This window comes from Periplaneta americana, chromosome 1 (genome assembly GCF_040183065.1).
Source record: "Periplaneta americana isolate PAMFEO1 chromosome 1, P.americana_PAMFEO1_priV1, whole genome shotgun sequence".
NCBI lineage: Eukaryota > Metazoa > Arthropoda > Insecta > Blattodea > Blattidae > Periplaneta > Periplaneta americana.
This window is the reverse complement of record NC_091117.1, coordinates 77919837-78064015: the sequence shown is the minus strand read 5'-3', so window position 1 is coordinate 78064015 and position 144179 is coordinate 77919837. Positions and strand designations below refer to the sequence as shown.

The 144179-nt window shown below is 35.7% G+C and overlaps 2 protein-coding genes across 5 annotated transcripts; one reads left to right on the top strand and one right to left on the bottom strand.

Moving 5' to 3' along the window:
• Positions 1 to 17243: 17243 nt before the first annotated feature.
• Positions 17244 to 38921, bottom strand: LOC138697007 (zinc finger protein 501-like). Its single transcript, XM_069822603.1, has 4 exons — positions 38736 to 38921; positions 28643 to 28780; positions 26099 to 26160; positions 17244 to 24090 (listed from the first exon to the last, which is right to left on the bottom strand). Exons 2-4 carry the CDS (start codon positions 28772 to 28774, stop codon positions 23385 to 23387), a joined length of 900 nt encoding a protein of 299 aa, XP_069678704.1. The 5' UTR covers positions 28775 to 28780; positions 38736 to 38921; the 3' UTR covers positions 17244 to 23384.
• A 12885-nt stretch (positions 38922 to 51806) lies between these two features.
• LOC138696988 (uncharacterized) lies at positions 51807 to 139188 on the top strand. Of its 4 annotated transcripts, none has more exons than XM_069822574.1 (19): positions 51807 to 51929; positions 53666 to 54060; positions 58116 to 58503; positions 64204 to 64304; positions 65626 to 65787; positions 66517 to 66626; positions 70001 to 70113; positions 73254 to 73358; positions 74960 to 75081; positions 76776 to 76933; positions 81870 to 81970; positions 88899 to 89983; positions 95947 to 96035; positions 104695 to 104831; positions 105586 to 105642; positions 110202 to 110255; positions 116175 to 116432; positions 126720 to 126899; positions 138880 to 139188. In XM_069822574.1, the coding sequence occupies exons 2-19, from the start codon at positions 53734 to 53736 to the stop codon at positions 139020 to 139022; spliced, it is 3690 nt and encodes a 1229-aa protein (XP_069678675.1). In that variant the 5' UTR covers positions 51807 to 51929; positions 53666 to 53733; the 3' UTR covers positions 139023 to 139188. The 4 variants fall into 4 exon arrangements, with proteins under 4 accessions (XP_069678675.1, XP_069678665.1, XP_069678691.1 ...); XM_069822564.1 differs by lacking the exon at positions 51807 to 51929 and adding an exon at positions 52328 to 52515 and having other exon boundaries at positions 53761 to 54060; XM_069822581.1 differs by lacking the exon at positions 51807 to 51929 and adding an exon at positions 52338 to 52515.
• The last annotated feature ends 4991 nt before the right edge of the window (positions 139189 to 144179 follow it).

Here is a 144179-nt window from a genome sequence, read left to right as displayed (position 1 = left end):
AATTGTAATAACGTGACTGTAGAAAGCCAGGAATACTGCACCCAGGATAACTACACCCATACACCCATTCCTTTGCAAATCAATGAAGTGAAGGAATGTATACTGGTACCGCTATTTATATGATAAGTACGTACGATCAGTCACAACCATGTAACGTGTCAATGAGTTGACTTCAGCATCTAACTCCACACCATCTTCAACACCATGTCTTAATCACCTCATCGACTCGAGTGACAAAATATTCCATAGAACTTCAGTTTTCAACTACCATAAAATATGGCATTATTAAATTTTAACTCTCAGCATACACATATCTTACGTTTATATTCTTGTAATTATTAGCAAGCCAAAGGATATGCATGCATATGCATCACTTCTTGAATGCATGTGAAGGGTCCAGGGAAAAAACCAGGTAAGTCACTTTTTCCATGAAACCTGGTTTTTTCGCTGAAACAGTTGACTTACCTGCTTCTTTTACTGTACGCCAAAAATTTGAAGGCAAATAAACCTATGACTAATCTGTTTCTTTTCCTGTTTCATACCTCTAAAAGATAGTCCTTTCCATGGAGAATCTAACGGCACCTCAAACTCCATCTCGACAAAAAAGTGACTTACCTGGTTTTTTCCCTGGACCCTTCATGTTATCATTGAATTTTATAAGTTGTTTTAATGTCTTGACATATGATAGTGTTCCTATACTGTTTTATTCATTATGTATGCATTTCATATTTGTGTTTCACTTGTGTTCAATTTGTCTAATTTATTGCTTCCACCTGATTTCGATTTCTTGTAAAATCGAAAATATTCGTGGATACTACCAAGAATTATAATGTGGCCATTGTAATAAAACTTGTTTTTGTACCAATCTGACAAGTTGTTGACTGAAATTGTAATATAATTTTTCTTACCATATATTATTCAACTTATCTAAACCTTAACTTCAACATGACTTTTACCCGTAAATTTACCGCTATTTATGCTCTGAATGCCACGTATTGCATTTAAGTTTCTTCGAAAAATTAAAAAAATTCAGTAGATTATATTGGCCATATAAAAATAATGACAAAATTTGTTTGCAATGACTTAATTTATATCTCGTGTGAATTAACGTACTTAATGCATTTCCTCTGATCCTACACGGTTGAAGAAATAAAAAGAAGAGTCCAGGGGAAAAAGGGGGGATGTCCACTTTTAAACAGTTCTCAGGAAACTAATTTTAAAATGTGAAACTCTATCATTCCGAATATAATACTGAGAATTTAACCAGCAGTTATTCTGTGACTAAAAACTTTCTTCCCCTGTTCTAAGTGTAGAATGAATTCACTTCATATGAAGTATATAAGCGAATGGAAATCTGAATTTTGCCTGAAAGTGGACATCCCCCCTTTTTCCCCTGTACTCTTCGAATGTCATATTCGAAAGTGAAATGAAGTTCATCTTCTATGGCGTTAATAGGGAATGACCTGCGTACTTGAGAATGAGCTAAAAATTATCCTATTAATTTTCAAGGAGCAGTTTCGAGTCTTAGCGTCATATTGAACTAGGATCAATCTAGGTTAGTTCCTTATCAGGGACTCTTCATTGCATACAGACTTCATTATTCTTCTGCTTCTGCTACTTCTTTCACATACTTCCTAATTGATGTGGTCGCATTAAGTATAGCTCGCAGTTTATTTATAAAATTAGTTATTGGTCATTGCTATGAGTTCAGCATAATCCTTATTCCTATTGTAGCATATCACGAGTAGGCCTACATATTCTCCTACGAGGAAAGTTTTCTGAATGCTACATATTCTGTTCTTTTTTTCCGTTTTGTAGGTAACACGATCTGAAAGTATGTTTCAGAAATTTAAGGATATGCTAGAAGAAGCTGCTGATAAAGTTGCTGATGTTGGAAAGCAGGTGAAAAAGCAGGGAGAGGATCTTTATGACAAGATGATTGGATCCTAATAGCTTAGTTGCAATCGTCAATGATAAACAGGTGTGGTTATCTATTTCAGCTACATTAATATCAACGAGATTTTCTGAAAGTTAGGTGGTTTCTTAAATTCAGTTTCATTAATTATGATATTAAGTTTTTTCCCCTTTCTTCTGTCTCAAAATTAATGTTTTTTTTTTTTTTATCTACTATGAAATACCGGTATTTTGTATTTTTCTGGAACTTTGTGACAGGAGTCAATAAGCTTTGTAATTTAATTATTTTTCTTTTGTAGCCTGTTTCAGCATCTTTTTTTTTTTTTTCTCGCTTTAAGTATGTGGCATGTGAAAGAAGCTTCACTTATTACGCAGTATCTAGAAAGATAGGCCTACTAATCTCAAAACCCTAATTACGATGACGGAGGTAAATCTGACACTTCTTTCAAGGAAAGAAGAGATTGCATCAGTGGTTGAACTTTTAAATTCTCACTAATGCCAGTTGCTGCAGTTCGCTCTTATATGCTGGAAACAGATTCGAATGGCTTTCTAGCCTTGAGGTTCTCTAATTCATCGGAAGTAATTTGCTAACGTTTGTAATAATTTGTCATACGACTGCAGAGTTACTCTACAGAACCAATTGACACAGTTGTTCTTAAAATCAGTCAAAGAAATATTTTTACTGATTAACTTTATGATATCTTTACTGTGTTAATTTTGCAATTTACCTTGCTGACTAGTTTCGAAGTGGTATCCTTCATTTTCCTAAGTCTAGTCTAGTTCCTGAAGGTTAGCAGGGAGTGGAGGTACAAAAAAAACTGTCCTTCACAAATCCCCACAAGAAAAAAATAGCAAGATGTTAAATCCGGTGACTTATGTGGCCACCACATTAAGACTTTATCTTCTTGTCTACAGTATTCTATCCAAAATTGTGATAAATTTGTGTTGGAGATAGCCTCGAACGTCAATGTGGAAATAAGCTGGACAGCTGTCTTGTTGAAAAAAACAGTAAAGATATCATGAAGTTATTCATTGATTATAAGTGTTAAGAGTATATCGAACAATGAATAAAATATTTTTAAATGAAATAATATAATTGAAATTTCACTCTTGGTAAACCAATACATTAATGTATACTACATAACTTACACAGAAGCTAAAAGCGTAGCTAGATACTCCAAGGCAATGTTATTGTAGAAAGAGGACAATAGTTTTGTCTGGATTAAAGGTTCCACTTCAAAAATTAGTTGGTCGTTTTAAAAATAATATGAACCTCATGGACTAGAGTGTAAGCAAAATTCTTCTTCAAATTTCTTTACATTATCTGCCTACAGTTTCGATTATCATATACAAATGTCTCTGTCGATTAGTTTGATGTATTCAAATAGGTACCTATGATAATAAATTTCCCTACTACTACTATCCTAATCCCTGCAGTGGCTGAGTGGTCAGACCTCCCACCTGTTATGCAGGCGACCTGGATTCGAGTCCTGATCAGGTCTGGGATTTTTCATTGAAAAATCCATAGTGACACTTGTGGCGAACAAGGGGTTTTCCTCAGGGTTCTCCCGTTTTCCCTATTAGACCTCTACATAATGACACCATTTCTCCAGTTCGTCATAATTCCATAGCATTCCCTGATTGCCGGCTGGCGACACACAGAGCTGGCCTAGAGACAAGGGGGGGGGGGATGCCTGCTCAAAACCTGGGTATGCAGCAAACCTTAGTGTAGTCAGTCGATGTGGGTTTGGGAATGCGCCTAGCTTAATGGTTAGTGCAATAGATCGTAACAGACGCAGTGCTGGGCCTTAGTGCCTTCTCCCATAAATTCCATTCCATTCCATACTACTATCCTATCTCAGAAATTAAATTAATCACTACCAGACAAGCCAAGCACAGGAAGATCCTACCAGTCAGACCTGGAAGCATTGGTGACTTGCAATCATCACTTTTAAACGTATTATTCTTTCACTCCCACATATTGTAATTCTGTAAATTGAGATTAAAAGCTAAAAATCCTATCTGCAAGTGTAAGAACTGAGAAAAATAAATGTTACAGTACGTAACGTAAACAAAATGATTACAATAACATAACTTTAAAATTGTTTCAAGACATAGTACTACACATTCTTGACACTGAATGAATACTATTAAATTCTCAATAAATAAGGCATGAAGTGCATATTACAAGTACACTACCAATACCTTAACTGTTTATACAAATAATTTATATAATGGTATAATAACCACAAGCAAACTGAAGGCACTAAGATTCAATTCTCAATAGATCCTGTTAGATTTGTGGTGAACATTACCGCCATATTATTATTTCGATACCGTAATTCCAAAGTTTGTTGTTTATAAGGTCTCCAATATAGGAGAGCTAGCAAAAAGTACGAGAGTCATTTCATAAATAATGCACACTTTTTTTTACTTACAAGTTTAATTTTTTTACAGTATTTCTTTACAATCCTTCAATATAGCCTCCTCGCTTCTCACTGACTGAATCCCAATGCCTGGGAAACGTTAATATTCCAAGGCACCACTTCTGTTCATCTGTCAAATGGTTCGGGTAATGGTGGCAGAAAGCTCTTTCAGAGAAGCAAAACGACATCCACGCATAGGTTCTTTCAACTTTGGGAACAAGTCGAAGTCTGGTGGAATTATGTCCGCACCGTAGGGAGCATGAGGTAACACTTCCCATCCGTATTTGCGCAGCTTTTGGGTTACAACATTCCTGATGTGTGGGCGAGCATTGTCATGGAGAATCAGTGACCAGCCTCGAGGAACTGAGGTCGGTTTTTATGCATTTTTCTGTGCAGATTTTGCATGAAGTTACGATAATAGGCACTGCTGTGACACTTGTTCCACATGAGACTCTTTTTTTCATGATTCCTTGGTGATCATAAGCAAAGATCATAATTTGTTTCACCTTTGATTGAGGTCGTCGAAATTTTTTTGGTCGTGGGGAAGCTGAACCTCTCGACTTGGACTGTGATTTCAACTCCGGCTCAAAGTCTCTAACCCAAGTTTCATCAATAGTGACAATTCGACACAAGAATGCTTGACCTTCAACGTCGAATATGTGTTTCAGCAAGGTTGCAATGTTCAGGCATTTCTGCCTTTGTTCAGCAGTCAAGTAGTGAGGGACCCATTGCGCATAAATTTTTCTCTTCTTTAAATCGTTTGTCAGAATACAGAATACTGACGTTGGTGGAATCCCCATGGCTTCAGAAAGTTCCCCACATGTCGCATGACGATCTTTTTCAAGAGCATCTGCCACAAGTTTCACACTTCATTCACCTGTTGACGTTTTCGGTCTTCCTGGTCTTGGATTATTGTCTATGCTCATATGACAACCACAAAAATGATGAACCCAGCGAGAATCTGTGCTGAAGCACTGTGGATTTCTGAAGGGTTTTTGCCACGTTAAGGTTGGATCTTGATGTACGATCTTTGATCTTCAACAGTAACACAGTACCTGAGACACGTGCAAGCTCCATTTCTAGCTCTCATTATTTAAATACAGAGTACACTATGGATAAAACAAAACCCCTGCTTCTTCATCAAGCTTTCAACTGCAACTGATTTAATTTTCACTGTTGTTGCATCATTCAATTTGCAGTACTGCCATTATTTATGAAATGACCCTCATATAACCGTTCTAATGTAGGCATCATATTTGTATTTACGTGGTTTTATCACCTACACACAACCCCCACATTGGTTGGACCACACTTGCCATTGGTTAGAGGATCCATATGGCCTAGCCAGGAGAATTACGGACTTCACCGACCATATCCCCTTTTCACCATTTACGGGACACTTGTGCATTTCATGGCAAGTCAGCATGCTAAAATGGCATTTCTTCCATTTTTGATGGATCAGTTATACTGTTGTGACTCGGTCCCTAGAGTCTAGTTTGTTAAAAACAGGTTGCACCACAGGAAGGTGAGATGGGATGAGTAGAAGAGGTTATGGCATGCACTTCACTATTCCTTGCAACCCAAAAATAATAAATGAATACCAATGAACACAACTCAAAAAAACCAAACTAGTTAATACAAACATATTTTTAAACTACGAAGAAAATTAATAGTATCTCAATTTAAAATTTCAGAGACGAGTCATCCATGTGCCTTAATAAAACAAACCAAAGAAGAACCGTACTGGCTGAATGACTTCTGATTTGGTATCATACAGTGCATTTAAATAGGGTATTTTTGTGGTAACAGAGTAGTACCTAGATTAAAATTTAGAGAAAGCTTTCATGTAACTTAACATTAATGTGTAAAATAACACTGAGTTATACTAAATGAAAATTATTATGGCAAGCTATTACTTGGCATGTACTGTACTGGTACAATGTAAACTGCAATTCTTTTAACGAAATCCTTGTTTTATAAATTTGACATTATAATAAAATCGCTGATAAGGAATCTAAATGTTCATGTATTGTCTAGAATCTAAGATTTCTTATATTCACAGTATCTGTGACATCAAAAACTTTTACCTTGCATTTTTAACTATGTTCTGATTGTACCTATGCAGTGTAAAATATTACCATGGCAACTAAAACTTATGATTAAGCAAAGCCTGCATGGTATAGTAAAAAAAACAAGGTACCAGTACAACAAAAATGTAAAGAAAAAATTTTTGATGTCACTGTACTATTGCAAAGGCAAATATATTTGAAATCAGTACAATATTTAGAGTGCCTATATAAACTTTGAATAAACATAAGTAAACTTTTTTAATTCACTTTTATGGATCATATGCGGAGACTAAGAGGAAGGCGGAAAATAGGAAAGATTGGAGAATGCTCGGTTTGCAGTGAAAGACCTGCCTTTGGGCAGAAAACTATGAATGAATTAATTAATTCAGTTTCATTGTTTATCTAGTTTCTCTGTTTATTAATGCAATTATATTATTAAGCACTTGCATACTATCTAGATATTATCAGTATGTTCATAATAAAATACATGTATTTGAAGAATGCATAAATGAGTTAAATAAAGTCACTTACAGATTATATCCCACTTGGATTATGTTGGCATAGGATTTTTAGAAAGAGGAGGTAATACTCACCCTTCTATTTGTACACGTCATTGCCATAAGCTCTTGGCAAATATCTTAAGACTTGGTCACACTAAAAGTGGGCTACTGTAGAGATCAAAATTTCACGGGACAGCATGACAGTCTGCGATCTGGTGAAGCCAAATAGAGCGCAGCAGCTGAATGATCTAGTGTGAAGAAAAGCAGTCTACAAAGTACTCCAATCTATGTATTTAATTTGAACTATGACGAAAAATTTTATGAAAACTATACATCCTGTGAGGTTGTGCGATTTCTCAATCGAAAGCTAATAATATTAATGTTGTGGGAAAATCTAAATGGTTTGTAGCGAAGTTCATAAAAAGTTTAAAATTAAAAAATTTTAAAAAATATGTGCATCAATCACAGCAAAGCATATACCGTAGGACATCTTGCAGTTCATTTGATAGTGTTTTGCAGAGGGCCGTGGTTCATATAGGCCTACTGGCTTAAAATGTACTTTATCCTCATTTGAGTTATTAACTGTGTTACCAGTAAGTTTTTTTGAAGGTCATGAATGGTGTCGGTAATGTGGAGCTTTGTGTATAGGAAAGTCTATGATTCAAATAATGAAATTTCAAAAATAAAACATTGCGTTTCCTTAAAACGATCAGAAATGTAGTTATGAAAGCCTTCTGTACATGCCACATGTTGACATCATAATATCAGACTTTTCGAGATCTGATAATAATGGTTTGTTCATCTTTCAACTGTAACATATTTTTTTCTTGTTTCAATATACGTGTTTTTTTATCTGGTGTTAATAAAAAGTAATAGCACAGTCTAGTATATACAGTCACGAAGCTGATTACGTAGTAAATATGCATCCATAGATAGTTGCTAACCACTAGGATCACTAATATTGCCTCATTACAGACAATGCGAAATAGTACAGGCACAGTTTTTTGTTCCAGCACCCTCACAACTCAAGCTTCGTGACTGTATACACTAGACTGTGGTAATAGTGTTGTTACGTTGTGGATTTACTTCTTCTTTGCCTGTACCAAGTAATCCTATGATCAGTTCTATTCAAGACTTGCAAGAACAGAGTCAGGTGTATAATTATAATGTTAAACTCGAAACAAAAAAAATATATATATATAGTTAATGAAATACTAAGTGCAATTTCTGAGTCGTATAGCAATAACATTTATTTCTTAGAATCCCCAGGAGGATGCGGTAGAACCTTAGTGAATTCGTATACAGGGTGATTCAGACCACCCGTAACAGTCATTTATTTCGGAAACTAGGGCATTAAAATTTTCGAGAAGAAAATATTTATTACTAAACCACATGTGAACTTTCACTTGAGCTTAATTTCATCAATCGTCTCTAACAGGAAGTAGGGTCAGTGGCGTATCACTTTAAAATTTCAAATGGGAGTATGGGTCAAATAGGGTACCATTTGATAGAGCTCTTCAAAACAAACAACTTTCATAGGAAACGTTTTTATTAATTCCTATTAATTCAATGAGAAAACGTACGAAAAGGCAATGAGTGATTCGGACCACACATAAGTCATTTATTTCAGAATCTAGTGCATTAAAATTTTCGAGACAAAAATATTTATTACTAAACCACATGTGAACTTTCGCTTGAGCTTGATTTCATTAATCAGCTCTAACAGGAAGTAGGGTCAGTGGCGTATCACTTTAAAATTTCAAATGGGAGTCCGGGTCAAATAAGGTGCCATTTGTTAGAGCTCCTCAAAACAAACAACTTTCATAGGACATGTTTTTACCAATTCCTACTCTTTCAATGAGAAAACGTACAAAACGATAATGCCATCAATATTGAGAAATGTTAAAAGCCGAAAATGTAAACAAGACAATTAATGTTGACTTTTACTGAAAGACTGGACAATTCCATTAATTTTTATAAATGTTTAAACTGTCTGCCGTTCCGAGTAGCACACACCCGTACTCTTCTTCTAACACTGTCAGTGACTCGTAACACTTCGGCGTGGTCAAGTGACTGGCAGGTCTCCCAGATTCGCTGTTTTATGTCATCTCTTATTGTGGGACAGTCCCCAAGAATAGAAATCCAAAGGATTCAAGTCAGGAGATAGTGCTGGTCATGCCACAGAACCGCATCTCCCAATCCATCGCCCAGCGAAGAGCTGATTGGCTGTATCACGTCCCACCAAAGAGAAATGAGCTGGGCAACCATCCTGCTGTAGCCACATTACTACTTGTGTTGCCACAAAACTACTACTACTAGATGGGTCTTCAGTCATATGTTGCCTTCAGCACAGTGAAAGCAAAAAATGTGAAATTAAAAATGGTTACAACACCACAACAGGGACAGTTTGCCGAACATGACAGCTATTATACCAAAATTAAGTTTTATTCTGAAGTATTAAGATTCTACCATTAGTATCAGTAGCAGTTTTTCTACAACACAACCTAGATGTTGATACAACGTCGTAAAATAACCCAATAAAATTTAAAAAAAAAATTCTACAACACCATCCTACCTGCATTCTAAGAATAACTCTGAGAAGCTAGAGACTGTTGTAACTTCGTATTCAAACATGTATTATTTATTTATTACCATTATTATAATAATCGAAATCTTCGTCATCATATGTAGCAGCATTTTATTGTGGTTTTAATCTCAATCAAGCAGCAGTTACTGCTGCAAGCTACTAGTAGTTTTGTTTTCGTCTTGGTTATTTTCCTTCAAATCATGATGTCCAGATCTGATCAGGAAGGATTTAGCCTTCTGTTAACACTGAGTTGTAAACGAAGAAGGAGCTGTGGTGTATGCACGAAATCAATGAAAACAGGAAAGATTCTTGTAGTCCGGGTGACCTCTATTGTACAAGAACATGTATACCTGCACTTTTTCAATTACCGGGTAACTTCTCAGTAAATTCTTATGCCATTCCATACTGCCCGTTTGATAAATCTGTCTCCAAACACAAAATGTTCATTGCCCACCATGATCCAGAATGGTCCAACGCATCAACCCGCCTTTTGTTTGATAGGGCTAATAAAACCTTACATAATATAATTTAAACACCTTCACACCACGGGCACAGACCACTGCCTGCTGCGGCAGCCAACTTTCTGTGTGATCAAGTCTTTAGGGTGTTGGGTGTATGTGGCTGCTGGGTGAAACGGTATCTTTTTCTCGACCAAAACCATGTGTTACGAACACAAAATTTGTCAGTACTAATTATATGAAATTTCTTTGTATGTTCGCAAAGTTTAGCATGTTCGCTGAGAGAGACTCCATTTTGCATTGTTGCAGCAGTTTCACTATCAGTGATACTCATTACAAACAATGTGCTGTAATAGAATTTTTTATTGTGGAGGAGGAAACAGTACTGGTAATGAATATTCACAATTGTTTGTGCAAAATCTGTAGAAGATCTGCACTTGACAGGGGCACTGTTGGTCAGTGAGCAAAAATAGGATAAAGAAACAATCATTCTAAAATTATGTGGGTTGGAGGAATTGGGAAATTAACAACTCTGTGGTCCACTTACTTGGTAAAAAAAATTGAAGTGCATATAGAAAGAAAGGGGATGATCTAGTTCAGCCATATCAATGAATACTTGCTGTAGGAACTTGCTCACTCTAGCCAGTACTTGCTCCAGGTACACACGTCACTTCTCCTCCCACAGCTATGAGGGGCGGCAAGGTCTTCTATAGCAGGGTGGGTACACATGCCTTTCAGTGTTTAAACCAATGTCTCGCCAAACTTGCAATTAGAACTCATTCGTCTCATGTGTGACAGAAATATTGTTTTCTCTTAGCTTTAATACAAGAGAAGGGTATTGTTACCTTTTACCAATCACTTCCTCAGTTACATAACTTTGCAGCAGAGATCATTTCAATCTTTGGAAGCACATACACATGTGAACAGTTTTTTTCCCAGAATTAATCTGAATAAAACTACACTGACATCCCGTTTGACAGATAATCATCTCACGTCCAAACTGAGACTTGCTAAAAGTATTTTTTTATCTAACACTGCACATATTGACGTGTAGCCATTTGCGCCTCTACCTACTTTTCAAATCCAACAATTACATCATTTTGCAAATAAAAAGCGCCTTACTGAAGCAACATCAATTTAAATATCCTTTATTTATACCTAAAACCGTAATTTATAGCTGGAAACCACATGTCAAAAATAGCACTATTTAGTGCACTCCTAAGTTTTTTTTAATTTGTGCCCTAAATAAATTTGTTGTTTTAATAGTAGTATTTCATAAGAATTAACGTCTTAATTTAAAATAAGTTGTGTGATGAATATAGAAAGGTCAATTTATACAATATTTCATTGTTCAGAAGTGAAGTTAATACAGGGTCTGGAAGAATTATCTCCCCGATTAGAAACATAAATAAAATAGCAACATAGATCCTATTCAAAATTTTATTTTACCATCTTACAGAAGAATGTTTGCCATTTTGACATCACTTTGTTTTAAAGATAATATCGTCCAAATGCTTGCCCTCATGCGCTATACACTCCTCAAACAATGACTGTGCATCCTTCTTCCTCCAAAAAGCATGGCTCTATTATTCCAAATTGTGCAACAGCACACCAATCAGTAACACGCTAACTGTTGAGAGACTGCTGGTGCATTTCTCGAGGGTTTTCTGGGGACCAATATGAAATGTTTTGTTTGTTGACCCATCCCAACAAATGAAAATGAGTTATCATTACTGAGCACAACAGCAACGCCTGGAACATTTTCCAATATGGTCTCGCAAGCATCTTGGCGGTTGAGCCAGTCAAGTTGCCGAAGTTCCTGAACCATCATAACTTTGTAGGGATGGAACTTGAGGTCTAGGTGTAAGATTCGTCTGACACTCTGATACTCCCAATACCAGAGCATGCTTAATGGCTGAAAACGTCGTGGAGATGTGGTAACAACATGCCTCACTGCTGCGATATTCTCTGGAGCCCGAATGTTGCAACATCTTCCAGACGACTTTGTTTGAAAGTTGAACCTTTTGTCTGATATTTCTCACCCATATCATTGGAGTTTTCTTACCAGGAATTCTTTCGTGTCGACCTAATCTAAAATGGGTACGAAATTGACACAGCTTTGCAATCAGTCACCATTTTTTTTTTAAATGTTCAACAAAATGCACGATGTTCACCTGTTCATGCCATGATGGTAACTGAAATGGCATGGCTTGTGCTGCTCAAAGATATATCCCACTCAAGTGAAATGATCAATAAACCTGTATGGCGGCTAATTCAAATTGGGGAGATAATTCTGCTGGACCCTATATGATTTACTTCTGGAGGCCTAATTATTGCACGAAGATCAAAAAGGGTTTACGTTGTTGTTGGTGTATACACTACCTTTTTTTTTCATGGGATAATTTTACGAGTTACATAGAAATATAAATATTAGTGTTATTAGTCCAAGCATTATGCAGTTATTTGTAAATAGTTTGCAGTGATATTTACGTTATGTACAACCCTTCCCTTCCCTTCACACTGGACGCTCTTCTCCCCTACATCAGGCCGGGTACCCACGGTAACATTACAGTGCTCGCGATTTCCTAGATGCGCACTGAAGTCTGACAAGGCTGATCTAGTTACATCAAACTCCTGGGGGGAATTGGGCCACTGAGGTACTGGAAAGAAAAAAAATGGAAGGCTAACAAGTGTTATAATACTGAATAGACATAAGGATAATTTGAAAAAGAAGTGTTCGATGATGCCATCAAGCCCATATAATATTAAAACTGCTCCGATTTAAGGTTTTATTATGGTTTGTATTTGGAGATGTAAAATTATGGCCCACTTACCTCAATATACCTTAAATACTTATGTTTTCTTTTTTTTTTTTTTTTTTTTTTTCTCGAAATTTCCTTCCTAAAATTTCGTTACTTTCTGTAGCAGTTAAATCTATATTGCATGGTTTGAAGGCTGTTTTCAGAATGTAAAATTTATACATATAAATTAACTGCCATCAGTACTGTCGTGGTAATTTTTTACTTGACCATATGCCCCAACCCTTAACTTTCTCCCCTGAAATATATTTTATTCTCCTCTCTCTATTCCACCGAACATCATATTTTTAGTAAGTTATTTAACGACACTGTATCAACTACTAGGTTATTTAGTGTCGATGGAATTGGTGATGGCGGGATGAGGTCGAGGATTCGTCATAGATTACCTAACATGTGCCTCATGGTTGGGGAAAACCTTAGAAAAAACCCAACCCTGGTCTCGAACCCACGCCCAAGAGTAGCTCCGGATCAGTAGGCAAGCACCTCTGCCAACTGAGCTACGTTGGCAGCCTCATCGCCAATTAATGGATGTTTTTATGTTAAGGAAGAAGTAAAAAAAATTATTTTGATTTAGCTTACCTTTTAGTCTAATACAATAATTGTGAAACAAGCTTCATTTAAATAAGTTACCGTCAAGCTTTCGTAATAGAAGCACACTTGTCTTAATGAATCTGAAGGACATATCTGCAACACTTCTTTTATAATATGGTCATGGAATTCAGCACTGTAGAGGTGGACCTATTATGGTTATGGATATTAAAGAAGATATATTAAGAATAGCAAGAGATTGTCCAAGATCAATACAGATCTCCGTGTACAAAACTTAGACACCCATATGCCGTATTACTCCATATGGGCAGAATTTTTTCTTCCCCATACGATTCATTGAAAAAACTGTTGGTTCCCATATGCTGTATGGCCCCGATGACAGCACTGACTGCAATCACTTATACACTCCTCAAAATAAGAAAAATATGTCGTACTATTCGATTGTTATTCTAGTACAGAAAATAATTTGTACAAAATGAATAGAAAAATACCTTGTAGTTTATTGCAAACTCCTACAATAGAAAACTCATATCAAACGTTTAGTCCTCATGTTAAGAACAAATACAGTTGAAGGTGTCTAAAATGAAAATTAAACTTGTAAACATGGCAAAACAAAAATGTTTTCTTTTCTTCCCTATTTAGTCTCAGTAATGTGTGTTTCCTCTTTTTTCTCGAATCACGGCAGCACAGCGACTTGGTATACTTCTGATTAGCCTGCGAATGTTAAGTTGTGGAATTCCTTGCCACTCTTCTTGTAGAACCTCCTCTAACTGTTGGAGCATTTGTGGACGCTTATGAACCCTTCTTTTAAGATTAACCCACAGATGTTCTATTGGATTAAGGTCCAGACTGCAGGGAGGCCATTCCAGAATGTTGATGTAGTATTGGATAAGAAAATCTTGTACACGGCAAGAAATATGGGGATGGGCAGTAACAATTTTTCTCCCATAAGTTCTGCTGCAGACCATGCATGGGGATTAAGAACTTCATTGACATACCTGTCAGACCCTGATTTCTCCTCCTCCGAATCACTACAAGCTCTGTTCTCATGTCCAGCGTAATCCCTCTCCAGAGCATGTGAACCTCCTCCAAAAAGAACTCTTTCAGTGACTACATTTTCAATATGACGCTCTCCCGGTTGTCTCCACAAAACAACACGTGCAGCATTACCTCACAGAGAAACTTTGGTTTCATCACAAAACATGACTCTTCTCAACTGCCAATTTCTGTGTTCCTCTGCAAAGCGTAGTCTCAGTTGTTTGTATCGCCGTGTTAAGCATGGCACTTCTTTCGACCTTCTACACCTGAGATTGTTTTCATGCAGTCTATTACATATTGTTTGGTCACTCACCCTTTGTCCTATAGTGTTCTGAAAATCCTCTTAGAATTCTTGTGCCGTACGCCTGCAGTTTCTTGTTGCAAGAAGATGCAAATAACGGTCTTCAGCAGGGGTAGTTTTTCTTCTACGACCTGAACCTGGTTTCCTTGTTGTAGTGTGTGATTCATTATACAGTTTCCATAATTTGGAAACAGCATTCTGACTTATTCCAAGTTGTCTTGCTATGTATAGCTATGCGTGCCTTTCTTGAATCAGGGTAACTCCCCAGCTTGCTTCCTCCACTTTCAAATGCCTGTTTACCCTGTTCTCAATATGAATGTGTGTTGCCATGGCTATAAATACCTGTACTGTGTGCCTACCGACAAAAACAAGATGTTCACCCATTCTGTTTTGGGCAGTGTTTGCTTTGACTCCATCTACTGGTAGTACCTCAAACTGCCAAAGGTCACAAATCATTTTCACTACACAAATATAGAGTGCATTTCACTTTGGAAAGAAAGATATTTCACTATCTATTTTGTGTTTCTCGATACACTCATCTGAACTTGTGACAACTTTTTTATTTTGAGGAGTGTAGATTATACCATGAACTGCCACTGACTAAATGCATATGCCTAACAGAGCAAACAGAATGAAATGTGAACTTCAGTTTTTGCTGCAAATTCTGCCCATTTCAAAATATATGATTCTTGGCATCTGTGTAAAAATTTGTCATTTATATAGCAAAGATCACTAATGAAAATCGATCCCATCTTACATAGAATACTGCCTTTCAGTTCCTCCTGTAGAGATCAGGGGCGAAGCTGAAGGGTAATCTGTGAGCCTTAGATTACCCATTGGATTTTGAAGAAATAAGCGCATTTATATTTTCCTGTTTTCATTGGTATAGGTAAATGAAATCTCTAGTTTTCGGTCTAGTTACAGAAGGATTGACGCCAGATCCTCGGCGCGGAACCAGCACGTAACTACAGTGTGGCTACTCGCTGATACTGCTTCAAACCAGGCTCACGGCAGCGGCTAGAGAAAGCATATGCGCATGCGCCAAGCGGAGTGCTTGCATACGTCACTAATGCTAGACAGCTCTGTGAAGAGCCTAGACTCAGCAGCACCAATCTCAGAGTCTGCTTCTGCTGCAAACGTCCCGAAATTCAGCTACAAATACCAAAATGAAGCCACACACATTCAGAGAGTAATAGGCCTACACAGAATCCACGACCAATGCTATAGTTACAATGTTGGAAGGCGGATGTGTTGGAAATGTCATTCATTAATTTAGGGCCAGTTCATTTTTGTTGCATAGGCGACTCCCAATAAAGACACTGTCAGGTGTCGGCGAATTCATGAATCCAAGAATTGATGGTTAAACAATGGGCGCTATTCACATAACAGGAAAAGAAAACTGAAAATACCAAAGCTTTCCTTGCCATAAATAATGGTCGCTGTGTCCGGAATTCAGTCCTACCTTAAATTTTCTATTGTGTTTTCGTAATTTTTTGCGGAAGCGAGAAACTTCTTATGACTATTAGAGTGTGAGAAAATAAAATTTGATAGAAGAACGTGTTTACACATAAAATTGAGAGTATTCACAAATAGTCATTCGATCGAATCTCATTCGGCTACATTTTGCCATTGGACTATATAGCTAAAAGCTACGTTTACCGAAATCGGCCACAATTGGCAACGCTGCAGTCTGTCAGTGTGTGAGAAATAATAGGGCAGTATTCATTTTTCGTCGGTCTGTTTCCGTAAAGTGCAGATGTGTTCATTATTATCATGTATCATTAATTATTCACTTAGGGTCTACGTTTTTATTCAAATAATCACCTGTGGATTCGGTATTTCGAATACACTTATAGTATAGAATTCGAATTAGATTAACTGCCAAAACGAATGTGAAATTGAAAATATATTTAACGGTTGGTAAAGAATACTACGTGAAAACGAACTTTTTCTAATGGCACATTTCGACGCAGGAGCATGACTATTGGTTAGCAGCAGCGTCTTTAAATAACGACGCGGTGGTGAAGTGAGAGCGGTATTCCAGTGCATGTTTGTGAGTTTAAAAACATGGATCACAAACGTTTATTCTGACCAAACAAAGCATTTGCCTGCAGGTTTTTTGCTGAAATATTTTTTTAACAATGGCCTAGAAAAAATCTATCAAGAAACAGTGCGGCTCATAAGATTGATTCTCACCTTCCCTGTATCTACTGCGTCGAGTGAACGAAGTATGAGTGCATTGAAGAGAGTTAAGACATTTTAAAGGAACTCCATGTCAGATTCTAGACTGAGCAATTTGAGTACCTACTCTGGCTATTGAGAAGGGTTTGTTAAACAGTCTTTTCAGGGATGACATCTTCAAAGAACGCATCATCGACATCTATTCAGAGCAAAAAACACCCCGACTGGAGTTTATGTAAAAAAAAAGATATATATGTATATACTTTAGAATACCCAGTTGCATGAATGTAGCTTCGCCACTGGTAGAGATTGCTTTTGAAATGTTGTCATTTAGGTTTTCTGATAAATATCATGGAGAGTTAGTCAGGGAGCATGGTGAACATAATCCAAAACTACCACAGTTACATCTTCAAACATAATTTTTATTATTTTTATGTGTACTTATTATTATTATTACATAAGAAATAAACACTTCAACAAATTAACAAGCGTAATACAGTTTAATGACCTCTAGATATTGGTGACAAACTCAAGACCTCACACCCACACACACTTTAACAAAAGCACAGTATAGTGTCCTTTCAATACACATTATAAAAACATACATTAAAACAAAAGCAAAGTTCAGTACCCTCTCAGATGAGTTACAAAAATTACATATTCTCCAGCCCTCGGAAGTGTAGCTCGATCTTCTAGCTGCATGGTGTTGGCTGCAGAATTCCAAAGGAAATAACCTCAATATATGTGTATATGCTGGGTGGCACAGATAATAATAGCCCGCCTCCCATTTGAATGTGAATGCGATATTTTGACTGCTTGAAATTCCATTATTGTATTCTATTGTACTGTATCATGATGAAATGAATAAATAGCTACAACAACGAACAATTTCATGCAATAATCGATTGTTGGCATTCTTCCTATCAGTATTTCATCAGTTATCAGTCGAATTACACGTGTATATTCGCATTATGCAAAATGACTTACTCGATACAAGAAAGAGTGGAAATTATGGAAGTGTATGTGAGAACAGGTTCGATTAAGGAAACCTGCGAAATTTTCAGGGACAAGTTTCCAGATAGAGGACAACTGGCACAGAGAGTAATACAGGATTTGGTTAAAAAGTGGCACGTTATGGGATCTGTGCAAACTCCAAAAAAGAAAGATTTCCTTTAATTCGCACAAAAGGCTTTATTGAGGCCGGATGAATCTGAACATGATTAGACGTGCACAGCTGTATATTGATGTCTCTTTCAACATTTTCTATAAGGTGAGTCCTTTTCAGCACTTTGCTTCTGTATTTACTCTATACTTACAAGGGCTACTTTTATCTCCGCCACCCTGTACTTCATATTCTGTATATGGCACTTTGATATTATTGTAAATATAGCAAGTTTTTATTCAATTCCTGTACAATAAATAAATAAATAAATACCTGTTATATTATTCACTGTTGCCAATCTGTGTTTTTATACCAAAGAATGATATTAGTGAATGTACAAAAATGTATTTTCTTAGTATTTTGCTATCAGTGTACAGAACATTTACATACCACCATATGTTTAAAAAATCTTGTATTTTAAAATTTTACATGTGTAAATATTGAAGTGTTTAATAATATTAGTCTCCACAATTTTTTGGAAAAATTAACTGGATTCTGGAGTTTACTCCTGACATATATGCTAATTATACAAAGTGTTTCTTGACTTTCCACTGGAATGAATTCTGAAATAATGCCTTTCTAGAACCAGCACCCACTTTTAACAATTATTGTGACCTCATTGTTAGAAGTCTGCATATAAATACCCAATCCTACCAACCATGTCGTGAATGTAAGATGTAGATTTGAACAAAAGCTTCTGAGATATTCATGAAATGGCGTTTGTGGAGAAAATGTTGCAAGAATGAATTTTTGTATGTGCTATCAGTCTTCAACATTCTTTGATGACGGTGTAATCCCATCTCAAGAGATTATATGAATACAGTCATTATTGAAGATGTTGGCAATACTTCTAACGAAACAGATATTGGAGTATGCTGTGCGATGTGTGCTCTCAAAATCAATGGCCATATTTCTTTGAAAACATAAAACTTAGGAAATATTAAACTGTAAGACTGAGGGAGGAAGAATGCAATTATGCATACAATGCTAATTATTCAATCACCACAAATTATGACGTCTTCAGTAATTGCATTGTGAATCGTGTTTTATAACCTCTGTGATCCTACAATTTGTATCCCTGTAAATTCTTAACTTTTCATATGAAGAATTCTTCGGTATTTTGAGGGACATGTTTGTAACAGATGTGGTCTTTGTTTAGCCAGACTGTCACAATTTATCAAGTCTACTGTAAATAACAGGTGGATTAAAATTTACTAGCGAAAGGCTCATAATTATAGCACACTGGCCACACAACAAGCCAAGGGGAAGACCTGATGTATATGCAGTCTGATTTCTTAAGAAGTTCGTTTAAAACTATCTGAGGAACAATTAAGAACAAAACTATAAGAAAATAATTACAAACACAGTAACAATATTTAAAAAGGATGCAAACAGTCTTGAAGATTCATTTCCTAACAATAGTCACTTTTTACGCAGTAGTACTGTTATCTTACAATTATCACAGTCGTCAGGTATCTCTCTGAAAAACTTTTTCTTCCGAGCTATGGACGAATGCTGTTCATATTCAATATTGACAAATAACATATGAAGAAATGGAAAAAAGACTGTACAGACAGATGACAATAGTAAAACGTTTTAAATATCAGAGAACTTGTAACTGTATGTTTGAGAAAATCTTCAAATCAGTTTTTTTTTTTTTTATCACAATCTCTTCCCTATAATATGTGTAATGAGGAAGCACAATAAAGCATGTCAGTAATACGAGTATATATTTAGACACTCTGAAGGTTTGGAAGACTCTTGGATTCTTCTATACCAAGTACAAGTATTTTTCCACTGCACTATAAGAAGCTTGACACTTTCATCACCCAAACACAAACGTACACATAATATATAAACACGAAAAGATGAAAAATAAAAAATTGATGCCATTTAGTTTCCCATTGTTGTTCATTCATCGAAGTTTCTTCTAGAACCAAGTAGCAGTTTTCATTATATCGTGTTGATGGACTTATTAAATTCCAATTCTATGGATAGGATGTTAAACAATCATGACTAACTGTATAAGCAGAACAGATCAACAGTTTCACAGCAAGTATTGTTAGGAATGGTGAATAGTTTGTTCCTCCAGATTTATTTTACTATAACTTTTATTCAGACCTCTTTTTACTAGCAGAAATATTGCATACAAAGTGAAGATGATCTGTAGGAAATATTTCGTGGAGACCTCTGTAGAGTTTCAGTATCTTGTTTTGTCTGTTTATGTTTCTCATGTCTCAGTGAAAAGGAATCCACTGAAGGGCTATAGTCTTTTGCACCAAAATATGTTTTATAACAGATTGGTATTTCTGCACTAACATATCTAAGGGGATGTTAAGGTTTCGACTGAGGACCTGGATACAATAATAGCGTAAGTCTACTCATGCTGTTATTGCATAAACGTCATTTTCAAAATCCTTAAACCATCTGCCATTTGATAAACTTCTTAATTCCGTCTGCAGCTCCTAGAAGTCAGGAGCTTACAGAAATGGTTGCTATGTGCTATGCTCTTATTGCATGGAACAAAATTGATACCTCGTCTACAGCATGAATACGACAAAATGGCGCCTACTAGAGAGCCATGTGCGAGAATAGTGCATAAAAGTGATAATAATAATAATTATTATTATGAATCTAGTGTATCTAATTGTAGTGATTCGGATGTTCAGGTTAAAAACATAGAAACTATTGAAAAGTACATCAACATAATGAAAGTGAGCAGAAAAAATACAGTACCCTTTCTTGGATGTATGTCAATCAACTTGATAAAAGATTGGGCCTCAGCACTCAAACCATTGTTCCTAAGAGTATCTACTGCGAAAGGGTATAAATTTTCAATTCAGAAATATGTGAAACTTCATTATCACAATGACTACGTCTCTGGATTTCAAACATACACTGCAAACTTCCAACCATTTACGTTCATAAATAAGAAGGTTAAATTTCTCTCTTACAATGAGTTAAAATTAAATAATGTAAAGAATCCAAGTGTAAAATCACAAAAAAAAAAAGAGCTGATGTACTCTCTTTAACAAAGTATTTGAAACCTGAAAATGTACAGTGGTATGAAAGAATCTTAACTGTGCGCTGTGAGTCAGAAAGTTCTGAAAATGAATCTAATTGTAACAATTCATGAGGGAAATAAAAATGTTAAACTGAATCATAATCATGTTAATTAACTCAAAGAATCATACAAACCTGTTTTTCAATCACAGTGTATTCGTGTTCATTTGATAAATTAGTCAAAACTTGTATTTAAATAATATTTGTGCATTCCATGCAATAACAGCGTATGTTAAGAAAATTTAATTATTTATAGTACCCTTCAAATCATGCAAGATATTCAAGTAAAAACTTTAACAATAATCTGTGTAACATTTAACCTCGCACTAGTGTTTATTGTTCAGTTATTCAAATTTAAAACTTTGTCTTTCAATTTCTCAAAATAACTTAAATCTACTTACGCTGTTATTGTATCTAGGTCCTCAATAGTAGTCCTCAAATCTGTTAAAAATCGTTACATTTTGAGGAGTTTTTGGTCGGTAAATGAGTTGATTCAGTGATGCATATGTTGCTTCAATTTAACAGGCAAGACTGTGTTGTTGCAATGAAGTGGTATGGGATGTACGAACAGCATAAACCACAAAATATTGTATTCCTGCACATATATTTCGTTGAAGCTTAGAATCTTTGTGAAATCATTCAGATGGTGGATATTGAATTAATTAATGCTATGTGATGTTTAACATATGCATCTTTTTAGTTGGTTATTTAATGACGCTGTATCAATTAACACTGTACGAACTACTAGGTTATTTAGTGTTGATGGGATTGGTGATGATAAATTGTATTTGGAGAGATGAGGCTGAGGATTTGCCACAGGATTACCAGCCATTCAGCTTATACTTGGGGAAAATCTCTGAGAAAACTCAATCAGGCAAACAGCCAAAGTGGGAATCAGATCCACGTCTGAATGCAGACCCAAATCAGCAGACAAATGTGCTACCACTTGAGCTGTGTCTGTGGCTTTGACACGTTCATAGAGTTCAAGAACAGGATAAATACAGAAAAATGAAGGTTAGTAACTGTGATTTATTAAAGCTAAGAGAAGACAATATTTTAACGATAATTTTTAAATTCACAATTCCCTTACTTTCCTTTCTTATGCAAGGACTGCCTTTTTTTTCTCTTCTTGCTTGCATACAAGCTGAGCCGTAAGTAATGTCATTAATTACAGATATTCTTTGAGATATTTAAAAAATAAATTTTGTTTTTGCTTCCTCTTCAAGATAAAAATTGTTTTATATGAAATATTTCATTGTGTGTTTTGGGAATGCCACTGATTTAATTCCCAATATGTTCACTCAATGTAAGAGAGCAGTGTATTACGATAATAGATCATTGAAATAATTTTAGTTTTGTCCTTTACATGTGCAGAAATTTGATCTGAACAAATGTAACTTTTCATTCTGAAAAGGAATTTTAAAATGTTAAATTTGTTCGGATCAAATTTATGCACATTTAAAGGACAAAACTAAAATTTTTTCAATCATTTACTATCATAATACATTGTTATCTTTGACTGAACATACTGGAAATTAAACCAATGGCTTTCCCAAAACATGCTATGAAATGTTTTACATAAAACAATTTTTTTTTCTCGAAAAGGAAGCAAAAACGAGCAAAATTCTATTAAACGTTTTTGTTTGAAATATATCGAAGAATAACTCCTTGAAATTAATGATATTACTTAAGGTTCATCCTGTATATTGTAGTGGCTGTTTGTAAGAAACTCTCTTAACTAGAATTAACCAGAAGAACGAATTCAAGGACTCACACATAGTAGAGAGATTGTTGCTACAATGTTACTGAACTTATTTTGTATATTCAACCAAATTTTTACTTCTACTGCCATTAATATTTATCAGTGAGTTTATGCACTGAAGCTGTTTGCCTGGTAAATGAAATAACAAACTAGTGCCTAACTTAATAGAAGACTATCCTTTACTTATCATTCTCTGTACATTTCAGAATCTTGACAAGGTTTGACTATCCACACCTGATATTCAGCATTGTATTTAACTTGAAGAGTGAAACTATGGTTCGTCTGCATTGATTGATACAAATTATTGGAACATGTTTCGTGAACTGTTGTGTACAGCACAGACATATAATTCTGTGTAGAGCACACAAATAGAAAATGTGTAACTACTGTGTATGTGTACAGTACACAAATAGAATTCAGTATACAAATAGAAAACATCTATTCATTCTTTCCAGTTTATTTAGTTGTTATTTTAAAGTCTTGTATCTTTTCGTTTTATTTACCATGCATGGGTTCAGGTCTCCTTTTTTTCTGAAGAAATATATGGAATGCTATTTACAGAAGTGCAAATGTTCCTCCATGTGTTCGACGATGAGTGGCTAGGGCAAAACGATGTGAAAATGCTTGGCCACATTCTTCACAATAGTATGTATTTGTTGTTGTGTGAGTTCCCCTGTGTTTTTCAAAAACAGCAGGACGAGAAAATTTTTTCCCACAATCCTCACACTTATACATATGAGAACTCTTATGAGATCTGAGCTCATTTAAGGTTTGAAATAACTTATCACAAACTTTACATTTAAACTTCGACCCTTCCTCATGAGTATTTTGATGTTGCAAAAGAATTGAATGACTAGGAAAAACCTGACAACATGAGTCGCATGCATATTCTTTCAATAAATCATGGGTTCGTATGTGACGAATAAAATTACCATATTTTAAGAATGTTTTTGTGCAGATATCACAATTATAAACCTTTCCTCCAGCATGGAGACGTTGATGGCTCGACAAACTAGCATGGTGAGTAAATACTTCATCACACTCCTCACAAAAGAATTGCTTCTTCTTTTTAATGTTCACTTGCTTTTTCATCAAATTTTCTTGTGACTGATTTGAAGTTTCAGAGCATAAAACATCTATATGTAGTAAATTACTGTCAGAGACGTATTCCTCTTGATCCTCAAAACTGTTTTCCACATCTTCTGATATTAAATTATTCTCAACTGGTTCCTCCCCTTCAAGGTCAACAACTTCAATGTTACTACAACAAATTGTACAAGCATTAAATAACTGTAAATCGAACATAGATATGTTGAAATAACTCCTAACTATACATAAATGGTTTCATTGTTGACTGCATATTATAAAAAATATTTACAATCACAGTAAGTGCACTGTAATTTAAAGATTGCGTCTATTTGAATGCACATCAACAAATGTAAATGATAATTCTCTAGAAGAATTGCAACAAAGGACATATAATATTTTCTTTAATTATTGCCTTCTGCGAAATTTATACATCGGTAAACACGTCATTTTAGTTTCCACTTGCAAATACTTTCAATATAGCAATTGGAAAATATTTATCTGTATGTTCTAATGGACGGATGTAGGTGCACCATATCCACTGCTTATCACAACGAAAAATGAGCCAACTTTTCGGCAATTGTAAGCCTTCACCACAACATTAACAAGTTTCCTCTCTTTTTTCAGCACCACAAGTCAGCCTCGGTGACACAGTCGGTAGAGTGCTGACCTTCTGTACCCGAGGTTGCGGGTTCGATTCTGGCCCAGGTCGATAGCATTTAAGTGCGCTTCTGTGGGGCAAAATTCCAGTACACCAGCGACTGATATAACCTCAACAGTTGTTAAGCGTCATTAAATAAAACATAGTGTAATTTAAATTTTCAGCACCATGTGGTCACATAAAAATTTCAGCATTTTGTTATTACTCTTTAAAATTACTAAATAGGACAATTTCACCTAACATCCATTGCACTCCATCATTACACTATTAATACTGATTACCAGGAATGTTACCCCTTTCTCTTCAATCTTGCGCCTACCTATAATTTCCTTTCATTACATTAATGTTACCCCTTCCAATGAAAACATTTCCCCTGGACTTCTAGACAAGATAAGAACTGAAATCTTACAACCATCTGCTATGATAGTATAGTAGATAAAACCATGACCGTGAATCGAAAGGTTGACTGTGCAAGTTTACCTCAGGATGAGGAATTTATAATTATTATAATTAAAGGTTGTATATAAATGTACCTTCTGAGTAGAGGAACACCAGAGCGGGAAAAAAGAGATGAAAGAGAGAGAGGGAGGAAGAGATGGGAGAGAATTGGAGAAAATGTGAAGAGTTGAGAGGAGAGAGAAAGAGAAGAGAGAACAGAATTGAAAATAAATGCAAGTGACATCTAGTAATGAAATGTTTATTTTATCTCACAGATTGCTTCTCTCCCATACTCTAAAACTGCACCTATTTCCCCATTGGCCAAATGCTTCTTGTAGTGGGGGAACATGAAACAGTAGATCACTTCTAAAGAATTACCAAATAAAACTGTCTCAGCATGACAATTAAAACACTATCATATGAGAATAACCTTGTGCATGACAGCCCACAGAGGGGCATGGTCTACAAGCAAACTGCTGGCCTCACGTCCACATTCCTCAGCAGAAGTGAACGATTATCTAACCAGTATGTGGGTAACATGTGGTTAGCACACTAATTCCCCATCCTTCAATAAACAATATACACTCTGACAATTATTCAATATTTTAAGCATATTATACTACAAATTAAAATGTACTAATATATAAAAACTCTCGTGTATTCATAATATAGTTTCTCTTTTTTTTTTTTTATTTTTATTTGTCTTTTTTTTTCTAATGCCATGTGTATTGATATGTTGCCATTTACGCTTCTACCTACTTTTTGGCGATTATTATGATGGATCCTGTTCTGAATTTGGGGCACACATTAGGTCGGATTCTATTAGCCTCATATAATAAGATGACAAATGAAAATAGAAGTAGTCAGGATGGATGATGATGATGATGATAAAATGAATCCAGAGTCCAGCGCCGAAAGTTGCCCAGCATTTGCTCTTAATGAGTTGAGGGAAAACCCTGGAAAAAATCTCAACCAGGCAACTTGTCCCAACCAGAATTTGATCCCAGGCCTGCTAGTTTCGTAGTCAGACATGCTGATCACTTGGAGCAGAATAAATTGTATTAGTTGTGAAGATATTACTTACTCCACAAAATATACTTGTTTCTTCATTTCAACTTCATCACTTAATTCTCCATGGGACTCATTCTGAAAAATATACAAACATTTAAAACAGCCTCATATCTAACAAGAGAACAGTTAACAATCTCATGTATGTCAATAACTCTCCCATCTCCACAGAATGATGGCGAATTTACGAAATTAGCCACCTATATGAACTGTAAGAGAATTGCAGCTTTTTAAATATCCTAAGAGTGTGAAAATATAGTTGAAAGGTTCTGCCTGAGGAATGATCATCCAGAATTTGGACTGAGAAGAACGGAAGAGGACAGTGGACATATCTCAACTTTGCAGAGGGAAGCAACGAGAAGGCAACAGAGAGTCGACATTAGCTACATAAGCGGAGGGAAGGAGCAGAAGAAAAGCATCCCAACTTCAAGGACGGAACAAGTGATTGTCGCAGATCAACACATGGTAACAGGAGCGAATAGTAAGGAGTTCAGGAACCCACGTACTGACGTACGAGGAAGTGTAAAGACGATGCCACAGCAAGGAGAAGACAACAGTAACACGATCATACAACGTAAGCGGATTCCTAGTCTCCATACAATGATGGTAAGGTTAGCACACTCCAGAAGGAATGCTGACAATAACGGAACAAGCAACACGGGCGTTAGAAAAAAGGCGAGGGGTGATAAAAAGAGAAATCAAGAGTCAGGAAGTGATAGGGAAGAAAGTAGTGAAAAGAATAAGGGTGCAAGTGTAAGTGGAAATCTAGTATGTGAAAGTGAAAGCTTGGGGGGGAAAAATAAAAGAGGAATAGAAGAAGAAATAAATAGAAAGACAAAGATAGAAATAAGGCAGAGACGAACAGTAAAGAAAGGTCAGAACTTGCGACAGTTGAGGATATTTGATATGTGTAAAAAAAATAGTGGGGATATGATCAAAAAGTGCAAGTAAAGTGAAACTGGAAAAGATCGAGAAGTATAGGGTAGAGAGAAAGTGTATAAGCAGATGTATAGAATAAAATATAAGTATTTATAGGAAGTGAGAATAGTGACAATGGATTAGGTGGAAGCAGAATAGTGAGAAAGTGAAAGTGAGCACAAATAAGAATGAGTGAAAATAGTGAGAAAGAGTTAAGAGAAGTGAACAAGTGACAGCATAAAATTAGTACTAACATTTGAACGTTGGAACAGTAAATGAATAAAAGGTCAAAAAACAAATAGGTCAAATAATTCAATATAATAATTTATAGAGAAAAACTGAAATTGAGATTTTAGTGAATAGTAGTTAGAGGAAAAGGGCGGTGTGAAAGAAGTATATAATATTAGATATATTAGGATTAATGAACAAATAGAGAATAGCAAATGAAATGTAGGAGAAATACTGAAGGGGAGGTTGACCAAGTAACAAAAAAGGTACATAGCGTAATTGGGAATATCTGTGTAGATGTGTACTGCAAATAATATGTTAATATTGGCACCGGATACAGAAATGTGAGGTACACCATTACATGTAAAGATGTGCTGTGACGAAATATATCATATCATAGTTGAAATGTTGCATTAAGGAACAATGGCGCATACTTAACAAAGTTTGAATTTTCCATGTCTTTGCACATTTATTGTTTTATTATGCATATTTCAGACTTTGCTTGTGTATATAAATTCTGGCCCTACTGATAAGGAAGGAACAATTAATCTCTTTGCAGTTTTTCAATAAAACGGACGGTTTTCTTACAAAATAAATAAAAAATATTAACATGTAGGCCTATCATTATTTCTTGCCATTAGGATGTTTGGCAACCCTACTGTGGTGACTAAGGGACAGAATGCTGTTGTTCAAACCGAATTTGTGCGTGTATTCATAGGTGAGTCAGTGATGTGATGTTGCCAAACTACACTGACTTTCAGCTTATTTTCTAATTAGCCATGCACTTAATTAGAAAACACATAATAGATTTTTTTATTTATTTTAATGTATTCTATTGTCCCCTTCAATCTGCACAGTAATATCACTTCCCATATATACTATTTATATAGCATAATTATATGAATATTGCGTAAAAGTAAGCTGTGGATGGAGTAAGATTGAATTTTGCATGACAACTGTGGCTGCATGATACATTAAGCAAATATGAGACATCTTTTACGATTTGATCCTCTTGCCAAAAACAAAACAATATAGCTAGTATACAAAAAAAAACTTTAAATCTCCATATTAGTATACTGAAGCTCCTTAAATATCGTAAGCAACTCATTTAAAGCATCAAACATTTAAATGTGGGAATGACTGTCATCAACTTCATTCTTTTACTTGATTTAAGCATCATGGAAAGTATCTTTGTCATTACGTATTTACTAAAAAGATGCACTCAAATTAGGTTACCTTCAAATTTTTTTTAAGGTATAAAGTCATTCCACTATTTTAAACACATTCAATTCAACTAATTAATCTTTACTATAATGTAAGACTCACTAAGTTAAATATTTATTCTTAAAGAAGTTGCCTTTATTGTTTTATTTGGTTAAAAATAAATGTATTATTGGTTGAGAGACAAACTCACCTTGGCTTCAGACTCCGTTGGAGGAATTGTTATAAACACTGGGTTACAAATTTCTTTTGCATCAATGGGATTTGATTCATTATGCGAGGAAAATAAATAGATCTGGTTTTCAAATTCATCTTCTGCATTCATTTTTAACTGAAATGTAAAAAGGAAAGAACATTTAAGTTCGTAATTACAGTTAGAGAATTTTCGACATTGTTACACTTTTTTCAGGTGCTTTTAATAGACAGTGGTATTTTGAAGTTCCTGCTATAAAAACACATTCTTTGGAATACTTGTACATCTCAGCTGCATTGCTGTCAGATGGGATTGCCAGGTGTCCCATATTAAAGAACAAAAATTGTCCCATATGGACCTTATATGCAGGGTGCGAATTAAGATCTCTGATGGGGGAGAGGGGTGGGGAGGGAATAGATTCCTAGGTAGAGAATACTATGCATAAAATTATTATCCTCATTTGATACAGCTCAACGCTTGGTCGCACTGAGTTGCGTGTCTTGCATCGTGATAATAATAATTATATCCATGAGCAAGCAGTCCACACTCGTGGAGTAACGGCTAGCACGTCTGGTCGCGAAACCAGATGGCTTAGGTTCGATTCCCAGTCGGGGCAAGTTACCTGGTTGAGGTTTTTTCCGGGGTTTCCCCTCAACCCAATATGAGCAATGCTGGACCCTGGACTCATTTCACCGGCATTATCACCATTTCATTCAGATGCTAAATAACCAGAGATGTTGATACAGCATCATAAAATAACCTACTAAAGAAAAAAAAAGTAAAACAAAAAGAGCAGACTTATGATAAGATGCGTAATTCCTAAGTTATTGATTACTGTCAGCTTGCCAGTGATGATAATGCATCAATATTATTTTCTTTGCTTACTTTATACTTTATAAAGTATCCTCTTATTAAAACAATTATATTTTGTGAGGGGGGGTAGAAGTTATCCCTGGCAAGGATGTTAGTATGAATTTATGAGGGGGATAACTTTCCAACAGGGAGGGGGGGAAATCCCCACTGTTAATTCGCACCCTGCTTATATGGGATGCCCAAAATCCTGTATTTATAGACACTGCGTCATAGATGGCTTATATTTTTGTATTTTCACAGATACAAGAGAGTGAACTTTCCAAAGAAATAAAAAATTACGAATAAATGTTCATCATAGATTTATATTGGGCTAAACTAGCGCTGAGGTAGTCCCCTTTGTACTCTGCTTACACACCTTGCATACACGATCAACTGCACCTCCACAAAAAAAAAAAAAAAAAAAAAAAAAAATCCCTTGTAAATTTAATGATTTTCACTTCCGATGTTTACTTCCAAAATCACAGAACTACCTCAGCGCTAGTTTCACCTAAAATTAAGTTTAAAGATGTAATATAGTAATGAAAATCAGAGCATGTTTTCGTTTGTTCAGGAAGTTCTGATGTGCGCAGGTTGTTTTAGGTTATTTTTGATTAGCTTACATAATCTGCAGAATCATTATTTTTGGTTTGGTTTAATTATTTTTTCGTTTGCTGAGATATGATTTGGTTTTTTAGGTTAGGTGTAGTTTTGGTTTGTTCAGGTTAGCTTTGATTTCCTCATGTTCGATTTAATTTCTTTCGATGATTTTTTTTTTTGCGTTAGTTTAGCTTCTCGAAGTTAATTTCTATCGAGAAATTGAAAATGGCCTAAACAAATAAAACTTAACCTAAAGCAATTTACAAAAAAGAACTGAGGCTAAAACTTACCTAAAACCATTCGAATAAGTTGGTACATTTAGTCGGGGGGGGTTACATAATTTGCATATAAGTAGACCTTAATTTGTCTCATTTCACAATGTGCTTTGGTGGGTAAGAACTGAATTTTCGTCCACTTCCTCTTAAGTCTTAAACATTCGACACAAAAATGAAAATAAAAATAAATGCATTTATACAATACTTAGTAATATTGTGAACTGAGATCTGTGTAGATGTGACATCTAACCAATAAGAGACAAGGTATAAATCTGTAACAGCAGCTGCTTACATGTCACTCTCTCTACTTTTTTTTTTCTTTTGTATGGAGAAGGAACCCAAAGACTTGCTCTGCAACTTGAGCCTTACTGTGCGTACCAATCCTATTCTGTGAATGATTGGATAGCCGAACTGCTACCTTCTTGTACAGTACAGCACGTCACACCGTGAACTTTACCTGAGCTATTGTATGAATGATGATGAAGTAATGAAGGCAAAATGAGTCTGAGGTCCAAGCTCCGAAAGTTACCCAGCATTTCTGCTTCAATTGGTTGAGGGAAAACCCCAGAAAAAAAACTCCAACCAAGTAACTTGTCCCAATAAGGATTTGAACCCAGCTTGCTTATTTCATGTGCAGACGTGTTAACATTACTCCACAGAGATGGATCTCCCCACTTTTTGTGAATAATGCACAGTGTGTTAAGGTTGAAATTACTTAAGGTACAAGGCCAAACTCTGACAAGGGTAAAATACTTTAGAAATTCAAGCCTATTTTTTTAGTTGTTTATTTAACGATGCTGTATCAACTACTAGGTTATTTAGCGTCGATGGGATTGGTGATAGCAAGATGGTATTTGGTGACATAAGGCCGAGAATTCACCAGGTGATCAGCCCAAGCGGGAATCGAACCCACACCCCAGCAGAACTACAGATCAGCAGGCAAGCGTCTTGCTCGACTAAGCTACACTGGTGGCTTTCAACCCTACTGAAGAAATGTATTAAAAGCTTGCATCATCATATTACACTGTCTTTTAGGTACCCAAGAGAAGGAGCATTTGGAAACTATTGGACTACACCACCTGTATGGGATATTTAATAACTGTATTCTTGTGTAATGTTCTGTACAGACCCAGAAACAAAATTTGGGCTACCTGAATTTTCCAAGTTCCATTTATAACATACTGCACATGTTCAGTAAGCCAAATTTTGTTTCTGGGTCTGTACATAGCTAACTAATTTAACATGGAATTAATAACATATTTTAGCCAACACAAGAGTTTTGTATTATTATGTGCTTTTCCTTCCACCATAAGTAACAAAAAAATTGTCTTTTCCTACAGTAAAAGTTGACCATTTAATCGCAATTACATAGAAGAATTAATTGAAATCAGCATTAATAAGAGATGTAAGGGATTTATTTGTAACTAAATTCATGAGAATTCTTATGTTGAACTGATTACTCTTGTGAACAGTACTTTTACTAGGTTATAACAATGCTATATCAACTACGAGGTTATTTAGCATTGATGGCATTAGTCACAGTGAAAAGGTATTTGGCGAAATAAGGCCGAAGATTCGCCATGTGATTGCAGGTAATCAACCCAAATCGGAATCAAACTCATGCTCAAGTGCAACACTATCACTACACAAATATGCTTGCTGCCTGAGCTATGCTGGTGGCTGTGAACAGTAATAATATACTGCTGCATCATTTATGTCAAATGCAAAATTCATTAACAGAAATATACATAGTCATTTGGGGTAACTTTGTACCAATCAGGGTAATTTTGTACCAATTCCCAATTTTACTAGAAGATTTAATTTCACATTTCCTAAGTGTGATATCTTTGGACTGAGGCATCTTCATAACCTACGATCTCTATGCTTTGCTTTCTATTTATTATGTCCAGTTCCTGAAGAATAATAATTAAGGCTCCACGTGGTTAAATATTGCATTCTGTTTACAGTAGCTGGTTTATGAACGACTTTCAACTTTATATTGTAAGTATATAATCTTATCTTAGTGTTACAATTACAGTTAAACCTTGGATTACGAGCATAATTCGTTTTGAAAAGGTCTCTTATCCAATATACTTGCATATCAAAGTGACTTTCTCCCCCCCCCCCCCCCCAAAAAAACCAATGCGAACTCAGATTAATTCGTTTCACAACCTTTTATTCATATAAAATACAGTATAATTTAGATGAAATTCAATACAATAGTCCAACACACATTACTTTACTGTAGGCTATTTTGTTTTTGAGTGTCATATCTGTTTTGCTACCTAGTAAACTTCTTAAACATTTAAACAAAATATTTTCACTATCACTAACGGAATCACTTCTGACTGCTTGACTGATTCGAATCTTTTGCTTTGACCAAGAACCTATCCAATGACAACTGCTTTTGCCTCGTTTTGAGGATTTTACAGAAATGCAACATTGTGTTGTCATTAAAAGATTTATCGCATGCACTGCTACAACCTTATCAGGGTGGTGAATTTGAACAACATTTTGTACTGCTTCCCACTTTTTACACACGTCTTTAATTTCATTTGAAGCAAGGAATTCGTCTGCTCTTTTCTCCTCTTCCTCAGATGAGATCCCCTCCATTGCCTCTTGCTCGCAAGTGAAGTAAGTTATGTACAAATTGTGCTGCTCGTATTGCAAGACATCGCTCGTTTATCAAACAAAAATGTTTCCTACCATACTCAGCTCCCAGTATGACCTCAAGAGATCGGTACTCAGTTGTCTGTATCTAATCAGTAAAATGTTTGTTTACGTAGCATGCATTCCCTAAGTCTGCTATTTTCTCTTCCATAGCAGAATCTGCAGGCCTGGGCAAAATACTGACATCCAAGTATTTCAAATACAAATACAAAATACTTTTAAAAATTAACCAAAATACATTTGTATTTCAAATACTCAATACAATATATAAAGAAATAAGAATATTACTGAAAATCTAAAATATTATATTAACATTAAAAGTATTTTTATCTCGAAGTTTTATATAAACTCTGTAACTGAACATTCTTCCTTTTCCTAGTCAGCAATGAAATTATGCTACATCTGAATAATTACTGCTCCCTTTCAAAACAACAGTTTCTCAAAAAGTTCATCAGATGAGGATCCTTTGCTGGCGAATGAATAAATTCTGCAAAACAGAACAGTCTTTCTACAGGAGCAGAGGAACACAAACTTGTATTATATTTTCTAAAAGCTTGTTTCACTGTTGGGTAATTCTCTAGAGTGCACAGGGTTGTCCCTTTGCCATTGAAGAATTGTATGAGCTCATACTCCGCAGTAGACAAGTTCTTTTCTTTTTGCTTTTCAAAGTCTGGTGTACTGAGTTGAAAACACAAAAATTGTTTTTATCTTCTTCATTGTTTGAACTGACCAAAAGTGTAGCAGAGAACTGCTCAGCTGATTTCACACACATATTCTGTATCCTTTTCTCATCATTTGGTGAGGCAGTGTCAGGTAGCGATCCATCTTAAATGATGGGTGGAAGCAAGCTGCCAAAATAGCTCAATTTGCTTCTGGGGTCACATCAAACATCGCTTTAAATCTTGATGAAAGCGAACTTATTAGGATTGGAGTTACTTGCAATAGATGGCGTAGATTACTAGATAACAGAATATGTAATCTGTTTTTGTGGGAAATTAATGTGGGCAAAAATTGGCCATAATAGCACGTCTTCTCATTTTGCATTAAATCAAGGACTACAGCAATGGGTTTCAGAACCGCACAATATTCTTCAAGGTATTGAAACTCAACTTCTTTGAAGGTTGGCAATCCCAGTTTTTCACATATACTGTTTATATCGTGTATGAATTGCAATATTTGAGAGACTGAGTCATAAAGAGAATTCCATCGAGTTGGGCAAGGAAACTTTAATGAATATTTCAAGACTTCTTATATAATTTCTGAGGATTTGGGTCTCCTAGATGCATTGCATAATGCTGAACATTTAGTAAGTGTTGAGAGATGGATCATTGATGCTGTTGGAGATTTCTTTATGGCATTAAGGAAATCAGTTGTGGCAAGAAAACTAAGTGTATGGCTAGCATATCTGAAATGGATAGGTAAATAAGACGAAAGTTCATTCTTCAAATTCAAATCCAAAACTTGGACAAGAAGAAGAAGAAGAAGAAGAAGAAAGTATTTTGAGTATTTGAAATACAAAATACATCAATTTTATCTATTTAAATACAAAATACTTTCGAAAATCCTTACAAATTACAAAATACAAACGTACGAGGCGCATCCAGAATGTAAGTTTCCCTATTTAAAAAAAAAAAAGAACACACACTTTCAGGAAAACATTTATTATAATATTATAGATTTATTAATTTGTCCTACAGCATAATATCTGTGATATTGACAATTAATACCGGACCCGAGTTCGATCCCCGGCGCCGGAGCGAATTTTTCTCCTCAAATATTAATTAAAACATTTATTGGCAACAGGTACAGCAATGTTTCAGCTATTTTTCAACATAGCCACCATCAGAATTGAGACACTTGTCGTATCGTGGGATCAACTTTTGTATCCCTCTGTCGTAAAACTCTGCCGCCTGTGAATGGAACCAGCATGTGACAGACGTCTTCAGCTCTTCGTTTCCAAAACGCTCACCAGAGGACAGGAATTTCTTGAGGTGCAAGAAAACGTGAAAATCGCTGGGAGCAAGATCAGGACTGTTGGGTGGATGATGAAACAACTCCCAGCCAAATTCCGTCAAAACAGCTGCTGTGCGCAGAGCCGTATGGGGACGGGCATTGTCATGGAGGAGCACAACACCTGCAGTAAGCATTCCACGCCTCTTGTTTTGAATGGCACGTCGCAATTTTCGCAGTGTTTCACAGTAACGGTCAGCATTCACTGTTTCACCTCTTGGAAGGAAGTCAATGAGCAGAATGCCCTTCCTGTCCCAGAACACAGTGCACATCACTTTCCGTACCAACAGCATCTGTTTGAATTTCGTCCTGACCGGAGATCCACTATACCGCCAATGCATTGACTGCTGTTTGGTTTCCGGGGTGAAGTGCGAAATCAAAGTCTCATCACCAGTGACGATCCTGTCGAACTCGTTGCCGTCATCGTGATACCGTTGCAGAAATGTCAGTACTGCTCCTAAACGTTGCATTTTGTGTTCGGGTGTCAGGTTTTTTGGCACCCACCTGGCACACACTTTTTTGAACAGCAGGTGCTTAGTGACAATCTCATGCAACAAGGATCGCGATATCTGCGGAAAATGGCTGCTCAGCTCCGTAATCGTGAAGAGACGGTTCTCCATGATGCACTGCCGCACCACCTCAACACGATCATCATTGATGAGGGACGGTCGCCCACAGCGCTCTTCATAATGGACACTTTGACAACCTTCGGAAAACTACCTACACCAGCGACGCACCATCTGCTTACTCATGATGTTCGGTCCATAGACCTGACAGAGCTGCCGATGAATTTCAATTGGTGCAATGCTTTGTGCATTAAAGAACTTTATCACCGACTGAACCTCGCAGGTGGCGGGAGAAGGAATAAGAGCTTCCATTTCGGACCACTGCTGCCACGCTACTGGCACCAGGTGGGACCTGTCCGGCTGGCATATGATTGATACGTCATAGATCTGTTACGCATGCACAATTGACACGGCTAATTACGTTTACTTTCAAGGGGAAAAAATCGGGAAACTTACTTTCTGGATGCGCCTCGTATTTCAAATATTGCCCAGCCCTGATTGGATCTGGATGACGTTTATTGATTGCTGTGATACTGAAGAACTTGGGCTACTACCAGGTGTATAATTACTACATTTCGGCATAGTCGAGCATAAATATATATTGGGTGTTTCATTTAAAATAAGAGAGTTGGAGTTACTTCCGGTTAAACCGGCATCAACCCCTTTGATTTGATTACCCCCCTTTGATTTGATTACCTGGTTGGGTTTTTCCGAGGTTTCCCCAACCAAAAGGCAAATGCCCGGTAATATTTTGGCGAATCCTCGGACCTCACCCCATCTCACTACATCTCGCCAAAATATTGTAAAAAATTGCACAAAATTGTAGAAAATTACTAAATTGTAAAACTGTAAAACTTTATAAAAATTGTAATTGTAATATTGTAAAATTTTGACTTGTTCCACATCTTAAAGCTTCATTGCTCATGTAAGATCTATGGAATAAAATAAATGAATGAATGAAATGAGAAAATATTCGGTAATACCATTATTGAGTTCTTAATATATGGTTATCCCCACATACCAAGTTTCATGTCACTGAACCACATGCTTCAAAAGTTATTTAGGTGGTGCGGGACCTTTAACTAACCCTGTATATTGTGTAAAATATAAATATTTTTAATTTTTATATTGATTTTTGTTCTTATAATTGTGTCCCTGTAACGTCATGCAACGTCAATTATGGTGAAAGATATGAATTTCATAATCTCAGAATATATGTTTTGTTCACTGTAATGGAACTGATTTTGTTACATGAATTAATTGCATATGTTGTATATAGAGTATATACAGTTAATGTGTATCATGTTTATATTATATTGTTTCTTTTAGAAGGTTATTTTACAACGCTTTATCAACATCTTAGGTTGAGATGAAGATGATAATGCTGGTGAAATGAGTCCAGGGTCCAGCACCGAAAGTTACCCAGCATTTGCTCATATTGGGTTGAGGGAAAACCCCGGAAAAAACCTCAACCAGGTAACTTGCCCTGACCGGGAATCGAACCCGGGCCACCTGATTTTGCGGCCAGACGCACTAGCCGTTACTTCACAGGTTTGAACCCTATTATGTTGTATAATATATATTCTTTATACTAGTTCAGTATTATTATCTAATTATATTTTCTGCCATATGTAGCACTAATATTTTGTAGCGCGCTAGTTTCGAAGTTTTAGTGCGTTTATGTGGTTAAAAAGTAGCTGGACAGACCATTTGAATTTAGTAGCAATCCCATTTACAGTTAAATTAAATTATGGTTTATTTAACGACGCTCGCAACTGCAGAGGTTATATCAGCATCGCCGGTGTGCCGGAATTTTGTCCCCCAGGAGTTCTTTTACATACCAGTAAATCTACTGACATGAGCCTGTCGCATTTAAACACACTTAGATGCCATCGACCTTGGCCAGGATTGAACCCGCAACCTCGAGCATAGATGGCCAGCGCTATACCAACTACACTACCGAGGGCGACTCATTTACAGTTGTCATGATCCATTATTATTACGTACCGAACTATACCTTTCGTAGTATCCTGACGTAAACATTTATCGTCAGAGTTTGAACTCTGAACGGCCAGGATGTACTAACCGATAACTTCCCTACCTTGTTTGGGAACGAAAATGCGCTGCCTGACGATGAATTTTAAGCCCTGAGGTAGTTCTCTTCGTACTCCACATATACACTCTGCATATACGAATCTGCGACATGTCAGGTTTGGTTAGTTTGGGCTTTTGTTATGCAATGCATATACGATCAACGGCATTTCCAAAAAAAAAACAAAAACAAAAAAAAAAAACAACCCTTAAAAATTCAACTACTTCCACTTCCGAAATCACCGGAACTATCTCAACGCTAGTTTAACCCAGTATGTAAAAGAACCTGTCCGCTAGATGACTCCAGGCAAAATTCGTCGGTTGTATCGTCGACATTAATGGAACAGGCAATTGCCATCTTTACAATTGCATTACCAAAGAAAGGTAGTATGTATTTAGGCCTACATCCTTGACTTCTAGTTGTCATACGGAACTGTAAACAAAAGACAGATTGAGGGACGAGTTTCGCACCGGAATAAGGACGAAAAGTTGCTGTGAACGTGGTGGCCGGCAGAGACGGGATCGCAAACCTTGCATGTAAGCTTTTTGGTAGGTAGGCCTACATTGATAAGAACGCGAGCTTTCATAAAGTAGAGTGTCAATAACAGGTTAGGTTTGGTTAGTTCAGACTTGCAGAAGAGCCGTCATTCCTTGTTCAAGTCAATAAAATTGCCAATAAGACAAGAGAGGCCTAAGTGCTAGTGGGTTATGTCACCTTCCACTCGCAATCTCTGCCATCTATACCATGTCACATGAATTAACTATATATTAAGTAGGTATAATAGCAACAAATTAATGAATATATCACAAGTTATTATTGCCAAGGTCTAATTATTTGCAAGAATTTCACCTTGTGTCGTTATAAAATTAAAACACACCGCAATTTATAGCTGAAGGTCGTTCATGCCGATACCTTGCAAACGAAATATTGTGATAGATCAACATATTATATTAGTCACAAATTTGCAATATTTAAAAATATTTCCTTCACCTATCTCCTGACTTATGTAAATAGTAGAAACTATTTCTCACTCCAGTAATAACGTTAACAAACTTCGACACGAAAGCACCAGTCACTGAACATTCACCACTGCCAATAAGATAGTTGGCGTGACAGTAGACGCCATGTTGAAGAGGGTATTGTTCTCTCTTTCTAACTACTGCCCGTGTCTCACTTCCTGAGCTGTTTCTTTGCGTGGCGAGAGGGAGAGTGGGAGGTAATAGCACAGTCTAAAAGACATACAGTCACGCAACTCATACGTATAAAATATGCCAACATTTGACAGCTGGCGCGACAGTAGCCCTCTATTCATTCATTCATTCATTTATTTTATTCCATAGATCTTACATGAGCAATGAAGCTTTAAGATGTGGAACATGTCAACATTTTACAATATTACAATTACAATTTTTACAAATTTTTATAGTTTTACAATTTAGTAATTTTCTACAATTTTTACAATTTTGTACAATTTTTTTACATTTTTTTACATTTTTTTTTACATTTTGGCGAGATGTAGTGAGATCCGAGGATTCGCCAAAATATTACCCGGCATTTGCCTTTTCGGTGGGGGAAACCTCGGAAAAACCCAACCAGGTAATCAAATCAAAGGGGGTAATCAAATCAAAGGGGTTGATGTCAAGGACTCGCCATAGACCATCCGGCTTCAGTCCCACGGCTGGGGAAAACCTCCGAAGAAACCAAAGTCCAAAGGGGGGTCCAACCCAAGCCCGAACGCAGCTCCGGATCAGCAGCCCAGCGAGTCTGTCGACTGACCAACATCGATGGCTCTACTAAAAGTATACAATACATAGCCAATCAGATTATTAAATTTACAAACGCAAACGATCATTCATAAGTTGAGCTATATTATAATACAAAACAATTTAATTAAATTTAAGGCATAAACAATTCAACCAGTTGTGATATACAGAAATTGATAATACATATCATGCAAACTACTTCAAATTACAAACAAACAATTTATCAGTAGAGCTATATAGATTACTATTCAATTTAAAGCATATACAATTTATCGGCCAAATCTATACAAATATATACAATACAAAGTAGCATACTTTCATTAAGCTATACAAATTTGTGTAATTAATATCAAGTAGATTAATTCAATTTATAATCATAAACAATTCATCAGTTGAGCTATACATATTACCATTCAATTTACAGTAGGTCTGTATACAATTCATCAGTAGAGCTACACTGACTAGTAATCATTTAAGAACATATACAATTCATCAGCCAAACTATACAAACATATACAATCAAATTAGTTCAATTTACAAACTTATTTTCGTTAAGCTATACTATTCATATGAAGTAGATTAATTCAATTTATAAGCTTAAACAATTCATCAGTTGACCTATACAGTATACTATTCAATTTACAGTACATACAATTCATCAGTTATGCTAAACAAAAAATACAATACATAGTAAACAGATTAAGTCAATATAAAAACATATTTTAGTTGAGCTATATAAAATTGTACATGTCATTTAAGTAGAATAATTCAATTCACAAGCATAAACAATTCATCAATTGTGTAGAAGGTATGAGTATGTAGAAATTTGGTTAATTCTTTTCTGAACCTTTTCTCGTTGTTCTTCAAATCTTTAAGATAATTAGGCAGTGCATTGAAGACTGTTATACATGAATAGCGAACTCCTTTTTTAAAACAGCTTAGACTAACAGAGGGTAGATGAAGATCTGATTTATGTCTTGTATTAAAATGATGAATGTCTTCATTAGTACTGAATTTATCTTGGTTCTTAATATACAGCATCATTAGGGAAAGAATGTATTCACAAGGTAAAGTCAAGATTTCTAAGTTTCGGAAAATATTTTTACATGAGGTCCTTTTATGCACACCGGCCATTATTCTTATAGCTTTCTTTTGTAAAACAAAAACGTGTTTAGCTTCAGACGAGTTACCCCAGAGTATTAATCCGTATTTCATTACAGAGTGAAAATATGCAAAGTATGACATTTTAAGAAAGTTTATATCACCAATAGTAGATAAGGATCTTAATGCATAACAGGCAGAGCTCAATTTACGAGTAATACATTCTATATGCGTTTTCCAGTTCAAGTGATTATCCAATTCTAAACCAAGAAACTTTGTGCTTATAGATTCTTTGAGATGAGTTCCATTTAATCGAATACTGTAGGAAACCTGAGCACTATTGTGTGTACTAAATTTGACTGCACTGGTTTTATCAACATTAAGTGCTAGTTTATTTGCATGGAACCATTCATTCATTAGATTCAGCACTGTATTAGAAGTGTTTATAAAATGATCGTATTGTTTGCTTGAAATAATTACACTTGTATCATCTGCAAATAAAATTACATGGGATGAATTGTTTATGGTCAAGGCTAAATCATTAATATAAACTAGAAACAACAATGGACCTAAAATTGACCCCTGCGGAACACCATGTTTAATATTTCTAAATTCTGAATAAGTAACTTTATGACTATTTGGTACATTTATTTCTACTTTTTGTTTTCTATTTGATAAGTACGATGTAAACCAACCCAACATCTCATCTTTAATGCCATAAAACTTCAATTTTTTTACTAATATACTATGGTCTACACAATCAAATGCTTTAGCCAAGTCACAAAAAATCCCACCTACATGTAGTTTCGAATTTAATGAATTTAGTATTTCATCCACCAAACTAAAAGCAGCATTCTCTGTCGATTTTTGTTTTCTAAATCCAAACTGTTCTAAAACTAATATATTGTTGGACTCCAGGTAATGATATAATCTATTATACATAACTTTCTCAAACACTTTTGAAAATGTTGTTAATAATGATATGGGTCTGTAATTAGCAATAGTACATTTATCTCCCTTTTTGTATATTGGTTTTACTATTGAATATTTGAGTCTTTCTGGAAAAATACCACATTGCATTGACAAATTGCATAGATAGCTTAACGGAGGGGATAATATTTCAGAACAAGCTTTCAGAACTTTACTTGGAATTTCATCATATCCAGAGGAATATTTTGTTTTTAGTTGTTTTATCACATGCATGATTTCTGCTGCGGTAGTGGGAATAAATTTGAGACCTAAAAACTCAGTGTTAAATGCATCAGTTAGGTAACCAAGTGCAGCATCTTCTGCACAATCTTGAATGTTTAAGTTCTGAATAATATTTATATAGAAGTCGTTAAAATGATTTGCAATTGATTTTGGGTTATCTATTTTACTATCATTGATTTTAATGCAAGTAATATTTTCACTCTTTGAATATCGATTAGTTTCATTTTTAATAATATCCCAAATAGTTTTAATCTTATTATCTGAATTTTGTATTTTTTCATTCAGATACATTTTCTTTGCATCTTTTATAACTTTTGTCAAAGTTTTACAGTAATTCTTGTAGTAATTAAGAACATGAGGATCATCACTATTCCTACTCATTAAATATAGATTCCTTTTTCTAGCACATGATATTTTAATTCCCTGAGTTATCCACGTGTTTTTACTTTTACATTTTTTCACCACCTTGACTGGAAAACATTCATTGAAATAATTCGTAAATGTAGTGAAAAATGCATTAAATTTAGTATTAATATCAATGGTATCGGTACTATATACATTTTCCCAAGATTCATTTTGTAGACATGTATTTAAATGATGAAGAGATTCAGCATTTATAATCCTTTTTTTTATTTTTAGATTAACACTTTGGAATTTTTCACTCATATTGAAAACACTTAGAATTTGTGCATCGTGATCAGACAGGCCATTGACTAATGGTACTGTTGAATAGGAATTCAATCTACTTTTATCTATAAATATATTATCAATGGCAGTACTACTTCCAGCTTGTGTTCTGGTTGGAAAACTTACTGTGTGACTAAGATTATAAGTTTCAAGAAGTGAGTTTAATTTTCTTTTACGTGAGCTTTCTGATAGATAATCTATGTTTATGTCACCACAGATTACAAATTCGGTATGTGGTTTATAAAGTCTTTTCAATAATGAATCTAAGTTAGTTGTAAATTTCTTATAATCTCCCATTGGCGCCCTATAAACACATAAGATAATTAAATCTGATATCTCATAACCAATTTGTATTCCACAGATTTCAATATCTTGTTCAAGACAAAAATCAGATATATCAATTTTACTAAATAATAGATCCTCTCTGATAAAAATACAGGCACCCCCTTTTTGGAAGACATGTCTACAGAAATGGGAACCTAATACATATCCATGTAAAGACAGTTGTAGTATTTCCTGTTGCTTCATGTGATGTTCAGTTATACATAATATCTGAGGTTTATGCTTTTGAGTTGCTAAAGAAGTGATCAATTCATCAGTTTTTTGTTTTAATCCCCTAATATTTTGATGGAAAATAGTGAAGTTACTGTGTTCATTACTAGAAACATCAGAGCATTTACAATTTAGTTGAACTTGTTTCAAACACCTTACCGGTGGGAGGTTTAACCTAAAAAAGGAGAAGCCCTAGCATTAACTAACACAGGAATATTACAACTCTGCTTTTTAACATGGCTGCCTCTGATGCTATTAGCAATAAGAACCGAAAGGTGCTCCTTGCCTCTACCATTCAGATGCAGGCCATGTGACGTATATTCATATATATATATATATATATATATATATATATATATATTCTAGCGGCAGGCAAGTTAAAAGTGTGCACACGACATATGATAACATATCAGAAAACGGGTTTTGCGTAATTTGTTTTATATTTTTATGCTATACAGTAAGTGTATATGATTCTTATTAATTTTAATTTAGAATCCTAGAAGAATTTCACACGCAGTTAATCTACAAGTTTCAGAAGCTGAGAATAAACGTAATTCTTTCTGCTCCTTACAACTGAATCATGGAACTGTTCACGTATCATGGTTTGAAATAATATAATTGTTCGTACGTGGATGGTTAATTAAATTCATTCCTGAATATATTTATGAATCATTAGAACTCTATATTTCCTGTGAGAAGAGTCAAAATTAGTAGCTTCAAAATTGTAGGTTACATTGCGTGGTGAACGCCTCTCCCTATTTCCTGAGAAATTAACTATTTTCCATACCGCAAATTGGGGTAAACTCGGCCGCTGAGGTAAACTTAAAAATAAAAAAGAGGAAGATTTAAACCTTAATATGACAGACATTGATTTATGAAGTTTATTATTTTTCATTTCTTAAGAACCGGTATTTCCTTTATTATTTTGAGTGACAAATAGTGCTGATATTATGGTTTAAATGTTTATGGCAAGTTTACCGCATTTTACATTACATTTCCAGTTTTCACACATAATGCCTAATTTTAACTTATCCTACCTATATAATACGTAATTTACATGCCCTTACTGTTAATATGACGTAGGTGAAAACAAATAAATGAACACACAATTTTGTTGAAAAAATTGTGACTTCAATTAACTCAGAAAATGTAGGCCTAATTTTATTTTCAGAGCAGAAGTGGTGTAAGTCAAAATGGGTAATGAGGGTTAAAGTAAACATTCTTTAAAATACAGCGCAAAGTAGCAGTTAATATTGAATTTATTTAAACTATTAGTAGTCAGTGAATAGCACGAAGGATATATTAATTGCTACTTTGCGCTGTATTTTACAGAATATTTACTTTAAATCTCATTACCTAATTTTGACTTACACCACTTCTGTTCTGAACGGCTCAAATAATCACTGGGAATGTAAAATCAACACCAGTAACAGTCATGCAAATTATTACAGAAAAGATTGCTTTTTATATTAAATTTAAAAAGGCTCTTGAGAACTTAATACATCTGCCATATGAATCTACACCAACACATCAGAAATTTATAGACACAGTCTGGATTTATTCAAGAAGTGAATATTTTGCAAAAGGATTACAATACTCCATGAATATTTGAAAAATTAACACCATGATCCCTACTTGAATGCAATATAACGTTCAACTTTTGAAAAATATAAAGAAAAAAACACGATTACAAAAATTATGGAATTACTTGCATTAAAAACTGTAGATACATTATCCAAAATCGGAATTGTTATACATTTACACATATGATTTCTGCAAAAAAAAAAAAAAATAATATACTGTAACAGGTATTTTCTTTGTTTTTATTTAAATTCTCCTTCCTGATATAACTTACAATATGTAACTGATAACTAATAAATGTTTTATACAACACAATACGTAGGCTACCTACAACGTGAATTATTGGTTATGACTGAGTTATGATTTTCTCTTGGTCTTTAGGGAATCTGAAGAACGACAAATTCGGAGATTTAAACTTGTTGTTACTGCAGTTTTCGTCATTGCACACATTGCCTTTATTCCGATGCATGATTAAAACGTTATTATAACATCTCTCATCCCTTTAAAGCACGTGCTGGCTGAACGAGACTATGACCAGTGCCTTGCCTGCCGCTTGGGCGCTAGTGTCGCGAATGTTGGCAGAAAAAATGCTGAAGTTTCGTGACTGTATGTATTAGACTGTGGTAATAGGTACCGCATGTGTCCGACCATCCGCTCTGTGCCCCCGTAAGATATGCGAACTGAACCTTAATTCCTTTTCAGCCTCGGCAATTCATTTCTCCCCCTGAATCCCTATTTCTCTCTTTTCTATCCCTCTCTCTTTCTCTCCCCCACTACTCACAATTTTGAGCCTTCTTGCACTGCCATCGTGATCTAATACAGGCCGTAAGGCAGACCACGTGACTCGGTTAACAGCTGATCGCGAAGGGCGGTCTTTCAACCATATCAATAGTTGCAGTACATGAAAAATAACATATATTTCTCTGAAATGCAGTGTAATCGCATCAGTAAAATTTTAAACAGTGATTGTGAGACACTTCAGACACAATTCACTTGCAACGTAAGGTATAATATTATTTTTGGTGTGAAAATTACGTTGTTGCAGGCAAAGTTCGTATGTGTTTACCTGCCTTTATTTCGATTAAATATTGCGCCCTTATGTGGTTAAGTGAATTTTTGGTGTTATAAACAGTAAATGTGTGTAATAATATACACGTGAAAGTGAAACATTGACTGGGATGTAAAGTAAATTATGATTAGGCCTAAGTGCAGAGTTTGCTGCTGTTACTCTTGTCTAATCCATTATTGTTAGTTTACCGTATTTGTTTCATTAAATTTAAATTATTGCGCCCTTCTTATGTGCGAATAATCTACATTATAAATAATACGACGTTTGATAATATACACAATTTGAACTAAACACGAGATACATATTATAGTATATTATGAAAAATTATACTTCCCTTATAGTTTTCATTACTGTTACAGTATCTAGTATTGTAATTAATTGAAATAAAGCACGCTTGCTTCATTACGAAATTCTTGCACATTCATTTAAGCACGTTTCAACAATTTTCAGTTGCATCGCACGCATATTTTGATGTGTTGACATTATAGGTTATGTTTACTCTATCAGTACTTGCCTTATTTCTATATTCGCAATTATGCATCATAATTAATCATAACGCTACGTATAACTTGTAAATGCAATTTGTCTACACTTCAATTGTATTTATTCGTTTCATACGGTACTCCAGTCTCATTAGTTTAATATGTTACCAGGGCTAAACTAGCGCTGAGGTAGTTCCCTTCGTATTCATACACCTTGCATATACTAATTAGTTCGGTTAGTTCAGGCTCTTATTATGCCTTGCTTAGAGGATGAAATGCATCTCCACAAAAAATAAATTCAACTGTTTTCAGTTCAGAAGTTACCGGAATTATACCTCAGCGCTCGTTTAACCTTTATAAGTAATATAACCGTATGTACATTTCATAGGAGGGACTGTGGTGAATTTTCTACCTAGGCTATATGTAAGGAAGATAACCGTGTTCTGAAGTTTATTCTAAATATATTCTTTATTAAATCTCAAAATAGCTTTCGTTCTCAACTTAAAATGTTGGCGCAAATAGGTTATGTTAACATGGTGAATTCTTTTCACATAAAAATAATAGTTTTATAATTATTCCTGCCACATTATGCAACAAATAAATGGAACTAGCCGGAACTTATGCACACATTGCATTGAATAACAATTTAATTGTATTATTTATTTGTTCCCTACTATACTGGGTCGTATTGAATTCTATTTATCTAACCTACCAGATGAAGTAACACACAACCGTACGTACCTACACTTATTTCATAGGAGGGACTGTGGTAAATTTTCTACCTACAAGTAAGGAAGATAGATGTGCTAAATTAAATCACAATATAAATAATTCTTCTTTATTAAATCTCAAAATAGCTTCCATTTCAAACTTAAAATGTTGATGCGAACAAGTTATGTTAACATGTAAAACTCCGTTCACATTAAAATAACACAGTTTTGTAATTATTTCTGCAACATATTATGCAGTAAGAAGTGAACGTATCTTATACACACATTACACTAAATAAAATTGAGCACCGACACGCATTAAAGTAATATATTTCACTCAGCTCCGTATACTAAAATAGAAAAACCCGCCCCATCGAGTGACGTCATACATCCTGCATTACGGCCTGGTCTAGATCACGATGGCAGTGCTTCTTGCGGGACAGTTTATTTGCACTTGCAGTCCAGTGTTGTCAACTCAACATGAATACTGTAGTACGGAGTGGTGAAAGAAATATTATTAAGCAAGTAATAGCATTTTGCATAAGTCAATCAGCGTCATTAGACCTACTTAAATTAAATTATGAATAAGTAATAATTAACCTTACAGTATTATAAGCAATATTCAAGAGACATGATACTGTTTGACGGAAGTTTGGCAATATCCCTATTCGGCAAGGTTCGTGGCCTGCTGTTTGACGTAGTGGGAGAGAAACGGGTGGAATGGGGTGTGTAGAGGCGTTAACTTTTCAAAGAACGACGACAGCGCTGAAGTGGCATAGATTCGATGGTCCGACAATAGTAGCCTACTACCCTCGTTCAACACATCGGCCTTTTCAGGATTCCTTTCGTCAGCTATGGAGCAAGGTGAGCCATCGACAAGCGAATGTATAGACTGTCTCCTCACAAAACAAATTACGTCCTTCTCATCAATTTCTGTAACTAAACACTAACACCAGGATCATTCCATACAACAATTTAAAATTTGTAACATCAAGTTCTGGATTTTTTCAATATTCTAGTAAATGAATGTCATAATAATAAGTAGTTAAATGGCCTAATATGAACTCCATCTCACCAATGCTTGAAAAGTAATGAAGGGTGAAATATTTGGGGAGTTTATATGTAGACTATTCTTGAAAATATTATTAAAATGACATGCTCCATTGTATCAACGTAAAAATTGTGCCAATACGATGATGACTCCATATATTTAAACTTACTTCCGAGTTATTATGGATTTTTACTTCGAGCGTGTATGAAAACTTACAGTAAAATAAAGAAATGTTAATATTTTTAAATCGAATTTTTTTACCATGCTCTATTTTTTACGGTGAGATAAACAATTTCTTAATCTATTACAAAAATTTTATGATGGGATCTCTAATACTTTGGGAAATATTAAATAAACCAGAATTGCAAATGTTGCCATTAAGCATCAAAGTCGCGTGCAGTGTATTACGTCACGCGCTCATACCAGACATCCACACGCGCGCTTAGCGATCTATATTACAAATGCTAGATGTTGCGACATCCGCTCAACTGTACGCTAATAGATTTCACGTGAGAGTTTTTTTTTTTTTTTTTTGCCCTGTTGTAATCTCAGCGCAACTTTTTCCCTTTAGTGTAGAGGGTGATTCTGTTCTGTTCTGGCATTGTAACTTTTTCCCTTCAGTTTAGACGGCAATTTTGATCTGTTCTGTCATTGTAAGTTGTAAGTGTTCAATATGCCTAAATTAAAGACGAAAAGTTGGCGTCATCTGTGGTGTTGCAACACTTTCGGACTTTAAAAATATTCGTCACAAGTCTGTAAAAGAAAAGTGACAAGTAGCATGTGTAAAAAGGTCCCGCATTTAGTGGTAGGTGATGCTATTAGAGAACTTTTTTTCCATAAGATTTCAAAAATTGAAATAATTAGTGAACTTGCTGGGACTGAAAGTAAGGTCGACAAATCAACAAGCGAAAAAGAATGTTTACAAACAGAGGCGGGAAATTCAACGAGTGAAGAAGATATGCTCCTGAACATAAGAAACTATAAATGTACCTATGAGAAATCTATCAGAAATATTGACGTCATTGTTACAGAGAAATTTAGTACAAGGAATGGACGACAACTGACAGGGTCAATATGATTTTAGTGAAAAGTGACTGTAAATTTCATTAATAACTTCATTGGTTTCTTAAAAAATTCAAGATGCTGTACACAACTTCATTGCAAAGTCCCAAGCAAATTATTTAAAATAGCTGAAAAATTAAATAAAGCCCGGTGAGTTCATTATCATTGGTGATTTTTCAGTTTCATTATTCAGGATGCTACACACTGGAGTACTTCTCAAGCAACAATATACCCATTCACAGTATATTACAGAAATTCAGTTGGTGGTAGTTTAGAGAACCTTTGTTTTTCAGTAATTTCGGAATGCTTAGTTCACGATAGTGCAATAGTTCATGTTTTTTTAAAGGAAAATGTTAGAACATCTGAAACAAACACATGCCGAAATATCTCAAATATATGATTTCAGTGATGGAGCAGCTAGGGAATACAAGAACGAAAAAAATAAGTTAATCTACTCAATCATGAAAATGATTTTCAAATACCTGCGGAGTGGCATTTCTTTGGAACTAGTCACGGTAAAGGGCCCAATGACAGTGTAAGGGATACAATCAAACGAATCGCTGCAAAAGCCAGGAACTCTAATTTCAACTCCTAAAGGACTGTATGATTGGTCAAAATGCAATATGCATGGAATTATTGTGTCATTCACATCCATTGAAAAACATGAAGAAGTAGTTACAAAATCTAAATCCTCAAAGATTTGCCGGCCTCAAGACTGTTCCCGGAACAAGAAGTGTTCACTGTGTGGTTCCAGTTAATGGAAAGTTAGCAATAAAAGTCCAGTGGCGTAGCACGAAATTTTGAGCAGGGGAAGCTAACTCAAGTTGACTTTCATGTATGAGGAAACGTATTGCAAAAATATAGTCTTAAAATAAATAGTAGTCGATGTCAAGTCAGCAGTCCAAAGATTGGTTGGAACCTCATAAGTAACACCAATAAGGCATCACCTCAAGTGGTAGTAAAATATGATTTCATGGTTTACACATATCTCTAAGAAATAGACTCATACAGTACTGTCCGTTACTCGGGAGAAGACGAGCGGAAAGAATGTGACCTTCTTGACTATCGCTGTTGATTATTATAAACATCGCTCAGATAAGCATCCCAGTAGCCAAGTTATTACTCGTGCAGGAAACATGAGTAACAATGCGTATGGAAATTAAAGCTAAGTTGAACAGAAGGAGACCTAATGTTTCCGCTTACTGCAGTACAAATATTTCATATGTTGTCGTACGTTATCTGTTCACATCCCTTCCTCCTCAGTCCGCTCTCGTCTTCTCCTGAGTCACCGACAGTACGTATAATTTAACATTAGCTCACTCCCTGTCATATTTAGAAAAACCACAATATTAACGGTCAATAGATTAGTAAAATTACATCAATCAACGTTAAAAGCCACCGGCGTAGCTCTGTCGGCTAAGGCGCTTGCCTGCCGATCCGGAGTTGCGTTCGGACGCGGGTTCGATTCCCTCTTGGGCTGATTACCTGGTTGGGTTTCTTCCGAGGTTTTCCCCAAACGTAAGGCAAATGTCAGGTAATCTATGGCAAATCCTCGGCCTCATCTCGCCAAATACCATCTTGCTATTACCAATCCCATCGACGCTAAATAACCTCGTAGTTGATACAGCGTCGTTAAATAACCAAGTAAAAAAATTAACGTTAAAATCTTTATCAGAAAATTATTTTTGACTACATAAATTAGTGTCAGGAACAGTTATTTTATTCATTATTTATTATATCAGCTACAGTGCACACTACTTCAACTGAACACAACTCACGAAAGGGATAACTCGGAAGCTAATTCTTTCCAATGCTAAAGCTAGCTTCTTGCGAACCTTGCGACCAGGGTAGTTTAGTTAGAGAGGGATGGAAAATCTGCGGGGTGCGTTACACAGAAGAATGTGTGAAAGAAACGGGTTTGTGGATGGTATTGAAAGCTGGTGTGTGCAGGCTTCATGTTTACTGCTGCATCACAAATCATCCTGAGCTGCCGCATCACAACATTTAAGGCGTACTTATAAATTGTATAAAAAAATTAATAAATAACTTTGTTCACAAACTGCAGTTTATTATGGAGTTATTAACTGGGGAAGCTGAGCTTTCTAACTTACATTGACGCTACGCCATTGAATAAAACCCTATTCTGATTCATCAAGAGTACCGAAACTAGTTGAAATCAGACGTGTGACGCGCACCGGTCGTCAACGCGGAAACGCTTCTCGCAGTGACCAGCAGCAGTGATGGCGCATGGCGCTGCGGCATAGATCACTCTTTACACGGCGAGTTGTTTTAATTTATAACTTCCTTATTTTTGAAGATCCCATTATGAAAATTTGACAGCCTAATGAAAATGCCCATTAAATTGTCATTTATTTTTTTCATGCGAATTGAAGTATTCGATTTTATGTAATGGCGTTTTTTAAATATATTTTTGAATTTCTGTAAACACAATTTTCAGAGCTGCACTGAATTATAGTATCTTAATAACCTATTTTGTAAGCTATCTAACGATATCTTAAAAAAATTGTAATTATTCTTATTGTCAGAAAACAAATTTAAAATAGAGCTATGTGCTCAAATAAAAATATTTTACTTCCCCTCTTTCGCGTCGCTGAGCTGTCAGGACTGAAATAATCGGTCTGTACTCGATTCTTAAAAATCCGCTAAGGTACAGTGCAGAAATCGCAAAATTGCTATATTGTCAATGCAAAATCAGATTATATTACCGCTGTGTTAAAAAAAACGCTAAATATTAGCAATAAAAATTTCATAAATTTTACCCACTAAACTTACAATGAAAAACGCTAGATCTAGCGGGAAAACCGCTGCATTGGCATCACTGCCAAAACTGTGATTGATCATGGTCAGATCAGCGAATAGGGATCGTACAAGCGGAGAGAATTCTATACGATAAATGCAAATTCATGTACAGTGCTTGGCTTTTGCACGCACTAAGTAAGGACTTCATTTATTATGTCATCATATCACATTTTAGCTAAGAAATAATAATATTAGCAGCACTGCAATATGTTCTTCTTTTCAAGTCAAGAGGAGTTTCTACTCCTCTTGTTTCAAGTTAAGGTTCAACAAGTAACTGCATGTTGTCAATGTCAGCGGTTTACAACCAAAACTGGAGTTTTTAAATGTTCATCTAGCGGGGAATTTTTAAAAGTTGGACATCCCTGATCACATATATGTGATTAGTTTAGGACTAGTATAGGAATTTTTCGGATCTTTTTTACTCCTTTGGGGAGCCAAAAATATTTCTTTTCCCCATTGATAATATAGGAATCCAGCGGCTGTAACACTGCTTTTTGGTGACTTTCAATGCCAGTGTTGTTGGCAACTCTACACGTTATGTCAAAACTCAAAATTGTACGACTCCAGCGTTGTGCGTAGTCTGCGTGGTACATGGTGGGAAATTTAAGTTGCACGACTTGAATCCTTCGTTGCTGTTATAATTACGAAATTTTAAGTTTTTGTCATTCATAATATGCACAATGTTCATTGCGTATTATCGATTTCAAAGATCATCATTCCGGTAAGAATGAATTAGCAGTAGACTATTGTTGATTTATAGGTTAAGTTTTATCACTGATTTTGCTGTTATCTATCCTGCTATTTGGTATTATAAATTGTAGTGGTAGTATACAAAGTTGTTAAAATTGTCTGGTAATTGTAATGCGTAGAAATGTATTGGTTTGTTGAGGCTTTTGGTATGCCTGACAAAGAACGTACTTACAAGCTTATTGCAAGGCACATAAAAAAAAACTTAACAGACCAAACCTAACCTGTCACTGATCCTCGATGATATCATTGATATTCATCATATTGACCAACATTTTCTATCTCATTAACTGAATTTTTTTGCGTTGGCACTGGTTAAGTTTATTATTCTTATGCTGTCGGGCATTTTAACGTTGCATGAAAACTGGGCTTGTACTTGTACCTATTCACGGATCTGAATCTCAGTTATCGTACTGACGTTTGTTCGTTTTCATTGTCAGTGTTATGTTCTATATTGTCAGTCCTGTACCTAGAGCATAATTTGTTACAAATGTTTTCATTACTAGTAGTAGAGTAGCAAAATAATTCTTTTACTCATAACAACAGAGAGGGCAGTCATATATGTTATCTGCCTACTTCTAAACCATATAACGTACAGTAGCATGATTAGCGTAATCCATTAGTGTGTGTTGGATGGTGGTGTAATGCAGGGGCGTATTTTGCGGGCTACCGGGGCTACCGGCCCAAATGTAATTTCAATGACGAAGTCATCAAAGTATTTTCGTCCCAATCAAGACGTCTGGAATTCGCATATAAATAGGTAAGGAATTTTATTATAGGGATTTTAAAATATATTTTGCGTAATAATAGGGTCAGCGGTAGCCCAGACCCTTAAACCAGTATACGCCTATGGTGTAATGTAAATAGTATTCGTAATTGCCCACAGTGAGCACTCACTGTGGATGAAAGCTCGCAACGAAGCTAGGAAGTCACGCATACATATGAGACTGATGAGAAGCTTCGAGCAGACAATAGTGTTGCTAGGTGATTCTGATGATTTCTATCTTTGACGTGATAGAGAAGTCTAGTTAGATAGGTTGTTATTGCTAGATTCAAATGGAGCATAAGAAATCGTTAAGGGACAATTAGCTCCTTATATTAATTTCAAAACATTTATTTTTCAGGTGAAATTATTAATATCGGTACATTAAACACAAGCAAGAGGCAGATGTATAATTCTTAACAAAATGCAATGACGTGTTGTGTTATTTTTGAACAGAAATACCAGCATGAAAATAAACTGTACACTATGTATAAGAGCAATATTACTTCTAAGAACATTCAACAGAGTAACCAAGGGAATAATGATACTTCATCCAAGAGATTTAATCAAAATGTGTCTCGTAAAAGTACCTCACAAGAAAGAGGTCATGAAGGCGGTGGTCCTCCAGTCAAGAAGCCAAAGAAGGAGACGACAGTTAATTCTACTGTTCATGTTGAAGATGATGTCTGGGGAGAAGACTTGGATGAAAATACCCTGGAGGAATGTTTCTTCTTGGCTTCACAGGTTTTATCACAGGTACAAATCTCTTAATATTTCTTAAGTTGTAAGTTATATTTTTTTTTAATATACACTGACCGACAAAGAAAGTGGATCACTTAATTTTTTAAAAACAGTAATAGTGTTACAGTTTATACTTTTTTTCTTCCTACAATCTGACCTATTGTAAAATGAAGTAACTTGTATCCTGTGCACTTCATTTCTATTGTCAAAATGCTTTAGTTTGCAGTTTATTTTAAAGTTCTAAAGTGTTGTAATTTATGCAAAATTTAAAATAGGCTAGTGCATTTCATGAAGTTGTTGAGACAGTGACTTACATTAACACACGATTATGCCACTGAAACTGTCACTGTGCACGTATCTTGCACTAATATTGTGTGTTACCACCCCTACTGGCGATGATGTCCTCCAGTCGTTATGCCATGCTGACCATCAGGTCCTGTAATGTTTCCTGAGGAATGAGGTTCCATTTCTCCTGCAGTGCTACACGCATTTCGTTCAGGGTGTCGAAATTGCGATGTTGGACACTTTTGTCAGGCATATTCTCAGATGTTCAATAGGATTTAAGTCTGGGCTGCGTGCTAGCCCAGATCATATATATAACAGATTGCTCATCCCTATGTTAAAATCAGTAGCACTTTGAAGAGAACAACGCCAGGATCACCACCCATCCATCGTAAACAAACACGAGATGGCAGTACAGTCGCTAATGCAATTCAAATGGAAGTTATGACGTGACTCCTTATGTAACAACTAGATGGCAGCATAGTAAACCTGACAAAAGTTGTTACCGTTAAAGCCTATAAGGCCGAGCAGTCTGGGTATATATGATCTAGGGTGCTAGCTAGTCCAGGTTGGTATCTTGATGTCGCAAAGATAGTCTGTCATTGTTAGTGAAAAAGAGTGGGACTGTAGTAAATGTTTTTACAGCTTATGTAGGTACCTCTTAATTATTTATTAACTCAATCTAAAGGATTGAAGCTACCTCACCAACACTAGGTGAGTACCTACGAGGGTTTATTAAGTATTGATAGATATAGAGGAAAAGGATAACGGAAATGATCTCCTAGGCCTCGAATGCTCTAATACCATCAGAGTCGAAAAGAACAAGAGTTAGCCAAGGAGGCTGGATAGGAAAGAGCAAAAGGAAAGAAAAGGGAGGCTGATACTAGAAAAGAGAAAGGATCAGTCTTGGTTATAAGCCCACCAAGCTGACCAGTGCTGTTTGGTGGGTATCCCATCCCATTAGTTCATTTTGCTTGCATAAGCAAAATGGTAACAGTTGCACCACGAGAAGGTAGGGATTGGACACTAGGTTATTGTTCAGGCCGGTTCCATTAAGTCCTCAATATGGGCAATTAATGGGTCTCCTTCCTGTGTTTGACAATAACTCTTTTGCAGCCTTCAAAACATTCAAAAGAAACCTAATGGTTTACAAATGTTCCGCAACATTCCCAGACACATACAAACTTTCTTAGCAAGAGCCAGGACAGGCCATATTATCACTCAGATGTATCTTCACCGCTTTAATCTTGTTGACTCTAGTAGTTGTTGCTGGTGCAACAATAACGAAGAAGATTTAGAAAATTATTGCTTTATCTACTTTAAGACAGTTGGGTTTAATAATAAGTATTTTGTCTATAGGATTTTCTGTTTTAGCTTTTTTTTCATTTATTAACACATGCATTATTTAAGGCATTATTATTTATATGGAACATATCCTCTTAAACTTCCATGTCACAAATATCCATAGAAGTCCACACCTGTGGAGTAACGGTCAGCGTGTCTGGCTGCGAAACCAGGTGGCCCGGGTTCGAATCCCGGTCGGGGCAAGTTACCTGGTTGAGGTTTTTTCCGGGGTTTTCCCTCAACCCTATATGAGCAAATTCTGGGTAACTTTCGGTGCTGGACCCCGGACTCATTTCACCAGCATTATCACCTTCATTTCATTCAGACGCTAAATAACCTGAGAAGTTGATACAGCGTCGTAAAATAACCCAATATCCATGGAACTAATCTAAATTCTGCAATCCCTGTAACCTTGGACAATTCTCTCCAGTATATACTGAATACACCTCATCTTTGGAATGTGGCTGCTGAAATATACAACCAGTATCATGCTTTCTTACTCATCATTTGTAAGAAGAGGAAATTCATAGTGAAACATAGTGGAATATGTGTTGTCAGTAAATAGCTGGATATACTACGAAGATAGAAGATAGATAAAGATACAGTAGTCTGTCATGCAGCGAGCAGCATGAAGGTGAGTGTTGTCATTCATTAGGATGAATTTTTGCTGGCAAAGGAAGCGAAGGGTATTGCATACTCTGTTAACACTTCTACACTATGTATCGATGCACATTCAGAGTGCTCCTTGGACGAAAACAAGCTCTGTTTGGGATCCAACACTGATATTACCCCATACCATGGCAGAGTCACCTCCAAACAACATTCTTTCGGAGAAATTTCAAGCCGAATATCGCTCCCAATGGTTTCCCTATACAGGAAGCAAAATCGCGACTCATCCTTGAACAGCATTGTCGACCACTGGTCCACAGTCCAATTTCAAGGTCGATGCTCGAACTGTAATCGTGCTGCCTGATGCTGGGGGTGAGCTATGGTGAAACTGCAAGTCTTCTTGAGCTAAATTGGCTTCTCAGAGTCTTCGTCTAACATTCCTCTCACTCACCGTGACGTTCCTCACTGTTTTGAGGAGATTTCTAGCTTAGACTGCGGTCGTGTAGAGATATCAGAAGACATGGAGAATCAGAAACCTGTCTTCCCTGTTGAATGTAGACCTATCACTGCCTGATTCCAGTTGCCTGTGGTGGGTACCCAGTTCACAGAATCGCCATAGAACACGTTGGATGCTTCCAAAAGACACACTGATGGCATTAGCTGGAAAACAATTGATTCATCCATTCTCAACCAATGTGACAGCTCTCGCAATGTCTTCTTGAATAAGAGGCGTCTTAACTTATCAAATTCAAAAGAAAAACTGAAGAAACGTTTTGAATTGTAACAGAAAATGTGCTACACATCGTTAATTCATCAATAGCGGCCAGTGCACAATTGTAGAACTTAAAATGTTTCATTGCTTCTCCATGTTGTAAAACCATAAAGCACACAGTCTGGTGCTTAGGAGTAAAAAGTGGCTCATGGTGTGACATCTTATGACCTCTTAATATCAAATCCATCTCCAAAAATATTGAATACATCTTTCCTTAGTCATAAAACCTACCCAATTTAATAATACTCTCTAAATTGGTGCTTTATTGACAATGATTTGGTTTTTATGAACTGATCCACTTTTTTTGCTAGTCAACATATATTGCTTTGTTTCTATTTTCAATACCGTATTAAATATGGACCCTTTTGTCAATTTTGTATTAGCATGCTGTGTATTCATTCTATAGGGTGGTGATGTTCATCACTGGGCTTGAGAAAATGAGTTCCCATTCACACAAATCTTATTAATTGCAGCACGAACTGTAACTTAAAAAAAATTGTTTGAAATATTATACTGGTAACCTGAAAAACTGCAAAATAGGAAGTTGCAGACATTATTTCCATATTTTTACTAGTAATTTTATTGCATTTCAAATCAAGAAATGGAGTTCTGAAGAAGACCAATAACAGGTCGAAACACGTAAACCAGGTACGATAGAATTTAACACGAGAAAGTCATGTAATACATATTCTGAAGTGATACAGTGTTAAAAGTTGTGTAATCAAGATGTATGTACAAGAAATCTGTGCTTCAGTGGCTGACCATGACAATATCTTTGAAAAATATTGGAGTGCAAGAGGTCAAATGACTTTGTCAAACACCTGGCATTAGAAAACAACAACAACTAGTAATTTTATAACCAAATCCATCAGTAACAAAAAATCAAGAGATGTGCGATCTGAATTTGTCAGATATATTTCGTAATATAGAACTGTATAAATATTTAGGCTCTAGTTAACAATCAAAACTTTTTTTATGTTGTGCACAAACTGTTTTCAATTAATTCTGGTGCTGTTTGTATTTCAGCATAACGTTTCATGTCCTCTTTTCTTTAAAATTGCAGACAAGTGCCACACATACAGCCAAGAAGGAAGAAGGCCAGTCATCTCATCAGATTAATCGACACCCTCCAACATTCAAACAAAAGCAAATTCCAGTGTTTGTTAGAAATAAACCATCTGTGTCAAGAAAGACTGAATCATTTCCAGAACAAAATAGTTTCTTCTTTCCACCAAGCACAAATATGCCAATTGTTACAGAACAAAGAGACCCATTGCAGAGAAATAATTCGTCAAATTCTCGACCTTCATCCAGAAGCAACTCACCTTCACTAAAGCCAATGGAAATGGTGTCACAAAACCAATTGGCTTCCACTGCTAAAGTGACAAGAGCACCTGGAGAGGCAGTAGTTTCAGTTAGTGCAACCAATTCATTGCCGCAAAAATATTCAGGTAGGTTGCATAACAGTAACTCAAGGAGTATACTTCGGTATTTTCATATTTTTCAGTGTATACAGAGATCTTATACCATTGAAGAATAAATATTGTTTTTCTTATCGATGTAACCTGTAATTTCAATTGTTAAGAATAAGAATTCTCAGTTTCCAATTATGTGTTGGACTTACAATATCTGACCAGTGTCAGGTTCCATCATCAGGTCCTCATATTTAGTTATTAACAGCTATGCTTATTAGCTTTTTTCTTAGCTACTTAGTTTGAATGATTAAATGTACAGTGTGTCTACAGAAACATTTTATGATTTGGTTTATTTAACGACGCTCGCAACTTCCGAGGTTATATCAGCGTTACCTGTGTGCTGGAATTTTGTCCCACAGGAGTAAATCTACTGACATGAGCCTGTCGCATTTAAGCACACTTAAATGCCATTGACCTGGGCTGAGATCGAACCGACCTTGAGCACAGGCCAGCACTATACCAACTATGCTACCCAGGCCAACTTGTGATTATAAACTGCTGTAATTTTTTAACTATGCCTATTACGAAATTCATACCAGTGCCATTAGAAAGACACCTCAAATAATTTCAGGGGATATGTAATTGTAATTGATGGCGAAAAACAATACTTGACACCATAAGAAAAAATGCTGTTTCTGCTCTTTCGTTTGTCATTGTGGCATTGTTGGATAGAAGCAAATTGTGTTAAATGGTGTGAATGTTTACATTTCAACTCAGTGTGAATTCTGTAGCATTTAGAGAGTTATGGTAAACCCACAGGAACGTAGTTGGTGTGTATTGTACCACCTCAGAATCATCTTGTCATGTTTCATGTTGAAACTCAGGAGCAAATGAACAAACAAACTTTGCTACGCCTATAAAGCAAGAGACAAAATACGAAAGATGTGAAGTTTTTTTTTTTTTTTTTTTTTTTTTTTTACCAATCAGTCATTCCACGAAAAGTGGGAATTGTAGTTAAAAATATAAAAATTAGAAAGAAGTATTATTTCATACTATAAATAGTTTAAAACAGATTAAATTTTAAGGTTCCACCTTGATTTCCTCTTTAGGCATCTTTATTGTAGGAACTTTTCATGTACCCAACACTGATTCCAAAATATGTGGGTTGGGCAGCCTATAGCATACAATCTGATCAGCTGATATCAGCCATTTTTGTTTTAAAGCATGGCATAAAGATTGTAGTTTCTTGAACTGATTGTTACATTTTCAAGGTATGCACCAAATTATATTTAAATCTTATTTGAAATTCAGTTAACCAATGTAGCATCCATTACATGAAAATTGTCTTTTTTTACTATAACATTGTAAGTATTATTAGAGACAAAACCACAGCTCATGAAAGTAATTATACAGTTCCAACATTGCCTTTACATATATTTTTGTATTTCTAAAGTGAATTAAAAACATAATGGCCTGTAACAGATTCTACACTGTAACGGATTCTACATGACAACCTGTTTTCTTTTTTTACGATTTTAGGCCTGATTTTCTACAGAATCATGGCAGATCACAGTAAATACAATAATCGTATGGCTAAGCTTGAATGTAGGGCTAAGAAGAAAGAAGATAAAAAAAATGGACTGAATATCTGAAGAAAGATCGAGATAGAAATAAAAGTAAAAGGGACCAATTAAATGTAAGGCGTCAGTCAGAATATTGGATGATATGCTAAAACGGGCAAAGGGAGAAGCAATGAGGAAATATAGAAAAAAGAAAGCAGAAGAAAATAAGACAATAGATGGGTCAAAACCAGAAAAGGCTTTTGGGTCTTACCAATGTACGATGAAAGAGTAATGGAACGGAGAAAAATTCTCTCCGGCGCCGGGATTTGAACCCGGGTTTTCAGTTCTACGTGCTGATGCTTTATCCACTAAGCCACACCGGATACAACCCCGGCGCTGGATAGAATCGTCTCAGATTAAGCTCCAACTCTTGGGTTCCCTCTAGTGGCCGCCCTCTGCACTACGTCATAGATGTCTATGAACGTAGGACCGAAGTCCACACATTTGCTGAGGTGCATTTACCAATGTACCAGCACTTTAAGAAAAGCTGTAAAAAAAGTACAAAATGTACTCAGGCCTACCACTGAGTCCTTCAAAGAAAAGGGCATGCTGTGTATGGCTCCCAAATGAGGAAGTGATATCATGTTGTGGTGAGATATTGCCAACTCCCGATTTCAAGACTCAAGGACATAGAGTAATGTACGAGTTTCACAAAGACGTTAATGTTAATGAGAAACAAACTTGTAAATATTAATGAGACTGTAAATATAAATTAAAGCTATTATTATTGTATGCTATAAGTTTATAACAAATTTAAGTGATAAGTACATTTTTTTTTTCGAAGAAATTGTAGAAATATTCCCAACATTTGTTTTCAAGACTCAACAGCACAGCTTAAATGTAAGAGTTTCACAACGATGTTAATGTTATAATGAGAAGTAACCTTGAAAGTATTAATGAGACTAAAAACAGCTAATAATTCTTTGTACACAAAAATAAAACTCTTTTTAGTGTATGCTATATCTAACCTACAGTACTACATTGTTTCCCTATACATTTTTCCTTTAAACTTTATAATTTAATTTATTGTCAGAGTTCATTTATTTAATTTCAAATAGTAAATATTAAACTACTACACTTCAAAAATTAATTTTTTACTATCTTATACTTCATAAAAGATCCATAGCTACATATCAAAGTGACTTGTAGAATCCGTTACAATTGAATGTAGAATCCGTTACACTGTATAAAATTCATTAATTAATTGCCTTTTTATCATTTCTAAAAAAATCTTGTAAAGAAATGAAGTGCAATTCTTAATATATTAACAAGAAAGAGATGAATTTGTTAACCTCATCCTAGAACCTGAACTTTCAGTGAGAATAATGGTAAGTCATGAATTTAACAGAGAGGCGGTAGCATCCGTTACAGCAGCTAAAAACAGTCAGTCTCCTTTATAACTAAGAACTGTAAAACAAAATTTTTCAGAATGAATGTTTGGCTTCCATATAATCAGAGAATTATAAAATATTTCTTAAAACTGAATTATTTTTTAGAAGAAAAGGAATTTAAGGTGTGAACATGTAGAATCCGTTACAAATGGATTGGCTGCAATGCCACCAAGTTGTCATTTGACATTTCTGGTCTCTCCTGGCAATGGCTTATTTGTAACCCACTTCTGAGGTTGGAGTGCCTGGAAGTCAGAGTTGTGCTGGCCCAATGCTATTGAGATAGGATTATTATGAAGTGCCAGGTAAAGTCTTAAACCTTAGCCTAAACTAATTTCCAGACCATGGACGAATACAGGAACATTCCCCTTTAAGGAAAAATTCCTGTGTTCTAACCCGGGAATCGAACCTAGGACTTTATGAACTATAGTCAGAAGCTCTGACTACTAGCCCATGAGGCTGGTCAGAGATGTGAATATATATAAAGCGAGAAAAGTGAATTTTTGTATGCTAAGCAATGTACATTTATGTTGTAATAATAAAATAATAAATCTGCAGCGCGACACCCCATGGAGGGCCTAGGTCAACCCGTCTGAAGGCATGCTGAACTCTCAGTACACTCCATGTGCTATGGTATTTCAATACACACCATAATCACGTAATGTTTCTGTGAACACAGTGTACATTGTCACCATTTTGTATAATCATCATGTACATTATATTTATTAATTTTTAAGCAATATCTCTTCTAACTGTAAGTCATCAATAGCTATCAGGGTTTAGGCCATTTGGCCTGTTCCGTCTCAGGTGAAAAGCTGGTCTCTCCATCGCTTCTTCGGGCGTCCACGATCTCGGTATCCAAGGGGTCTGTAATTTAATAATCTCCTGGGTAGTCTATCATTTGGCATCCGTAGGAAATGCTCATGCCAGTTTCTCCGATACTTGTGGATTGTCTCTGTAATGGCTGCGATATTTAGTTCTTGTCGGATGTCTTCATTATATTTATGGTCATAGAGAGTGTAGCCTGCTAGCGGTCTTAGTAATCTCATCTCACCTGCTTCTATTCTTTTCAGTTGACTAGTTGTTAGAGTCCAAGTTTCTGATCCATAATAGCAAAGTTGGAATGGCCATTGTTTTGTAGAGTTTCAAAATTGTGTCTTGCCGGACCTTCTTAAACAGTGTATTTCTAATTGTTCTTAGCAGCTGTTGAAATTTGGCTAATTTATTATCTATATCTCGAGAATGAATATAGGAGAGATTACAGCCAAGGTAAGTAAAAGCATTTACTTGTTCTACTCCAGAGTTATTGATAACTATTTTAGTTCTTATAGAATTTTTACCAATAAAGGCCATGGTTTTTGTTTTGTGTATAGAAATTTCTAAATTGTACTCTTTTGCTTTTTGATATAACCTATGAATTGCCATTTGTAAGTTGTCTTTGGTGTTAGCTAATATAATTACATCATCTGCGTAGAGCAGAGTGTTAAGGGGTTTATTATCGATCATAAAATGTGTGGCCAAATCAGTTTCCCAGTCCTTAATAAGTGCATTAATATATATATTAAATAAACAAGGAGACAGCGGACAACCTTGTTTTAAGTCTTGATTTGTTATCCTAGTCGTTAAACTAATCTTGTTATTAATTTTAATTTTAATCTTTGTTTTTCTGTACATGCTTTGAATGGCATAAATTAAATTTTGAGGTATCCCTTCTTTCTTTAAAATGTTCCAAAGTGTTGATCTATTTACAATATCAAATGCTTTTTGGAAATCAATAAATGTTATGTGTGTTGGAATATTGAACTCTCGATGTTTCTCAATAAGTTGGGCCAATGTAAAAACTCCATCAATGCAAGATCTATTTTCTCTGAAGCCGTTTTGTTCTTCAAGAAGTATCGTTTCAGTGATTGGCTTTAGTCTGCTATTTATGATTTTTGCATATATTTTAGCGGCTGAATTTAATAGACTAATGCCTCTATAGTTAATCTTATCTTTTCTATTCCCTTTTTTGTAAATGGGAACCACTAGTGACTCATTCCACTCATCAGGTAAGCTTCCATGGCTCCAACAAACATTTATGAAATCTAGGAACTTATTCAGGAATGATGGCGGGGCATGTTTAAAGAGTTCAGTACTGATTCCGTCTGGTCCTGGTGTTTTCCTGGATTTGCTTTTTTGAAGCACTGATATTAGTTCTTCCATGCCAATCTGATCAACTGCTATATAGTTTAAATTTTCGTTAATTTCTGAGGCTTCCGTGTTCGTCCATAGTTGTTCATAATAATCTAGCCAGCTTTCCATTGGAATGGGATTTATATTCAAATTATCTTTTACCGTTTTATTTAATTCATTTAAAATTTGTATGCTTTGGTCTGTTGGCCATGTATATCATATTCTATATTATTGCTAATGAATGTCTCCCATGTTTCTCTATTTAATTTCCGGACTTCTTTTTTGGCAACTGCAGATAATCGTTTGTAATTAATAAGATTGTTGTCTGTTCGCTCATTAAGATATTTAAGGTATGCCTCTTTTTTATCTTGAATTTTGCGTGCTATATCTTCATTCCATATAACAAGACCTCGTTTATGTAATTTTTTCTTCCTTGTTCCTAAAGCTTCTCTAGCAGCTTTTATTAATACATCTTTAAGGCATTTCCATTCATGATTGATATTTGGACTCACTGCATATTGTGGAAGATATAAGTAATATATTTTATTTTTCAGTGGTTGATGATGACGAGAGAAACTCACTTATTCGTGAGCTACAACAACTTAAAATGGCCAATAAAAAATTACAAGACCAGATTTTAACCAAAGAGGGTGAAGTGAGTATCATCATAAACATGTTAGTATCTTTACCCATACCTGTTTTTCAAAACATTTACAAAATTAAATAAGTTCTCTGCTTTCTAGTGGTGGTCAGCTTGCCTAACTGCGAAATTAGTGGGCCTGGCATCTAATCGTGGTTGGGACAAGTTACTTGGTGGAGGTTTTTCTCAGGGTTTTTCCTCCGACCATTAAAAGTAATAATATTAGGTAAATTCCAGTGCCAGACTCTGGGCTCATTTGCCACAATTATCACCTTCATCTTCATCCATTCTGCCTACTACTATACTTGTGTTATTCTACCACACAGAGTGAACAGAATCCGGCCTAATGGGTCGGATATTTTTTCTAAACCAGAAATGCAATATGGCATTGCTACAAAGTTGCAGGAGGTTCATTGCCATCCTTATATAAGCCTGCCATCAGTCCCTATCCTGAACAAGATTAATCCAGTCCCTAGCATCATATCTATTTTAATATTATCCTCCCATCTATGTCTTGACCTCTTCCAACTAACACTCTACGAGTATATGGATTTCTGAATTCACCCATACATGCTACATGCCCTGCCCATCTCAAACATCTGAATTTAATGTTCGTAATTATGTTAGGTTAAGAATATAATGCATACTGTTCTGCGTGGTGTAACTTCTTGCATTCTCCTGTAACTTCATTCCTCTTAGCCCTAAATATTTTCTTAAGCAACTTATTCTCGAACATCCTTAGCCTCTGATCCTCTCTCAAAGTGAGAGTTCAAGTTTCACAACCATACAGAACAACTGGTAATATAACTGTTCTATAAATTCTAACTTTCAGTTCCTTGAAAGGAGACTGGCTAACAAAAGCTTCTCAACCAAACAATAGCAGGCATTTCGTATATTTATTCTGCGTTTGATTTCCACTTGAGTGTCATTTATATTTGTTATTGTTGCTCCAAGGTATTTGAATTTTTTCACTTTTTCAAAGGATAAATTTCCAATTGTTATATTTTTACTTACATTTAGTCATAACAAATTCCAAATTAATATCAGATTGTCATTGCTGCCATCTTCATGCCTCCTCTTCTTGCTTTTGGTGTCGGTTGCCAGATGTCACCCTTTCAGGAACCACGAATTGACATAACTCATAGGTTAGGCTTAGGATCCAGTGGCAATCATTATAACCACTCAATGTTGAAGACAACTTAACTAAATGCTAAATAAAAGTATTCCTTAACTACCAATAAATGCCCTAGAAACGAATTGTTTGAAATTTTAGTTTTGAACATGTTTTGTCATTAATTAAAAGGGATGATGTTATTTAATTGTCTTTTATTTACAGATATCAATTCTGCGCACCCAACTAAATAATACAAAAGGAGAAATTGAAACTCAAAGACTTACGAAGACTCGTGAGTTAGAAGTGCAAGCACAGGATTATAAAGATAAACTGAAAGGCGTGGAGAAAGAATTGGAGCAAACCAAAACATTATTGGAATTCAAGGTAACTTTGTTCTGCTTTGAACTAAATAAGTTAATTGCTATTGCTAGCGCAATATTTGTATAAATTTTATATAAGGATTATATAGGGTGGAAGTGAAATAATCCTGCAGATTGAAAGGGATGATAGGTAACACTTAAATGAATAGAAAACCTATATTACATTTTGTAATTAAATGCACGGTTAATTAGAAAATTAAAATAGAAATTTCAGCAGTCTGGCAACATTGCCTCTAACATATTCATATTTCTTCTCAGAATACAGATATAAGAGGTCAGCGAACGCAGGTCTGTCTCGCTAGGTGAACTGCCTCCCATCTCCCTCTCTGGCTACAATGTTGCAATCTGTTCGCATCGTTCAGTGGCTTGAAACTAGTGGTTTTTAAATGAAATTTACACGAAAACCAGCCATGCTATTGAAATACGCCAGAGGGATAAATTATTATTTATTAACTTTTCTATAAATATGGACAAAAGCACTATTCTGCTCGCAATAGTTACCGAATAGAGAGTGTTAAACATTTGGGGGATTTCTTTTTTTTTCTGAGAAAACTGAACTTTCCACCAATATAGTATTACACTTTTTTGTTACATACAGCATGGGTTATTTGCTCAGAACATCTGCAGGGTTATTTCACTTCCACCCTATATCTAATTATCTTTTGTGGTGAAGTTAATTGTTTTTGTATATGTTGTAAATTACATTTTTTGATTAATTTTTTTTATGCCTCAGTCCTTGGAGGTTGGTAATGCACAAGATAGGTGTCGACTTTTGGAATCTCAGAGCAAAGTAAAGCTTGTGGAACCGAAAATCTCTGTAACTCCAGTCAAATTCCCAAGAAAGTAAGTATATACTGTAAGTTTATTCCTACATTTTAGATAATGCATCTGTTTTTAGTTCTGCATTTCATGTTATTTGTCCAGGATTAATATCATACAGTGAAATACTTTTATGGAATCTGAAAATAAGTTCAACTGTTACATAACCTTTACAAAATAAGTTCAAACACTGGGTGTTCATTTCAAAATGTGTCATGATGTCACGGTTGATGAGTCAGCGATTTGAAGCGAGGTTCAGCTTTTATGTCAGAGAAGTTGCCTATTAATCAAGGCGTTCAATCTGAACTTGAGAACGTATATGGTATAACTTGAACGTCATAGCAACAGATGGCGGTCTGTACGGTCTGTGTGCTACCATAACCTCTTTCGAACTGTGTTTTGCGCAGCCAAGTCATACGCAGGGTATTTGTTATCATAGGTTGCGTACCACAACATTCCACAACACAAATCAAGTGTTCCGTGTCCATGTTGACCATCGAAATTAACGTCAACAAATACGTAAGCAATCGTCTTAACCCTCTCCCCATATCTCGACAGTAAGAAAAAACTCACCTCAGTACATGTTTCGAAACAGTTCACATTCCTGCCACTACCGGCGTTACCGTACGTATCGGTAAGTACTCTTCAGAATGAACGCCATACTTGCTAGGCAACTTCTCTGGCACATAAGTAATACACCTCTACGGAAGTGTAGGAAGATTGAATTCTATAGGCTCATCGGCTAGCCACATGATGGCATACACCGAGCCATGACACACTTCGAACTGAACACCCAGTAGAAGACTTGCAAAAAACTTTTCAGTCTGTTACTTGCATTATTTTCTCACTATACAAAGTATAAGCAGAAGCATTGTGATGCCACAATAGTTTATTTCAAGATTTTTACCAAAATAGAACTTCTTATCATCCCTGATATTGAAAAAATGTTGTTTTGAGCATGCCAACCCTCTATGTAGGCCTAGACCATTCCATGGTAATACAAAAAAAATTCATTCTGACTGTTTTCTTTTTACTTTTCCTCATACATAAAGGTTCATCAATGGGATCTGTTCAAAATTAATTACATGCATAGCTTAAAACATATACAGTGTGATCGAGAAGTCTCTCTGCAGTGTTTGTGTAGCCAAGAATCCACTAGGCAGAGAATTCAAGTGTATTTGGTAGAGAATTCAAGTGGCAGCACTGGGCGCTAAGCATATGATGGACTAGGAGTTTGAGGTTGTCAAACCAGAAGGAATGGGGAGTGCCAACTTTCTACTGGATTGTATTCTAGGGTTACTAGAACTAATAGAGCTGCAGAGGGACTTTTCTATCGCACTGTAATTCAAAATTGAAATTAGAAATGCATTTTTTTGGGGATTACAAGACATGTCTTGTTTGTGTAATACACAAAATATGCTTTCATTTTTATATGTTATGGAAGTGAAAGCTTAAGAAAATAAACTCCAAATGGGAATATAGGGAATATCATTGGCAACATGAACTGAATTGTTGCAATCAAGAGTTTTGGCTTTCCATATCGGAGAGGTGGGTTTAATCCTGGCAAGACCAATGGGGATTTGAGTTAAAGACAATGTTGGGACATAATTCCACTGTTTCTTCATTCTTCTTCTTCTTCTTCTTCTTCTTCATCATCATCATCATCATCATCTTCATCTCATCGTATGTGCAATTTAGAACAACCTTCTTGTGGTTCACTGTGGGTAACATCTGAGATGGCAAAGTGGTTTACACTTGGAGCATGTTACTCCTAGAAGTTGATATTTTATTTCTTTATTTAGTAGATTATTTTACGATGCTTTATCAAGATCTTAGGTTGTTTAGCGTCTGAATGAGATGAAGGTGAATAATGCCGGTGAAATGAGTCCGGGGTTCAGCACCAAAAGTTATCCAGCATTTCCTCATATTGGATTGAGGGAAAACCTCAGAAAAAAAAATCTCAACCAGGTAACTTGCCCTGACCAGGAATCGAACCCGAGCCACCTGGTTTCGCAGCCAGACGCACTAACCGTTACTCCACAGGTGTGGACCCTAGAAGCTGATACTTCGGACAGTGAGGAAAAGTGTTTTCCTTTAATGGATTCCAAACTTATGTTTATATTAATTTAATAATTGAATCGCCCCATGCAGAAAGGGCTTCATTAGACCTAGTTTTGAGAAAACTAAGAAAAACATTCTGTACACTATATTTCTTTCTGCATAGAACTCTGAGCCTGATGCTTCAGTTTCTGTCTTTCCAAGAATTGGACTGAATACTTTTCTGCACAGGCTGATGGAACCATCCATAAAGATATGATTTCCATCGATATCTCGTTTTAATTTTTTTTTTTTTTTTTTTGTGACTGAATCCTTTCTGCATGGGGCGATTCAATTAACAAGAAAATATTTGATAAATATTTGGTTATAATATCGTGGGATCCAATGAGCAGTGGAGTTTCAGTCGTGCACACAAAGTCACGAATGTTGTGGGAAAGTATGACTGGAAAGTTTGATGGAGTGCAGATGTATTGATTGCGTGTTGTGTTCATTGTGACAATTTGTAGGTGAGTGTTAATGGAATAACTCTTCTCGGGTTCTCAGCCAGGTGAGTTGGCTGAGAACTCAAGAAGAGTTATTCCACATCAAATGCCAGGAAAGCCTCAAGTCATACACTGAGTATTAGTGTTTGGCTTTTACTGCTGTACAGAAAATTTTTATTATGGAAAATTTAGTAAGAAAGAAAAGTTACAAGAAACTGAAGTGATGTTTTAGACAAGAGTATGTGAAAACTCGAGTTTCTTCACAATCATATGCTTACACACTTCTTCATAAGTGGATATCTAGGGATCTGTGCTTAATAAAAAAAAGGACTGTTATAAACAAAAGACCACAGACACGAAAGGGTTAATGATATTCAAATGCAGTCCTGTATCCAAAGGTACAAGACAGTTTGGAAGAGGAGGATCGTCATTTTGGGCAATACATAAAAATATTTTAAGTAGGCCTAATGTCACGTTTCATTTATTATTATTTATTCATTTTGTATATCCCTTATAATACATTAATTTAATTTATTATCGATTATTTCATTTATTTATTAATTAATTGAATATTGTACAGATATGGAAATAAAATTTGGAGCTCCCTTATTTTATAAGTTTCGCTTACAATACACTACTCATGTATAGTAAACAAGAGCCCCTGTATATATGCTTCTTGTGGTCAGTAGTGTGAAATTGTTGTCTACATACAGGTGCACTCCCATCAAGACTCCAAATTTTAATTCTGTATCTGTACATACTATATGGAATGAGCAGCTATAAAACCAGATGGCTGGGAGCAGATACCACTTTTTGTTGGGGCTTCCCGTATTCATGTACTTTTTTATATATTTACAGTCTTCCAGGTAAGAGCAGCATTGATAGTCCGTCTTCACATAAAAAAGTGGAAGGAGTTACGAGAAATGATTTAATAAGAGAATCCATTGCTTCTGAAATTCATATTAATGAAGGTGGGTCGAAAGCTTTATCTATATGTTGTAATATGTTAATTCAATGTTACGTTATTAGGTGTATATTTTATTTCCTTTTATCCAGAAAATGAACCCATCTAAGAACATATTTTACTGTTAGATGCTCTTCTCTCTTGTGAATAAAATTTTCTTCTTCTTGTTAAAACTTTGGATGATGGCAGTTTCTGAATGACATGAAATCTTTTTTGCATTATGTAATTTATATAGGAATTAATATTTCTTGTCATTGTGCCTATTTATCATAACATCGAGATACTTACTTACTGGCTTTTAAGGAACCCGGAAGTTCATTGCCGCCCTCACATAAGCCCGCCATTGGTCGTGCCAGAGAATCAGTCTCATTCCGAGGCTTATTTGAAGGTTTCGTAACAAGCTGTTTTTTACGGTGATGGGTTATTAACCCTTCGCCCAACCCCCAAGCTGGAGGACCACCCCTCATCGGCTGTCTGCGACTGCTTATTCAATATATTCACAGCTATCCTCCATATCTGGAGGCCGTCTCCTCGATCCACAACCTGAGGATGCGCCATGCCGTGGTGATAGGGACCCACAATACATGGGTATTGTGGTACCTACAATTCTTAATTTTGAGACATCTTGGTATGTGAAATCTTTTTGTTACTGCCATGTACTTCGTTTCACTTTCATTTTTATTTACACCAATTTTTGGTGCTGTTGTCATGGAAGGATGAGATGGCGAAAGAATTTCTGGAGACAGGGGTTGACAATGGGAAGATCTGACCACGGACAGAACAGAGTGGAGGTGCTATGTGAATTTGGCACATAGTCGGCATGCTTCTGATTGATTGATTGATTGATTGATTGATTGATTGATTTGACTTTTTGGGTTAGATTGTAGTAGTCTGTTCTGATTTTCATTGATTTCAGTCTGGTTTTTTCAGTGATTTTTTCCAGTAATCTGTTTATCTTTGTGTGGGGTACGAACCCAATGCAAAGTAAGTCCAGTGAAGGAGATGCTTGTAACTTTTGATGAATACACGGTTTATGATGGGATCAGTTGTTACTCTGCCCTAACCCTAATTCTACCAATTCTTCACTGTGCACTCATTATGTCCCTTGAATAAGGAAATCTCCAGTTCTGCTCACCAGCACTGTAAAATAAATATTCTCCGACATAACATCTTCATACCTTGGCAGTTAAGGTACGATCACACGTCGCTACTTTTGCAGCGCTGCAGTACAAAAAACTGCGCAACTCTTGTACTGCGACGTGTGAACAACGGTGCAACCCGAAAAGTAGCGGCTGCCAAACCTGCTGCCCGCTACTTTTCCATGCTGCGCACAACTTAAAAGTAGCGACGTGTGAACAGGGTTCTCAGGGTTGCAGCCGCAGCATTTTTGATATCGGTTTTGTTGAAACTTTTGCTGCGGTTGCAACCAGTGTTACCACCCAAATGTGTCAATGGTACTTTTATTGTTTGGATATATTTTAATGTTAAATGTGATGAAAATAAATTATTTGTAACAATTATTAAACACACAACACAGTCTGAGCATAATTGGTGACGATATAATTCATTTTTTAAATTTTCCGTAGCATAGTTCCAAACAGGAGGGTTGCCAACATTGATTACGTGAATATACTGTTGGTTATCATTTAAGTATATAGGCGTTTTTAAAAGCTTTATAGTAAAAATAATGTCAATTTCTGAATACTAGATACGACAGAAAAGCAAATAATAGATAAGGAAGCTTTCGCATGAGTTTCTTAATAATGCGAACATAACCACAAAATGTATATTGAGAAGTCAACACGGAGATGGGAACCTACAGCATGACTGCGGCTGCAAAAGTAGCGCCTTGCGTGTGAACAGGCTCGCAACCTCAAGTTGCAACTTCTGCAGCACTCGGGTTGTGCAGCACGAAAAGTAGCATGCAGTGCGCTACTTTTGGCTTACGTGTGAACACGACACGCAACTTTTGCAGCTGCAGTATAAAAGTAGCGCTGCAAAAGTAGTGACGTGTGACCGTACCTTTAGTTAAGCTGAAAATGAATTGAGAATAAAATGATGATAAGAAATTGTAATTCTTTCAAATTGTGATTTGATTATTGCAAATCACTCTTTTAGTTTTTATAATATTTCAGGTTTGTTAAATATACTCTGAAATAAGATGTATAGCTTGTAATTGTATTGGTTTTGTAATTTTTCTTTTTCCACATACATGTCTCATATATCATCATGTTGGCGGCTAATTTGGTACAGCAGCATTGTTGTTTATTTAACTAGTAGACTATAAAACCAGTAAAAATTAAAATAAACAGATACAGAAATAATTAGAGAGATCTCTCTTAATGCCAGATTTAGGAAAAATGAATGTTTCCTGTTTTTAATATCCCTTAAATTTAATACTGGCATACATACATTCATACATACATACTGTAATATTACAAACTAGAACTTAATTTCCACACCACTCTTCTCTGTTTTGTTAACTAAATAAACTTTGACCAACATCTAATGAACAACATTCCTTATAAAATGATCTGGCTAATTTTTCCATAATTAACATTAGTTTCAGCTGGTGGGATCAGAGATTTTCATATAAAATTTCTATTTCGGGACTAGGAGAGATGGCATTGCACAACTTCTAATCACTAAATTGTGCATCAGTATGCCAGGGTTAAATCCCAAATCTCTCTGCAGTACATATGAAGAGAAGGCATATGTCACTGTTGATAGTGATTCATCTGTCGGATGGGGACGTTAAATCTGGTGGTCCCCTTGGTGCTATTTGATAGGAGTAGGCTACGTGCCGGCACTGGGTTTCCCCTTCTCCCTTCCTCACCTTCATCATCCTCACCCATTCCCTACACTACACTTACATATATACTCACCCTAGTACATGACAGAACAGGTACATATCATGCATAATGTGGCCTGCCGAAGTGGTGTGCAACTTGAAAATGGGTCACAGTCCGCAGTATGCAGAACCCGAATCACTCAAGTGAAGTGGGTAGGAATTAGACACACACACACACACACATTAGTTTCACTGAATTAATTTCTTTACGTTGAGATTTGTGTAAACTTTCTCTGCTATTCATAATTCACTCTAATGCTACTGAAAATCAATAAAGCATTGCCTTCTTATTTTAGGTTCAGTACTCTCCACACTTGTGACACCAGCTCTCTTTGAGAAGCCACTGCATGGTGCAGAAAGAATTTCTTTTCAAGACCTTAGACGACTGCCATTGTTGATGGGTGAGTTACAGTATGCATTGTTTATACCATTGTACCTAGAGATACCTTAGTTTTCACAAACCACAGATTCACAAAATATGGCTTAACTGGTAAGAAAAAAATATATATTTTTTGCAAGTCCTACCAAGTCAAGATATTGCAAGTTTAAACTCGCGAAATAAAGCAAAATTTTTATTTTTAGCACGAATTTATTTGGAATTACTGTTTTGCAAGAGAAATTTTGATTTTGATTTTTTACGGATGGGAGCTATTCTAAATATCATGAAATATACTCCAACTTCCTATGCATAAATCACAATATCTATACAAAAAATATTAAATAAACTAAATCTTCAAAAAGACATAGTATTCCAATGGATACCTAGTAATTTCGGCATTACTGGAAATGAGATTGTTGATAATACTGCTAAATAGGCAACATCTTTGGGGCCCAAACCTATGCAAACAACTTCTTTAACCAGCGCATATTCTGCAGTTAATTCTCATTTAACAAATTTATGGGTCGAATTATGGCTTTTTTCTGATAAAGGCCAAGTACTTCAAAACATTCAGAAGAAACCTAATGATTTACAAATGTTCCGCAACATTCCCAGGTACATAAAAACTTTCTTAGCAAGAGCCAGGACAGGCCATATTATCACTCAGAAGTATCTTCACCACTTTAATCTTGTTGACTCTAATAGTTGTTGTTGGTGCAACAATAACGAAGATTTGGAACATATCCTCTTAAACTGCAATAAAAGCATTTTTAAACGAAGTATGTTAAGAAACTGGCAAAAATTTGCATCCTTCCCTCTAAAAAACTTATTCCGACAAAGCAGAAGGACAGACAAGAGTGCAAGGAGTAAGGGATTGAGGTAGTAAATGGGATTGTATACAGCTACCCAAGCCTTTAAAAACGAGAGCGGTAAACTGTGCCTGGCACTTTTTAGATGCTGAAATATATGGGAGAACAAGAACTGCGCTCATCCCATTATATTTCTTATGGGATGTAGTGCCTGGCACAGATCCATGCTGCAAACACTGGTTACAGCATGGTTGGCGGTAATGGTAATATTGGCAGTAGAATTTGCAAGTGTAAGCATAACTTGTTTCTCTCTGATTTTACGCAGAAAATATTAATTCTCCTTTTCTCTCTTGTGTTCTGGTAGTGCCATGGCACAATGGCACTAACTCTAAAGCCACTGTCACTGTTCGTAAAAATTATATTCATATATATTCGTGTTTGACACAATTTTGATAGGAGTATTCAAGTAGTAATGAATCTTATCTGTAGTCTAGATGGTAATCTTGGAACAACATTCTGAGATTTCGAAGCATAATGGTGCTCCATATTTATGTTTCGGAAAACGTATTATATGTCTTTCTCGTGTTAAATTTACATTACCTTGTTTCAGCTTGTTATCGGCCATCTTCCCCCTCAATATCAATATTGACCTGCTTTGTGTTTAAATTTAACTTAATTGAAATAAGTAATTATTTAATGTAGACTGGAGCGCCTTTCCCCCCCCCCCGTATGTGTGTGTGTTTTCCGAAGTGATATAGTGTTAAAAGTTGTGTAATCAAGATGCATATTTATGTACATTTAATATGTATTTTAGATGAGTTTGGTGGAAATTTGACTCCAAGTGATGCTGAGGTGAATATTACACATACTGCAGTCAGCAAGTTGTTGCTTAAAGACTCCCTAGATGAGGAGAGTGCACAGCTTCTCATTAAGAGGGTACAGTATGATATAAAATATTTTCAAAGACCACAGTAATTATAAAATTACAATAAGACTGATCTAATCTTCTGACAACACTGTAACGTGATTATTATGTATTTAAGTTTTCGTTTTTCGTAAATGTACTCATACTACTAGCTAGCTATCATTTAGGCTGTTCAAACAACTACCGCCTTTGATGTAAACATATTGCAGTTTCCTTATTTATTTGTTTTTATTTGTAGTTGCTTTAACTGCGAGGTCAATTCGTGACTTCATCATTGCTGATACTACCAGATTCCATGGATGTAGTAGAGTAACACATTCGCTGAGTCGGTCGCCATTATTATTCCTTTTCAACATGCTTTGGACGGCTGGGGGGATCATCGTGCTAACCACACGATACCTCCATTCTGGTTGGATGATCGTCCACCTCTGCTTCGGCATGTGGGTGTGAGGCCGGCAGCCGGCTGGTCGGTCTAGGCCCTTAATGGGCTGTAGCACCACGAATTATTATTATTATAACATGCTTTGGATAGGAATATTTAAAGTAAACTCAGATATTTTTAATTTGAAAGGCAAAAGCTTGAAAAGGATCTTCATATATTTTAGAACATTATTGTCAGTCAACATACTAATGTGCAAAAACTTCACTTAATAATTATTACAGCGTAAATATACATTTAAGTGTCCAATACATCCCTTCATACACATCACAGTTATAGGTATTACAGCAACATAAAATTAATAAATTAAAATTAATAAATGAAAACAACAATGTTGGAAATTTAAAAAATAATAAATCCGAACATTTCCCACTGCATTCCTCATGCACACTCTTTGGCTTCTGCATTTAATAGAATTCCTAGGGCCTTTCTTTGTATTTTCCAATCAAGCCAGGCAATACAATCTTGTTCTCAAGAATGAATTCAGAACTTTAACAACTATATTATGGCATTCTGGCAAATAGCAATTAGGATTGAATTCAGAAACTCTTAGTTTTAAAGTGAGAGAATGGTGAAATTTGACATTTTTTTCTAATTTTTATACATAATTTTCATTGTTTTATGTAGAAATATCATTGCTGCAACAACTTAAATTCTAGATTAGTTTTAGAAAAACATTTTGGGGCCCAAATTTTGAAAAAAAGAAATACCAAGATAAAGTCATTATTTAATCTCACAATGTATGCTTGCTTAGGTAGTGGATTGTTTCTTTTCATATTTATAGACACTTCTTTCCATTTTCCTTATTTCTTTCGCCTTGTGACAGAAAAGTGTACGGCTTTTTCGGTTCTCTGTAAACAGTTCAGAACACAACAGCATGACGATTTTTCTCACTTACATTACATTCGTTCCCTATATGACTATATACTACATAGTGCATACTGGAATAACAATGGCCAATTTGTCGATATTTGCCTGCACAAAGGATTGCAGTACTCTGAATATCCATGGACTCTGGTTAATACATTAAATTTCTGCTATTTGTCAGCAAGTTTGCAATATACAATCAGTAAGAAATAGTGGCGAAAATAAAAATACCTGTTGCTGGAGGATATGAAGGATTTTCGTATAAAATCAGGCTTGGTATTTCATTCAAAATGTTTCATGTTCCTTCTCTTAATCTGAACATAACGTGATGTTGAATAAAGAATATATATCTTACTTGAATCTTAAAATCCTGATATAATTATTTTATTCTCACTGCAGGTGGTGTGGCAGTGCTATTTTATATTAGTAAAGCAACGTAATATAGTGATGCAGCACAGAGTTCCAAGAAAGAAAGAGAAACTGCGTCAAATTGACTTCAAAATAACAGAAGCTGCAGGAAGATTGGTTGGTGGAAATGGTAACGTCATGACAGCCAGGTAGGTTCCACTGTCTTATTGTCATCTTATACTCAATTTTCCACTGATATTTTATATACCTTATTGACTTCTGATATTTCTTATGATTGCTGTCGAAGGTATCCCAAACTTGACGAAGTGAGAGTGCTTGAGGACCCTAATGATCATGAGAGCTATGCCGGCGGTAGTGTAGCTAGTGGTAGAGACCTCTCAAACTGAATTGGTCGAAGGAGAAGGGTCAGTCTGAGAGGAAGACTCTGGTCCTCCAGATCAGAGGTTTGGTCATTGAGCTAGCAACTCAACACCTGTTAAAAGTCGCAATTGTTAAAAATCCTAGAAAAAAAGAAATAAGGAATCAGGAATACCATGTTAAAGACAAATCTTAGGGATGGAGACTGCTGGGACAGAAGGAGATGGCAACTAGGAACCAGAAAGCAACATTAGTCTGCTGTAAAAACTGGAGAGACACACACACACTCGAGTGCGCGTCCACACAAACATACAGATTTACAATGACTAACGTCATGCTGCTCTTTCGTCAGTAATTATTGGTAAATTCTTTTGGTTTAACTAAGGACACGCAATTGTTGGGAGTTGTATGGTATTCATAAAATCTCACAATAAAGAAAAATCTTATTAAGTCATTCTTATAGTTAAAAATATTAGTCCCATTAGTGATTGTTGTCAAAAATGGACAAGAAATTACGAATGAAAAGTGCGCAAAAGACGAGAAAATACGAATGCGGAGTGGTCGTTTCTCTCACTTGTTTCCCACCATATCTCGTAACAGAAAAGAAGCGTTAATTTGAATTTGTTCGAGTCTGAGTGCAAGTGTGCAAGTGCAAATATAATACACACCACAGTTTTCAAGCCGACATTTTGTCAAAAAAAAAAAGGTGAGTATTATAATCATATAAATACGGTACAGTATGTGTTCATTGTTAAGATGTGGCCGGCTTTGAAATTCCTGAAAATTCGAAGCTGCTCATTCTTATCTCCGCACGTGCTAGCTTCAGTAAATCGGTTATGCGCCAGTGGGAGAATCAATTTAGAGAGGGAAGAGAAGTATGTGCAAAGAGGAAGAAATGGAACATTTTAAACAATGAGAATCCATGTCCAAATTCCAATGAGTGGAAGAAGAGGAAGTGTGTTTGTAACTGACTTTTTTTTTTTTTTTTTTTGGTAAAATAACACTGGTAAACAAATTTTAATCAACTTTCTGCTTATGTTGATTTTTTAGTGGTTTATTAATAACTCTGACCCGCTGATCACGAATATCACATCAGTTTTTTCATAGTGTCAACGGTTTGGATGATATAAGCAATTTATATTTGATTAAAGCAGTAAATTAGTTAATTTGTAACATATAAAAATTCCAGTAAATGTTTTGCTTATGTTGATTTTTTAGGGTTATACCAATAACTCTGACCCGCTGATCACGAATATCACATCAGTTTTTCTGTAGTTTCAACAGTTTGTATGCTGTAAGCAATTTAAATTTGATTAACACAGTAAATGATATTTATTTGTAACTTTGTATGAAAACAGTTTCAAACCTAGGACAGTCATTAACACTACTTCAATAAATCATGAGCGACATGTAAATACACAAATACAATACAGGAATGCAAAATAGTTAACTCCTATGACCTAGAATGACTTAGAAAATATACAGGGTGGACCGCTGAAATGTACCTAATTTCAATTGTATGTGACTGGTAAACGGTTGAAGATAGAAACCTATAGTAACGTTTATATGAAAGGAAAACTCAACAAGTTTCGATATGCACATTACCATATCTCTACGTGATCTCCAGCTGTCACTGTGACGATATCGAGGCGATGAACGACTTCTTGCCAAGCACGTTGGAGCATGTCTCCTGGAATGCTCTCAATAGCCTCTATGATGTGCTCCCGAAGATCACGAAGGTCTCTGACTGGGGTGGCGTACACTTTATCTTTGACGTAGCTCCAGAGAAAGAAATCGAGCAGTGTCAAATCCGGAGATCTCGGGGGCCAAGCGATTGGTCCTCTAAAGTCAGGATCAGTGCCGAGATGGTCTAACATTGTATTGGCGAATTCCAATCGTTTGGGTTTGTCATCCGGCTCCAGATGTTGCATTAACTGCCTTGTCAAGGTCACCTACGGCCACGCCTTGTATGCCTCACAGAACTTTGTTCCAGGCACAGTGGTGTATTTAACTTGCTTTGGTCCAATGTAATATCCACATACACAGCAGAAAGTGTCTGCCTGTAATTTGCACTTCCGCCCTGTAGACATGGTGTAAAGAACTACTAAACACAAAGATACATACAACTGCAAAGATAACGAACCTACTATCGTGACTGAGCGTCACCAGCAGATATTTATACGCCAGAGCCATGTTGCCACCTAGTGGATATCAATATAAATACTTACATGTACATATTACTAAACCAGTATTCTGAGAAATAAAATATCCTGATATAATCCAAAATATTGACACTACGACAAAACCATTAACGGATTCATGTTCAGCGTGTCGAAATCTGTAAGTAATGATCAAAAAACAATGATAAGCAAAATCTTGTTTACCAGTGTAATCACATGTTGTTAATTTATTAATGCTATTTTACATGTAATTAAATGCCATTTCATTTATACGTTTTTCTCACACCTTTTTTCATTCAGATCCCCATAAAAACGTATAATGATGTTTTACTATTTATACAGGGTGAATAGTAAGTATGGAATATTGCTAATAATGTCTTAAATTTTAGTTTTACAAAAAAAAAAAAAGGTTTATATAAAAGCTGTTGCGAGATAAATCATACAATATGATACCTGTGTTCCAAAAAAGTTAGTTATTCGATTACACAGGGTGTGACAGTACACTTTATTTTTTTTTAATGATACCCTATATTAAAATTTACATATTCCGAATCTCCATTAAATTGTACATATTAATGTGTAGAATTTAAACCTATTCACCCATTTCATGTCTTTTAACTATTTATTAAACTTGTTTCGTGGACTTCAAACTTGAGACAAATAAGTTTGTAAAATAATGTTGAGTAGACCATAAAACTAAACAAAACATTATGACTAACCAAACGTGACAACCTCCCCATCCCATCCCATCCCATCCCATCCCATCCCATCCCATCCCATCCCATCCCATCCCATCCCATCCCATCCCATCCCATCCCATCCCATCCCATCTACAAAATTGCAACAAAAAAAGTACAACTGTTCTGACATAACATCACAGAGACTTTACTGATGAGTGTTCCTTTTTTAATATGTCTTGTCTGTAGGCGAATTCTATTCAAACCAAATTCCTTATGGGTCAAGGGAAAATTTGTGTTGGCAGTCAGCATAAATTGATCTCTTTTTGCAACATAATCTTGATCGTTCTGAAATCCACTTTATGTTCATAGTTAAGAAAATTAATTACTTAAAATTTCGTCCTGGAACATATGAATTTTGGATTATAAAACTTCTTCATTAGACCAGATCTACTTGAAACTCTGATGGTGTTATGGTATGGATCACAGAAGTACTTTCTTATAGTGACCTACAATATTGCCTATTAGACAGAGCTAACGCAACATTTGTAATACAAAACATAGTTGGTTTCCATTTAAAAAAAGAAAGTTGACTCTAATATCTTGAAAATTATTTAATGTATAAAAAATACATTATGTGTATAAGATGTCCCCTTCGATGTAATTTAACTTTTAATCGTCGGTTTGCTTATGTCTGAAATATTTCACATGCTATCGGACGTGAAAAAGTTACGTGGGTCACCCAGTATTTTCAATTCTGAAAATGAGTGCCTCTAAAGATATGAGATTGTGATCCTTTACTTACACTTTAAATTATCAAAGATGTGGAGGAACATGGAAATAGTGATGTGTGTTGATAATGTTATAGGATATCGTGTAAACGCCTGATTAAACAAGACAACTGACATGTTTGCAGTGCTTGCACAGAGGATGCATTGAAAATGTGTCCTGTTGCAGAATAAAATTTATTTATTTATTGTTAACTGAACTTATTTTTTTCATTCTTTCTTTCAAAAGTGGTGTACGTAGCTTATTCAAAGCATGGGGTATTCAAGAAATATGGTGTCTTGTAACTAGACTAGACGGCAGTTTGGAAAGCGGTCAGCTGCTATATGCGCCGTAGCATTTCTGGCATGTGACGTCACAAGCTTGTACAGCAGAACCAATCAGATTCAGTCTGGAACATGTACTTCCCAAGTTCGTTTGTTCACGTGTGTTTCAATACATTGAATAAGTAAAACTAACATTTACTGTGTGTGTGTGTGTAAGATAAATAAATGGAATAAGAGACTGTAAAAAAACAAGTATTGCACAGGCAGGTGCAGAAAATATTGTTTAAGGTGTATAATTATTTTAAAAATGTTGACGAGCAGAAGGCTGCCGACCATCTTGATGCTGGCTGCAACATTACCAACGTGCAAGAAACGACTCCAGAAGCATGTGGTGTGGGATTGAGAACCATGCAAAGAATATTGTTAGTGAAGGAAACAGGGTTTGTTTGATGTCATGCTCTTGTTATCAACGGCTAAGGTCATTATTGTCTTTTCATAATTTAAATTCTCTCCTGCGCTATTTGCATCACATGTACGTATGAAGTACGATGTGGCAATGTTGTACGCTGCCTTGCCCCCTCTATCTGTCTCTCTCGATGCAAATGCTAGCAGACTACCACTTTCCAAATTGCCGTCAACTCTAGTATTTAACAGACTAATTCACTTCTAATTATTACACTTGCTCCTATCTTCTTTTTTAAATATGTGTATTACATAGACTTCTAATCATTCTTCTCGTATTTGAGGAATCATGTATGTCATTCTTCAGAAAAGATTACTGAAGATGTGATAACATACATACCATATAATCAATGCAGCAGTGTCAGTACTTATTTCCAATGTTATTTTATGCTGCAGGCCGTGGTACACTAATGAACAGGGAGTGGAAACACGAAGAGCACTGGGTCTGTTGGCAGCTCTGGCAATGGTATCAAAATTTGCTGCACAGTATATATTAGGTAAGTGCAAAAATTTGCAACAAATGTAAAATACGAGGTTCATCCAGGAAGTAAGTTCCAATCACGTCAGAGATGGCATGACTAGTTGGACAGGAACGTAAATGCGTAGCAGTAGAGGGGGGTATGTGGGAATAATGCAGTGCAGTTTCAGTCTTGTGACAGCAGTAATTATTGCACAGCGCTAGGAGAAAATGGCTGCACTGATACTGTCTCCCGCCAACTGCGAGATTCGTGCAGTTATCTGATTTCTGCATGCTCAGAAGCATCTCCAGCAGAGATCCATCGCCATTTGTGCAGTGTATATGAACGACAGTATGTCAGACAATGGTGCAGACAATTCGCTGAAGGCCGAACCAATGCACACAGTGAAGACTGTAGTGGCCGACCATCCCTGGTGATGTCAGAACTGATGGAAAATGTGCGGCAACCAATTTTGCAGAACCGGCACATCACAATTTCGGAACTCTGGACAATTCCCCCAGATGTCTCGCTCACTGCTGCACGAAATCGTCTCCCGGTGGCTTGGTTTTCAGAAAGTATGTTCAAGATGAGTGCCAAAGCAACTGACAGATGAACACAGAACAAAACGTCTGGCCGCAGCATTGACATTCCTCCAGTGGTACGCAGAGGAAGGTGACAAGTTTCTCGATAGTGTTGTCACTGCAGATGAAACATGGTGGGTGTCGCATGCCACACCAGAAACAAAACAACAATTCATGCATTGGCGGCATAGTGGTTCACCTGTGAGGACCAAATTCAAGCAGACAATTTCTGTCAAAAAAATCATGTGCACTGTCTTCTGGGATCGACGTGGTATCCTCATGTGCGAGTTTTTACTGCGAGGGGAGACTGTTAATGCTGAGCGATATTGTCAGACATTGCGAAATCTGAGGAAGGCGATCCAGAACAAGAAATATGGAATGCTGACAAGAGGCATTACGCTTTTGCACGACAATGCACGACCCCATACAGCCAATGCCACACAGAATCTGTTGCTTCAGTTTGAATGGGAGATTTTCGACCTTCCACCCTACAGCCCTGAGCTCACACCAAGTGACTTTCATCTCTTCCATCTTATGAAGCGCTTTCTGGCAGGAAAATGTTTCCACATCAATGCTGAGTACAAACAGCATTGACTTCATGGCTCCAGACGTTGGCGGGAGACTCCTATGACATGGGCATACAAACATTGGTACACCGGTATGATAAATGCCTCAATAACAGTGGTGACTATGTTGAGAAGTAGCCAGTGAATCTCTGTAACTAGTACAATAAATATTTCTTACTTATTGATAGTTTTGTTTTCTTTATCGGCCATTGGAACTTACTTCCTAGATGAACCTCGTAGCATTTGTTTTCTTTATCGGCCATTGGAACTTACTTCCTAGATGAACCTCGTAGTATTAACATCTGTCTTGTTTGATTTGTTTACATTTCATGCAGTAATTCAGGTGACCACTGTGTTGTGTAAATTGTCAGAACTGCATTCTCCCAATTTTTCTTTTTGTCAGTTCACAAGTCACATTCGGTACCTCATACCCCGTGTATTTTAAAACAGGAACCAGTTATTCTTCTATTAATGCCACTTTCAGTTCTTTGCTTACCAACCCCTCAGAAAGATGGTGACTGATTGGTATCACTGTTGTAAGTGATGACTGATTACAATGCTGATGAAAATGATCATGAAGATAGTGATGATGTTCCTGTTTGTAGTGAGTGGGAGAGAGCAGTTGGGAGATGAGCTTCATTTGATGACAATATGGATGTTGATACAAACGTCATCACCACTGAAGCCATGGCAATCTTCGAAACTGTTGAAGGCATTCAGCAGGAGTTGTGCAAGGAAGATGAGAGTGAAGTAGATGACGATACAGCTTCCAACAATCTTGTGTTCTTTAATGATGCTGTTACTGCTTCAGAAACAGTGAAACGTTTTGTTACTTATAATGGTGTAACTAAATAAATTATTTAACACGTACTACAGTTTGAGGGCATGTTAGTCCAAAATAACTGATTTTTTTTTTTTTTATTTTTTTTGTGTAAAATAATCATGTGTTATTAAAAATAATAATAATAATAATAATAATAATAATAATAATAATGATTTATTTAACCTGGCAGAGTTAAGGCCATACGGCCTTCTCTAACACTCAACCAGGAGTAAAGACTGCGTTACAAAAACACTACAAATTTACAAATTACACTACAATTTTACACACAAAATTGAATAAGATAATAATAATAATAAAAAATAAACAACAAATAAGAAGAAATCGGACATAATATATAACATACAGAAAGAAAGAAAAAAGCATAATAATATGTGAAAAGCAGGTCAAAATAAATGAGGCATACAAAAAAAGACAATTATTCATAATAATAATAATAATAATAATAATAATAATAATAATAATAATAATAATGATGATGATGATGATGATGATGATGATGATAATAATAATAATAATCATAATAATAATAATAATATTAGTAATAAAATAGTGCAGTACAAAGTATACAGTGATTACAATATTTCTAAGTACACACAATAAGGAAAATTAAGATTATATATAGCTCAACTTATCACATTAGAGATATAACATTATCGGAAAATATGAAAACAAAAATATAAAATAAGTTGAATATCATTAGAACATTAAAAAAAATGTGAAAACGTGGAAACATGCAATACAACACTTGTCATAATAGTAAGTTAGTTTGGCAACTCGTCATAAGATAATTTTCTAACTTTGATTTGAAAGAATTCAATGTTCGGCAGCCCTTGACTTCAGGCGGCAGAGAGTTCCAGTGACGAGAGGTAGCAACAGTGAAGGATGAGGAATACAGAGACGATGCGTGAAGTGGAATTTCTAGCGTGTTATCGCGTTGTGATCGAGTATTAATATTATGATAGCGAGAGAGAGTATGAAATCGAGCGAATAAATAATAGGGGGATGAAGAGTGCATAATTCGATATAAGAGAGAAAGTGAGTGCAGATTTCTCCTCTCATGTAACCTAAGCCATGATAACTTCTTGAAAGAAGGTGAGATATGATCACAGTATCGAACATTACAAATGAAGCGGACGCACGCGTTATGAACATGCTGTAGTTTCTGAGCGGAATCAATCCTGAGATCACTGAACAAAACGTCGCAATAATCGAAGTGAGGTAGAATGAGTGTCTGTACCAGCGTCTGTTTTAATTTAGATGGATAATGATACAATCTTTTTAGTGAATGGAGAATAGAGAATGCCTTCTTACATGTATATTTAATATGCATATCCCAATTGAGATTAGATTCGAAATGTACTCCGAGATTTTTGACGGTAGAGCTAAACGGGATGATTGTTTTATTCAGTTTCACAGGCGGAATATTCAGGTCGTTGACTTCAGGAATTAATCTACGGTTCGCGAACAGAATAGCCTGTGATTTACATGCGTTTAGGTTAAGCCCAAATTGTTGAGACCAGGAAGAGATGGAATCAAGATCTTCATTCAGACTATTAATGCTATCGTTTAGTGCGTCGGGACGGGCTGAAATATACAATTGAACGTCGTCTGCATATATTTGATATCTGCAGTGCTTAAATGAGTTGGAAATTCCATTTATATAAATAGAGAAGAGCAAGGGGCCTAATACTGATCCCTGAGGAACTCCTGTATCTACAGTACGCCAGGATGAGAAACGATTATTAGATATGACACGCTGCTGGCGGCCAGTAAGGTAGGAGTACATCCAGGTGATAGCACTATCAGAAAGGTGTAGCGTTTGTAGTTTAGTTAATAGTAGATCGAAGTCAACAGAATCAAAGGCTTTGCTATAGTCCAATAAAACTAGTACAGTAGCCTGTCGTTTATCCATGGCTGCGCGTATGTCCTCAGTAACATTCAACAAAGCAGTAGAAGTGCTATGGCCATTTCTGAATCCTGATTGTAAAGGGTCTAAAAGATTAAATTCTATTAGGTAGTCTGACAACTGCTTATGAATGATGCGTTCCAGAGCTTTAGATAAAACGGGAAGAATGGAGATTGGCCTATAGTCTTTTGCAGAAGTAGGTGAATTTACTTTAGGAAGTGGGCGTACCAAGGCTGTTTTCCAGAGTTGCGGATAAACAGACGTGATAATTGAAGAATTGAAAATATGAGTTATTACGGGAAGCACGACATCGACTAACTTATTGATAAAGACTATGCTTATGTTATCAGTGCCTTGTGCTTTAGATTTAATGCTTTTAAGAGCCCTTCTTACTTCAGAATCAGTAATGTGCGAGAAGAAAAATTTTTCGCGAGAAGGTGGAGGATTAGCTAGGAGAGTATTAATTGTATTTCGTTTTGACTGTTTTTCAGGTCGTATAGTGGGAGGTGAGGTAAAGTATTCATTGAGTTTATCAAGCGGTATGTTTATAACTTCAGCTTCTGATGCTTTCTTCCCTACTCCCATATCACGTAAGTTATTCCAAAGACACCGAGGGGGAATGGACGGGTCGACGAGACTCAGGGCGTGACGGCGTTTAGCATTCCTAATGCTTTGTGTGGTTTTGTTTCTAAGTTTTTTGTAGTTGTTAAAGTTTTCGGCAGATTTGTTGTGTCTGTACTTCCGGAAAGCAGCGTCACGTGACGTCATAAGACTACGAATACTGTCATTCAGCCATGGGGCAGGTCGGTGAGTGACACGTCTCTTCTTTAAAGGTGCATGTTTGTCGAATAATTGTATTACCATGTCATTAAAGGTGGCAACTTTTTCGTCAACTGTAATTAAATTAAAAATAGTATGCCATGGCATTTGTAGGGCGTCAGAAATTAGTTGGTCGTTGTCAATGCCTTTTAGATCTCTGTAAGTAATTACCTTAGCTGCATTTTTTGGGCACTGAAGAGAGTACTCGGCAAAAATAAGATCATGACCAGATATTCCCGGAACTGGTAACTGTCCTGAGGTTAGAATTCTATCAGAATTATTCGTAATGATTAGGTCAATTAAAGTATCAGAAGTAGGTGTGTGGTGGGTAGGATTGAGTGGAAGAATTGTTAGATTGAAAGTTTCGAACAAATTACGCAGTTGATTAGTCCCATTTGATCTGACAGCCAGAAGATTAATATTGAAATCCCCCATAAGTAAGATATGTTCATATTGCGGTAAAAGATCGGCTAACGGGCTTTCTAAATCGGATAAATGTCCAGCTTTGGGAGGCTTATAAATAACTGCTAAGAGACATTTATGAAGACTTGCTTGTATTTCTACGAACAAATATTCGGGTCGTAATGCATCGCCTTGTGATTTTAGAATAATTTTAGGGTGCAGATCATTCCTAATATATGCGCAAACTCCACCCCCTCGTTTGTATAATCTGTCATTTCTACATAACGTATAGCCGTTTAAGTGAACGAGTGAGGAAGACAACGAGGGTTTTAGCCACGTCTCGCTAACAAGAATACATTGGACATCTATATTAGTGAAAATAGAAGAGAATTCCTGGAAGTGAGGAGTAATGCTTTGACAGTTTAAATGTGCTATTTTCAAAGATTTGGGGTCAGGTGAGAAAGACTGCTTTAACAGCTGAGAGGTAGACAATAGAGGGGTTGGGGAGGATGACAGACAAGTGGATGCTATTTTATATGTTACTAAACTCCATTTCAGTTATACATTTTTCTCACTTTTGCATTTTTCCCTTCAGACTCCTTATAAAAACATATCAATGAAGTTTTACTGTATCTCGAAGAATTCCTTTGAACCTTACAAGAAGTATAAATTTTATCTACTGTGTCATCCAAAATGTTGAAATTCAAGGACATAGCACCTGCAATTCCTTTGCGTGGTCGTGACAAATGAAGGTCAAAGTGCACGAGGTGTTGGAAACTTATGAGAATAGCTACTATTCAGAATCTCAACTTTTCATTTTTTAAAATACTCTCGTCTCTTCCTCCAAAATCGAAGAGTTTATGGCATAGATGACATACCTGTGCTCCAGTTGTAAATGGTGGACATTTTGTGAAGACCTGCTGTGATAAAACAACTGTGGCAGTAAATTTTTATATGCTCACGAACATGTTTCATTGACCCTTCTTTCTATCTTATCTCTCTGAATCTTACAGACAATTAGTTCATACGACATTTTTTGTTTGTTTTCGTAATTATAACTCGATGCACATGTTTAAGGTACACAATAACAGGACACTCTGTATAGCATTAACAAGAAATCGACTCATCCATCATTAACAGACTATTGAAACAACAATGATTTAAATTTCAGTATCATTATGTATTCACAGTGATGAAAAGTGAAGAAAGTAAGGTTGTAAAACTTGCCGAAGTATGAAGTAAAATGAATAATTTTAAGAGAAAAATTGTTCCGGGCCAAGTATCGAACCCGGAACCTTTGGCTGAGCGCGCCAACACTCTACCGACTGAGCTACCCAGAAACTCTACCAGATCTCGGGACAATTATTCCCTTTTTTATCCACATACCTCAAGTGGGTTGACAAGATGTCAGAGACCCAACATTGAGTGCACACTTTCTGTGTGGCTTAAATTCATGGTTTTCTGTTAACGAACAGTAACGTGTTCCTGGGTAGCTCAGTCAGTAGAGTATTGGCACACTCAGCCAAAGATCCCAGGTTCGATGCCCAGTCCTGGAACAATTTTTCCCTTTGAATTATTCAAGTCTGCTTTACAGGGATTTGAAAGCCAGATTTGTATGAAGTAAAATGTTTGATTTTTTTTTTTAAGTAGCTGTTATAACAAAACAAATTGTTGCTTCTTAATAAATTTCAGCTTTCAGTGGGGTGAAGTATGAATTAAAGCAGAACTATGAAGTCATAACAATGGAGAGTTAGAATCAGGTTCTGAAGTCAGGGTTATTGACTGTAGCTCTGATTTCCTGCAAGTATTAAAATATGTGTAATTTTTTTGTTTTCTCTTTCTTTCTCAGGGATAATAAGTCTTGCGAATTTCACCCCAAGAAGACTGATAAAACCTCAGTTGCCACCACAAACAGATAACAATAGAACTCCACCAGTAATAGAGGAAAGATCATATATATCTCAACCAAAATGTGTGAAAATATCAAAAGACCTGAAGGAGAAGATAGCAAAGAGATGTATTGCTGATCGAGCCATTTGTCGTGCTAGAAAATGTATGAGGGAAGCAAAACTTAAAAAATCTGTGGTGGAAGCTGAGAAGGAACCTGCAGATCTTTGTAATGCTGAACAGAAACCTGTTGTTACTAACATTTTTAACCAGCAGGATTATAATAGCTCACGTGAAGTTACTCGAGACTCATTATTATACAAAAAGTATATGGAAAAGATTAAAAATTCTATTCAAAGCAATGATAAAGCAAAGCAACAACTTAAGACACCTTCAGGACCATCATCTGCAGAAGCTAGTTCAATTATTCAATCTAGAATAATGAATTTACAAGAGAAAGTTAAGAAACAAAATACAGAATATAAGCTGGATAACTGTACAAAAAAATCCCTTTATAATTCAAGCAAAGAAGGCACATCAGCCTGTGCATACGTAGCCCCTGAAACATCAGTAAGGAAAGGAGATGCAGATGAAAATAATAGACTTGCTCAGCCTGGTACTAGTAAAGATTCTGCTTCTAGTGATGATAATTTGTTTAAGAAACCTTTTCCAGTCGAGAAGAGCATTATAAAGCATAAGAAGCTAAAGAAATCACATCAGACTTTGGCTCAAACTTCAGTTGAAGACGAAGCTGAAGGAAAGAATGTTAAGAAAGAAATGAGGCGATATTGGATCGACATGAAGACATTCTCAATGTCAAGAGCTTCTCACCAACAGAGATTCATTCATCCAGTAGTTTTGGCATGTCAAGAAAATAAAATTGACATTTTAAAAAATCGTATAAAGAAACTTCACCTCTCGAAAAAGAAACCTCTACTTGCAGAAAAGAAAAAACAACTATTAAAATTGGAAGAGGGACTGCATGCGAAACAAACAGCTAACCTGGTGAAAACCTTGTGTTTTCTCATGCAGTTGATATGTACACATGTGAGTGTTACCTAGAAAGCCATAAAATTATTAATTGTTGTTGGGATTTTCATAATTTATTCTTAAATTCTCTTTAATTTGCCGTATCTCAGCTTTGAACATTAAAAAAATTTTAATTAGTTTGTTTAAACAAATGAAGGGGCGAGAATGAGGTAGTCCAAAGCCAGACTTTTAACAAAAATGTTTTGTTTTTGCGAGTTCATTTCTTACACTTATGAGAAAGCTACTTTTAAAATATTATAAAAATTACTCAACAAATGACGTAAGTATATGCTGAATAAATTATGATAACACACCTAACAGCATTAGACCCTAAACCTTTAATACGCTCTACTGTAAAATTTTCGTCTGTGTGGCTTAGGACTATATCATTCTCACCTCTTCAATTATTAAAGTGTTAATGCATGTATCATCATGAAAACCAACTCAATAATCACATGTTACCATGACTATCATTAGATCTAAGTTCACTGGGTCAAACTTGGCCAAGGCAATGGATTTTTAAAGATACCATATTCTCTCGAATATTCTACACATTTTTTTCAGAAATATATAAGTGAAAAATACGAGTGCGCGGCTTATTCGAAATGAAGTTGGCAACACTGCCTAAGTTTCCTCCCGCACAATTTTAAGATGGTAATACATGCCATCTTCCCACACAACTGAAAAGTTGTTAGCATTGTTAAATGGCATTTGGATTAGCAGTACATGTGTCAGAATCAAGTTCACGTGTGATAAATGTTTAGTTTGAGCATCTTATAGTTTCAGTTCTGAAAATGAGGACCACTAAAGACATGAGATTGCAATCCTTTACTTGCAGCGAATATCTTAAAATTGTCAGAGATATGGAGGAACATGGAAATTGTGATGCATAATATTAGTGTTGCAGAATATCATGTAAAAACCAATCAAACAATACAATTGACATGTGTGCAGTGCATAGGGTGGGTTTGATATGTATCCTGTTCCAGGATAAAATTTATTTATTGTTAACTCAACTGTATTTGTGTTTAATTGCTTTTAATTTGTTGTGAATACATTATTTGTTGGAAGTTTAACTTTTGTAGCTAATATGTGTTTGTTTTAATTTTTTATTTATTTTTATTTTTCCCCCCTCACCTTTCAAAAGTGGGGTGCACGGCTTATTTGAAGGTGTGGGTATTCGAGAAAATACAGTAATTAAAATCCTCAACTTGAAAATCTTATATTTAGAGCAGAGCACTGAAGATGCTGATGAGATTTTATTAATCTTTGAGTACGTAATTTTTATGAAGAATGTATTTATTTCTATAGTAAAAGTGTAACATGGCTTCTATCAGATGGAAAGTATGCATAATATCTTTGAAAAATATTGGAATGCAAGAGGTCAAATGACTTCATTGCCAAACATCTGGCATTAGAAAACAACAATAACATGTCCTGGATAAAGAGGCTGTTGACATAATTTATTTACCATTTGCTTCTGCCTCACTAGGTTATCTGCTTTGCAGACAAATAGTCTTTGCACTAATGTCTCAATCAGTGGCGGCTCCCGCACATTTCTTAAGAGGAGGAAAGAAATTAACTGCACAAAATGACACCTTCTTGAATGAAGCATGCTACAAATTAGCCTACATGCATACATGTAAGATCAGATAGTGTTCGGGTTGGCTTCCCTTTTGTATAGCAATAATCTATTCTTGTAAACTGAGTTTCCTAAATAATTTTCCAAAATATAATATGTTTTCACTTCCATTCATTGTTGAATAATTACACAAATTAACCGTTACAAGGAAATTCACAACTCGCAGCATTTTCGTGTACACTACAGCATCACACGTGTTGGAAGAGACCAGCTACTAACACGTAACCAGAACTGTTTTACGGAAGTGGGAATGGAAAATAATCTGTTAGGAAAGCGAGAACACTGTACCCACCCACGTGGTCTGTGTTGCCACATGTACATTTTACATGTTCAGTATCACATGCTTTTGAAGAATGTCAGTTCTTGTAAAGTCATACTACCATTATTTTTCAAAGCTGCCCTTGGCTGATTAATTTTTTATGTTAAAAATATTGTAGTTTGGAGTACTTTCAATTTAAAATATATTTGTACAAAACTCACAACTTGGATGTTGTCCTGTCTAGTAGACAATGAATGGAAGTGAATTTCAGTGGCCAAAATTATCTATGATACTAACGTAGAACTGCTTCCTCTTTGTTTTATACAAACCAGACTTTAACTTTCAAATATCCTCTAAAGTTTCAAATCATGAATAGTACCCTATACATATAAAATGCAATGAATAATATATTTTCGGTTGAGAATCAGTGAAGTTGAGATGATGCCAAGACACAGAAGGCTCTGAGGATGGTGTCAAGTAGCACCGAAACAGCTGTAAGCCGCACAGGCTTACATAATTAACACTAGTAAGATCGCCATTTAATCAATTATTTATATTTAAGTGTTAAAAGTAGTGTACGAAAGATTCAACATGGAATATATTTTCATTTACAATTTTAAAAAAGTTTATATGGTGTCTTATAACTTTGCGTTAAAACTGTTTTTTATTGTGCCTCCTCCAAGATGTGTTAGTCTGGTTGAATGCAAAATCGTTAGATAGCAGCGATAGCGAGCTTGCTGCACGACCAGTCGGTTTCTATTTCCTGCCCATGCGCTGATTCAGAGGAGGATCTCCTCCCTCTCCGTTCATTTACTTGCTTTAAAACTCTGCTTCTTTCTCTGGCCGCTAGTGCACTGTTGTCTATTTGTGTTAACTGCAGTAAAGGAGGAAAGAATTGGCTTTCCTCCACACAAACTATCTCGCATCTTTCTCACAGTTTTCTACAGCATGAGCGCGCGTCGTTTAAAACTCGATCAACCAAGGTTTACTTATAGCTGTGAACTTAAAAATTATCGAATCTTCCTCGAATTTTAAGGCACATATTTTATTTGGTATTTACTTTCAGAAGAAGAAAAATGTAAGGAGGACGTTCCTCCCTTCTCTCCCCCGAGGAACCGCCACTGGTCTCAATTGAGATTGACATTGTCCGTGTGTAGTGATGTGAGGAAATGGAAAATTTTCCTCTATGTTTCCGGAAAATTTTCCACCTGATCAAATTGTTGCTTTATTTGTCCTTTTGCTTACCACCTTGACAACTGCACAATATGTACTGCTCTTCCAGTATCCTCATCAGCCACTCACTAGCTTATCAAATTTAAACTGTAAGTCTTCTAACCTATGATGTCTCCAAAACAAGCGCCATTGTTAATGTTTGCTTTACCATAACATTTATACTGATTATGAAGCAAGTGCTTAAAGAATATAATTCTATGAGAACTTTACTAATCTAATTTAAATTGTCACAGTAATATTTTTGCTCCACGTTGAGCTGATGTATACAGTACTTATTATTTTAAAATAATATTATTGGCTGAGGGAATCATTAATATGATATGTGATTTCCCATATTCGTTGTATCTGTGTACTGCCCCTTTTATTTTTTACTATGCTTTCACAGCTCAGTTTCAGTCACTCATAGCAAGTGCTAGTCCTATGTTGTATTGTATGTGGTGTATGATTGTCTTTGACAGTTGTTTCATATAGTTAGTTTTCATTTCAAATTTTTATGTTTAAATCCTGATTGATTTTGAATTGCTCGTGCACAATTTTCGTGTGATTGTTTAATACAAAAAATATGTATTGTGAAAATGGTAGCTATTATTTGAGTAGGAAGCAGGGTTGCCAGATTCTCTCGTCAGGAATCAAGGATAGATGAAAATACTGTGTACCTTAGCGTAACTACACATTTGAATTAATTCAATTCGTAATTACAACTGATTTTATTCGTTTCATGTACCAGTATTTCAACTAATTATATAGGGCCTAAATTTTTAATTTTGTTACATTTCTGTTAGAATTTGAAGAGTCCACTGCAAGAATAATGGATGTCACTTTCTTGTCGAAAATGAACCAAGACTGTTAATGTATAGCTTAAGACATATAGAATGTACATAGAGAGTTACATGGCATTAACACTTATAGTCATTGTCCAGTAATGATCGGAAAATCACAGTTAAGCTTTGAGCGCTAAGCATTTCAAACTTTCAATTGCTTCTCCTGAAAAATGTATTCCATATGACATCCATCATTCTTGCAGTGGACTCTTCATTTATAAAACAGTTATATTACCAGTTCTGTATGGTTGTGAAACTTGGACTCTCACTTTGAGAGAGGAACAGAGATTAAGGGTGTTTGAGAATAAGTTTCTTAGGAAAATATTTGGGGCTAAGAGGGATGAAGTTACAAAAGAATGGAGAAAGTTACACAATGCAGAACTGCACGCATTGTATTCTTCACCTGTCATAATTAGGAACATTAAATCCAGACGTTTGAGATGGCCAGGGCATGTAGCACGTATGGGCGAATCCAGAAATGCATATAGAGTATTAATTGGGAAACCGGAGGGAAAAAGACCTTTGATGAGGCCAAGACGTAGATGGGAAGATAATATTAAAATGGATTTGAGGGAGGTGGGATATGGTGATAGAGAGTGGATTAATCTTGCACAGGTTAGGAACCGATGGCAGGCTTATGTGAGGATGGCAATGAACCTGTGGGTTCCTTAAAAGCCATTTGTAAGAAAGTTACATTTCTGTTAGATTATGAAATTTTCTTTGAATTATTGATAAAGTTTGGAAAAATATTGTCATATTACAGCCTGATGTACACAGAAAAAAATGCATGTTACATTGTTTAAATCCTATCAATAATAAATCAACTTCCAAAGTCACTAAAGAATAGAGATACTGCATAATACTTAATACATATATTATAGTATTATCATTTTTATTTCAATACAACCCGATAGGAGGTGCCAGACAGCATTAACGACTACGTTGAACTTAGGCAGGACAGAGTCTTGAAAAAATTAATAAGTAATTTGAAAAATAACTTTATATAAATGAGTAAAATTGTATTTTTCAATCTTTTTGTCATTCTGGGACAAATATAACTCAACCCAGGACGCAGAACAATCCTGGGAAATTCAGAACGTCTGGCAACCCTGGTAGTAAATAACTCATCTACCTATCAAGATAAAAGGTAGACGAATTATATCAGTTCTGTTATAAGACTAAGCACTTAATACATATATTATAGTATTATCATTTTTATTTCAGTACAACCCGATAGGAGGTGCCAGACGGCATTAACGACTACGTTGAACTTAGGCGGGACAGAGTCTTGAAAAAATTAATAAGTAATTTGAAAAATAACTTTATATAAATGATGAAAGAGTAATGGAACGGAGAAAAATTCTCTCCGGCGCCGGGATTTGAACCCGGGTTTTCAGCACTACGTGCTGACGCTTTATCCACTAAGCCATCTATGACGTAGTGCAGAGGGCGGCCACCAGAGGGAACCCAAGAGTTGGAGCTTAATCTGAGACGATTCTTCCGATGCCGGGGTAGAATCCGGTGTGGCTTAGTGGATAAAGCGTCAGCACGTAGAGCTGAAAACGCGGGTTCAAATCCCGGCGCCGGAGAGAATTTTTCTCCGTTCCATTACTCTTTCATCGTATGATGACGCAGAATATCTGCATGGAAATATCATATGTACTTCGGTACATCATAATAATATATTTATATAAATGAGTAAAATTGTATTTTTCAATCTTTTTGTCATTCTGGGACAAATATAACTCAACCCAGGACGCAGAACAATCCTGGGAAATTCAGAACGTCTGGCAACCCTGGTAGTAAGTAATTCATCTACCTATCAAGATAAAAGGTAGATGAATTATGTCAGTTCTGTTATAAGACTAAGCAAAGTCAATAAGCTTGAAAATGTGCTTAGTGAGGGGAAAATTTTCATCACTATTCTGCAAGATGTCTTTTGTATTTTGGGCTAGTCTAATGAATAGGCCCTCAGAATAAAAATTAAAATATCTGACACTAAATATCATTGTTCTTTGTATTTCAGAGATTGACAGTACACTTCAATGGAGTTATTTTTGGGATTGTCCATCTTCTAAAAGCCATTTCTTCCAAAGCAGAGTTTACAGTTGACAGGTAAGTGTGAAGATTATTTCACGATGTATTGGTAATTTATTAGACAGTGAAATTCCTCGTATCCAGCACTAAGAATATTATTTCAATGGACGGGATGAAAAATAAGAAAAACGTTAAGAGAGCATGCTTTTCACACATGGTCAACACATACTTTACGAGGCAAAGGTGTTGAAATTTTCGTAGATCATCTTAAAGCCAACATTTGGGTCAACAACAGAAGAGGATTATCAATTTCGGAATGGACAAACGCACTGAAAAGTCTTGCACCATCACAGCGGTTCAAGCAGTCCATGGTCATTCTGATTGTGGTGAGATTGAAATTCTTGGCCACTTGTTAGGCTACTGCCATAAAAGAGAACTGATGAAAAACACTCACCACCATATACTGTGTTCAGCATTGGCATCTGCTTTGCAAGATCAGAAATGACAAGTACATGTAGAAATACATTACATCTCTTAGACTAGATCTATCAGAAGAGTTGACATTATAGCCATCAATCACAAGAGATTCTGTTGTTTTAGATCCCACAGTTTGTTTCGAAAAAAATATTGACCAGGCTAAGGAAGTTGATTTGGAAAAAAATGAAGAATTTATGAACCATACATTCCTGACTTAAGCAACTGTTACGGTATATCCCTCTATAACTGGGCAATCATGGGTTTACTTTTTGGCAGTAGAGGCAGTGTTTCAAAATTTACATGGAGTCTACTAAAATCTCTTGAAATTCACCACCAAACTATGGAAAATATTATCTTATGTCTCATCAAAGACTCCTTAAGCATTTTGAATCATCACCTTCATTTCAATTCTTGATTTGTTATATTATTTTAGATTTAAATTGTCTCTTGTTTTATATATGTGCACATTATTAAATAAATTACTTTTTAGGTTTTACATATTTACTAAATATTTTATTATGTTGATCCAAATGCTGATTTTCTATTTTATTCTTTCTACTAGCCGTACTTGTGTGCTCCGCTGCACTTGTTAGAAATAAATATAAAGTAATTACATAATTAAAATAGGACATCTGGTCCAGGGAAAATTCGTGTTTGATAGGAGGATAAATCGTTAAATATGTCACTTAAATTATATTTAAATAATTAAAATGCGATCATTTTGATCCAGAGACCACTCATTTAGTGCAATGATAATTCCTTTAACATGTTTCTTAATTGTTATTACATGCAAATAATTAAAATATTGTCATTTGGTTCAGAGAACATCCGTTTTTTTTTGTGCAAGGATAATTCGTTTAACATTTTTCTAAATTAGTCTTGAATGCATCCTTTAATAAATCACTCCAGATTAATAGAGTTGATTGTGTACGAAGATACTGTGCATATTTTTTTGTTAAGTTTATTTTATTTACGCCTTAACATCTGTGGCCGTTTTTACTCTTGTTGAGTTCCTGTTTCCATTGTGTGTTGTAGATGGCTTGTGTTCATTTAACTGACTATAGACTGTGATTAATGTTTTTGGTATTGGTAATTGAGACAGTGATGAATCATAGCATGTATTTTCCAATCCGGCATTTGCCTTTATGACTAAGGGAAACCATGAAAAACCCCAGTCAGATTGGTCGGCCACGGGGTTCGAACCCGGGACTTCCTGAATGCGTGTCTCAAACGCTACCATCTGAGCCAACTCGCTCGGTTGTATAAAATTGTTTATGCAAATAAAAAAATGAGGTACCCTACATAAATATTATTTTAAGAAACACAGGAAATGAATATGGGTAAATTATGAGCGCAGGAACACCATTTCATGACACCTTTTAAAATAACTCAGCTCCAGTGAGCAGCTGTATTTTTGGTCAAGTAAAAATACTCATCTTTACGACAAAACTCTAAACTATTATGTTCTGTGAACAAAAAGAAATTTAAGTGTATAAAATTAGAGTATTTTATGTGGATCAAATAAAGTTGCAATAATCAAGTTATACAATATTTCGATAGAATATCAAATTTTCTGTGCGTAAAGATCTATTTTCATCTTACCTCAGTTGTCATTATGTGACATTACATCCATCTAGAGAAACTACAAATTAATATATTAATATTGATAAACATCAAGGCCGCCTCAAATAGACGGAGTCATTTGTTTTCATTTCATTATAGCCATCGCTGTCGTTCCTGCAATAACTCCTATGTGACATCGATTTTCAGTTTTTTGCACTGTTAAATAAAGTAAATAGTTATACAGCAAATAGGCTAATACAATCTACTATATGTAATTATATTTCTTTCTTTCGAAAATGTAAGAATTCACGATCTCCTATGTGCCACTGCCATAGAATGAATGAATAAACCTGTTTTACTTCCTACTTATAAATTTTATATTTTGTACAATGACGCTATAATCTGAGGTGGCAGTGGAAATGTATTGTATTGTTATTTTAAAACTCTTGTATATCCATAAATATCAGTCTTATCAAAATTTTGCTTGGAATAAAACTTATCGGAAATCGTTTTTAAAGAAACTTTTGTTATGTAACATTTTTCACAAGAATCAATAATAAGCGAGATATTTCGGTTTATTTAATTCATGCCCCCTTATAACCCCCCTTTTAAATAAAATATTTTGAATGCCATATAGCCTATAATCTAAGTTACAACGAACTTAATTTATATTCCAATTTTCATCGAAATCCGTTCAGCCATTATCGCTTGAAAAGGTAACAAACATCCAGACAGACAGACAGACATACAAACAAAAATTTCAAAAAAGCGATTTTCGGTTTCAGGGTGGTTAATTATATATGTTAGGACCAATTATTTTTAGAAAATCGAAAATTACCAGAAAAACTTCGGCTACAGATTTATTATTAGTATAGATTATAATAATGGGAAATGCCTGTTATTATTCGGTTGAGAAACTTTTATCATCCAGTCTGCTGTCGAAAAATCTGAAAGTTAGAATTTATAAAACAGTTATATTACTGGTTGTTCTGTATGGTTGTGAAACTTGGACTCTCACTTTGAGAGAGGAATAGAGACTACGGGTGTTTGAGAATAAGATTCTTAGGAAAATATTTGGGGCTAAGAGGGATGAAGTTACAGTAGAATGGAGAAAGTTACACAACACAGAACTGCACGCATTGTATTCTTCACCTGACATAATTAGGAACATTAAATCCAGATGTTTGAGATGGGCAGGGCATGTAGCACGTATAGGCGAATCCAGAAATGCATATAGAGTGTTAGTTGGGACAGTAGCGGCCGGTGATCGAAATCCTCGGTGAGGCCAGATGCAACTAGTTTAAGTGCCTCCGATAGGAAATGTTTATTTATGATATTAATTATTGTTATATTATTAATATCATGATTACTGTATTATTATTATTAGTATTATTATTATTAGTCTATTATTATTAGCCTACTATTGATGAAAAATAATGTCACTCACCAAATAAGCTGTTATGCTGTGAGTTTCAGTGATTGTTTCAGTGTGATGAAGCAACCCACATTATGTGTTGAAAATCCCCTCCTTTCTGTTCTTTTTATTTTTTTCCCTTGAGAGCAACGAACAAGGCCAACACAGAAGTTTATTTTGCACCACATTACCACTTAACCATATATGTTGCCCATACCAGGATGCAATAGAAACTCGCGTTTTAAGATTATCTGTCAGAAAAATTGTCAGCGATGTCGTAGGTATCTCGGTAGACTCTCTCTTTATTTAAAACTTCCTTTCTTTCAATATCATTTCTTCTTGAAAAAAGGACACTCTAACAATGAATTAACTACACCAGCATTATTTCTCGCATTTATTTCTGTTTATATTTTCTCGAAATACATAACAACATTGGGCCAGATTCACTAGTGTACTACGAAGTACAATAGTACAACATCCTCGCTTAAGTCATGAACTGAGACATAAGGGGAGGGAATAGTGTGGGTCTCTGCCTGCCAAAGAGCTGGAATTTGTGTTATTTATGACCTATTTAGGAAGACTAGTCACCATTGCTATTCCCACCCCACTCTACCCTTGAGGACAGTCCATGGATGTGAGGAGTGAAACCTGACCAGGCCACGAGGCCAGACAAATTGTGCCTCGGCTACAACGTTTTAAGCGCAAACTCAAACCCCGCGAAAATACAGGAAATTCAGAAGACAGACCCGACACGAACGATTCTGGCCTCAGGAACAAATTTTACTGCAAAACAGGTCTATATACACCACAACCAGACCCGGCACGAGCGATTCTGGCCTCAGGAGTAAATTTTACTGCAAAACAGGTCTATATACATCACAAAGTTTTCAAATGCTTCTACAGCGCTATATGCTTCATTCAAATAAGTAATACATTATATAAAGCACAAAATTTGATTTCAGTTAAGCCAAGTGACTGAGGCCTGGCCTCACTTGCCTCAGTCAATCAGCCGCCACTGAGTTGGGAGGCCAGAGGGAAAAAGACCTTTAGGGAGGCCAAGACGTAGATGGGAAGATAATATTAAAATGGATTTGAGGGAGGTAGGATATGATGGTAGTGACTGGATTAATCTTGCTCAGGATAGGGACCAATGGCGGGCTTATGTGAGGGCGGCAATGAACCTCCGGGTTCCTTAAAAACCAGTAAGTAAGTAAATATAGATTATAATAAACCCAAGAGGTACAATCATCAATAGAACGGCACAATATATGGCATATGCGGACGATATTGTTATCTTATCACGCAATGTAAGTACAATGGATGAAATACTCAAACAAATAGAAGCTGAAGCAATCAAAGCCGGTCTGGAAATTAACAATGATAAAACTAAATACATGTATAATATGAATAATGACAATACTAATGATTAATTTAAATGATACAAATTTTGATAGAGTTTCCTGTTTTAAGTATCTGGGTTCCACGGTGAAAGACAATAATGATGTTATGACTGATACAAAAGAGAAGATTGCAGCTGGGAATCGAGGTCTTTAGGCATTGAATAAAACTATGAAGTCCAGATGTATCTCAAGAAAAGCTAAAATAAGAATATATAAAACTATTATTAAACCAATAGTAGTATATGGAAGTGAAACCTGGACTTTACCTGAAAGGGCAATAAAGATCTTAAATGCCTGGGAAAGGAAAGTATTACGGAAAATCTTTGGGCCTACTTATGAGCAAGGGTTTTGGCGAATCAAAACAAATGCTGAGTTATATGAATTATATAAAGATAACAACATTGTTGTTGACATAAAACTCAGAAGGTTAGAGTGGCTGGGACACGTAGCCAGGATGGAGAACAATCGCACACCCAAAGCTCTACTAGATGCATTGCCAGTAGGAAGAAGGAAAGTCGGACGACCTAAATTGAGATGGCTGGTTGATGTTCAGGCTGACCTAACAAAAGTTGGAATTAGAAGATGGAGAACACGAGCATTAGACAGGAGTGATTGGTCGGATGTTCTGAGGGAGGCTAAGGCTAAACTATATGGGCCGTAATGCCAATGATGATGATGATGATAATGATAGATTATAATATTGTATTATATTTCTTATTCAGAATATTCTATTTTTCAAAATTCAGGATCTTGTGGTTTACCAAAATTGTTAGTCTGATTGTTTTCAATAAAAATCTATCTATAATTTAACAATTATAGATACCATGGAATTCCTCATATTCAGTACCAAAATAATTACATTTTTTAATAAGAAAAATTAAAATTAAAATGACGCATATACTGTAGTTTTAGACATGCTATCATTTCGGTGAAATTTTCATTGTCTTGTGATAGCATCATAGATGGTCTTCACAGCAGTTACAAGCAGGCTGACAGTAATGCGATACATCAGTTACTGTAGTGAGAGTAGCAATATGAATGCATCTGTTACAGCACAATGGATTCTGTGAAACATAAGTGAAATGATCTCACGCTCAAACAGAAATTACTGAAAGATAAAATGTAAAAAAAAAAATTAAATCATCACGTGCTACATCATCATCATTGTCAATAATTTGTCATAGTTGCGATTTTGACTACCCTGCTGTCATTGTCATATGGCCTTCATTTAATATTGTTTTAGGGTACAGCATTTTTAGTATGTTTTACATACAGACTAACAGTATTGACTACTCAAAATAAAGCTTGAATTTTATAATTCAATTTAAAATCCTCAAGCAAATGATTGTTAAATTTTTACGTGGAAAGCACATAGGCGCCAATATCTTTAAATAACCTATAAAACTAGTTTTTTTTCTATTCAGTGCAGTGGCACTTGACTGGAGTCATTGGCCATACAATGGTGATAAAAACTAAAATGAAAGATAGAAAACAAAATAAAGTGAACAATGTGCAAGTTAAACTACGAAGGAGAGGATGTCAGCACTGCTGCATTCTTTCTCTGGCCTCCCAGTATCTATCCACAAAACTGACAGATGAAAGTGCTGGACAAGTCTTAATGTGGCTTGAGTCCATGTTGTCTGAACATCCAAAGAGCATGCAATGGGGGCTGGATAGTACACCAGGCGGCAGAGGTGATTAGCCAGACAGTCATGACCTACTGCTGTGCAGAACGTCGCAACAGCTTCTCTTCTGGGCCATTTGGGGAGAGGGGAGTTTAGTGCGTCCTTCCAGTGTTTATCCTTAATTTGTTCCTCCAAACTCTTATGGAAACATTGTCTCACTCGACTTCTTATATTTGTAGATGCTCTATGGAATGGCAGCATGTTAGAATATGAAAAGGGGATAGTTGTTCCTTTCTTTGCCAGAAAGTCTGCTGCTTCATTCCCGGGAATACCATAGTGAAAAGGTATCCATTGCAGATGTACAATTTTATTTAGTTTCTTGATGTCTTCTCTACATTGTTGAATGTCACCATTAGCTGGTTGTAATAAGTAGTTTCCAATTGCAGATATCGCTGCTTTTGAGTCACTGAGGAGGACAATGTTTGGAAATGGGAAGTATCTGCACAACAGTTGTTTCACAGCAGTATATATGGCTCTTACTTCTCCATCAAAAGGTGTATGGTTGTTGCCTAGAGTGAGATAGGTAGAGAACAGTTGGCAATGAATTCCGGCTCCAGTGGACCCATGTTTTTCTATTTGGGAGCCGTCAGTGTACACATGCAGCCATTTGTCTTGTGGGTAGCGGATTTGTAATGTTTCTAAGGCAGAAAGACGGAGTACTTCACTACATTCGTCCTGTTTATTTTCTATTGCAATAAGATCTAGTGCATAGTCAATATGATATAACGAAAGTGGTGGTTGGTAGTATCAAACTATGGTATTTTTCCAGATATTCTACACCAAAGGAGACTGTACTTTTTTTTTTGCTGATATACATTGCTTGACATACATATAGTATAGTAGTGGTTTCACATTACAGCGACACATACTTTCCACATAACTATCCTTTATTACTTGCCTATATAATCAATCATATGGAGTTTAAACATACTGATGCTAATTTGCTCCTCTCCAAACATAGCTCCGCCATGTCTCTTCCCCCTCCCCCTACCACCTTTGATAGAAATCATCACTCAGAAAATATGGCTATGCAATACATCAATTCCACTTATACAGCTTGCATATACAGATATGTGACAGATTAGGTTTAGTTAGTTTAAGCTTTTAAAGTCGGAGTACTTTCGTGCAAATGTACACTTCCCCCACAACTGGCCTCAAAGTTAGTATGCCTACCACATATGCATTCTTCATCAAATCTTACTACAATTAGCGTATTCAAAATCTGTTCTGTCAGATGCCTCGGTGTCCAAGATTGTTAAGGCAGGATTCTCGCAACAGCAATGTCACTGGATCGAAACAACACAAGGTGAGTTATACATTAATAACATGTCGTAATTACAGGACGTAATAGAGAAGAAACAAAGAAGAGACACTTGAAGAAGATCTCGAAGGAAGGACTGTGGAGGAAGAAAAAAGAAGAAAAGATAGAAAATAAGACAGAAGAGCCATCAATGAGCTGAAGTTTTATCCTCACACCTGCTCCGCTATCTAGTGCTCCTTACAATAACTATCAACGATGTCACCATTTATAACCTCCCAGTCTTCCAACCTTAATGTCCACCCATAACCCACATGCCCAAATACTTCTTGGGGTGGGGGAAAAGGAGCGGCACTGGTGTAGAGTTTCTGAAAAATTACGAAAACTATTTTTCAGTTAACTGACAAAATGTGTTGTCTGGCACTGGCTTTGTCTCATAGTTGCTGGATATAAGGGATTTTTACTGTATATTGCAATAGCCCAGTGTTAACATTATCATTCTGTGGATTTGGATGTGATCGTAACATTTACTGAAATGGTACTTACATTTGGCAAAATAGGACACTGCTAGTTTCTTGTTGGGTTGTTTTGTTTCTTATAAATTTAATTCTACTAGTATTCTCCATTTACTTTACCTTTCACTCATTTCATAAAATATGGCATGGCATGGTATACAAACTTTGCATTATCAAATTTGTTTGTTTTGAAAGGGAAACGATTAAGTAGGCCTATGGCATTCATGTAGATTTTTCTATTTGTCTGAAGCGATACACACTACTCTCAAGTTTCCTTCCATTTCTTTTAAAATGACTATAACCATCATACCATTTCAATTTCACTTCTGAGCGTGCAACATGGGCTACACCAGCTATGAAATAAAACCTATAAACTCAGTATTATCTCTTAAAATATTTACAAGTTCAACATTTTTTTGTTACAGACTTAATGTTGTGTCAGATATAGTGAAGCAGGTTATACTTTGCCGTCCATGTGTCAATGTATTGATGGAATTAACAGACCTCCTCTTCTCACTTGGAAAATACCGCATAGTAATGGACTCATTATGTACAGGCAATGGTAAGGTTTACTTCAGACTAAGATGTTAAAATAACTTTTTGTAATATACTGTCTTTTCTGTCCTACTTGTTTCTTCGAATTTATGTAGGAAACAGGTTATACTGTAGTTGTCATACTGCATAACAGTACTTAATGGTGGAATTGAAAGGATCTGAATCTTACTTGTCATATCAGTTTTGATAATTTTAATTCCTTTACATCTATTTCTAATATCTTATGTGAATTAATGAATTTGTTTACGTAGACTTATAGTGGCTTATGTAAATTATATCAATCTTGATATGGTACTTAATGAATTCATTTACATCTACTTTTAGTATGTTATGTAAATTATATTATTTTTGATACTTAATTAATTCCTTTACACAGAGCAGCTGGCTACGGACTGGAAGGTCCGGGGTTCGATCCCAGGTGGTGACAGGATTTTTTCTCGTTGCCAAACTTTCAGAACGGTCCCGAGGTTCACTCAGCCTCCTATAAAATTGAGTACCAGGTCTTTCCCAGGGGTAAAAGGCGGTCAGAGCGTGGTGCTGACCACACCATCTCATTCTAGTGCCGAGGTCATGGAAAGCATGGGGCTCTACCTCCATGTCTCCCAAGTGCCTTCATGGCATGTTACGGGGATACCTTTACCTTTACCTTTTTTACACATTTTTCTAGTATCTTATGTAAATTATATCATTATTCAAACACAAACTCTTTATTCACAGGTGTAGAAAGAGATTACCAAAATTTATGTCATTTTTCTTTACAGGGCCATCCCCTTATATTGGTCGCCGTCACAAAGTGGGAGTTGTTCATTTTGTTGCAGGTGGGTGTTTTCTAATATAATACAATGTGTCTCGAAATGATTACCTTGATTTCAGACTGCTATTGCTTTTCTGATTTCCCTTTGTAAGTGAGATAGTGCACTCTTAAAGTTTTGGTGACTGTGTGCTTCAGTTAGTTCCCAATTCCGTCATTAGTAGCACTATAGCTACTGAATATGTGAAATGGCTTTGCTACAGGAAAGGGCACAGTACCTACTGTACAATTGTCATGAAAGGATCCCTGTGAGGGGAGTATGGTTGCATTTCAGGAGAAAATCTGAGAAAGGAATTCGAGTTCCCCCCTCTCCCCCCACTCTTACAACCAACTTCTGACACGGAAATCGGTCACCCTCTCCTCTTACTCTCCAAGGACCATTCGTTATCTCTTGAAACCAAATGTATATGTGTGCCATAGCTCATAATAACCATATGGGGGGGGGGGAGATAATTTGAAACTTAGCTGCAAATGGAAGTATAGTAATGGCCTGTAATAACTTCTGACACTTTTTTTCTTTTATTCTGAGATTTTATGTATACAACTTTTAATAGTCGCGTATCTTTAAATAAACCAAACGAATTTACCATCAATAAAATTGCTGATGAAAGAGTGGCATGAGACACTGTGAATCAATATTTGACTTCAAACCAGACCTGTTGACTGGAAGTTCCAGTTCTGATGCTGCAAGTGAGAATGAATGTGATGCATAGCCTTTATAACTTGTTTTGATAATATAATTTTAATCTTGAGTAGCTTTTTAGCACAGGTGCATGTTATATTCGCCAGTATTTTTTTGATAGATTTTAGGATAAATAATTGGGGTTTGTATTCTGTTCGAGTAAATACATTAAGTTGTCCAATCAAATGACTCATAATAGACTTCCAAAAGCCATGCTTCTATACTGTCCCTAGGGGAAGAGATCTTTGGGCCGTCCCAAAAAAAAAAAAAAAAAAAAAAAAAAAAGTGAACTGAGAATGACTCACTGAGACCGTAACAGGCCTTGGGCCTTATACTTGTTTGGATGATGATGATGATGATGATGATGATGATGATGATGATATTAAGTTGGGTAAACAGTACTGATCTCTTAATTTTGGCCTCCACCAGTCTCCTCTGGATTCTTTGAAGGTTCGCTCAGATTCGGGCAATATGTTTGTTTTTCCACTTGAGATTATCACTACTGAGCTCAGTTGTTTCGAGTAATAATAATAGTTTTATTTTCCCTGGCAGAGTTAAGGCTATCTGGCCTTCTCTTCCACTCAACCAGGATCAAATCACATACAGAAAAATACATACCGGTATACAAATATTAACTTAAAAATAATAGTAAACATAATTAAGTAAAAAAGAGAGATTGAATACGTATACACAATCAGTATTAACTTTAAAATAACAATAATAAAAATTATATAATAGAAAAAGAGACCGAATACATAATCACAAACAGGAAGATACATTCTAGTATACAGTATTAATTTAAAAAAAAGAATTAATACATATGAATATAATCTCACAACTAAAGGAATACTAGAATTAGTATGATCAGCACAGCACGTGTTACATTGAGACAATGACAATTACCTAGATATAAGTGTTAATGGAACAATAAAGTAGTGGCTGTGTAAAATAATAATAATTATACCTAAAAAACTAATTCTTTGCATTTAAAATATTTCTAAACCTAATTTTAAACAACTGAGGACTAAGACTACCCCTGATTTCCAGCAACAGCGAATTCCATGAGCGGGCCATGGCTATTGAGAAAGAACTTGCGTACAGAGATGTCTGATGACGTGGTATTGATAGCAACAGATTGTACTGTGAACGTATATTTCCATTATGATGTGAAGCTAGGAGAGTAAACCGAGAGGCAAGGTAGTTGGGTGTGGAATCATGTATAATTCGATATAGCAGGCAAAGAGAATGTACTAAACGTCGATCTTGCAAGCAGAGCCAGGAGAGTCGTAGAAAATATTCTGATATATGATCATGTCGGCGGATATTGAAAATAAATCGGACGCAGACATTATGTACACATTGAAGTTTTTGAGAAAGTTCAGCACTTAGGTCGCTATATAAAACATCACAATAGTCAAAGTGAGGCATTACAAAAGTCTGTACTAGAATTTGTTTGACTTTAGTAGGAAGGAAATTTTTCAGGCGTTTTAAAGAATGCAGGATAGAGAAAACTTTTCTACAGATATATCTGATTTGCATATTCCAGTTCATATTAGAGTCGAAATAGATGCCGAGGTTTTCTACAGTAGCACTGAAAGGAATTATTTTGTTGTTGAGAGAGACAGGCTGAAGGGAGTAGCCAGACATAATGAGCCCAACAGAGTAGGCGATTCCTCTGGTCTTATCTACCTGCCTTGATGGTGGAAAGCTTATATGTAGTTCCGAAATGTTGCAAATCTTGAGTTTCAGGACACTGTGGAATACTCAAAAGTTTGTTTCTAAATATTAATCTCTTAATTTTACCCTACATCTGGCTCTTTGCATATTTCGAAGTTTCGGGCAGGCTCAGTCAAGTTTGGGTTCAGAAGTGAATTGGCTGGTCCAGACCAAGCAGACCTCTAATATAAGTAGGCATGTAGTAGAGTGATTTTTATAATAATAGCAGTGACAGTATGATAGTTCCTTTTATACAATATTGTCAGATAATGGTATGATAGTTTCTTTTATACATTATTGCCAGATATTGAAAGTTTGTTCGGATTTTTGCTTAAAAAATTGAAGAATAGTGTATAAGTTTAAGCATATAAGAATTCTATAAGGCAGCCTAAACATTTGACATGAAAGGAGAAGTACGAATACTGTGCAACTGTCCACATTACTTTCTCGAGTTACGAGGATGTTGAATTTTGCACCATTGAAATGTTCCTATTAATTTGGAGCAGTTTTCAGTTAAAACAATTATGAGCTGTTGTAGACAATGATGTTACTACAGTATTTTATTTTTTCATTTTTATGTATACACTTTCAGCACTTACATATCGCTGATTATATTTCCAACTTCTTTACCATGTTAATATTTAGGATTTACCTTACTTGACTAGTTTCGAAGTCTTGTTCTTCATTGTCCAAACCCCAGTGGAGATCCCGTGCTATCTTTTAGTTTCCTGTTGTGGTGGGGTGTGTTCATGATTGTGTCGAAAAGGGTGTGCGTTTTGAAATTGAGTTTAGTGTTCAGGGTGTGATGTGTGGGTATCAAGTTTCTGGTTTTTTGGCTGGATGTGTAGTATTTTCATGTCGTTGTTTACGTTATAACTGTGATTGGAATTTGTAATGTGTTCTGCGTAGATTGAATTGTTGTGTAGTTTGGTTATGGCTGTGATATTATGTTTTTTATAACATGTTTGAAATGATCTTCCATGGTTATGGCTGTGATATTATGTTTTTTATAACGTGTTTGAAATGATCTTCCAGTCTGTCCAACATAGAAGTCGTTGCAATTGTTGCATGATAATTTGTAAACCCCTGTTAAGTTGTATTTATTTATGTGTCTTGTCTGTGTGTTAAGATGTTTCTGTAGTGTGTTCTGTATGCAATGTTGTATTTTAGTTTCTTGAATGATGATGCAATCTTGTATGTGTTCTTGTGTGCCACACAAACACAGGAAAGAAACAAATACGTCACATTAACATACGAAAACAAGAACACATGTAAGATTGCATCATCATTCAAGAAACTAAAATACAATATTGCATACAAACAAATACGTCACATTAACATACGAAAACAAGAACACATGTAAGATTGCATCATCATTCAAGAAACTAAAATACAATATTGCATACAGAACATACTACAAAAACATCTTAACACACAGAAAAGATACACAAATAAATATAACTTAACAGGAGTTTACAAACTATCATGCAACAGTTACAACGATTTCTATATTGGATAGACTGAAAGATCATTTCAAACACGTTACAAAGAACATATCACAGCCATAACCAAACTGTACAACAATTCAACCTAAGCAGAACACATCACAAATTCCAATCACAGCTACAGCAACATAGACAACGACATGAAAATACTACACTTCCAGCCAAAAAACCACAAACTTGACACCCTAGAGCAACATTTATTTATTTATTCGAATGACAGGTACATAGATAACTTATCTTTGACCTAATCACAACCTCAAGATTAAAACAATAAAACTTGATACAACTTAAAATTAAATTTGATAAAGTAACTAAACAAAATCCGTAAAGAACTAAAAACTAAGAACTAAGCAGAGGTATGAGGCTTCTCGCTTCCCAGTATCTGGCACATTCTGTCAGTGCCCTAGAACAATATGAAATTTATAAACATACAAAAACACACCCACATCACATCCTGAACACAACTCAATTTCAAAACACACCCTACACAACAGGAAACCAGAAGATAGCGCAGGATCTCCATTAGGCTTTGGACAGTGAAGAACAAGACTTCAAAACTAGTCAGCCAAGGCAAATCCTAAGTATTTTATTTGTCTAGATGGTAATTAGTTGTGCAAGTGAAGTAAGATCAGTTCTATATTTGTATTTTTTTTTTCTCTCTAGGTAAACCTCACTATGATGTTGAGTCTGATTCTGAAGTGGAGTACTTTAACAAAGGTAAAATTCTTCTGTATCAATTTTTTTTTTACATATTATCACACATTCCTCCTTATCTTTGATTTTGAGAAAGGGAATATAGTACTGCTTCAGTTATCGTCATTAATTTGTTCCACAAAACTTTGGCAGACAAAACTACATTGATTGAATTATTTAAACCCATGGTATAGTAACAATTCTTTCCTAGTCACATACAGGAAAACCCATTTTTAACGAAACTCTGAGGGATTACTCTTATTTTTTTCTTAAATAATAGAGGTTTTCCTTAAAAGGCGGTTTACATAAAATGGAAAGGAAAGACACATCCCCCATACTCACCAGACCTCACATCCAGTGACTACACCCTCTTCTGTGAAATGAAGAAGCCCCTAAGTGGTATCAGATTTCCTGACAGTAATACCCTGCAAACAGTTGTCAGAGACTGGGTGCATGACACCCCAAGATAATTGTACAGTGTGTCCATAATTCATCTACCTGTCTCAAAATCACTAATATTATTTGTAAGAAAAGGGAAAAGATTAAGTATGAAATTCGAGTAGATTTTTAAGTCAGTACTATCGCCCCTAAATGTTTCACAGGAAAAATGTTAAGGGACAAAAAATACTATGGTGACAGGCCGGAGCATTCGCGCGCGTCTGGGGAGGAAGGAGGTGAGCGGGAAGGAGGGTCCGGTGGAGTGGAGGTGCAGGACGTCGGGGAAGTTGTGCACGCATCTAGTGCAAGGGCAAGTGTGGTGTGGCGCAGAGCAGGGGGGAATCTGGAAGTTTCGCAATGCCACGCGAGCCGATTGTTGTAGAAGCTACGCAAAGTAGTACAGTCGAGCAAGTGTGATTTAATAAATAAAAAGGGGGGCAAGTAAGCCGTGAGTTCAGTCTGTGAGTAGCGAGAACAGAGCCAGTTCAGTTTCAGTTGAGCCACTCTAGTTAGACAATCAGCTGCGAGAAAGCTAGACGTATCCAGTGGAAGTCTTGGATTCGAAGTATAGTGAACTTAAGTGAGTACTGTGGCAGCGTCCAGGCGAGGGAAATGCGTCCGGAAGTCTTGGGTTCGAAGTGCAGTGAACTGACTCTGGAAGTCTTGGGTTCGAAGTGCAGTGGACTGTTATGTGGAAGTCTTGGGTTCGACATTAACGTGAACTTGAGTGAGTGAGTGAGCTAGAAGAACTGGCCAAGGCGAACGAGCTGTGAACTGAGAACTGACAGTTTTGTTTTGTAAATAGTGCTTTGTGAACATTAGTTGAAATTAGGAGTACATTGTTGTTCTTCTCAATAATAAACGTGAATAGTCATTGTCATTCTGTGGAGTGCAATAATGACTACTGTGTTGCAGTGTTGAGTGGAATACCCATTGTTGACGGGTGTGATTAAAGATAGAAGTAAAAACCACATTGTTGTTTGAATTAAAAGTTACAATACATCAAAATGTACAGACTATTTTATCTTCTTGATTAAATAGGTTCAGACGCATTAATTAAATAAAATCCTAAAATGCAACTTCATGTAGTTTATTTAACATTTTACATTTGTTTTCTGCCATTTGCTCTAGAATATGTCATTAGGAAAGTCCAGGATAACAGAGAGAGTTTGGAATTGAATGGGTTACATCAGCTGCTTGTTTATGCAGTTGACGTGAATATGTTAGGAGAAAATCCACAAACTATTAGCAAAAACACGGGAATTTTACTTAAAGCAAATAATGGGATAGGTTTGAAAGTAAATTCCGAAAAGACAAAGTATATGGTTATGTCTCGTGACCAGAACATATACGAAATTGAAATATAAAAATTGGAAATTTATCCTTTGAAGAGGTGAAAAAAATTCAAATATCTTGAAGCAGCAGTAACAAACATGAATGATACTTGAGAGGAAATTAAACGCAGAATAAATACGGGAAAATGCTGTTATTATTCGGTTGAGAAGCTTTTGTTATCTAGGCTGCTCTCAAAAAAGCTGAAAGTTAGAATTTATAAAACAGTTATATTACCAGTTCTATATGGTTGTGAAACTTGGACTCTCACTTTGAGAGAGGAGCAGGGGTTAAGGGTATTTGAGAATAAGGTGCTCAGGAAAATATTTTGGGCTAAGAGGGATGAAGTTACAGAAAAATGGAGAAAATTGCACAATACAGAACTGCACACATTGTATTCTTCACCTGACATAATTAGGGACGGGGCATTCCATGTCAAATCAACACAAAAAAGTGGACTTTTCAACACGACCACCTCAGATTTTCATTAAATTTGGTAGGATGGTAAAGAACCTTAAGTTAAGTAATTATATAAAATTTTAGCCCTCAATAATGCACGATATCCCTACAGCAATTCTGTCAATACGAGAAAAAATGTAAAAATGTCGCATACTATGTCAACAAAAATAATTCATAACTTCTCTTCTAATTGAGGTAGAATATTAAACTTGGGCTTATTTTAAAGCTAAGGGATCATACGTTTCAATAAAAATAGGTTTGCATCAAAGTAATGAATTCTTTATTGAATAGTCACGTGAAACACATTTTAACGTTGAATATCTATAAGTGCAGGACATAAATTATTTCGCGAAAAATGTATGTTATAGAGGTAAGAGTATTCTCCCCTTGGTGTAAGTTTCATTTTGGAAACGTTTCAGGAATATCAGTAAAAAAATATATCACTGTATTGGTTTGTAGCACTTAACCCCGTCTTACACCAACACTGCATGCGCACGAGTTCCTACTTGTCTGATAAGCTGCGTCATCGATCTGTCAGACCGTCATGAGTGGTAGTTTATACAGTCTTCAATTTATACAAAACGTGCAATCTGTTTCAAGTGCAGTGTCGTTAGTTTTCGTAGTATGTGGTAGTTTTGTGCGATGTAATGGAGTCGCGTTTTAAGTTATAGGCCTATGTTTGCTGCAATCCCTTCAAGAAATCAGGGCACTGTAATTAGAGGACAAATTTAAGAAGTGTTATATTGTGGATGCTTAATGTATTTCCTGATTTAAAACAGGAACAAAAGGTGTGCGCTATGTGTCGCAAAGAAATAAAAATATAATATGATGCTATTACGCAGAATCCTCATAATGACTATAGTAATGAAGAATACGTCGACTCTACAGAAAATGTAAGTTCATTAAATACAAGTCTTTTTGACCAAGGTGTGTTCCTTATTAAACAAGAAAGGCTACAACAAGGGAAATATAAGAGACAGAAATTTGAAAATATTGTAAAAGACAAAGTCTTCGATATAAATATGCCGAGGAACCAGGACCTTTCTGATTCTGAAATTTTGTCTCAGTTGCAGGAAAATTTTCAAAATTCAGGTAAAAGTGAGAAAAATCACCATTTTAACACTACTACCTAAAAGCTGCAGCGTAAATAATATAAAAAAGAGTTTCTTTCAGCTTTCGAATACATAATTTGGAAAGCCCAAGTCCTGGCAAAGGGAAAGGGAATTTTGTGTTCACTAAATCTGAAACCGGGAAAACCCTTGCTCGCGGCTGTTGCCGGTAAAGTTAAAGAATTCTGTTGTTCTGACGAGATAAGCAGAATGATGCCTGGTAAGAAATATTTGTTGTGATTACAGAATCAGGGAGTAAATCACATGAGCAGAAATTAATTATATGCAGTGTTTAAAAATTCTAACCCTGACCAAGAAATTGTATTCTAGCTGGAATTAGTGGACTATACTGTCTGTGTTTGTGTCCTATCAGAATGTAAAACTTATGCCGGAAGCAATTTATTAAAGTTTCAGGTCTACGTGGATTTCAACAAAATTTTTCTTTATACTTTCCAACTTAACATTTCTTGGCTACTATGGTGTGCAATCCTCCTCATATAAATTGCTTGTTCAGGAAATGTACAGAATGTCCTGAACCATTCAAAATAAGAGAGGGTTTAGAGAAATGTTTCGTATAAAACTGCAATGAATCAGTGACCTACAAGCAGTGGATGACGACTGACCGATCAATGCTTGAGACTATAATGAAACCCACAGACAAATTTTTCGACTGTCTCTTGGAGAAACTTGGTGATTTACTGACTCACTCATTTATATCATCTGAACAAAGTAAGTTTCTACGTGATATGAAATCATTTCTACAGCCATGCCTGCTTGTTGTGTTATGCGACTTCGCTGAAATCTATTATTTCGTAATCCAAGATGAAATTCAGTCACATCACAGGACTAATGTGCAGACAAACATTCATACTTTCGTAATATATCATAACGAATCGTCATCCGATACAGTCTCTATTAAAAATCTGGTAATAATTTCACACTGCCCGAAATATGACACTACAGCTGTACATCTGTTTCAAAAATATCTAATGGAGTCATTAAAACAAACATCTGTAATTCACCACAAAAATTATGTATTTCTCCGATGGATTCTCTGCTCAGTATAAAAATAGAAAAAAAAAACTCCTGAACCTCACATTACATGAAGAAGATTTTGGATTTCCAACAGAATTGCATTATTTTTGCATATCGCATGGCAAAAGAGCATGCGACGTTGTAGGTGGGACACTTAAAAGGTTTACGGCTTGTGCTAGTTTGCAGAGACCATCCGATAAACAAATAACTACACCTAGGGAATTGTACGATTGGACAAGGCATCATCTCCCAAACATTAATACCGTTTATGTGACTAAAAAAGGCTATACTGAAGAGGAAAAAATGCTTGCTCTTCGATTTGCAAAATCCACTGCAGTGCCTGCAACACAAGTTTCATACAGTCCTGCTGTTTAGGATGGGTATTATACTTGCTAAGCAGTTTTAAAATGCAGTTGAAACAACGCAGCATCCTGTCTGGAAAGATGATCAGGCTATTTCATCTCAGCAATGAAAGGTAAGCATTTCTTACAGAACTTCAGGTTTAACAAAATCCATGTGACAATAATTTATTTCAGGTAATAATTTAAAAAATTTGAATTATGTACTACATGTTAAATTACATAGCGACATTCAAGAATATGATCAAATATAATTAAATACAACGAATGTGTGGGACATAATTATCGCGACTTATACGGTTAGCTTACGCTTGCTGTGACATAATAATTTTTATCTTTATAACCTATGAAGATTCCAAGTTGAAACTTATCAGTTCATTATATCACTAATTGAGGCGTACTATATATTTTTTTCATTAAAATAGAACCCCCGCATTTTTAAATATGAATATATGAAAATTGTTTCACCATGTTTTTTTAGTGTAATTGAATACATGCAGAAAACAATATAAGTAATAAAAACTATCACATATTAAGAATGTATCACCCAATTTTTGTAAATTTATCTGGAGACATTGAGATATATAATTTTAATTGAAGCGGCGTGCTTACAAAAATGTGATTTTTCTTCATGTTTGAAACGCCACTGACAGAAAACGAAAAGCACAGGACATATGAAACTCGGCAGTTTTAGTTAGTGCGGCAGGTCAAACAAACCCTCAAATTTTTAAAGAAATCTGAGTCGATCGGGTTGAGTGCCTTGTTGATTTGATATGGAATGACCCGGACATTAAATCCAGATGTTTGAGATGGACAGAGCATGTAGCACGTATAGGCGAATCCAGAAATGCATATAGAGTGTTAGTTGGGAGGCCAGAGGGAAAAGGACCTATGGGGAGATCGAGACGTAGATGGGAGGATAATATTCAAATGGATTTGAGGAAGATGGGATACGATGCTAGGGACTGGATTAATCTTGCTCAGGATAGGGCTTATGTGAGGGCGGAAATGAACGTCGGGTCCCATGAAACATCAAGTTTCATGGGACCATTGCAAAAGTAACACATAATTAAATAATAACATTGTGGATACATTAGGAAAGGCAAAATCCAGCATACATTTTATATACTTTCTTGCCGATTTCTGTTTCTATCGTACATTTACGTTTCCCTCTCTAGTAAAACGTCTGAATTCAATATTGAATGTTTCAGACTCTTGCATGATATCTCTGCTGTGCTGGTTGCTGTTGACACAGCGTGCTGGAATTAGACAATATGTGGTGCTGGGCAGCAACTTGATTCGGTGGTTGGAATGTGCTAGCAGTCAAGAGGAGGACAACCCCTACTGGATTGGATCGAATGAACACATTAGCGAAACACGTGATTGTCAATGCAGAGCTCGCATTATTGAGGCTGTCCTCAAACTTCTCTACATTGGCTATGAACACATCAAGACAACAAACTTCCACAGTAAGTAGACTTCATAACAGGATTTTTATATGAATCTAGTTCTTGGGATAAGGATTTGCTACTGTTACTGCTGTTGTTATTGCACCATAGTGGCATACGAAATGTCATACACTGTAAGTGGCTTATAAAAATTTTAATATACAAAATATTTCATAATAGTTGATATTAAAATACTCATTGGAATGTGAATCGCTAGCCAGTATGCAACATATGTTCAATCTATCCATCTTGTTGACATATAACTAGTGTTGTGGGATTTAATTGGTCAAAAATATTTAATAGAATAATCGAGTCGATTAAAATTAATTGGTTGTAGTTGATATTATTATTTTGTTAATACAAACTCATACTAAAAATTCCGACAATATTATTTCTCTCTCGGAAATCGATTACTTAAAAGCACAAGAGTACTGTTATTTTCTAATTGTAAACCAGGTAGCGTAGGGAAAATCTTTGCACAAACACTTCAGAAAGAGATGAAGATATGAAGACAGTGACCTAGTCTACCTCTATTGAAAGTTGAAACACAATGCGAAACCCTTATTAAGTTTTATGGTTTTCCAAGAAAACTTCCACCTTGTTGTCAGCTCATCTTCCTAGCATATGAAATACATACTTTTCTGGGATTCGTCCCCCTCATTTCTTATAAAATAGCCATGTCTACACTGTGTGCAAGTGAGCGTAACTACCTTCTTCTCTTTCTAAAATCTGGTAATTCGATTACAATAGGGGCCAGTCTTCGACCGCTGTACTTTTGCAGTTGCAGTTTCTATACTGAGTTTGTATATAAAGGTTATGTGTTTAGTTTGATAAAGAAAAGAAAACAGTTTTCTGTGGTTTGTGAAAAATGTAAACTCCATTATGTCATATGAGAATTTGAGAGGTAAACTCGGTGAAAAGTTTGGATTTAAATTGAACGATCGTGGAGAAGTGCTTGACAGAAAAAAAAAAGTTTTTTTTTTTTTTTTTTTCGTGTTTAGTGATGCAGGAAACATTCTTACTTAACGTAAAGCGGCACTTAATTTGGAGCATGTGAATGCGGTCACATGTTTAAAGTCATGGATGAAGCAGTATTAACTATGTGAGTCTTTATACTTTTTTGTTATTTATATCTGTCTTGAAAATTCCCAGAGAAATTGACACAATAAATTATAAGCCTCATAATAAATATGTTAGTAAGTAATTCAAATAGTTGTTTTGTAATATAATGATACCAATATATACAACATTTAATACTTATGCTCATCACCGAACACAAGTTAAATTTAACAATAATTGTGTATTACAGTATATTAAAACATTTTTCAATTCGATCAAAACTCGATTAACTATGGATTAAATTCAAATAGTTAATTGATTAAATATTTTGATCGATAAACAGCACTACATATAACCTCTTTAAGACGAACCCTCGGGTTTGTGACCACTTCATAACACATTTCCTGTGAAACCCTGGAAAAAATTCAGGATTGTCGCTCACAGTTGCAATACATTCTATGGTTTCTTGAAATTTACTTTCTCCTTTAGTTATTTCCAGAAGAAGAAGTCGCAGGTATTAATATTGGGGCTGTGTGACGGCTCCGTCTTGCATGAACCATCATGTCTCTGAAGAACAGTAACTTTGTATGAGAATGTGTGCACATCTGCATGGAGTAGCTGTTGTCTAAAGAGAGCGATGTGAGATATCAAACTCAATAGAAGCAGTTCTGGTACATTTAGTGGGACTCATTGGTGTAGCCAGACTAATTATTATGGGTGGGCCAGATATGCAGGGTTTAGAAAGTACCTGATCCATCTTCTGACAATGCCACTGCTGTCAACTCTCTTGAAACTCATTCTCGGAAGTCTTATTTAGTAACATGCAAAATTATGATAAACAATCATGCAAGACATACCTACACAAATGCTTCATAAGATGAACTGGAGCTGTTGAGATTTCCTAGCAACGAATCTGTTGATCACTGATGATGATGGGTCCTTCAACAAATCCCAACTTTTCTCCCTCTCAATGAGTAGAATTGCTAGATTATAAAGCCTTGTGCTTAACATGATTGTCGAATTTTTCTTCATTTCAGAGCTTTGAAAAGTTTTATATCATTGCCTTAATGAAGGACGAACATTTACTAATATCCATTTTTGGAGACTGAGGTGCTTCTGATAATGAATTTGCAAGAGCAAAAATATCGTCTAAACATACCAAATAAAATAAGATGTCAATTTTTTTTAGCTGCTGTAACAATTCAATAGCCTCCACAGCTTCCTTCTTTTTATTGCTGCCAGACAATTTTTTAGGCCCAAACCAACACAGTTAAATTGGAATGAACGCATTTTTTACTTCTTACCTTAATGATATCGACTGTAACTATTGCTCTGGATCCAGGGTTTAGTTTCAATGTTGAGTATTTTCCATAAAAAACGCAAAATACTCATATTTTTTTGGTGGGCCTGGGTCCACCTAGCCCACCCGCTGGCTATGCCACTGGTGGGACTTCGAGACAAAGTCATTTCACAACCTCAATACTCTCTGGTGTGTGGACTGTAGTGGCACAGGGTCTATTTCTCTCCAAAACATTGCCATCTCTTTCAAAGATTGTAGCCAGTCTATTCACTGTCTGCAGGGAGACCACCATGTACCAAAATAAACATGAAAACATTCCTGAGTCCGGATTACAATCTTTGTTTTGGATAAAACAACACCATTTTCACATTCTGTTCCAGCATCACCTGCCTCTTGTACTCTAGTAGCAGGTGGCGTCACTCATTTGTAACATCAACAAGTGCTGCCATATACCGAACCATGCATGAACAAAGATTACTCGTCACAAAATGTGAATGTTATGAATCCAAAATTAATAATTTTATTACACATTTTCAGAATATGACATTTGTGCACCATCCTGTATTTTTTTTTACATTTTCTTCTGTCTTATTCTTGGGTTGTAATGTGTGTTAAATTTTAACTCCCTTGCAGGACATTCTTCTTGCCTGGTACATAGTAATTGTAGTAATTAAACCTGGATTTATGTGCACTAAAAGCTAAAATGTCATAAGCTGTATTAGAATAGGTGTAGTGTGTGTTATGATTGAGAAAGCATGGTTTACACCATTATGGAAATTGAATCTTGCAGTATTCATGCAATAATATCTGAAGGAGGTAAGGAATCACCTATTGAACTGTGCACCAAGCATATTACATGTACAAGTTACCATTTTACCAGTTATCAATAATTCTACGCTTAAATTTGTTTTTTCACCTTTAAAGGCTTCTGTGATTGGACATAATATGTATTGCTCCTCACACCACAGCTATAATCTTTTCGTTATAAGAATAATCCTACAGTAAACAATGGCACTTGACTGAAGTGAGGCTTGATCGGCCACAGTTTGGCACCAGAGATTCTCAGTAAGTGATCCTGCCAACTGTTGTATATTCTTTTTAATGTTAAACATTTCCCGTTACTCGTCAAAGTAGACCTAACCTCACTACTATGCATTGTTTTGCTTAGGAAACTCTTACTTTATAATTAATTAATTGGATTCAACTCACTTAACTTACTATATACATTCAACACTATTTATTTTTTTCCACTTTTGAGAGGGTTTCCACTCTTATGTTTAGTAACCACATACTTCGAGTATGCAGAAGCCATGCTATCACATGCTCAAGAATAAGCTAAAGGGCGCCAGCGTATTACAAGAACAGATTACCTTGGTGTTACTGTTAGTATTCATCCGCTTACAATGTAAATAACACAATATAAAAGCAGCTTTTCTTTTACTTAGCGTTTTACATATGAGTGAAGTTACATGTTTCGTCGTATTTAATAACTAGAATTCAGTTTTTATTTTCAAATAATACAAAGTTTTACTTCAAAATATGGAACTAAATTTTCCTGTGTCATGTGAGTGTTTCGACTGGGAGCCAATCATGGGTATGACAGCCACGCGCTTGTGTTTACATTAGGATTTTTCTTACAGCAAAAAGGGTACAAGTATTCAGAAATATCTAATATTAGACACATATGTGGACGTGATTAAATATATACAAAGTAGCAATACTAGTAACTTTCGAGGAATATCACTTTTGCTGACGTCATACAAAATTTTGTCCAATATTCTTTTGAGGAGATTAACTCCGTATGTAGATGAAATTATTGGGGATCATCAGTGCGGTTTTAGGCGTAATAGATCGACTATTGGTCAGATTTTTTGTATTCGACAGATAATGCAGAAAAAATGGGAGTATAAGGGTACAGTATATCAGTTATTCATAGATTTCAAAAAGGCATATGACTCGGTTAATTGAATTTGGTATTCCCAAGAAACTAGTTCGATTAATTAAAAGTGTCTCAGTGAAACTTATAGCAGAGTCCATATAGGTCACTTTCTATCTGATGCTTTTCCAGTTCACAGTGGGCTAAAGCAAGGAGCTGCACTATCACCTTTACTTTTTAACTTCGCTCTAGAATATGCCATTAGGAAAGTCCAGGATAACAGACTGGGTTTGGAATTGAATGGGTTACATCAGCTTCTTGTTTATGCGGATGATGTGAATATGTTAGGAGAAAATCCACAAACGATTAGGGAAAACACGGAAATTTTACTTGAAGCAAGTAACGCGATAGGTTTGGAAGTAAATCCCGAAAAGACAAAGTATATGATTATGTCTCGTGACCAGAATTTTGTACGAAATGGAAACATAAAAATTGGAGATTTATTCTTCGAAGAGGTGGAAAAATTCAAATATCTTGGAGCAACAGTAAGAAATATAAATGACACTCGGAAGGAAATTAAACACAGAATATATATGGGACATGCCTGTTATTATTCGGTTGAGAAGCTTTTGTCATCTAGTCTGCTGTCAAAAGATCTGAAAGTTAGAATTTATAAAACAGTTATATTACCGGTTGTTGTGTATGGTTGTGAAACTTGGACTCTCACTTTGAGAGAGGAACATAGGTTAAGGGTGTTTGAGAATAAGGTGCTTAGGAAAATATTTGGGGCTAAGCGGGATGAAGTTACAGGAGAATGGAGAAAGTTACACGACACAGAACTGCACGCATTGTATTCTTCACCTGACATAATTAGGAACATTAAATCCAGATGTTTTAGATGGGAAGGGCATGTAGCACATATGGATAAATACAGATATGCATATAGAGTGTTATTTAGGAGGCCTGGGGAAAAAGGACCTTTGTGGAGGCCGAGACGTAGATGGGAGGATGATATTAAATGGATTTGAGGGAGGTGGGATATGATAATGACTGGATTAATCTTGCACAGGATAGGGACCAATGGTGGGCTTATGTGAGGGCAGCAATGAACCTGCTGGTTCCTTAAAAGCCATTTGTAAGTAAGTAAGTAAGTAAGCAATACTACTTTATAGTGCATGTAAATCTGGGCTGTAATGAAAATATAATAATAATGTATAATTTATTCCTCATTACCAGAACAACTGAAAATGAAATGAAAGGTTTAATTGAGTAGTTACTCTTTTACTAGCATTTTCAGAAACAAATTTGTTCCTCGTAAATCTAAACTACGCAATTATGAATCATTAATAATACCAGTCTTAAGCTAAGGATGTGAGGCATGGTCAATTACAATAAAGGTTGAAAATAAATTGAGAATTTTAGAACAGAAAATTTTGAAGAAAATATTTGGCTTGGTATAGAACCCAGTAAATCATGAACGGAGAATTTTACAGAATAAGGAAATTTATACAGTGTATAAAAATAACTAGGATTTGTGGCAAAAATAAAGAGCAGAAGGTTAAAATGGTTCGGTCACATCATGAGGGTTCCCTCGAATCGCAAAATTAAGCAAGTCTCAGGAGAATTGCCAAGTTGAAAGCGACCTTTGGCAATCATGGCTCAGATATGTGGACAGTATCCCCAGGATTTACAGACACTAAGATACAACACTTGGAAAACCGTTTGTGAGGACAGATACAATGGCACAGTATACTGATGTTGCTAGTGTCAAAAAGCATAGATCCCTTAGTTCGTCAGATACTATCCAGAGCGCACCACAGGCAGTGGATCTACATTATATTCATAATGACTGAGATGGAGAATTGTTGGAATGTCACAGGAGAACCCGAGTACCAGAGAAAACCCCTGCGTTGCCTAGACTGCAGGTTTGCTCAACACAGTTATAAATTCAGAGTAGAGGAGGATTTAACCCAGGTCCCCTTGCTTATAAGACCCAGTGCTCTAGTACTGAGCCATCATAGTGGTATAGTAGTAATAATGATGATGATGATGATGGTGTTGGTGATGGTGATAATAATAATGATAGTAATAAAATTAAATTGTTAACTGCCTCTGGAGGTAGCCCAGAAGGACTCAGTATATTCTCCTAAATGAATTTCACAATATTAAATGTTTACATAAATTTTGTTGACAGAAAATTAAAATAAACATATATGAATTATAAAGTGAAGAAAAAAATTAAACAGAGTGAATATGATGACTCAAAATTTGGCAAGAGAGTTTCAAAACTGAAGTTATGATGTCAGTAGTCTGTGGTAGTTCTAAAATCTTCCTGAAGCTTTCAAAAAATTTGGGAATCACACCACGAGCTCCAATAAGAAGACCAATCACCTCATTGTTGTCAAGCTGGTATTTTACTTTGAAGTAATCTTGATTGACATCCTCCAGCTGGCTACTCCCCATTTCAATCCTTATGGTAGAATCAATTATATAACCTTTCTTGGTAGTCTGGGAGTACACTATGATGTCAGTACGTCTAGAGGAGCCATTAGTAGCAAGGCAATAAACTTCCTCTTCTATTATCCAAGACTTTTATTCAAAGCAGTTGCAATTAAGGATCGAACATGATGGTGTCTGACATTTCGGAGGAGTAAACCTCTGTTCACTGACCTTGGACGTGGGCAAGGGTTTCAGTCTCTGGGCATCCATGTCTGCACTGGGATCCGTCCAAAGAGCGACCAGGTACACCTCTAACTGCTGCTAAATTGGCATTCATTTTAAGGCAGGTTACCCATTCAGATGTAGATAGTCCAGACTTATTAAAAATCCAGGCATTGGCTTTAGGTACTTGGCTGTACAATTCTACACCACTGCCTCTTCCAAGCATTACTTTCCAAGATTCGAATTCTGCATTTCTTAATTCCTCTCTTAATTTCCTAGTCACAGATTTACGAAGTTCAACTGGACAAGGGATATTTAGATGTTGACAGGAAGAATTAAATTCAGACATCAAAGGTCGCATACTATTTACATAAGGATTTTCATTTAATATTAAAGCGATGCAGATGCTGCAGTGTTGCAAGAACGCTTTCCATGATGCTCTGACTAGTCCCAAACCTCTGTATTTTTTGCTTGCATATAACATACTAGTAGGTGTATCAGATGACAACAACAACAACAACAACAATAATAATAATAATAATAATAATAATAAAAATAATAATAATAATAATACAAGTGAAATACAGGTAATTATTTTAGCAAAAAATTTAGTACATCTTTATTTCAAACTAAAACATACAGTGACACTCAACTTCAAGATTTTTTTCGTGATTCTTTTATTTATTCAAATGAAATGGATCACTTAGCATCAACAAAAGAGCATTTAGCTTAGAGGAATTGTTATATACAGAATTATTTTTGCTTTTCGTTGCGAATTTTCCAAGGTATAATGGAGAATAGGAGAGAGCTTGTTGTTAAAATATTTTCATTCCTTTAAAACACATTTGTTACACATAGGTTAACTGCTGAAGCCAGATTTTAAAGATTTACTATTACCTCTATTATATTTGAACATGATTCTGTTGCATGTTGGTAGACTACTTTGCCAAAAATGGTTTCGTTTCCAAGGGTGAACCATGATGAGGTGAGTCTACCTGCACCCTAAAACTCTCTTCCTAATACTTTTTCTTTCTTTTTTTTATTATTTATCATTGTTATTATTTCAAACTTTTGTTCATGTACACTTCCTATGTATTGTATGTCTTAAGAGAATGGCCATTGGTCAAGTTCTGAACTGCATTAGATATGAAAACAATATATATTTGTACACTCTATGTTAAATTTGATCCTCGCTTTGGGAATGAGTTCTGTAGGTCATTTTGAGCAAATAAGTCATATGAACATGGATCAAATTAGCTTTCTTTTTTAAGTCCATACATCATACTGTTAATGTGGCTTCGAACTTGCTTGCATCTTAATACAAACAGTGAGACCTACACTAAAGGGAATAGAGTTCCGCTGTGGCATGAAGTATGTGACAGGTAGGATTGGTCGGATCTGGTGGAATTAGCTGACAGCTGTCAATGAGTAAACCTAACATCAGCATTTCGCAGTATTACATTGGAAGATGTTCATTTATAGACCAGGCAACGTATGTATTATCAACATAATTGTTCTTTACTTTTCCCGTACAAGTCTTAGCTTACCTTATGTACCAGGCGAAAGTGCAAACAAGAAACAATTACTTACCCACAGTCAGTCAGCTGTGCCGAGCTATGAAATACTATGTGCAGGATTCACATGTTACGGCCATGTGTATTCAAGTGGAAAAATTGATATTTAAAAATCTGCTTTCAATCTGCGGTATGCTTATTTTTTATTTAATACAGTATTTTTTAATATTTTTTGTGTATATTTTTATTGATTCCCTTTAATTTTGCTCACAACCACTTCTACTTTCTCAGAATTCAAACAGCTTAAATATTGATCATCGCACCTAAGCTCACATGATATTTTTTCCACAAAAGACCTATAGAAATAACTACACATGGTCGCTTAAACTGTACAATTTACAAATGAACTCAAATGTCGTAATTTCGTGATTATAGAGAACGCTGTTTGTGTGTAGTTAAGAATGGGAAGTTCGTCATCTTAATTGACTGCGTAGAGCAGGGATGTCAAGTGTGGGCATATTGTATCCTCTAATAAGGAGTGTAGAGAACTTCTGCTTACAGAATCGCATGTAGGCATATACTTAAGAGATTCTATTCTACGTCACTTCAAAGGCAAGAATTGCCCACACTTGACATTCCTGATGTAGAGAATTGGGGGTGTGCACAAGTGCAAGTATTTAGAGTGATATTTAATAAAGAAGGAAAGATTAAAAACTAAATAATATAGAGAATTAGTATAATAAGGGAAGAGTCTGCTTTCAAAGCAGCTGAAAGTTAGAATTTATAAAACAGTTATATTACCAGTTGTTCTGTATGGCTGTAAAACTTGAACTCACGCTTTGAGAGAGGAACAGAGGCTAAAGGTGTTTGAAAATAAGATGTCTAGGAAAATATTTGGGACTAAGAGGGATGAAGTTACAGGAGAATGGAGAAAGTTACACAATGCAGAACTGCATGCAAATTGTATTTTTCACCTTACATAATTCGGAACATTAAATCTAGATGTTTGAGATGGGCAGGGCATGTAGCAAGTGTGGGCGAATCCAGAAATGTATATAGAGTGTTAATTGGAAGGCCAGAGGGAAAAAGGCCTTTGGGGAGCCCGAGACGTAGATGGGAGGATAGTATTAAGATGGATTTGAGAGAGGTGGGATATGATTGTAGAGACTGAATTAATCTTGCTCAGGATAGGGACCGATGGCAGGCTTATGTGAGGGTGGCAATGAACCTCCAGGTTTCTACTGATCCACTTTTTCAAAATAATAAAAAAGAAAGCAACACCAAAAAGCATTTAAAAAGTTTCAATACTGCAGGCTTATATAAAATTTCAAATTAAATTATAATAGTGTACAAAATATATAATATTGTGAATGTATTTCTTCTTTGAATTTTATTTACTGTATTTATGCTGATCAGAACAAGAGATTAAGAATACGTAAAATTACAAATTCTGAAGAAAACAAGTCTTACAGTAAACTGTTGGTGTTTAAGATGTTATTTTTAAATAAATAAATAAAACTGGAGTTGAACTCTGTTATAATATCACTTCTTTTGTCCCTTTGAGGATATTATAACAGAGTTCAACTGCAGTTTTATTTAATTATTTCCATGTTTATTTATTTATCTATTTTTTTATTTAAACAAACATCTGAAACACCGACAGTTTAACCATAGAACTTATTTTCTTCAGAATTCTTCATTTTACGTAATTTTAATTATTGTGATCAGCATTTTCCAATTGATGAGAGTAATTAAGTAATTAACTATTTTGTAGAGTGAAATAAACTATATTTCTTTGTTAAAAATGTTATAAATTACAGAATAAATAATGTATTTTATGCATTATTGAGATACTTCTGTGCTCATGAGTACTTGTGAACTAAATGAATTGTGTTTAGAGGACAAGTTGTTTTATGACATTCGACGGCTTCTGGGAGGAGGATTGAGATTCCTGCATGGACTGGTGCATCAAGATAGTGACGTGGGCTTACTCATGGCAAATGCTGAAGGAGAATACCAGGTCCTCGTACATGGGCTCAGAGATAACCTTGAGTTCATGGACTTCAGTGAAGAGAAAAGTGTGTATTTTATTAATGTGTACTACATAATATAGGGTGTATCATGTTGTGGTAAACAACTTCAAAAATGTATTGTGAAATATAGAAATAAGATGTGTTATTCAACAATCAGTATCACTTCAAGATTCATAAATGTCTACAAATGTTTGATACAGCTTCTGCTTGTTATCCAACTTGAAGCTGATGAAAAGTATGACTGGAAACTTTCATGGTGTTCAGTATGATGATAGATTTTTTTGTGATTTTGCACCATGTTGTTCAGGTTGTAACTAAATGGTATGTCTAAACTCTTGGGGAAACATTCCTCACATCTAGGAGGTGAAAATATGTTATGTGAACGTAGGTGTAGGAAAACCTTTTTCCTTAGAGCTCTTTTTATACAACCCTGATGGACGAAGATACAAGATGTTCTTGAACAACTACTTTCCTGAACAATTTCAAGGGAAAAATTGTTCCGGGGCCGGGTATCGATCCCGGGAACTCCACCCGACACCGTCTCAACTTTTCCTTTTATATCCACACAACTCGCGTGGGCTGACGAAATGCCAGAGACCCACATCGAGTGCACACAATCTCTGTGTGACTTGAATTGTGGTTTTCTGTTACAAATCTGCTTTACAGGGAGCTTTACCTGAAAGACTAGATTTGCATAATATATACGTCACTGTGTACGTTAACAGAAAACCACAATTCAAGTCACACAGAGATTGTGTGCACTCGATGTGGGTCTCTGGCATTTCATCAGCCCATGCGAGTTGTGTGGATATAAAGCGAAAAGTTGAGACAGTGTCGGGTGGAGTTCCCGGGTAGCTCAGTTGGCAGAGCGCCGGTACGTTCAACCAGAGGTCCCAGGATCGATACCCGGCCCCGGAACAATTTTTCCCTTGAAATTATTCAAATCTGCTTTACAGGGAGCTTTACCTGAAAGACTAGATTTGAACAACTTTCCTGTTATGTTAGAAAATGGGCCCTTTCCGATACAACTGAACATATACTTCAATCATAATGGAGTTCCTACTCATTTAATGTCTATGTTCGTCAGTTTCTCAATCGAAAATTTTGTGACTGCTGGATTGGTAGATGTGGACCAGTTTCTTGGCCTCCACGTACCCTTCATCTAAATCCACTGAACTTTTACTATGGGGGTATTTAAAATCATTTCTTTATGCAAGATGTAGGGAGTCTTTGTGATCATATTTTTTTAAATTTTATTTTAGTAGGTTCTTTTACGACGCTTTATCAACAGCTTAGGTTATTTAGCGTCTGAATGAGATGAAGCTGATAATGCTGGTGAAATGAGTCCGGGGTCCAGCACCGAAAGTTACCCAGTCGTGATCATATTGAGGAAGACTGTAAGACAATGCAGAGGTCTCAATACATCAGAATGTATGAGTTCAGTGCATTGTCATGTTGACGCATAATTAATTAATTAATTTATTATTATAGTCATGCTAACGGAAGACTTTTGGGAATTTATTATAAGACACTTGCATATTTTCCTTTGGTATGCTATTTTATATTTCGTAATGTAGGCCTACATATGTTTCTGTGCGTTTCCCACAGTTCTAGTGTTCAGTGTTCGGGTATGGACTGTAGTATATCATGCACCGAGAGCTTTGGTGGTTTTCCACATAAAAACAAACTATCTTGTGTGTTATGCAATGGAAACAGAATTGTAAAGAAAGAAATAAAGAAAATAAAGTGTTTCCAGAAGTATGTTCATGTAACATAGTTTTATCATCTAGATGTGAAGAATGTTTCCCTGAAGCTTTGACGTACATTTTGGTTACACCCTGTAGATGCAAAAAAAAAAAAACAACTTTTAGCTCGTCATCAGAGAATGCAAAAAAGGGAGAACCTATCTGTTGGATCCATTACAAAAATTGGAAAGTAGCTTTTGGTAATCACTCCAACAAATAAGTTGACCTTTTCTTCTCTGCATTTGACAGGTTCTTGACTTCACTCGCTATTCAATAACCACTTTATTTCCTAGTTAGTACAAGTCGTTCTGTGTCATTTATTACAGTGAATAAAGTAGCTAGAACATGATATACAAAATGACGCGAAAATGTTCGGTGTGGGTGTTCTGGTAATTTCGGAAATTTTGAGAAAAAAATAATACTGAGCAAAGTAAAAGTGCTAGCAGACAAAAGAAAATGGATTGTGAAGAGGGATAAGTATGGTGCGTCTGCATACTTTCTTAAAAAAATTGTCTTGCAAAGATCCTTCCTCATCTTTTATGTTTTTAATTTTTGCTTTCAATTCTTTGGATTCCATGTCTCTCGTAAGATTTTTAATTTTCATTTCGTCAGGCTGGCTAAAAACCATATATTTCAATTGTGCATTTCTGTAGTCTTTACTTTTAAGATTCCATAATGCTGGATAATTTTGGTATATTTCCAAAAATGACAAAATCTGATTACACTTTCGCTTCAGTCTGTTAATTAAAAAAAAAAAACTGATAACTGAGTTCACTTAGTTGCTACTGCTACTGCTACTGCTACTGCTACTGCTACTGCTTGCTACATATTATTACATCAGCAAATTTATTCCCAACTGTCTCATTCACCATTAAATATGCTAAAATGTGGTAACAAATTGGTCTCGTGTTGTATCACCTTACTTTTTTCATTTTTTAAGATTTTTAAATAATAAGTTCAATTCACATTTTTGTCTGAAATTTCTTCTTGCCTTGCAAATTTTCTTTTAAATTTACTTCATGCTTTAATATCACTGCTTTTATTTTAAATTCTGTGTTTATACTTTCCAATTAAATATATTACAGTAGAATCTCTATTATCCATGGTAATGAAGGGGACGAAATGAACGGTTAATCGAAAAAATCTGTGCCATAAAAGGCTTGTGTGATTGACAAATGAAATCTCGTTTGTCCTTTTTTCCCATTTCATTTAATTTTCTTCATCATGTGAATAATTATTGATCGGAATATCATGTACATTTTCTAGAAGGTTTTTAGGGTTTTCATCATCAATATTTTCACTTTCCATATCACTTCCGTCTATTCCTTCTCCTCTTTCTTCCTCTCCCTCACACATTACAAAGTCAGGTTCGGCATCCGAGCCATCAAGTTTCTCTTCACACTTGTCTACACTAATGTCCCACCAGTGTGCAAACTTTTTTCAAAGTTCTCGTCATTGAAATAAACCCTCTCTTTCTTCGAAGCTGTTGATGATTTGCCAGTACAGTGTGAGCATAAATGATTGCCCTAGTTACGAAAATTATTTGTGGACTAGCGATTTAACATAGAAAATATTTAGATATACAAGTAGATAGAGAAACTCTCCAAGTTTTTTTAACATACCTTATAGGTGCTCGATGTGTGCTCCCCTTGTGACCCTGCAGACATCAAGCCGGTAGTCCAATTCGTCCCATACACGATGAAGTGTATCCATGTCGATTGCAGCGATGGCGTTGATGATGCGGTCGCGTAACTCTGGCAGATTTGCCGGTAATGGAGGTACAAAAACAGAGTCTTTAACATATCCCCACAGGTAAAAATCACAAGGTGTTATGTCAGGGGAACGTGGAGGCCAGGACAATAGCTGCATATCGTCTCTGCTCGCACGACCAATCCATCTGTTTGGCAATCTGTTGTTCAGGAATTGCCGGACTTCGTTGTGGAAGTGAGGTGGAGCGCCGTTTTGTTGATAGATAAAATCAATGTTCAACTGTTTCTTGTGGGATGCATGCCGACCAGGAGATTTTTCTTTACACAGACATCCTGTGGTCACTAATTGATTGTACCATCGTCTAATGGTCTTGGGGTCTGGTGGATCTTTATGGAATCTTGTTCGAAAATTTCGCTGCACTGTTATGACTGATCTTGTGGAATGAAATTCCAACGCTACAAATGCACACTCAACACCAGTCGCCATTTCTGTAAACTCAGGTCCTCTTCCGGAAAGAAGTGGAATTATGCCGCGCAGATAAATTCAAATAAAACTTTGAGAGATACCTTATTTGGTAATATCAGTACCATTGTTGTATCATTCACGGTTTGTCTATAAAAAAATCCCCAAACTAGGGCAATCATTTATGCTCACTGTGTACTTGATGTTGCCATAGTCCTGGAAAAAATGCCCTATAATTAATAAATTATACTATTAAAATAAAAAGAGTTGAAAAAAATCAGAAACCATGAAGCATACACAATGCGAAACATCCAGTCTTACATAGCTAATAGATTTAGTGCATAATAAGAAACACTGGGTCAGAGGTACCAGCACAATTTCACAAAATGATCCGGAACTTGCAACAATCGCTCAGTAACTAATTAATAACATATGATTGTGTATTGTAGACAAATGTCTGAAATGAAGGTACTATGGAGGAGGTAAGCGCAGCTCCAACAGTGTTGCTACAATATACAATTCTTTAAGGCTTAAGGTCTCACTTCATATCCTTATAGTGCAAATGTTCTGAATGTATATTCTTATACTATTTTTTAATCAGTTTAACCTCTTCTCTTTTCCGTCATACATGCTACTGCTGGTAGAAGAGGGAGAATCACTAAATCACACACCAGGCATCTCACGAATGCGGGCCTCCCTGGTGATATGATTAGTGTGGCACAGAGACATCACAGGACAATCACAACACAACGGACAAACATCCAGAAGATAGATTTTTTCCATTGCTCATGCAGGGCATTGAACACAGGCTACTTGCTCGGGAAGCGCACGCACTATCCACATAGCCACAATGGCAAACTTTCTTCTACATACAAGAAAAAAAAAACCTCTCTCCATCTCTTCCTCCATTCTCTCTCATTTTCTCTCTCCTGACCTTCTCTTTCTCTATGCCCTCCTCATATTCTAATCTTCATTTGCTCATTTATCTTTGAATTCGTTTGGAAGTAAGTTAACATATGGTAATGAAAAGCTTACAGTGTAAATTAAATTATGTTTGAGATTACAGTCGACTCTGGTAATTTGCGTGCATTTAATTCGTTTTGTGGATAATTCGCGATCTTTTTGGGGGAAATGAAGAGGACGAAGTAACGGCATTTCTGTTTTTACTCGATTTATGCTCTTTCCCTCCCTCTTAAGAAATTTGCGACCTAAAATCAGAAAAAAAAAAAAACTAACAATCCTCTAAGAAACAAAAAAAAAAAAAAAAAAAAGATGGTAGATTATTTTTGTTAAACTAGCGTCTTATGAATGTAATATTTTGTAAAACTTATGTTTCTTATTTTAAGATTCTCTTCTACTGCACTACTGCACAATATTATAATGTTTCAACATGTTTTGCACATTTCACATTTTGGATTTGATTTTGAAGTGTACTTTAGTAATTGAACTGTTAAAGTAACTTTTACTGGACTTTAAAAAATAATAAAAAATTTCGCGGATACAGTAGAACCTTGGTTATCCGTCACCCTATTAACCGATTGATGGATTAATCCACCCATCTGTCTTTCTCTCGCTTTTTTTTTTCTGCAGAAATATATGAAGTACTGTACATTGTATTAGCACTTTACTTTTTCTAGAGTGTGTTATTACAAACTTTTTTCCTTACACAGTATGGTCTACTGTTCGAATTGTCGTAGTCTGCTGTAGCCTATAACTTCTTATAAAATGTATTCTATGAGTATCAAAAGAAATCTTGTTGTGCTAAGTATCGAAAAAAAAAAGTGTAAATATTGAGTGGTTTGGGGAAATAGAAACTGTGGCTCATCTCGCATCAGAATACGAGTTTGGAGTGTATAAAGCAGGGATAGGCAGAACATCAACATAGATGACGTCATATGAAATGCAGTCCGCTAGCAAGACGAGGGGTGGTAGAAAGCAGTACTTGGGGGGGAGGAGAGGAGCCTGTATAGTCTGGAAATAAGTATCCGAACTATATGATGTCTTGGCATCCTTCTGATGGGTTTGAAATTACTCATCAGCCTATCCCGATATTTTAATTAGTGAAGTGAAATCTGGTTCTCCATCATAAATTGCAATTTATAATTGTTCAAATGAAATGTTGGTCTGTCAATCGAGAGCACGCTTCACATTTAACCTGTTTCATTTTTTAAAGAAATTGCTCACACATACACAAACATAGGATGAAGGTTGGTAAATTGTGGTACTAATAATATTGTGATAGTTCTTTTTAAGAATTTTTACAATTTTACTAAGTGAGAGAAGGACCAGTGTTGTGCAGAAACTTGTCCACAAACGTGCCCTTAATACATTGACGTAAAAAACCGATCTTCCTGTCACCCAGTAAAATTGTAAAAGATTCTTAAAAAAGAACTATCATAATATTATTAGTATCACAATATTACCAACCTTTACCCTGTATATATATATATATATATATATATATATATATATATATATTGAACGGGTTACATCAGCTTCTTGTCTGTGCGGATGACGTGACTATGTTAGGAGAAAACCTACAAACGATTAGGGAAAACACGGAAATTTTACTTGAAGCAAGTAAAGCAATCAGTTTGGAAGTAAATCCCAGAAAGACAAAGTATATGATTATGTCTCGTGACCAGAATATTGTACAGAATGGAAATATAAAAATTGGAGATTTATCCTTCGAAGGGGTGGAAAAATTCAAATATCTTGGAGCAACAGTAACAAATATAAATGACACTCGGGAAGAAATTAAGCGCAGAATAAATATGGGAAATGCGTGCTATTATTCGGTTGAGAAGCTTTTATCATCTAGTTTGCTGTCAAAAAAACCGAAAGTTAGAATTTATAAAACAGTTATATTACCGGTTGTTCTGTATGATTGTGAAACTTGGACTTTCACTCTGAGAGAGGAACATAGGTTAAGGGTGTTTGAGAATAAGGTGCTTAGGAAAATATTTGGGGCTAAGCAGGATGAAGTTACAGGAGAATGGAGAAAGTTACACGACGCAGAACTGCACACATTGTATTCTTCACCTGACATAATTAGGAACATTAAATCCAGATGTTTGAGATGGGCAGGGCATGTAGCACATATGGGCGAATCCAGAAATGCATATAGAGTGTTGGTTGGGAGACCGGAGGGGAGGCCGAGACGTAGATGGGAGGATAATATTAAAATGGATTTGAGGGAGGTGGGATATGATGATAGAGAGTGGATTAATCTTGCACATGATAGGGACCGATGGCGAGCTTATGTGAGGGTGTCAATGAACCTTCGGGTTCCTTAAAAGTCAATTGTAAGTAAGTATATATATATATATATATATATATATATATATATGTGTGTGTGTGTGTGTGTGTGTGTGTGTGTGTGTGTGTGTGTGTGTGTGTGTCGAGCCAAACATTGAAATAAATCTAGCACAAAATGGCCTAAGGAGTGACAATTTTGAATTGTAGTGAATTTTCGGGAAATTTTTTAATCTGAGAAATTTTACTTTATTTAGGCTTCTTTGCAAAGTTTCAAAATTTTATATCAGAAAATGATATTCGGCAACACTTTTTCCTTAATATTATGACAAAGTACATGTGGCAATGCAGTTCTGTATAATGTCTCTTTATGATGGTAATATGAAACCCTTCAAGTAATTTAGTACATAACAAACATGTTACATTTTCTTCCTGTGCACAACAAAAGAATTTCTTTTCCCATTCTTCTACAAATATTCGTTTTGCTGCACTCTTTACGTTTAATGATTTGGAAACAGATACGCTGATCGTCAGTTATGTATGTACTCTGCCTGTCCTACGTGGAGTGAGAGCGTGTGGAGGGATGCATTAGTGAACTGCCTCTGCATAAGTATGACTTAAGATGCGGCTTACCTGCATGAAATGCCGACCTCTGGTATAAAGTATGTAAAGCTACAACATGAGACTTCCAGTATTTATATCTTTCCACAGACAGCCATTACAAGGAGTTTCCTTGCCCCTTAAAAACCCGACATTAACAACGAGACTTAAATTATTGAACTTGTGATCCACTACCTAGCGTATTAAATACAAGGCCATAGAGGAAATTACCAAAGTGTAAGTATTATTCACTAAATTTACGAAAATCTTTTATGGTACGGATTATCAGATTTTTTCGATTAACTGTTCAGCTACCCCCTTCATTACCACGGATAATAGAGGTTCTACCACAGTCTAGTATATACAGTCACGAAGCTCAATACATAATAAATATGCATCCATAGATAGCTGCTAACCACTAGAATCGCTACTATCGCCTCATTACAGACAATGTGAAATAGTACCTGCACAGTCTATTGTTTCTAGTACCCTCATAAACTCAAGCTTCGTGACTGGTTCTACTGTAATTAGCGATTTTCGATATTTCATGGAAGTTCGTGCATTAATTACCGAGAATTATCGAGAGTCGACTATGTTTGGTATTAAACAATATATGAAGGGTCCATTGAGAGAACATACTAAGTCACTTTTCTTATATTTTTCAGGAGAGCATTTCTCAACGTCAGTACATTCATAAGATGTTATGAATTTACATCTCATTCAGTTTAATTTACCATGTTACAGTGCAGGCTTTTTGTCATTCTGATTTTCTTGAAAGATAGTTCATTTTATGAACTAGCAGATGGGACCAAAAAACAAAAATCAACAAAAAGTTACTTTGCATGTTCTTTCGGTGGACCCTTCATATGCATCATTTATGATAGATGCTCAAAAAATGTTGGGTATTGAAAAAATCATTGTAACAGTTATAAAAGTATACAGAGTGAACCGTAAGTAACGCCATTAATTTCAAGGGGTTATTCTTTGAGATATTACGAACAAAAATTTTAAATACAATTTTGCTCACTTTTGCTTTCTTTTCGAGAAAAAAAAAATTGTTTCATATGAAACATTTCATTCCGTGTTTTGGGAAAACAATTAATTTAATTCCCAGTATGCTAAGTCAGTTTAAAAGAGTATTGTATCATGACAATAAATGATTGAAAGAATTTTAGTTTTGTTCTTTAAATGTGCAGAAATTTGATCTAAACAAATGGAACTTTTCGTTCTACAGAGGAATTTTACAATATTGTGACAGTCGGGAGTCGATCGCGTCCCACAGATGTCGGGGGTGCACGAGAAAACGAGCGACGCAGTGAAGAAGGTTGCGGCCGCTCGGGTCTGGAGGGAACAGACGTAAGAGGGGGTGCGAGGTGGTGGCGCGGACGTGATGAAGGGTGAGGGGGGAGTAAGCAGCTGGTGACTGAGGGGAGAAATCCAGAGAAGTCTGGATAGGCGTCATCTTCTAGGCATCTGTCGATAGATCGCGAAATCGTAATTTCTCGTAACCATGGGTTGGTTATAAAATACGACACGCGAGTGAACTTGAGCAGTTGTTGTTAAAGTTGGTGGACAGCAAGCCAGCCAATCTTGTGTATTAGGAAGCCAGCTTCGAGACCGGAGTTCGACTTGAGTGTGTCCTCAGCTGTGTGAGCGTCCGAAGTCCTGAGTTTGAGTGCAGTGGACCGCAGTTGGGGGACCTGAGTTCGAAGTTCAGTGGACTGTCTCTGAAGGTCTGGGGTTCGAGATACTGTGAACTCGAGTGACGGAACTAGAAGAACTAGCCAAGGCAAACGAACTGTGAACTGAGAACTGACAGTTCTGTGTTGTAAATAGTGCTTCGTGAACATTAGTTAAGATTAGCAGTACATTGTTGTTCTCAATAATCCAAGTAAATTGTCATTGTCGTCGGTGGAGTGCATTAACGAATACTGTGTTACTGTATGGAGTGGAAATCCCATTGTTGACGGGAGTGTTTACATTCAATTATAAAAAGTGATTATTGTTGAAACAATAAAATTACATGCTTATTTTGTATAAAAGTTACAATATTACATTTGTTCGAATCAAATTTCTACACATTTAAAGGACAAAATTAAGTTCTTTTAATTGTTTATTATCATAATTAGGGAGAGGATTTATAGGTTTTTACCTATTTGTTTTCTTACTTCTAATTTATTAGATAATTTTCCGAATCGTGATCACAACAGCCATATATGTAAATTCTGTTGAACCTAAAAAAAATCTAAATTGAACCTTAAGAACTAAAAAAAAACCCTATATCATAATAATAGGTATTTTCCTATATTTACTGCGTTTTATATAAATATATTTAGAAATTTCAATAGAACTTATGATTTTTATTCTTTTCTGCACTGGAGAAAGCGACCCAATCTGTGGCCTTTGCCTGTTCAGGATTTTGTTGTTTTCGATAAAATGGTTAACAGGTAATTCCGTCTTTCTTTGTGTAGCAGGCCTCCTTCAGAGGCTTCACCTTCTCAAAGACACTGATTGGGACTGTATGTAGTTTGAATTTCCACTGACCGCAGATATGACATGCCAGTAGAAGGATATGAAATGACTGAAACTTTCTCTTGAGGTGGATGAACTGTGAAAAAGTCGCATTGTTGAAATTCGTGAAGTTTTCAGGTATATTTCCTGATAGAAGACTCTGATCTTGCATGTGCGAGTACGAACTGTGAATTTTCTCTCATCTCTGTGCAGTCTGTCTTATTCTGGTGTTAACATATTTTTTTATAGTTTGTGTTTTGTTAAGCTATGCCAAAGCAAGTGAAATCACATTTATTACGACAGTGAATTGGAAATGATTCTAACTTTACCACCGAGGCATAGGCAGAGAGAGAACCATTTCCTTGGGGGAGGGGGGGGGGGGCAAAGCAAAACCATAGAATCCCGATATAACGAGGTTACAGGGGATATCATTCACTTACTCCCCTGTTATAGCTTGACCATGGTACAGTATATCGGAATATGATCATTTAATAAAAGTATTTTTGGGTTGCATGTTTCTTATACGGTAGTGTTACATCCATATCCACAATGTTTCGGACCAAGTTGTATAGGGCTTCAACTGTAGGTCTACTACAAATTATAATAGGGCATAACCATAGGCAGAATTATGGGAGGGTATGTGGGAGCACTGCCCCCCCAAATTTGTCTGAACTCTTTTTTTTTTTCTATTAACATTACAAAATATTGAATTCAAAAGAATTTTCTTGCTTTTGTTTATGAATGGGATATTATTTGTAAATGCTACCATCGTACCATCTTCTTGGAAAATGGTTGTTTTCACAAAAAAATCTTTGAATTATGGTTATTTTATGAAAACCACTGAAAATTTTCACTCCTTTAACATGGGACTATGGTGTCGTCCCCCCCCCCCCCCCACTAACACCTAATTCAGTAGATGGCTGCTGCAGACTTTTAGCACAGTAGTATAGGCTGTTGCAAAAGAAACATTATAGTTCTTCCATTCCTCAAACGAGGTATAGAAATTCTTACACATTCAAAAATTTAAAATAAATATTGTAGTCTAGACACATGATCTGAAGACATTAATTCGTCAATTTAAGCACAGAAACTTAAACCATAAACAAAAGCAAGAAAAATCTTTTGCATTCAATATTTTCTAATGTTAATAGAAAAAAAAAAAGAGTTCAGACAAGTTTGAGGGGGCAGTGCCCCTCCATGCCTCCCCCCTCCCATAACTCCGCCTATGTACCGAGGGAGAAGTTACGTTATTTAAAATTGACTGTAAGCATACATGTTTAACAGTCAGGCAATTTTTTGCGACTCCTTTCATAGTTTGAGCATAAAACCCAAAAAGAACTTATTTCATCTATTCCAGTAACATAAAATAGACTTCTTGAAAACCTAAAATTCTAGTTCCTAATTATAATACACTACTCTCTTAAATTGACTGAGCATATTGGAAATTAAATCAACGGCTTTCCCAAAACACACTATGAAATGTTTCACATAAAACATTTTTTTTTTTCTCGAAAAAGAAGCAAAAACGAGCAAAATTGTATTTAACTTTTTTGTTCCTAATATCACAAAGAATAACCACTTGAAATTGATGACATTACTTACGGTTCACCCTGTGTATGGACGTTTTATATTACTAATGATCTACACTTTCTTTGGGAATGTTTAAAGGGCCAAAGCTTTATGTTATGCCTTCCTATTCTTTGATCATTTCATATGCTGCTGATGCTGATTGACATCTTCAGAAGAAGCACTGAAGGTTTTGATTACACTGGAAGATGAACAAGATGAAAGCAGTGAAGTGCTAACATATGATGATTCTGTCAAAGTGACAATGGACAATTTGTTTAAAATGACCCTGTCTTTTTGCGGACCTTCTTACAAGTAGAAGATGTAGTGTTTCTGCGTAATGTTTCACTATACAAGTGTAGCAAGTGAAAAACATTAGAGAAGACTCTGACATGTCATAACAGTGCGCTTGTATAACATAACAAAGAGTTGAAGCCACTGTTGTATGATCATGGCCCAAATAAAGTGACCAGTGCAACAAAATATTAGATCATGTGCATACATTTTATATGGTATACTTCAATTCTGCTGCCTTATAATCCTCAGGGTTTGACTTATTATTCTGTATCAAAGTTATCAATATTCAGCTCTATGACTGACTAGAATTGAACACGACAGAAAATATCGAACAGATATTTGTCTTTGGGAGATCCGTTTATCAAAGTGTGTGTCTTATTCTAAGTGGGAAGAATATACAGATACATATTCCAAAGAGAAAATATGAACGCTGTTCTGTCTTCTTCCAATCATAATTATTCTGTACACAGTTTTATCATATATATTATGATCAGTCTGTTATCTTCAGATTCACAAAACTGTGCATGTCTCCTTTTTTCATGGAGATATTTACGGCCATATATGAATAATATACGAATCACTTGCCTTAAAACAGTTACGAGTTTTATATGAATTATGTCCTGTTTAAGACAACTGATTTATATGTATTTAAAAGAAAGTAAATGTACTAAATTTTATTTAATTTATTAATGTGACGGAATTATTTTTTTCATTGAGAATTTTTTTATGTCGTAAATGCATCTCACTATTTCGGAGGAAAGGAAGAAGAAATTTGAGCTTTAAAATGTCAAATATATTATGTAATTATAAATAATATATAATGTATGAAAGGAAGGATGTTTGTGTCTATGAACTGTTAAATATTTTCGAACATATTCATTTTTGATTTAAATAAATTTCACTATTGTGTAATTTTCATTCTAATTCTCTTACATATATGTACTTCATTTTCCTATCCCAAATTAACTTCTGGGTTATAATGCTTTAAATATAGTATTTATTATTGTCTTTATTTATTCAATCATTCATTATCTTATTGTCATCTATTACCAGTATTTGATATTTCCTTCTGCCCCAAATTCTTCTTCCATTCACCATTCCTTCCAGTGCATCCTTCAGTAGGCAGTTTCTTCTCAGCTAGTGACCCAACCAATTCCTTTTTCCCTGATCAGTTTCAGCATTATTCTTTCTTCGCCCACTCTTTTCAGCACAGCTTCTTTTGTCGTCTATTATTTGATATTTTCTTCTGCCCCGAACTCTTCTCCCATTCACCATTCCTTCCAGTGCATCCTTTAGTAGGCAGTTTCTTCTCAGCCAGACTCAACCAATTCCTTTTTCTCTTCCTGATCAGTTAGCATTATTCTTTCTTCACCTACTCTTTTCAACACAGCTTCGTTTCTTATTTTGTCTGTCCATGTCAAACACAATTTACTGTGTAAAATTTGTTGAAATTTCAGTTATGTTTTCTTTCTTTTTTTTTTCTGGAGGCCTGACTCAGGATCTCACTGAGTGAAGGGTGATTATAGAGTATTAATGGAATGATAATGGTGAGGGGAAACAGCAGAACCCCGAGAAAAATCCCTCAGCATCACAAATTCCACCTTACCCAGACAGGGATCGAATTTTGGTCATCACGTTCGGAAGCAGAGAGGCTAACCACTCAGTTGCTATTTGAGATCTTAAAGAAACCTCCAGTTGTTTTCCAAGAATGTCCTCGACAAATCAGTAATTAACTTTATTCTTGTCAAAACTTCTTGCAGAATTAATTGAGGCATTGACATGGGAAAGTCGTAACTGCCAAAAATTCGAATTTTTAGGTTTTTCATTGAGAAAGTAGTAAATGGCCATGCCAATGGCACAGAGAAGGTAGTATGCCCGTATGTAATGAAACGAAGTTGGAAACGTAGACACTAGATGTTGTAAGTTGTATGTGCACAGCTGTTGGCGCGGAGAAGGTAGTAACTCCTTTTACAACATCAGAGTGTGTCTAGACAAATATGGGCTGATAACTGTGCAGGGCAGAATAAGAATCGGATGATTCTAATGGTCCTGATTTACATTATTGCCAAGAAACATTTTGATTCAGTGAACTTGAAATTCCTGGTTTCAGAACATTCCTACATGCCATGTGATAGGGAATTTGGTATCATAGAGAAAAAAAAAAAAAAAAAAAAAAAAAAAGATGCAAGACCATGGTTCCAGAAGAGATAAGGCCTAATAATGTAATAATGATGAAGGATGAGGATTTCTTCGACTTTTGTACAGAATGTGACAAGTTTTTGAATACAACTCCTATCAAAATCAGCACCCTCAACTGGATTAGACTCTCAAGAGCTGATTTTCGTCTAATAAAAACAAGACAGTCATTTAATGACCTTGAAATGTGGACAGAGCACAGGATTTTTAAGAAAGGACAGTCATTAACCTCAATCACTAACTTGCAGTGCTTGCAACGCCTTGAAAGAAGACCAGTCCCTGATGCCAAAAAGAGAGACTTGTTATCGATGTTAGACTTCCTCGATGAAAAGTATCATGCATTTTACCGAAAAATTTGTGCATAATGTATAAATAACGTTAATTCTCAGTTTAGCTAAGGAGTGATTTCAATGTTGTATTTTCATAAAATAGGATTTCACAGATAAATCTGTGCCAGACTTTTCAAATTTCATATGTAACACAAACATGAGTGTAGCCTTTCATTTAAAGCAGTTTCTGTAATAATGTAAGTGAGAAAGTGTTCATAAATTTGTTTTTTGCTTCCCCTGAAAAATTTTGTTTTTGGCAGTTACTACCTTTCCCATGTCAGCGCCTCAATTATCAAATGAACTCCAAGTCCTTTTCGGTTAATTGTAGTTTAAGGGAAAAATTATGTCACATTGTGTTAATTTAATGAAAAATATTTGTTGTTAGAATGGGAATATGTGTGCGTGTGTGCATACGTGGTTTTTTCTTTTTCCCAGTCAGCTGTCTAATCACTTGACCATTGTTCCAATGCTCTTCACAAAGACATACATAACTTTCTTACTAAATCATTTGGACACCATATCTATAGCCTTCTCCTCATATGCACCAAAACAAATTTTTTTGTTTTTATTTTAACTTTTCTTATCAGGTCTGAGGCAATAAGTTTGGGCTGTATGACACATGCAGTAAAAACTTCCTACGGGTAGTGTACTCACTGCAGGGTCTCCTGGATGTCATTTATAATGCAGACATGCATGCCTGTCATGAACTTTTCTAATTCTTTGTGCATTATCACATGGTCATTGTATGAAAGTTAAGATGTTTTCATATGTGAGTTTCTGAAAATTGAAATATTTGGCGCTGAAACATGGATTTACAGTTCGTTTCTCTTTCTTAGCTTAATTTTTCACAGCAATCTTCATCTTAGAATGCGAATTTACAAGCATTCTTTCACATCCCCTGCCGGAGTTTGTTCTTCGGTATTGAAAGTACTTAAATATCTGTCGCAAGTCATTTCAAATCAACTAATACTTATTCATATCAAAATTAAAGAAACAAGTTTCATTTGACCATTCTCAAACATTATAAAGGAAAAATCAATTGAATTTCATACATATGCCATATTTACTCGTGTAATAGACTTACTTTTTTTTTGCACAATTTTTGTATTAAAAATCCAGGGCGTGTATTACATGCAAGGAAATAATTTTAGGGGAAAAAAATTCATAACTATTTGACATTCCACGTGATAATCACAGCTGGTTTCAACATCGAACTTTCAAATAATATTGAAAATGATCGATTATATGACTTCGAGAGCATCGATATATCGAATACTTACAAGCAGTAATAATGTAAAGAGAATAAAAGATGTAACTCAGTATAACCTGAAACTAAAGCAAAACCTAAGTATACTCTGAGTTACCATTAATTCTTACCTTATTTACTATTTCAGTATCGCTGTGAATATCACGATTGTATTACCACAGGTTTTTTTTTTATGTTTAGTCAACTGTCTGAAGACAGATCTGAACCTCACAAGTGATACCAACAGGGCACCACTTATGAGACAACTAGGCGGTAGCAATTAAAAATGAAGAGTCCACTGCAAGAATGATGGATGTCACTTTTTTGTCGAAAATGAACCAAGACTGTCAAAGCATAGCTTAAGACATACAGAATGTACATAGAGAGTTATATGGCATTAACACTGATAGTCATTGTCCAGTAATGATCGGAAAATCACAGTTAAGCTTTGAGCGCTAAGCATTTCAAACTTTCAATTACTTCTCCTGAGAAATGTATTCCAAATGACATCCATCATTCTTGCAGTGGACTCTTCAAATATAATGCGTAGATTATGCGGAGATTTTTTCCATACATATTACTGTCAAAACTTGGGGTGTGTACATTATATGATGGCATCTATTACACGAGTAAATACAACAACACATAGATTTAAGGCCAATTTTTGGAATTGTCTTTTGAATCATGTGGATGTATTGCACATTAAATGATAGGAAATGGCTGTATTTTTTTTTCCCCACTTCTACAAAAATGTTTAGTAGTGAATTTTTTATAGAAGACATAATTGAGGAGCGTTTTTGCTAAACTCGATAGATGCAAAATTTTGCGAAAATAAGTTATATATCACAATCATATGGTGTTTAGACTTCTGTATCACCCTATGCAGTCAGATTTTGCATAACTCGATTCATACTGTGCGTAGAGGATGATTAGAAATATCTCCTTCCCAAAACATAAAATGTGTATACAATAAAACTCGTTTTCTGAGTAAAGTACATTTGTGCATCTATTGAGTTCAGCAAAAACGCTCCTCAATTGTAAAGCTTCCAGGTGTAAACAGTTTAGATAATAGACGAGGTTCCTGATTCATCCTTTTGTGCTTTTATAATATAACTTAACTTGTATCTTTTTTACCTTAGCTTTGTCATTCATACTCGAGATAAGACTAATTATATTTGATATCAGGCAAGCATGAAATGTTTTTGATGAAATAAATGTAATATCAAGATGTGGTGTAATTGAAGGTTTTGAATAGCATTTTGTATAACATGATATGAGATTGTAAGTTGTCAGCTGTTATGAATGGAATATCATCCATTTTATATCGATTCAACAATGATCTTAAATTTCAGAAGCCATTAATCACGGGCATAATGATTTTTGGCCTTGTAACATATTGTACCTTGTG

Coding starts and splice junctions, on each gene's coding strand:
- LOC138697007 (XM_069822603.1), bottom strand. CDS start 28,774: ATGAATGCAGAAGATGAATTTGAAAACCAGATCTATTTATTTTCCTCG. Junction 26,161..28,642: donor CAACGGAGTCTGAAGCCAAG/GTGAGTTTGTCT, acceptor TATATTTTTCAG/AATGAGTCCCATGGAGAATT. Junction 24,091..26,098: donor AAACAAGTATATTTTGTGGA/GTAAGTAATATC, acceptor AATTTGTTGTAG/TAACATTGAAGTTGTTGACC.
- LOC138696988 (XM_069822564.1), top strand. CDS start 52,468: ATGCACAATGTTCATTGCGTATTATCGATTTCAAAGATCATCATTCCG. Junction 64,305..65,625: donor TTTTAACCAAAGAGGGTGAA/GTGAGTATCATC, acceptor TTTTATTTACAG/ATATCAATTCTGCGCACCCA. Junction 104,832..105,585: donor CTCATTATGTACAGGCAATG/GTAAGGTTTACT, acceptor TTTTCTTTACAG/GGCCATCCCCTTATATTGGT.